Below are 135,507 nucleotides of genomic sequence, written 5' to 3'. Positions count from 1 at the left end.
TGTAAATTGTGATCAGGTTGGCCAAACAACCTCCAGAGGTTGTCACTGACGGATTGTGAACACATTGAATACAGGTGTATCCTACCAGGAGGAAGGTGCAGCCGGTGAACACATGATGCAGCCCTCTCCTCAATCCTTACATTTTTCAAGACACCAATGCATTGAGGCCAACACAATAACTCAGCATCACAGATGGCTGCCATCTCTTTCTGTCTTCTTCTATATATATATATTTTTTTGTAGTTGGTTTCTGGACCTGTGCAAATGAGAGGGGGATCTAACCTGAGCTGGACAGGGCGATCAGATCACATTGAGATCACATTGAGATCACATTGCGAGACTCTCATTATACCAGGTCTAAATGTAATCAGCTTAAAGTCATATCTGGATACGAAACACGTTAAGTAAACAAGCATCACACAATATATTGTTATTGTTTACATATAGATATGTTTCCACTGACAAAATGAGCATAAAATAGTGACTTTCAGTTATCTTGTCCTCTTAAGATTTCCTGTTTACCAAGCAAATGATCTTCCACAATCATGTCAGTCAAAATTAATGTAAATACATCTGCTATGTCTAGAATTAGAGGTGACAGATAGTTGTCTTCAGAACTTTACTGCCACACACTCTGTGAGGGTTACATCATTGCTAAAAAGTAAAAATAGACATGCACCCTCTAGACTGTTTAAAAAAAAAACTACATTTCAAATGCTATATCATTTGTTACTGAACACACTAGCATGGCCTGAAGTGAACAAACACCCTACAACTCTGTATGTATACATCTCAAGTATATATTTACAATTATATTGTGACATATGTTGCTAAATTTGGCCAATTATCAGAATAAAGAGAAGCAGTGAGAGAGGAGAAACTAACCAATATTAAAGCAGATCATCAGTCTCTCTCTGTGTTGTTTGGGATCAAGTTAATCAATAGTATTTGGTTCAGTCCAGTGCTGAAGCACTCGAAATGCTCAGACTGGTAAACTGTCTGTACCAGAAGACACCAGTGAAGTCAGCGCTGGCCCGATGAAAGGTTTCTTGCTGGAAGGAAAAACATCTGTATTGTGGCGTCTCTTTGAGCTCAGTGTAGCGAATTGCCAGCTGCACCAACGTGTCTGTTAGTCAGAGAAACTCAGCTGCATATACTAACCTGTCTTGTTTAAAAAGTACATTTCTTTGGTTAGTCAAAACTTAATATGATAATTCAGGTACACAATCTCTGGCCTACTTTGTGCAGCATTGTGTGAGTGTATCAATAACGCCTTTAGCCTACTTGTATATATTTAGCACCACAGATTTTGTGGTCAAACTCTTGGATATCCTACAAAGGAGAAGCGCTGTGCTTATAAAGGAAGCTCAGGATTTTACACAGTAGCCAACTGGCCAATGATAAAAGTGAAGAAACCACGAGGGAAGTCAAATCCAACTTCTTTTAGCAAAGGGAACGAGAAACCAATTGCATGTGGATTGATGCTACAGAGGGAAACAATCAGCAACATCCTCTTCAGAGGAGGAAAAAAACGGTGTTTATTGGAAACATGGTATTTATATGAGGAACAAGGGTGAGAAAGGCCAGTAATAATTGTAGTAGAACTCAGCACAGTCTCATTTGTTTGAGCTGATAATGGTGATGTTGAAAGGTCTGCGTTTAACTTTATCTAAAAAGAGCAGAACATCTTTCTCAGTAAAAACTGAACCAGCCGAGCCCATTGTCACTCACAATTGCATGTCTTTACTTTTGCACTTCAAAAAGAATATTATAAATAATTCTGTACAGTTTTTTTTTTTGCTACATATACACGTTTCCATCCCTGGGCCCTGTGTATGCTTTGTATTAACAAGACCAAGACTCTACAACAACATTGGAGCCGTTGTGAGGCTGTAATTTGATGCAGTGGTGTTTTGAATTCAATATTAACTTGCTCACAGTAACAATGTTACCGTGCCGATGTGTAGCGGCTTTAATGTTCACCATGTTAAGAAGTACAGTACATTAGCATGCTATCATTAGCTTTTTAACAATAACCACAAGGATCAGCTGAGTTTGATGTGAGTGGCCGTTAGTTTTACGAGTCAGTAATAAGAACCTACAGTAAATAGTTGTTTGGATATTTCACTTAAAGAAAGCCCAAATCCCTCATTGTGACGCAACAAACCAAAATCAAAGTCTGTACAAAGTTTCATGGCAATGCCCCTTCAAGTTGTTGAGACATTTCAGTCTGCAGCCGACCGGTTGACTGAAAATGCAAAAAATGGAAAAGAAACCTGTAAATAGAACAGTGCAATTAAAACCACCATGTTGATTTAGTCTTAGTAATGTTTGGTGAGATTATTTCTTTCATTAAAGTTCAGCTCAACAGTGGCCCCTCCAAGCAGAGTTTTACAAAGTAATGTGTTTTCACAATCATTTTAAAAAAGCAATGTTGAGGGAGAAAAAGGCCAGCAGTATAATTCACTAACTCGTGATGATCGCAAGTGAATGTGTCATTGATGCCATTGGCAGAAAATGTCGGTAATGAGAAAAATAACAATGTAGTTAACCGGCTCTGGATCCTTCTACAGAACTTATTGTGCGTTCTCAGGCCTGTGGGTTATACAATCATTCTACTCCAGCACAAATGTTTTTGTTATAATCCATCCCCCTTGGAGATGTCCAGACGAAGAGAAATGAAGCCAAAATGAGATGTTGATCTACCCTCACATTTTGCCAGTGCTTTTTACTGTATTTCAGTCAGTGGAAAAACCGTAGGTTTCAAAAATGCTCTGGCTGGAGAGCAAAGACAGAGGGAGGCTGTAACAGAGTGAGGAACTCAACTTGAACTAAATGTTTTCTCGACAAGGATGCAGAGGACGGTGATATTTCTTTTTTTTTTGTCGACGTGCCGTGATAACGAGGACGAACAGGAGCTTTTGTGGTCCTGTCTGACGTGTAGATTTTGTAATAGGAAACAGTTTGAAGGTTCTGGTTCAGGCAAAGAGGTCATGCTGCATAGCTCTGAATCCAATTAAGACTCGGAGGGGCCCAAATACTTGTTTTTATGTGTTTTCTGTGCTGGCTGGTGTGCTGTTGGGTGCGGTATGGCCTGCAGCGAGGTGAAGTTAAGCACACAAACACATTCCACCTCGAGATCCCGCTCTGGTCGCAGCACTCCTAACAGCCCAGGCAACTTCTGTGCCTCCGACTAACCTTTTACTCGACCACGGTGTCAAGACATCACTTAACCTGCATGTATGTGCACGTGTTTACCTATTACCTCCCCTGCCCTCTGCCTCATGAATACTGACCTGGCTCCTTTTTAACTCCGTTCCCCCTCTCTCGCACCCCTTCAACGGTTTCTTCCTCTCTTGGACGTTTGAGCTCTTGCTGCTTTTTCTCTCCCTCCCTTTTCCTAATGAGCAATGTCATACTAACTTTGCTGCTATTTACTAACTCCTGCATCAAATGTAATAGCGGCCCCCCTGCGGACCTCATTACAACAGATTTACATCTATGCCAGTTTACATCCTGATTCAGACGTGATCCCATTACCTGAGTATTTAAGTCAAATCATTAGGACGTGTATTTTGATCTAGTTCCTCATACTTTTTTCCTCCTCCCTGCAGTGACTGGCCTTGGTGTGGGCATCGTATTCTCCGTCCTTTTCTTTAAACGTAAGTGATCTTTATCAAGTTATCCCAGTAAATCAATGTTCTTTTCTTTAAAGATTTCTTTTTTAAAATGCAATGTTTTTTCCCCCCCCTCTCGTAGGTCGGACGTGGCCCGTGTCATTGGGTTCAGGTCTGGGACTGGGCATGGGATACGCCAACTGCCAGCATGAGTTCAGGTCCCCGTACCTGATTCACGGACGTGTGGTTAAGGTGAGCACAGAGGGTGAGATGAGTCATTTTGTTTGAGGTTTATGACACACTGACCCGTCATGACACATGGTTTCTGTGTGTGTTTGCATGTTAATCCTCAGGACCAGTAATGACGGACTAAAGAAGATGAGGATTTACCACACAGTCGCTCATCTGTTTTTCAGTTGTCTTTGTTTTCTGTGCTGTTCCTTTCTGCCATGGCGCTGGTGTCCACCGATGCACGTGTTTGTAACAAAAGAGTAGTCGATATATTTAATAAAGTCATTATGGAAAACTCTGTCTTTCTCTCTCTCTCTGTTTTTCTGTGTGCGTGTTTAAGAAGAAAAAATGTGGTTTTGGGGGTGGGAGTAAATTTTGTGTGTTAATGAGCTGGGAGACTTGAACTCCTGCTGTTTTGGAATGAGGGCCAGGTTCAGCATCTGCAGCCCTGAGAGTGGGAGGATGAAAACTTGCACACAAAGATGGAATTAAAGAAAATGCAGTCGGTGAAGGAAATATCGGAAATTACAAACATGCTGCATTTATGAAGCGCTTTATTTCGTCAAAACACTTTGTCCGTGTAATGCATGTCTTATTAGGGGGTTCAGTGTCTTGCTCAAGGACACGTAGATACTTCCTATTGCTAGGAAGGTTTTTTTTGCAAATAGTGTGACATGAAAAAACAGCTTTCTGATTTATAGATTCAGTTTTTTAAAATAAAGACAGGAAAACTCTTAGACCATAAGGACAGTGTACGTCTTGTTATATGGTCCTGTTTTCAGACAAGAGTGTTTCTGTGACTGCAACTGTTCTCGTCACTGGGAGTTTGAAAAATCGCATCTTCATATCAGCAGGAATCTCTTACATCCTGTGTATTCATTGGCTGAGGTTGTTTTGAGTGTGATTGATCACTTATGTATGATTTCATGGGTCTGCTTGGAGAGAAGAGGGATTGTGTGTGTGTATGCGTGCGTGCGTGCGTGCGTGCATACATGCGCACATGTTTATCCAGCCCCCCTGGTGAAGCACAATCCATGGAATGCAGAGGAATGCCATTTCTGGACTGGAGCTCGGTGTTATTACTAACAGGTGAGTTCTGCACTTTGCATGTCTGAACATTACGCATGTTGTACGTTCACATCAAAGAAATGAATCCACTGTTGCATGCCCACTCTGCTACACACTCACATTTTCCCTCCCTCCGTCGCAGGAAAGGTTTTCTTAGCAATGTTAAGTATAAGCACATACAGTACATTCCTGCACACAACAGATCTAAACCCACTTCAGTGTGTTCAAAGGCCTGTTTTCTTCAGCGCTGGGTGTAGTGCGGTGCTTTAGACACAGAGTAACCCTGTCAGAAATTAAGCCGTGTCACTCATCCCCTGTCCATTAAAATATTTGTTTGCAAGTGAAGCGTGAAACAGATAGGGGGGCTTATGAAGTCCAGCCAGGCTGAACACCTGTGAGCAAGGGAGCACTGACGAGATGAAGTGTAGGAATGGGGGTGTGTGTGTGAGGGGGATGGGGGATGAGAGGGGAACTGGTCACACAGGTGAGGTGTATCAGGACAGCTAAACCCATCGTCTGTACCTGTCTGTGCCTGTCTGAAAAATGTCTCCATGATGTTTCACAATAACCGATCGAAGAACTTTATCCAGTCCTTTTTATTTATCTAATGGGGAAGAACTGGTTAATCAGTGCTGGTGAATGTCATGTAATAAAAGGTGAGACGTGCATGTGTGCTGCTGCACGACTCCAGGCTCAAACTGCTGCAGTTGATTTACTTTTAAAAGACAATGAGGCCAATGGGGATGGAATTCAAATAAGCAGATTTAGTGCTTTATTACTTTCCATGACATCAATTTCCAGGCACTGGCGCTTAACATTTCATTGTGTTTAGCTATATAATTTTCAGATGAAAATACTCTTTGTTCCACTACAGCACATTCAAAGCTGGAGTTAATAATATACTTAATAATACATTTTTTGCAGGTTACATTTTACGTATGAAACATCACGAGGCACTGCAGCATCATGCAGCATTCATACAATAATAAAAAAGGTGCTTTTCAAGTTAAAAATATAAAATTGAAGGTAAACAATAGGAAAATGTATTTTGAAGATCACACAGCAATAGAGCTCTACAAAAATAAAATATAATTTGAAATGAGAAAAGAGTAAAAAGATCAAATAAAACATTGTAAAATGGTGGAAATAGTAAGATCAGAACCTGAAGAAAGCACACTGACAAAAATGTGTCTTTGAGAAAGATTTAAAAGAGGGGAATTTGTCAGGCAGCTCTCCTCAGGGAGAGTTTTCCACAGAGTGGGAGCCCTGACCGAAAAGGCCCCGTCACCTCAGGTCCTCAGCCGGGACTGTGGAATGGTGAGTAAAGGGCCTTCGCTGAGGAGCTCAGGTCACGACCGGGCACATGTGGTGTCAAAAGATCTAAAATATATAATAAGGTGAGCAGGCCTTAAAAGTCAGAAATAAAATCTGTTCTAAAATCTACTGGAAGCCAGTGAAGAGAAGCTAAAATCAGAGACTTGGTACAAACAGTATTGAAAGTAGTAGACAAGTACTTTATATATGAAAGATATAATTATAGGTTATGGAGGCAATTTGTTTTGAATTAAGAGCAAAGTCAACGCTGGTCTTTCTGAGATTTAATTGGGATTCTGCAGATGGACTCATACACCGTCACATATAAGAATGAGCAAAGGGAAGAAGGAACAGAAGTGATTTTTACCCGTTAGTTGGGTCTTTAGCTCATCTCATCTCGTCCTGTATTTGGACGTGCAGTGAAGGGCTGGTGCTTACACAAGTGAGTCATGGAAAGATTGTAAAGAGTACAGTGTCGAATGAAAGGGCCATTTTATCCCTTTAAGATAAGGGATAAGAAAGAAATAATATGAAGCTTATACATTTCTAATACATGGTAAACATCCTGCAGGGGATTATCCTCTTTAAAGACTTTTGGACCCCAATGTGTGTATTTGTATTCCCCCTGGAGGATTCAAACACGTATTTCTCCACTCATTCCTCCTTTGAGGTACAGTTGAGAGCTTTTGAACCATGAAAATAGCCTGACATGTATGATTTGCGCATCAAAAGGCAGGTTTATCCCCCAAATTCCTATTGAAATCATATTTAATAAACGGATCCGGCTCACATGTCAGCGAGACCAGGGAACACACTGCCTTCCAGCGACTCCTGCTCCTCCAGAGTCTGTCAAACATATTGTGGGGCCTTAATGAAACCAAGGTGTCATCAGCATATGGTCGAGGTAACCTGCTCTTCATATTACTGCAGCCTACTAAAGGTGCTTTTCATGTGTCTATGGAGAGAGAAGTGTGACTCAGAGCCATTCACATCTGTTTCCCACTTGTACCGGGTTATTACACCGCTTTATTAACGTTTCACTTTTAAAATCTGAAAACCTACGATGGCCAAGCTGCCCCAGATGTGTCACACATGACCGTGAGTGCTCGACCCTATCTGTCTCATCTCGTTGTATTTGCATATTTGTCCAGTAAATCTGATCTGTGGTCTCGCCTCGCTCCTACTTGGGGAAACTTTTGAAACCGACCCAACACTTTCCCTCCCTCCTTCCCTCCGTGCCCTCATCCCTCCCTCCGCGTTTTCTTACGTCCCGAAACGGCGCAGCAGGACCCCGGTGTGTCAGAGGGCTGCACCGCTGCCTCACCCCTGTTCCGAAGCTTCACAACCAAACAATACAACCTGGAAACTTGTCCTGTTTCTTCTTCTTTCCTACATGGGAATTTAAGTGTGGTGGGGGGGAACAAAGGAGAGGGACGCTCAGAGCTGATGGGCCCGGAGATGAGATAGCGCTCACTGCCGAGCCCATCTCTCCATCCTTCCCCGCGGCCGTGCAGTCGGACGGAGGAACGGTTCTTTATTCTTTCCGGATGATGTAACTTTCGTATGACACACGGAGCCGCTCACTTGTGCTCAGAGTTTCCTGTGATCACCGGAGCCCGGAGGTTGTCCGACCAGCAGCCGCATCCCCTGCCTTCTCCAGCCCCGCGTCAGGGCTCAGCTCAGCGGGACGTTGCGCAGTGATCAACCGGCTGTTCCTCCGGTAAGTGTCTCCACCATGACCACTGCTGGGCCTCAGAACATACTTTTTACTTTTTAAAAAAGTAACGCCATTACTTCACTATCTGCAATCTAACACGTTACATCAGGTACTTTTCTCTTTTTGCAGCTGTTTAAACTTTCACTTGTTAAAATGTTTGTTTGAGCTGCTTCCACATTGAAGAACGACAACTCGAGGAAATAAAGTTTTGACTTTATTTAAAATGTAAAGAAATTATATTTCATTGGCATACTGTAAATGATTAAAAGAAGATTAAAGAAAAAGAAAAAAGGCAGAAGAAGACATCTTCACTTTTTGCTTAGACTTAAAGACGTTCACTGTAACTTTGACTTTACTTTACGTTACATTACTCCAAACTGGTCTGCTATACGACTATACACTATTAAAATTTTATTGGCTCAAAATTTAGATAAAACATTTTTTTGAAAAAAATGTCAATAGTCAACTAAACACTGAGTTCTGACTGTGAACGAATTAAGGAAATTATATTTTATTAACATTCATGACTAAATAAAGTCGATTAATGAAAATGACAAAAAGGCCAGAGGAAGAAGAAGCTTTAAGCAAAACAGACGTTAACTTGAACTGTTACAGTATGTTACTTTACGTTATGTTAGTGGAGACTGGTAAGAGACTATGTAAAAATGTAATGGACTTAAAATTCTGAAAACAACCAAGTTGCTTAGCATTTTTTGTAGTCAACTTAAAATGACGATTACAGCTGCTCCCACATTAAGTAACGTTAAATCGAGGAAATAAACTGTTGACTATCAAAAAAAGTAAATTATATTTTACAAACTTCATGATTAGAAGAAGTTGAATAATGTAAAAAAGGCCAGAAGAAAAAGTCTTTTCCACAGAATCTTATTTCAATGCTACTGAAAACTTGTCCATTCAAGAAACTACACTATTAAAACTGAATTGGTTCAAAATTCTGAAAAAAAAACAACTTACATTTTTAGAAGTCAACTCAACATTTTATTGCCACACTTATGTAAAATACTAAACAACGTTTTAGATATAATTTTTTCTATTGTATACACTAACCATTTTAACTGTTCCCTGGGACTTTATTCCACATGAAGAAAGAAAAGAAATTACAATTTTCACCATTATGACTGAAATCGTTTAAGAGTTCAATTGAAGCGTGTCCAAAAGAGAAGAGAAAGAAAGAAGAAAAGTCGTATGTATATTCATGAAAGCAGGTCCTGCCCCCTCCCAGCGGTGTGCCCCGGCAGCCCCTTCATGTTTTAAATCTTCAGCATGGCCCAGATGGCTCTGCTGGTTCTCTGCAGACAAGGTCAGGTTACTTGTGTCAGACGCATATGGAAGTGCTGAAAAGTGCGTAAAGAAGTCAACCTGGGTGACCACTGGCAACTTTTTTTTTCATAAGCAGCAGGACAAAAGAATTTAGGAGGTTGTAAATGACGTGACTGGGTAAGGCATTTTTAAAGATAATGTGGAAGAGAGCACTGGGACGCCTTGGTTTTACATTCAGGTGTTTGGAGCACCTCTCCCTAGCTCATCTTATTGTCTCTTTGGGATAATATGAAACCAGCAGGTGATACAGATCATTGAAAAACCATCTCTTATAATCTAATCATCATTCAAATGAGACAAACCTGACAACCGGACACAATGTGAATCCCATTGGGCCTCTGGTTTTCAAGCTGCTAAATACCAGGAAGTTTTCAATTCACTATAGAAGGCATATGTAAAGTTCACATTTCATGTTATCTATTCAAACAGAAGAAATCTGAGCACATCAGAGGACGTGTAGAAACATTGTGCGATTTTGTCTGGTACCAGGTTTAACAGGGTGGTAACGCTGAGGGTTTTTCTGCCCCTGTAGGTGCAGTCATGTGGCAGAGGATTCAGATTTGCTGCGCACTGTTTGCACTGTATTCAGCGGCACCGCCTGCACACATCAACCGCCTGGCGTTGTTCCCTGACAAGAGCGCCTGGTGCGAAGCCAAGAACATCACACAGATAGTCGGGCACACGGGATGTCAGCCTCGCTCTATTCAAAACAGGTCAGGATGAAGGCCCTCTCTGTCCCTCTGTCTCTGTCTCTCAGTGCAGCTGGAGAGAAGAGGGAGAGCAATGTGGAAATGTCAATACGTTTTATTCTCAGTGATTCAGTTCAGTTTGAAGGACACAATGGAGATTGGCACTGATGAAAAGAATATCGAGGTGCTTTACTTCAAGTAGCTCATAAAAGTGATCTTACACATTAAGAGTTATTTACCATAATCCCACACATACAACAGTAGCTACAGTAACAGTGTAGATTCTTGTATTTTCCCTGGTTTCCTTGAACACAGTCAACTCTTATTATCTCAAAAGGCCTCTTAAATCTGCTGCTTAGATCTTTTAGCTGTTCCAGAACTCAGGTTAAGGTCAAGTGGGGATCGAGCTCTTGCTGTAATGACACTTCGTATTTGGATTCAGTGTAATGATACTGTTTCGGTTTTTAAAATCCTGTCTTTTAATTCATTTATATAGACTTAGCTTCTTGTCTTAGATTAATTGTAGTTGTCTGCACAACACAGCTCTGTGTTTTTTAAAGCTTAATTATAAGCATTTTATAACTAACTGTCTTTTATGCTGTATTGTATTTTGATGTTGTTTTTTCATATCTGCCTCTGTCTTTTTCATGCTGCCTCCATGCACTGGTAAGCACTATCTGCCCTTTACTCAAAAAGTGCTGTAGATGAAATTATTATTATTATCACAGAGTATTCAAATAATGACAGAGATGTGACACTTATGTGTGACAGATGATCCACTGATGTATATATAAAAAACAAATTACTAACTGTAACACAAACTGTAAACATGCTGCAGAATTAATGTAAGCATTAGCAGCCTCTATAGGTGGAAAACTGCATTTAAAAATCTAAATAAGGATGGAAAACTGCAGGTATTTATATAAAAGAAACACTTTGTAACTTGTTTACCTTAAAACAGCAGTGTCTCCTGTGAGAAGTGTGGGACTGACTGGTAGTCACAGCTTAAATAGTCAGAATCAGATCCAGCAAGTTCAGGCGTAATGATGAACTGTAGATCAGTTAAATAAACAAAAGTTTATCTCTGATAGTTATTGGGATACTTTTAAAATATGAAGAATTCTAAATATAGTTTAGTGTATTTGCAACAGAAGCAGCTATTCTTCTTCAGGAAGATGCAGATCATGGGTTATAATACCCTACGGTCACATGTGTTTCAGTTCAGTGAGTGGGACGACACAATCTATAGACTTTGTTTTTTCTCTACATGCAAAACCACTCAATTGCCGAACAGAATTAATGGCTGCAGAGGGCGCTGTTACTCAGTAAAGTTGACATAGTGTTGCTTTAAAGGTCAAGGCTGGGATGTTAATATTGTTTCCTATTGTCAACAAATCCCATGAAAAGAACCAAACTAACTAAATGTTGTTTTACTTTCTGACTTATTCTTCTGACTTTGTATGTAGTCGTTTGATTTCTACTTGAAATGTGAATTGGAAGCATATCTAACAGAGTCCTATGTGGAGATGAACATTAATCCCAGTGAATTTATGTTGGTTTAAATTTTTTAGTTTTGTTTTTTTTGCTCACATACAAGCATGATCTCTCTGGCCGTGCAGTTGAATGAAATATAATGATGCGCTCTCTCCTCCTCGTTGCAGAGCTTGTCTGGGCCAGTGCTTCAGTTACAGTGTCCCCAACACGTTCCCACAGTCGACCGAGTCTCTGGTGCACTGTGACTCCTGCATGCCTGCTCAGACACAGTGGGAAGTGGTAAGAGTTATTGCACATTAGCTCATGTGGCAAGCGCACACCAACACTGACTCGTCAAACTCACACATAAACCACAAGTTTCCAGCGTGAAAAATGGCAAGCATGTGCTGTTCACTAGCAAATAAAAAGCAGAGGAAAAAAAACATAAACCCAGGATGTCTGTGGTTCTTCATTAGTTGGAGTCTGTATCACATGGGTTTATTGTCCCTTTAAGCCAGAGGAATTCCAGTCCTGTGATAACAACAGTTTTGTGGTTTAGTGTATGTAGTTTGGAAAGCTGACAGGTAGACTGGGCGGGTGGGACCACAGGTGAGGCCTCCTCATGTTTCAGAGCTAAATATTGTATCTAGAGCCCACAGCCCATTACTTTACTAGTTGTCTTGCTATTTTTGTTGCATGCAGGAGGCCAGAGAAAATGCATCCACAGTCTCCTCTTACTTCTAATTAGCTCGAACTGGATGTTTATCTCCCTGGTCGTGACTGCTGCTGCAGGACTTTAAACAAAAATGGAGTTAGAAACAACACAAAGCCAGCTCTCATGAAGGGGGACTCTGCTTCGTGCTGCTCTGGCACTTGATCTTGATAAAACTGCTGAATGATAATTTTCTGTGGAAAACACAGTGAGGTGAAGTTGTGTGAGGTCCGGAGAAACAGTTCAGCTTGTACAACACAGAGATTTACACAGAGAGCGGGTTGTTCATGATCTGTTTATCATAGGGTGAATTCGGTTAATCTGGGACATTTTCTGCAAATTTGACTTCTACTACGTATTCTGAAATCTGTTTTACACATTGCATCAACATATTAAATACCTTTCTGTGATCCTTAAGATGTTTTCTAACCACACCAGAAGAAAGAATGGAGATATCATACTCAGGGGAGACAAGACGCAGCTTTTAGTGTTCGTTGTGCCAAAAAAGAAAATGTGTAATTTGTAATCTTATATTCGGCTTGCTTTATGCATGACAAGCTCAATATTACCAACTTTTAAAATGCATTATGAAAAAAATTACTAAGAAAATGTATAGTATTCATAGAAATGTCAATAATTCATATTAACAAGTAAAAGTCATATTTTTTTCAGAACCGTATCTTACCTAAAAAAAATATAATATTCCTTTAAAACATGATATTAAAGGTGAATCACATTTTTTAAAAATACCTTAAAATTCAACAACAAGCAAAAATGACAATAACAGATTATTCATGCAATCATTTCTATTGGGGAACCATCAGTCCTTGCAGGTGAGAGACCATCATCATCATCATCGATCAGCCCATTGTCTCCTCCACATGCTTGGTGAGACCAATGGCTGCAGAACACAGGACAGACTCTTCTGTGCTTTTTGGATCATCTCTGTCCTAGAGAGCAAAGTGATTTAGCACTAGTTAGCTAACCAGACAATCAGTTCAAACTGTTTAAAGTCATGTGATTTCAGTCACATGATGTCCATGCTAAAGCTGTGGTAAAAGTCCTGTTGCAGCGATTTTGTTAGAACAGGAAGTAAACAGACTGGAGCGTAGGTGTCCCACATCACCCAATGTCCCAGACTACCTGAATTCACCCTGTTTGTGTATTGACTTATGTGCTATCAACACAATCAGACAACACAAACTGAAATAAGAACATGATGGCAGGAGGACCAAAAACAAATTTACATCGTTAAAACTGTTTGAAAAAATTGAAGATTAAGACCAAGAGCAAATAAAGTTCAGTTTGTGTTAGGATAAAGTGCAGATACAGTGTAAACAAGGCCACTGAGAGGAAACCGGTTTGACCAAACCCACGAGACTATGGCTTGGTACCTCTAGACAGGAAACAGAGGCATTCAGCTCTCTGTGTGTGTGTGTGTGTGTGTGTGTGTGTGTGTGTGTGTGAGGACAGGTGACTCTGGAGTGCCCTGGCAGTGAGGACTCCCCTCGTGTGGACAAGCTGGTGGAGAGGATCTTCCACTGCAGCTGCCAGTCCTGCAGTAAGGAGGGCACCCAGGAGGGAGCAGTGATGCAGCTGTACCCAGACAACGGCCTGGACGCTCCGTCTTTACCCGACACCCTCAGCGGGGCACAGCCTCACCCTCTGCCGCACTCAGACACACACTCTCATAAGCATGCTCACCCACACACAGACCATCACTCACTACCACACTCATCAGACGGAGGGTAGGTTTGTCGTCTGTCTCACTTCATCTCTTCCGCCGTCTCTCCTCCACACTGCATCCTTTGTACCAGTTTGTAGTATTGTAAAGGCACTTTCAAAATAAGATTTCACTTTGTGTTAAAGAAATGACACACACACGCTCACACAGTCATACTATCTGATTACACACTCTTGTATATAAACTCATGCAAACACACCAGCTTACGCAATTTTTTTTTGCTGATTAACACGTGTGCATTCGTGCATAAAGACACGACTTTAGTCTGTTCATCAGTTGTAGACTTATTACTTTTAATCTGCTTTGAATGCAATAAATTCTGTTGTTGTGATAACAGCCTTTTTGTGCCTTTGTGGATTTATACAACTATTGAGCTCGCTTTCTCACAGGAAATGTATTTGGACATAAAAAAAGGGAAAATAAACACAGATTCCTTTCTCTAATTTCCCAAAAATGAAGCCGTCTTTACGACCGTGCTTTGTGAATTCAGGCCATGACACATGATCTTGTTTTCTTCCAACAACAAAACTCAGAGACACAACAGACTTTTAATAGATGTTGTTGCCACTTACTGGAGCGCAGAAGAGCTGCATGATGGGAAGAGAAACTGCTGCTCAACGCTTCATTGGCCTGAATCTGACGTTACGGAGCCAAAGAGTTTGATGAGATGCTGTGATGGGACGTCACAGAGAAAGTCTTCCCAAGATACTTTCACTCATTAAGGATTTTGTTCATGGTTTGTCTACTTTAATGTTTACAAGTCTATCCTAAAACAATCCTCACATTTCTATATGTATGTTAAAATAGTTGCTACTGACAGTGAGCTGATCAGGGACAACATCCACAGTCCTCGCTCTGTGTACTGAAGCATTTCAACAGTTCAGTGGTGTTTTAAGTTTCAGTCTTTTTAGTGTAAAATATCTAAAGATATTGTTTACTTGCAGAGTGACGGTAACAAAAATTTGAGGGCTGATACAGGTATCGTGGAGTAAATTAATTATTGTACCATTATATTGGCAAATTGACATCTTTAAAAAATTGGTAATGATTCCTAAAATGTTGTAATCAAACTCTTATGACAATGAAATGGTATTGAGACTTGTATCATAGATACATTTAAATATGTAGATGTTGCCTTAAGAAAATAAACACAATCATAACAAAAGTTTTCATATTGGCAAACGAAAATGCAGATCTGATATGTTTCTGAAACATCAGTCAGGCTCTAGTATCCATTTATGGTTTAGTTTATGTGGAAGAGGTGTAGTTTGTTTCTATATTAAAGGTAGAAAAGAGTGTTCAATTGCTGCAAATAATAATAATAACAACAACAATAATAATAATAATAATAACAATCATAATAATCATAATAATAATACATGTCTTGATGAAAAACAATAAATTTGTCAAACTCATTACATTAAAAAGGTGAAATTACATGTTAATTGCAGGTAAGACCAGAAGAGACAACAGGTTTGTATACAAGATTTCTAATAAAATAATGTTTATAATATTAAATATCCTGCAATATGGTTAATGTCAATTGTGTTAATGTTATTATGGAAGATGACAATAACTTACTATTCAAAAGTATTGTAATTTTATGATAGAAAGATAGATAGATAGATAGATAGATAGATAGATAGATAGATAGATAGATAGATTTGGTTTAACAAGTTCACAGAGTGTCCAGCAGATGTCAGCGCAGAAGGTTATATTATATTAACGGTTTACGTTGTAACTTCTAACTCAATTTCTCAAAACCAAACATCTTTCCCCTCAGACTCTTTGCAGCGACTCTCCTCCTCTTCGTCAGTCATTCCATCAATGCTTTCTCTACATTCAGGCAATATCCCTCCTCATCGCTCCCCCTTATCCTCCCATCTTTTCTCTCTCGCTCTGTGTAATTTAATTTGAACAGCCAAAGGTTGACTGTCAGTCTGCGCAGCAAAACAAATCGATCATGCTCTTATCTCACAGCCACACAGCCGACGATGCTCTGAGGTTTGTGAAGTGCAGGCAGCAGAGGGAGACACTCAGGGGGACTTTTATCAACACATCACGTCTATTGTCATTATCTAGTTTGTCAAGCAAGTTGATTTATATATTACTTAAAACTTTCTGTTTTCTCACATATCAACTTTTACCAGGATCAAAGGTATTTTTGTTTCTTTACTTATGAGTGTCCTATCTGTGGTTTGATGCTGTTTTACCAGAATGTCTGAAAGACTTTGTTTGTTTTTAGAGTTGGAAGCTGAGTGAGCAAGGGGACAGAATAATAATAGAGATACAATTAAACAGATTATATTAGACGTTTAGTTGACACTGCTGCCCCTGCTGTTCATATTTAGTAACAGCAACAAAGCTTCTTAAAGCAAAACAGAGCTATAATAATAATAATCATAATACAGGCTTACATTTCATCTGATAAGGAGACAATTAACTTAGACAGAACAGCATCATAAATCAGCAGACGTTTAATAAGTATCTTGATAAACATCACAAGGCATTTAATATACATCTATCAAACACTGCTGTCGAGCCGGTAACTGAGTTATGGCTCTGTGCAAGAGAGAATACGTGTTTTTAATAAGTGCCACCAGACACATGCAGAGCCGAGCGATGCGTGTAAGTGCAATCATTGCCTGTTAAAATTTCCCCACAGGAATATTATGTCAATTATAACTGGTTTGATCAATTCACCACTAATAATATGTGTGTTACATTTACAGAGGGTGTGAAAATAATCAGGCACTGACGATTGTCAATATAGAATTGGCAATGGGAAGGCAGTGAGCCCCACCAATCAAATTCTGCTTAAGGCAGAAAAATTGTAAATCTGTAAATTTCACCAGATGTTTAATAAGAGAGAATAGGCACGATTAATAAGCCTAAGAATGGCCTGCTGGATTTAGAGGTGATCCTTGTGTATTGTTGTCCATTTATTTTAGTATGAGTGAGTTCCATGAATTGCAGCGTATCCTAATCTAATCTTCCTGTCATGTTATCTGATTATCTGACTAAACTGACATGATTTACTGATTTAAACCCATTTGCTCAGACAGGTAGAGTAGGACTCACCGCTCATTTTACATTACACAGCACATTAGGACAGGGTTAAACGAGGAAGTCCCTTGACAGCCTGATATCTAGTCGTACTGTGTATTGATTGCTGATCCTGGATTTCTCTAAATCAGGGGCCATAAATGGGGCCACAACCTACACTTGCATATCCATGCACAAATCCTAAATCAGTAAGGTGCATGTTGAAGTCATTCCTTGTTTACTGTTAGCTCTATAACTTTGAGCAAAGCCACATGTCATTGAATATATCTTTTTAAAATTGTTCCTTGTTCAAACATATTGTGTACTTCAAAAAAGCTTAGAAAATAAATAGTCTTACCAGATTGTCGTATTTATTGTTAGTAATATTAGTACCCTATCATTAGTGACTAGTTTATTAAAAAAAAGATTGACAGGACATGGGCACTTCAGGGGCCAGTGTCCTCCCTTGGATTCGCCCGTGTATTGATAAAATGCATCAATCCATCAGATATTTTTGAAATGGATTTTGGACCAGGTCAGTTAGTGTGTAAGCTACAGAACAATTAAAGACAAAGCAGGTGTCAGAGTGGACGAGGATTCTCCGCAACCAGGAAACAGTGTTTTATCAAATGAGAATCTTTAGTAAATGAAGCTATTTGTCTGAACGTATAAACCCATTGAAAGGTCCAGAAAATGTATGTCAGTCAGGTATAATGCACCCACACCTACATTTACATATTTTTTCCCATGTTCATTTTTGGTTTGATTGCTAAAGAGAGGCTGTGTGGACGCGTGTGTTCACAAATCTGAAACCATATGATTGTTTTGAAATGTGAAAAACACGGTTTATTGTTGTTTTTTACAATGGAAACTGAAATGCCGTGCGGCCGCCAGAGCGCGCACTGACCGGCGGTGCGCGCGGCCCGGAGTCGGCGGCTGCCACACGCACGCGGCTCCTCTCAGCAGCAGCAGCTCAGCAGGTTGAACTCAGCAGCAGCTTCTCTGTGTTTACTGACAGAAAACTGTTCATTGTGCTCGGAGCTGAAACTCCACGATCCGAACGGAGGGAGAGAGAAGAATCCGACAAGCAGCGAGAGAGTAACGGGATCTGCAGCTGCAGGTAAGAGAAGAAAACCTCCCTCGGAGCTTTAAAGACTCTGTTACAGCTGATGTGAGGTCAACACATTGTGTGCGTGGACTTTTCTTTGTTTAACTGTTGCTAGAGTAAACAGATGCGATTTGATTTCAAAAGCAGAGCTGTGAAGTCTAAAATAAATAAACTAAATTCATAAACATAACATAGGCATCATGTCGGGCACAATTCGAGCCGAGAGAAGAAAGGTGTCTCACACTTCATTATAGAAACTGCCTCCAGTTCCATTATGATGCAGATGTTGAGCAGCTGTGGTGTCTGTCTGCAGCTCGGCAGCATCAGGTTAAAGGTTCCGGACAGATTCACTTTAAAACGGATCATATTGACTTACAGTACAGGCCCACAGGCTTTAGTGTCAAAGACCTGATCGATGAGATCGATAGGAGGAGGGGTGGGACGACAGCTCAAGTGTGTGTGTGTGTGTGTGTGTGTGTGTGTGTGTGTGTGTGTGTGTGTGTGTGTGTGTGTGTGTGTGTGTGTGTGTGTGTGTGTGTGTGTGTGTGTGTGTGCGTGTGTGTGTGTTGTGTTTATGTAAAGTCAAAGCATGTTCCTCATACACACACTGTAATGAGGTATTGGCTGCCTGGATGGAAATCAGGGGGACATTTGCATCAGTTGCATTGCCAAATGCAACTGATGCAAATGTCCTCTGTTCTGCAGAGAAAAGATACACAAAGATACACAAAACAGGGTGTGAGTCAATATGAAAGTGGTGATGAAATGGTTTTTATAATCAATTTATTACATATATTCGATTTATACACAATTCTGAACAAGTAAGTGTGATGTTGTAAATGTACGCACCATAGACGGTATGTAAGGATGGACGACATGACAGCGTCTTGATCACCACCTTGTGGCTGGCTGCAGTATAGGTCATAAATCCCACCTCCTCCCAGTAAGTGGATGAGACAAACTAAAAACTCTCAAAGATGGTTTCTGTCACACTGATGTTTGTTCAAGTGCAAACTTTTCCAGAATTTGGGGTTTAATTAGCTTTTTTAAAACGGGGTGACATGTCATGATTGACAGTAGAGCCTGACTTGCGATTGGTCGAGAGTTTGTATCGGCAGGACCTCAATACTGCAGCTCCATCCCAGCCGCTGCTGCGCAGACTCTGGCTCCAAGTGCACAAGATGGTGGCGTTCATATCCCGGATATTTTGGCTTCATTTCTGGATTGTGGGAGAAAGTTGAGATGAATCGTCCGTCTTTATTTACAGTCTATGGTACCCACAAAGGGTGTAACCTGAACAAGGCCGTCACCTTGCACCTCACCCTTGTGATACATATGTGTTTTATAACCACACTTCACCCAGAGTCTGCTATAAAGCTCTCCTAAACAGCTCTGTTTTTCAGGATGTGTGGTATGGACATTGACCTGGACGATGGCGGTTCAGGTGAGGAGGAGAAAGAGGAAGAGTTCTGGGTTGGGGAGGGGGTGAAGATGCTGCCCCCTCCTGTGGCCCACAGCGGGGGCAGTGCACTGGGCAGCCGCAGGGGAAGGTTTGGCTGCGTGGCCTGCGGGGCCGTCCTCGTCCTCTGGAACCTGTGCGTCGTCTTAGCCAGCGCTCTGCTGCTCGCCGTGGTCTTCTCTGTGGTGCTGGTGCCTGCTGTACTGCTGCTCTACGCCGGCTTCCTCTGCCATTCAAGGGTGAGTTGTCAGCACAAATGTGGGCTCGACTCGACAGATATTTCTCTTGTTTTTTTTTTTTCTGTCCTTGAAGTTGTTGACAGCTGCTTCACTGCAGTGCTTTGAGCTCCAAAATTCAGTTTGTGCAGTTGCATCTGAGCTGATGTCGTCCCTTGATGATAAACTGGAGGATGCTGGGAGACAGATTCACTGGCAGAGGATCAAGATTATTTTATTACACTCAGGGCAGTGTTTTCTAGTGCCGGTAGCACAGCGAGTCCCAGAGTGCAGTATTTTCTCGGAGCAAAAAGGGATAAAGACTGGAGATAGCTGAGTTCGCTTTTGGACATTTTGAACTGAATAAAAATAAAGCCCATTTTCTCCAACAAGATAGTTCAACACAACTCTATGTAACTTTAGCTGAGTAACAGCGCCCCCTGCAGCCATACGTGGTGATTCATTCTGTTGAGAATTAATTAGGGGGTTTTCATGTAGAAAAAAAAGAAGACTATCAATCACTGACTGCGTAGTCCCACTCACTGAATTGAAACACAACTGAACAATAGATATTACCCATGATCCCCGGCTTCCTGAATCAGAAGAGCTGCCACTGTAACAAACACACCAAACTCTGCTAAGAATTCTTATTTTAAAAGGTTTCCTCACTAGATCACAGAGGTAAACCTGGTTTTTAATAACTTCTCTGTCTTTTTAACTGATCTACAGTTCCTCATTACTCTTGAACTTGCTGGGCCTGATTCTGACAATTTAAGCTGCGACTATCAGTCAGTTCCACACTTCTCCACGGAGATTATACCTGCTCACTAATCAACTAGCAACATTCTCCATATCCCAAGTCAGTGATCAGATCAAACTAATTCTAAAGCTGCAGTTTTGAGGTAAAAAAGTTGCACTAGTGTTGCTTTAAAGGTGTGTTGTGATATTGTCCATTTTGTTAGTAAACTGAACAAACAAACGTTTTTTAATAAATCACCTCAATGTCCAGATTTGTTGCATCCAAAGACAAATAAATAAATCAGTGTGTGTGTGACAAACTATTCTACTGTACGACTGTGGGTATTTGGAACAAATGTAATATCTTTAAAATAGTTAATTATTGAGAGTAAAATACATTTACTTAGTTCTTCTTTGTTTTATTTAGCAAACTATGACTTCCCTGTTTTAATTATTTCCAATAAACAACAACTTTAAATTTGTACCTCATAAACAACTATCACCATGCTGGACATTTCCCTTAGAGCTTTTTAATTGGGGCATCTTTACATGAGTGGTCAAAGCTATAAACCCTTTGACTGTAACGTCCTTGGTTTAATTCCAGCTCGACACTTATCCATGTTTTATTGTCTGTCTCTTCTGGCAAGGGCAAGGCAAAATACAAACCATATTAGAATTAGAGTTGATGAACACATCAACTTGTTGTTATGCAGGTGAAATTGTAAAACATACAGATTCTGATTGCTCAGACTCCAATCAGAGTCCTGCAGGGCACCATTGTTGAATATAATTCCCATCTTTACCTCTCCCCATGTTTCCTTCCCCTTTCTATTTATTTTAATTTCATGTCAGACTAAAGTTTTACCTCTTTGAACAGCAAAGTTGTGTGAGCTGTGAGGAGGCTCCAGCTTTCTGCAGGAAGCTGACAATGTGGGCGAAATGTTAAGAAAACATGTGCAAGGCTGCTATAATGAATATTTTTTATAATAACCTGCATTGATGAACCCACAGAGAATTGTCATCCATCGGCTCCCCTCATTCTACAAAGCATTTCAGTGTATTACAGCTCATTGTTGTCATTTTACACCCTCATAGTTTCTCTCATAGTTTCATTTTCACCTGCAGGAGAGAGCAAAACAGCTCTGATAACCTCACTGTTCTCTGTCTGCTCAACACCTGCAGACAAAGTTATGGTCCTTACACCTGAGAGTCTGAACCACAGTCCAGTTCATGTCTTTGTTACGTTGTTTACATTTGGTCCAATTAGTTCTGGTTTCACGTTGCAATTTAGGGAGCAGAAGAAAGAATTTTGTATAACATAAAGGTCTTGTCGTCATCACCTACGTGGCCTGTGTCTACGCATACTGGACATCGATTGGTTTCTAGACGGGAGCACATCTGACGTCAGCGTGCTGTCAATTCAGCAGGTGGTAGTCTTAATGTTTGAATGGAGAAGAAGAATGAACTGTTTCATTTCATTAATTACGTTCGCACTGCAATATCGTTATGGTACCAGCATCACCAATTTCTGGCATGGTACTAATGCACTAATGCAAATCAAATGAAGTTCCTCATCTTTCAAACATTATGTCATTAGAGACGTGAAGAAACTGCAAGAAATCCTGCGAGCACCTTTCATACCTGGCATTTTGGTTCAGACTAAACTGATAAGTCCAAAGGTCAGGACCAAACAAGATAATTGTACCCTTAGACACTAACTAGAGCATTCAGCAGCTAAAGAGCCATTTAGGTCCTTCAGGAGTTGGTAGAGACCAAACACAGAGCTACAAGCAGAGAGAACTTTGATCCCACATCCATCAGACAGTCATAACTAAATGTTAAAAGTTCCCTTGTAACTGCTGAAATGTGTAAGCAGACCACTGTTTTCTAACATGTTTGTCATTTCAAGCTAAAAGGTGATAATAGTCAATGTTGTGTTAACAATTGGTTTTCAATGACTCCAAAAGGCCCAAAAATCAGTTGCTGCAGGTTTAGGAGGACAGTGTTCTGCCCCAACACGACAGAGTATTAACAAATCATTGACGCGGAAGAATCTTCACAGTCCCTCCCTTAACTTAACTGTTGGAGTTAAGGCAAGTAATACCATGTCATTTGTGGCGAATGGGGAGATAATCTCTTATTAATATTGGCACCTGAAGCCTTTGTTGAAGAAAACAAGACAATTATAGCCTTCAGGGGAAAGTGTTCTTGGCAGCAAAATTCTTACATCAATACTTGCACCATTCCCTTTAAGCTGTTCAGGCCTATTCCTCGTGTTTGTGATTTTGAAAGTCTGAACAACAAGCCCGTCCAAGAAGATGATGACTAACCTCAAATGTTGAAGCTTGTCAGGATGTGTGTCAGACTGTGTGTCTGAGTGATGAGGTGAAGCTGTTTTTTCTGCCACGCGAGCAGCAGTGAAATTAAACACAAATTGAAAACATGCAGACAAACAAAGAAGTGCGTGGGTGCAGCGAGACTGCGACCGTGATTAGGGCAGAGCAAGTGTCACATCAGAGCAAACAGTTTGCAGACGGTGTCTGTCAGAGAGTTTGTCCTATTGTGACGGTGACAGACTGAGCGTGGAGCGAGTGACCCACTGAGAAGACGAGACTGTCGGATTTGTTGCCTGCACCAGCTGTGAACAAACACACTGACAACGTGATGAGGAGGGAAATGGGCTTGGTGGAAGCACACTGTGTGCTTGAGGGAAGTGTGTGTTTGTATGTTAAACACTACTGTTGCTAGGGTACATTTGTAGGTGGTGAAGTTCCTTTTGAAAAAGCGTACAATGGAACATCATCAAGCCAAAGAGTTTCAAATGCAGCTAAATCATTTTGAGTGTGTCTGAGTGTGATTGTGAGTTTGACAAAGGGATTATGTGCTTTTACTTTATGTGACTGTGTGTGTTTGTGTGCTTATGCCTGTGTGTGTGTTTGTGTGTGTTACCTTGTAACATGCACTTTTAAGGATGTCTGCTAACAACTCTGATCTCACTCATCACACTCTCCCATCTACCCTTACTTGCTGTCTTCTCTTCCCGCCTCTTTCTTTTGACTTTTTTGTCTCTTCTTCTTCCATTCACACTTCTTCCTGCCGTCACAGGTGATTGACAGCTCAGAGTACTGACAGCTCTGAGCCACTATTTATCTGAACCAGAGGGACGATGGGAGAAACTCTGTCACACCCCACTAACCGCGTGGTCACACTTCTTTACCCGAGCTAAACCTATGCAATGCACACGCGCGCACACACACACACACACACACACACACACACACACACACACACACACACACACACACACACACACACACACACACACACACACACACACACACACAAACACACAAATTATATCCACCCAGTGACAGATTCTACCCATTTGCGTTTTGACAGAGGATAAACTACTCCTGCTGAAACCGAAACGCTCATTACTCTCTCTTACGTTCCCCTCTGTTTGTTTTTGTAGATCCTTGACGCCCCCTCCGCCATCTGCCGTTACCTTGACGACAACAGCTGCTCCGCCCTCATCATCCTGGGCTTTGTGATGATGTCGCCTCTTGTGGTTGTGGCAGCCGCGGTCTTCTGCGGCCTGCTCCGGAGGTTTCGACTCCTGCTCCTCATTCAGCCGATCACACGTGCCCGGTACAGAGGGCGCCTGGTGGACTGGGCAGGCAGCGTCCACGCCTGGGTCTGAGGCTCGGACGCAACAGTCAGAAAAGATCAGGAAAGGTAGATCAGTGTGCTGTCACCCGTAGAGAAACTGGGGGCAACATCATTAGGAAGAACTTAGAATATATTGCAGTTATAAGTCATAAGCTTCTTTCAGACATGGAGTGAATTCAGTAGATGACTGTCTGAGCGAGAACCACCAGAGTTTCTGCAGACTTTATCCAGCCATTCCCCTTGTATAAAGTTGGCAGAAACTCCGGAGTAGTGAGAACACAGCAGGAGAACCTCCACAGGATTCACTGCCACACAAGAGAACATCAAAAGAAAACATCTGCGTATGGAAAAGTGGAGCCACTCATGTAGAGGACACTGACAAAGATAAGAGGGTCTGTGGTGACAGACGCTGGTATTGATATGCTGTAAACAAAAACATCTCTGTAGCAGAATCAATACGTTATATCCTGCCTCTGTCTGCACCCCTCTCCTGAATCCTGCAGAGCTTTGTGGCTGTTGTGAACGTGTCTGAGTGAATCTCCCGCTGTGTTGTGCATGTGTGAAAGGAAACCTCTGGAGAATGTCCGGACCCAAATCTGTTTTGTTCCCTTAAAGGACATGTCTAAAAACGGCTATAGACAATTGATTCTCTCTGAAGCATGTGATCTGTTTTTGGCTGCCAGAAACATTAGATGGTAGGTTCTTAAAGAATAGAATTCCCTGTGGGGCTACGCCAAACTCTGAAAACAGAACGAATGATGTAAAATGTTTGACAAAAAGCAGCATATGAGGACTTTAATATCGTCTGTGAGGTAAATTAAATAGACAATGATGTTTGTAATCTATCAAATTTATCGGATGTAGCATCTTGTGGAATGGGGCGGGTGCATATGAAACTTAATTTGAAGTGTGTTTTTCTCTTTAGATCGTTTTGTGCCATCAAAACCCAGCCTTCCCTTTACCATAAAAACGACAGAGGCTGACAGTGTGACAACGTAATGGCTGTCAAGTGGGAACCAGGTGTTGAAGAGGGATTTGAATTATCAGACCAGGAGCTCGTTCTCTGCCTCTTTGCTTTCAGGTCATTTAAATTCATCAGTAGCACAGAACTGCTCATCCTTTTTATCACTGTGTCCCCCGCTCTGTAATTACGTGTTCAGGTTTGAGGTTTCGTCTCTCAGCAAAAAAAGCCTTGCATCATATTTTAAGAGAAGCACTCATTCAAAATCCCGTGCCATTCTTATCATGTTGAGATGTATTTATTTATTTGTGTTATCTGTTAAAGTCATGTTGTTTATCCTCAGTTGGTTGTTATAATTGAAGCAATGCATCTCTGTTGTTTCCACTGTGAAAGAGAATTGTAAAGGGAAAAACTGATTTATTTCTTTTCATTTTTGCCAGGTTGTAAATACAACAGCTAAAATAACGTTTTGGAGAAAATTACAGCTGCTAATATAAATTGATTGTTTTGTTTTCAGGGTTGTCATGAAAAACAGCAACATGTTGCCGTGTTCAGACCTTCCATCAATAAAAAAAGGACCTTTTTTCCGTCAGTGTCTGTTTTGTCTTGTGACCTGTTAATGAGGGTTTGATGATGAGAGCAGAGTCAGTTGCTCAGGAGGTAAAGCGGGCCGTCCACTAAACAGAAGGTTGATGGTCTGATCACCTGGCTGCTTCAGTTTGCACGCGGAAGCATCCTTGGTCAAGACGTTTAAGACACCATGATGTGTGAATGATAGAATGCTGCATATAGAAGCTCTGTATAAATGTGTGAATGGGTGACATGTAGTGTTAAGTGCTTTGAGTGGTTTATAAAACTCTAAGGGAGAAAGACCCAGACTGAACCAGACCCTGAGTCTCCTCAGCCACAGTTCACCTTCTGTCATTAGTTTGGTACAATTAGCTCCTTAAAGGAAAATGCCACCTCTGATTATGCAGTTGTCCTGTCTGTGCTGGTGAGGAATGCAGTCCATTAAAGCAGCTCAGCAGTGTTCATGTTGACAGATACATCTCCTCTGTCCTGCTCACAGAGCCTGAAGGGTCGGTGTGTCTGCTCACACTGTTTTCAGACATGATAATGTCCGGAGAATTGGGTCCGAAATTATCTCCGGAGTTTGCCTTTCACACATGCACAATGCAGCAGGAGATCTCTCCACTCAGACATGTTCACAACCAGAGTTCAGTGCAAGATACACAAATTGTACTGGCTGGCTCTATCATTTACTTTCATTCAGACATGCAGTGCTGCTGTGCTGCTTTACCTGTCTCCTCACTATGTGACTCTGGGTATGTCCTCCTCTGTCTGTCGACTGTGCGATGTGAGGAAGGTGAAATGTAGCTTAACCTCAGAAATGTATTTATTATTATCGTTGAAAAGGAACATTGTCTTATTATGTGAGTCACTTCTATCACTTGCGCCACTGTTGTTGAGTGGTTGACAGTTAGAATAGATGGAAAATATAGATATACAGCTTCCAGTGGCAGAGTGGTAACTGGGTCAGAGGCATTGATGCTTCTGACAACAACATGACAATAATTATCCGTCCATTAGCTGGACCGCTCTTCCTGTGAGGGTCAAAGGCTGGAGGTAATATCAGATAAGATGTGTACAATCTGGACAGGTTGTCAGTCTATAACAAGGCTGACATATATAGACAAGCAAGCCGTCGCACCAACAGACAATTTAGTCTCCAATTAACCTTTCCTGAGGACTGTGGGACGAAGCTGGAGAAAACCCATACAGGCTCAGGGAGAACATGCAAACTCCACTGAGCAAACCCAGAACCTTCTAGCTGGGAGGTCACAGTGCTTTACGGCACCACCATGAAGCCAGATTCATAATTTATTATAGAAAATAGTGAGACTATAATTGATGATTCCCATTGTTGGAAGAAAATGTGGCCAGTTCATCACTGTCATTAATATTTTTAGAGAGTCTGGTCTAGTCTAGTCTAATATTCAGTAATTCAACATTATAATGTTTCCATTCGTTCTCACTGTGTTTGAGAAAACAGTGTCAAAAAATAAACAAAACCAAATAACTTGAAAAATTCTGAATCCATGTAAGTGATCATGAAAGTTAACAACCAATGTTTTATGACTCAGTAATGTTGTACATTAACCATTACAATGTATCCATACCAGTGTGTGATTGAATATTAGTAAATAAGACTAAGATGTTCTAGCAGCTCCGTCAGGTGTCACTGGGCATGTCAGCATTGTCACGGTGACAATACAAATATGCTAATGTTAATCACGTGCCATCCTAGTTCAATGTGTTAGCATGCTAATATCTGTTAGTTATCATTGATACAAGATGCAGGTGAAGTGGATGAAAATGCCTTTTGAAGGAACCTAGCCATAAACCATTCTGCGATCTAATATATTCTGATAATGATGGCATTAAATAAAAAGGACCAACAAAGCGATTTCAATTCATCGTGACACCAACACAAATGTGGGTATAAAAAGTCAGAGTGATCCATTAAATGGTTTTTGAGATATTGCAGTCTGGACAAAAATGGTGGAACCTTTTTAGTGAAACTAAAGAGTAAAAACCTTTTTTCGTAATAATGCAGTGAAGTGAGTGACAAATAGGAATCCAGTCCAATTTGAAATATAATGATATCCTTTTGATGAAATACCTCACTGACTCTTTAAAGCCTGAATCCATTAGTGGGAGGCTCCTTCCAGCTGCTCTCACCAGGTCCACACCTTTTTCAATAGAGCGATGAAAATGTGGGTTTCACTGCTGTTAGAGTGGACTCTTTAATGGATGCTTCTGTCTGCATGAGGACCACTTAAAAAGAAGTAATTTAGACAGTCATTCCAACCGGTCCCATCAATGAGGAAAATGCTGTAAGGGGCTGACTGGAAAGGTTATCAAAGGCATTCATATTCATGAACTATTATCTCTAATATCTACTTCAAATATGAGCTGACTTATGCAAACCACTTTTCAGTTTTAATGGTGTAACCTGATTTAGTAAAGCACTGGTTGGAATTTATGAGGAATTTATGGATAGCAAATGTAACTCAATCCATGGATACAGCTCCCATATTTAATGTGCATGTAAGCACCCTCAACTTAGATGAGATTTTAGCACACAACGTTGAGCCAAAATAATGAAAACCTCGTCAGTGTCTTGAAGGGGAATTCCAGTCCTTTTCAACCTGGGCTCCATGAAAATAAATGTGGGTGTGCAAATGAATGTGACAAACAGAAACTTTTGGAATCGATCAAGTAGATCGCCTCACAACACAGCGACTACAATTTAATCCTATAGGGCAACTGCGACAGTCCACAAAATGTTCAATAAAAGTGTCTTTTTTTAACCAATAAAAGACTAAAAGTTTAGTGTGGGTCTTTGATAAGAGTCACACAAGTCTCAAGACACTTGGGTTGTTGCAGGAAGACGGGGGCTGAAACGTGAGTGAGAGTTAGGGAGAGGAGTTTGGATTTTCCAGAAACTATTATTGTTGAATCCGATGTAGACAATATTGATGAAGTATGTTGCTTTTATGGCTGTCCCTACTAGCCGGGGTATACTGACAAAGAGCTCTTATAAATTGAAGAAAGAATGAGGAGAGCAAGAGAGGCAACAAGCGGAGGAGGGACAACGAGCTGCTGCACAGTTGAGAGTGCTTTTTGACCTTTTGTTAAGTGAGACGAACTCTCTACTTCGCCAGTATCTTAGCAATGACGCAGAACAACTATTTGACCTTTTTATTGGTGAAAAGCTTTTAGTGGACATTTTGTGGACTGTCACGGTTGCCCCATTGGATTACATTGTAGTCACTGACACCTTGTCGCAGATGCCAGGGGATCACATCTGCTGGACTGATTTTAAAAGTTTTGAGGTGACCCTCATTTACACAAACCCATTTATAAACAGAGGGCCCAGGCTGGAAAAAAATTAAACGTAATTGATACAATTGCTGTTTAAGTGAGCTCTGTTTCAATTCACAGATAAATGTAATCACATTAAAAAAAAATCTTTGGCACATTTTATCAGTCCCTCTTCATTACCGATAATGTCAACAAGAAAAGTAGGTTTGTTAATTGACAAAGGAACATTGACAATTACACACTGTCAACAAATTAATCTCCAGGATTACAGAAGCCAGAAGCGCTGATCTCCATCTTGTCAACCAACACACGAAAACCAAACACGGGTTTCTGCAGCACGCAGCAGGATTAGCTGATGATGATGTTAGCTGCCAGCAGTGGTGTGAGCTGCAGCTGTAGTTTAGTCTTTTTTATAGATGCAGCAGTGAATTAGTTTTTGACCCTACTTCTCTGTATCCTCAAATCCTGCAATTTTCTTCTCAATATCCTTCCACCTGAATGCTACTTCAAGACTTAGCTGTCATTGTCTCTATCTAAGGCAATAAAAAATAAAAGCATGCTGCTTTTCTAGGTGAAGCCACTGAAGGTTGAAATATATTGTGGCTGCAAAACGGACACTGTGCACTTAACATTTAATCTGTCTCTATGGCAGCAGGCAAGTGGGTTTAATGTGTGCAAGTAAGTGACGTCCCATTGCTTATGATGTATGTGGTTGTTTGTTTTTGTGCCTGCACTCTGTATCCAATATGATAAGAATATGTGTTGGAACTGCACCCAGTGTGTGCCTCTTTTTTTATCGGCACGAGTGGCCGAGCAAATAGCCACCGTGTTAGTACACAGATGTTCACCGGCACGAGTGAACGAGCAAATTCAGATTTCTCATTTTATCCGCACATCCCGTCGCGGGCAACTGCAGGTGATAAAGCTTGGGAATGCTGGGGGATAATTACTAACAGGCAGTGAGGCGCGCTGCCTAGAAGAGCACACAACGCTTCCAGGATGAGACGGGGGTGTGGAGAGGGGGGAAGGCTTTTAATTGGCATAATGAACCTTTTGTCATATAGGGTTGATCTGTACACACTCGTCCAATTAGCCGCTGCCAAGTTAGGAGGTGTGGAAATCCCCCAGGGCTCTGGATGTTAGTGGGTATCACAAGCTGGAGATGGCAGTTCAGTCAGCTCCCAACACAGACTCACTAAACTCTGCTCAGTGATGCAGGAAGAGGCTACATCTCAGGTCATAGTCATAGTAACGAGGGTTTATAAGTTTGAGGTAGTACACAAAGAACTAGAATGGCACTAGAGCGCATACCTCTGCCAAGGCCTAATAAATAATGTCATGTTTGTTTGGGCACAGCTCTAAAACAATTGAAGACACATACAAACTGTGGATTCCCCAATGAATCCACATGATCTTAACTACAAATTGGTTTTGATCACTGGTTTGTAACCCAATCTTTTACTGTATAGTGGCTGAAAAATTCTACCTCCCTATGAAACCACATTTAAATCCACAAAAACTAGATGTTTTACTTGATCCAGACCAAATTGCACTCATCAGAATTTATTCATCAAGATCCATAAATTGATTGCTCCCTGGGAAATCTGTGAAAATATATTTTAAAAGATTTTTTTTAAAAACACCTCACAATTTTAAAGGGGAAAAAAATCCTAGATCCATCTTTCTGGTCAAATTAACAACATGTTATTTTTCATATAGGGACAACAGGTGATTATCACAAGGCCCCAGATTTACATGCGTCCCAAAGGACCCAGGTTCCCTGTGTGGCTGTGGTTTGTGTGTTAAATGAGTTATTGATTCAAACAAACTGAATGTGACCCTCAAATGCCCTTGTTGGTAGTACACTTTTTTTTATTACAGCTGTGGATTGATTTGTGATTTTTGGTGCATGGAGCATGATCTTAAATATATAATTTATTTTTTAAATCTAATCAAACCTGAGTATGACCGTCACAGTACCTTGGATGATATTGGAGAAGGACGTTCTTTTCCCCTTCGGAATGAATTGTAATAACTTGTGCGATTAGTTAACTTTTCATCTAATGCCATTACCCAAAGATTTTCTCTAACCCGTATCCTCTGAGGGTCGTGGGAGGGCTGGAACAAATCCCAGCGGACATCGAGCGAGACACATGACAAACCCTTGACAGGTCGCCAGCGTATCACAGGTCTAACACCTTCAACAAGTCACATCTTTTATTCATCCATTGCTTTGTTCTCTACTGTGTCCCTTTGCTGCACTTTATGTTTAGTGCCAAATAGCAAATGCAGGATAACAGGCTATGCTTAGCTAAGATGGAGAATGTGGCTACGTGCAGCTACAGTGGGTCTGAAAGCCGAACATGTGTGATTTCTAGTTGAAAGGTTGTATAATACAATCTCCTACTGGTTAGAATGATAGCTCCATCTCTTTTTTAGGTTAGAGAGGTAATCATGGTAATCATGTTCAGTGCTTAGAATCAGTGTATTCTGTATCACAAAGTGTGCTCACAATCAGAGGCAATCATTAGAATGCTTTCACAGCCCCTGCGTGTGTGTCTGTCTGATGTGTGACTCTCACACTGGCTGCAGAAAATGTGCACATTGTTTTGGACGAAGCTCGAACATTTTAAGTCCGTATCACAGAATATCACAATCAGAGGGAATAAAGAAAACAGAACCAACGTGATTACCTATCACCATTTATGAATTTGTCTCATCTGTTCCCTCTCTCTCTTTCTCTTGTGAAAATGAATCTTTCCTGTGAGGCATTTACATCAGACTCCCTCAATCCATTTTGCACTCTTGTACTCTTCCCTATCTCTCTCTCTCTCTGCCTCTCTCAGGCACACTCAGGCTATTGTTGCAAGAAAGCTCTTGCTTTTTCTCAGAAAATGACAGCCCTCGCACCATCCCATCTACCATTTACTATATAATTCCTCCTTCTATACCTCCCTGTCCTTCACATGTTGCCGTTCTGTTTCTCTTACTTGAGGAAGAAATGTTGTGTCTTTATTATTTGTCCATGTGTACATTTGTTTCTTTTATTCAGTGAGCTCAGTTTTTCCGAAATCTTTTCACTTCCTTTCCATTTTTTAAACATAGACATGTCAGCTAAAAACACCTCTAGTGTTTCTAACATTTAAGATAAGATAATCACTGCAGGATATTGCCCTATAGACGTTAGTGTTTTATCTATACTATACTATTTTCTAGGGTTTTATTTATTCAATAATAATAATAATAATAATAGGTTTTTATTTTTCTATTCTTTTAAAGAGCTTGGATGTTACTTCATACTGTATTTTGAGTGCATGTGTTTTTTCTTATTTACTTTTAGGGAAGCTTGCTAAAAATATAAATTTAGAATTGAATACATTCAGAGAATTATCTCAACTTTAACCTCTGCCAAATGGATAAGCACACAATTTTGATTGATGGTTCTTATGTGACCTGCTCCTCTTTTACACCTAAATTAGTGGATATATGCAGGTTTTTTAAACACAGGTGAATCCGCCTTAAGAAAAAGCCATTTACTCATCCAGCGAGTCATGTTCGTCGTCACGAAAACAACCCACTGCAATCAAACGTGTCCGAAACCAATGCAGCAGTAACCAACGAAATTGGAAGTGGGAAACACCACACACAAGAAGAAATCACCATGGAGACCAGTGACAATGTTACAGTGGTTACAATTATATTTATCTTACTTTAGTCCCTCTTTCAATTTCACTGGAAAACGTCAGCGTCAGCATCTCGACTGCCAAAATACAGAAGAAGACTGATTTTCCTCTGCGACACCATGAGGTTGACATTTGTGGCTCAGAGTGAAATATCTGTAGATTTATTAGCTGGCTCATGATGAAATTTGTGTATCGTTCAGGATGAATCCTGATCAGCCTGTATATTTTCATCTAGAGCCATATGTTGAGTTTAATTTTGTTATTTAGTTAATTTAGTTTGCTGTTATTTTCCATATTTAAAAGATCAATGTTGGCTCTCTTTTCACAACTGCTGTCGAGTGTGGTTCTTCAGAATCTAAACAGTCTTGTCCTCTGATGAGCTACCTTGAATGAAATAGATCTTTTCCAGCACATCCTGACTTTAAGTTTTGTTTGAATGTCTGCAGGTTCTCTTGCTATTGTTTTCTTTGATTTTTTAATGTTCCACCATGTCAGTAAGACAATTAATGCTTCTCCCTCTGATTTTTCCAAATTAACCCGTGTGCACAGTAGTTCTGCCCCTTTCTCAGCCGCGCTCCATCTCTTATTACCCCCCCACCTGGGAGAAGAGGATAGCTCCCACTATTACACATTATCTCTCCTCCTCTCCTCCAGCTTTTCTCTCATTACACTCCTTTCAGTTCACGTCTTTGCCCGAGTGCTGCCCATGTCCTCCCTCGTTGTTCCTATTTTTGGAAAATTAAAAATCCATTTTCCATCATTTTTGCTCTTGTCTCATCACAGCTTCTACCCCATCTCCTGTGGATGCAGGGTGAAAAGAGGAGTTGACAAAGGCTTTTCACAAACACTCATTCCCTCCTCTGCAGGAGACCGGAATCAGTCAGGATTTCAACTCACAGGGTCACTCAGGCCATAACACACATAACACAGAGACGGAAAATAATCTTTGTGCTGTTTGGTCGCAAATAGTGAAACCTGCATGTATCACTGCAGGACTGAATGTACAACTGGATTATCCTCTACTTCATGCTGTTCTGACACTGGTGAAAATGTCTCCTTAATTAATCATCAGTAGATGAAGGAAGGATGGATGGACGGATGGATGGAAGGAAGGAAGGAAGGAAGGAAGGAAGGAAGGAAGGAAGGAAGGAAGGAAGGATGAATGGATAGATTTGTTCTGGACTGAAAGGGTTGAGGAGAAGTGAAATGTAATTTCTGCTGCCCTGGACTTTTCCTGGAGTTCTTTGATTTAGTTATAGACCCACATAATGAATCTGATGACAGCAGTGATGAGGAGATTCTGGTGTGATTACATAACCATAATCCCATCACCCATCCCAAGAACCGCTGTGCAGTGCCAGTTTGCCACAGGAGATCAGATCATAGGATTAATTTAACGATTGGTTTGTCAAAGTAAAGGAAACCTGGAGTTTAAGTAGCCGTCACTGTGTCACTGTGTCTCAAAGAACTAATTTAGTCCAATTCTTAGAGCCTTATTGTACATCAGTGCCAGTGTGACGCAAGTGTCTGCCTGTTTCAGACGGATGCAACGGTCTTTTTCCCCTCCAGTGTCTAACTCAAATAGAAAACTCGCTTCAAGCACGAAAAACATTCATGCTTTTGACCAACAAAAGCCTGGTGTGACGTAAGAAGCCACAATGTTCACTTTCATTGTAGGGACACATTATCAAGATAGTAGTATGCAACTACATCAGCAGGTGCCCGACGAACGTACACTGTGCTTGATGGTCTGATGATCACACACAAAGTGAAACGGTTTCCTCTGCAGAGAAGTGTTTTCTCTTTCACAAATCCTCCCTTATGTTTGCAGTTTACCAACGTGTAACCAGTGCACCTGGTGTTTGAATGGGATGGCAGATGGCACCCCGATGTGTTTAATGTATGTTCCACCCAAAACACACCTATGATTAAACATTTGAAACATGCACCTGGTTCAATGACCCAATTTTTCTGTCTTTAAACTAGAAAAAGTAGAATTGGATGAAGAATAAATCAGGACGCTTTTACACATACTTTGTTTGGTCCGGACCTTCTGACTTTCACTTTAGTCTGAACCAAACTAACAGGTGTGAAAGGTGCCTCCAACCAAAAGAGGTGGTATCGGTTCAGACCTAAAGAAACATGCTACATATAGGATTGCTTGTAGCCTTCACCTCCTAGGATTTAATGTTTGAATGATGCCTTCATTTTGCTGGTATAATTCCATAATGATATTACAGTGGCAACTAAATTAACAAAGTAAACAGATTCATTCATTTTCTCCATTCGAAAGGAAAGACTTTTAAGCCGTCATGAAGTGGGGAGCCGGAGCTAATTCCAGCTGACAGTGGGCAAGAGGCGGGGTACCCCCTGGACCGCATGTCGCAGACCTCCAGTTAAACTACTGAACCCTTCATGGACCAATGGAAGACCATGAAATCACCACTCAATCTAGGTCATAGTTTTAATTCGTTCAGGTGAGTAAACGGACAGACAGACCGACGGACAGAAAGACAGATTCCTTCATTTAAAGTTAGAAGTAACTATGTTTTTGCTTGTTCAGAAAGTGTATGTCAGTAGCGTTGTTGTACAAAATGTCCGGATAAAAGAATGGATTATTTTCACAAACTCACGGAGAGCTCGATTTATCAGCTATAGACTGAAAAGGACACATTCCTGCAGGATGCCTCAACAAACCGCAAGATTTAAACATTTGCAGACTATTTAATAATTTTTCTAATTTGACAAAGATCTGACTGAACGTTTCCCAGTAATAGACGATGCTTCCAGCTGTCACTGACATTTAGACTCATAGGGAACGTCAGACGTGTTCTCCTGAAAGATGTTTCTTTGGGGGTTACACACACAGAGGGAAATGACACACTGTCAGATATGGTGAAACAGAACAGTTGTGTTCAAAATTCCTGAGATCATGTAGTGGGCTGCAGTCTGTGTGAGGGAATCAAACCATAACTGATAATGTCCCATTATAGGCGAGATTTAAGTATAAAGTTAAGAAAGATATATAATAATAAAAAAACAGTTATCCCCCCGCAATTTACAGTTTGTCATATAACCTTTCAATGTCTTTTGAATTAATTAAACATTGAAAATGAAAGTTGCAGGTCTGACTCATGGCTCAGAAGCTAATGACCCAAAACACATGGCGGCTTCACCTGCGAGTGCAAGCTACCGAAAATGAAACACACGTGTAAATTAGTTTGTACTCGTGAGTCCTCTACACCTCTTTGTCTTCCTGAGATATTTATAATCTTTTTGCGTTTTTGCATCTGTTGCATGTTAGAAACGTCATCAAACCCCCCCCCCCACTCCCTGTGAATTCTCCAGACATTTTACAAGCTGTATTCTCACGTGGGTTCAATCAGACATTTTCCAGACATTTTGCTATATATAAAATGGCCAATTGTGTTCTCATATACAGCCAATCCGGAAAATGTCGGTGAAGTATCCAAAGTTCAGTGCATATCTGAGAGCAGCTATAGTGTGAGTCCTGGAGATTTCAACCTTGAATCTGTCAAATGAAGCAAAAACCTGACGTGTTTTCATTCAGTACTATAGCTGAAATGTATTCTATTCACTGATTTTAATTTAAAACTGATAAGAGACTCTCTGGAGCTCCTGCATCATGGGTCATCGCTGGTTACACAGACACCTCCTTGTTGTGTATAAGTGACAATTTTCCATTGGAATACTCAGAAGAGGCTGTGATTGACAGCGAATGAGGATCTCGGGGCTCGGAGGCCCTGGTGTCTTTGTGCAGCTTCACATTGAGACATGCCTGCACATTCCTGCACTGACAGAGGAACAGAGCTGCTGCTGTTCGATTACGTTCCTCAGGGATCCCCTCACTCTCCTGTCTGTTCCTGGTCTAACGGTGAATACTGGATTACAGTACAGACCTATCTGAGGTTAAAAGAAAAGGTTAATGTACATTCCAATTTACATGAAAACATTAAAGGGGTTGAAAAAAGCATTGAATGGTAAAAAAAACAACTAATCCTACTGTTCACTTGTGTTATTGAATTCATTATTCACATTACTTATTGATTAAAGAACAAGAAGGCATCAAGATTTAGGGATTTAATTAGACTTGATTTACATTATATGAGGTGACACTGTTTAAAGTCCATGAGAAACGGATGTCAGAGTGATATGTGTTTCCGTTAAAAACACAAATCTATGGAGAGAGTTGATATTGATTGGTGTTGACTGTAGTCAACAGCACTGAATGTATGTTTGTTCCTTTCCCACGGCAGAGTTGGCAGTAACTTCAGCTCAAGTCACAACGACAGGATGCTCTCTGCTGTTGAGGACTTAGTTCTTAAACCACCACTGTCGCCTACGCCTGCAGATCTAACCAATGAATCAGAGAGCACACGTCCCTGTGTGCCGGTCGGTAAATAGCTGAATTTATAGTCAGAAGAAATTCAAGAAAGTGTCTGATGAGACGTCCCTGACTGCAGGATGAGTCATCAAACAGTGGAAACACTTTTACAGGAAGAGAAAAGACAGCAGTTTACTACCTTTTCTTTCTAATGTTGTATATTTCTTTTTTATGGGGCTTTTAAGGGGTTTCTTTTCATCACTTGTTCTTCTATAGATGAAAGTGGGATCTCTTTTTCATTAAATCGACTGCAGGAAGATTTGAGTTATTTCTAAAGTAAAGAATGAGCTCAGTTTGCTGGAGGTTGTGGTGGAAACATCTCTTTGCTCTTGTCGTCGTGTGGTCAGCAGTTCTCTTAGATTTGGATAAACACATTGTAAAAAGATACGTGTTTACAGTCCACATGCAGCTGTCTAAATGTGAACCACTTTATCGTTCTTCTTTCATTTTCTTACATTTAACCACTAGAAACATGAATGAAATCAAGTGTTAAACAAGCAAATAGGTTGTAATTATATTATTATGTTATTTATTTGACCACATTAGTGATGTCGCTCTGGGAATGAAAATGTCTGTCTCCGAGGGTCTGAGAGAGAAAGATTTTGTACAGACAACTGGGATCCACTGAGGATGGACCTTAAGGGATTATGATGATCCCCTGACTTTTCCTTGAGGTTTCCATGAGGTTACCATGAGGTTTAGTCTAAACATGAAACATAAAGTGTGACCATTTCACTCTTTATCCAGCTCCATCATCAACATTTGAATCTGTCGAGTAATTTGATCTATGAATTAAACTTTGACTTTGGCCACACCGATTCCTGACCACACACTATAAACAAAGATGGGATACTTGTCTTCTTCTCACTATCTAGAAATGAAGCCAAATTATTCCAGCTGTCAGATATGATGTTTCACAGATTATTTTTATATAATCAGACACCTAATAAAATCAACCTTGTTGGAAAAGTTAGAACTACCTAAAATGACAGAAACCATCTTTGAGAAAAATTTGGGTGTGTCGCTTATTTTAACTTTAGTTTGGCCAATGCCCCATCGACTAACGTGGAGGGTTCGTTATACTGCAGCCAGCCACCAGGGGCGATTTAGACAGTTTTCCACCTTTTGGAATCATTCATTTCGTCAATCTTTACATAGCCTACTGTCTCTGTTCCTGACTTATCTCTGATTTAAGCCTTGCCACTTGGAATAACTTGATACCCTCTCCAATCCAAAATATAAATAACATTTGTGAAAATATTTATAATTTATAAGAGTGTGAGGGCCACTGGCAGTGCCGACCTGCAGACAGACACATAATTACATTTAAAAGATGACAGCTGGGTGTTGACACAGTTTAGTAAAAAGGTGCAGTGTTTAAATCAAACCAAAGATTTAAAAGTGTGTGTGGCTCTGGTGTGTTGTGTGGCCCACAATCAAAAATAATTAAGTTAAGTCACGGCTCTGTGTAAACAATCTAAGACCAGAAACATGTTAACGTGCGGGAACATGATCTGAAGAAAAAATCTAATTTGATTATAATTAACCACAGGTATGCTTCACTCACGTCAGTGTTCCCCTCCTTCAGGAATCCCACTGTGTGTGTGTGTGTGTGTGTGTGTGTGTGTGTGTGTGTGTGTGTGTGTGTGTGTGTGTGTGTGTGTCTGTGTGTGTGTGTGTGTGTGTGTGTGTGTGCGTGTGTGTGTGTGTGTGTGTGTGTGTGTGTGTGTGCGCAGGAGCTGGGAAAATATGGCCTTATTCTAGCAGCACTCATCAAACACATCACACATAGACAATGAGAGAGTGAGAATAAAAAGAGATGAGAAGATGAGAGAAGTGGAAACACACAGTTTACTGAACAAACACCTGTAACTACAAATAATGTATTGTAAACGCAGTCAGACTTCTAGACCTCAACTATTAGTTGAAACTTTTAACTTTACTGATAACTTTTTTAATAGGAATCAATAATTTACGAGACTTTTGGTGACCTTTTACAGACATAACAGTCTCTTTGTTTATGTTTATAATTAAGAAAACCTTTCATTTACAGAATAAACGATACAGTAATTTAATTTACATTTGACATAAAAGCAACTATGTTTATTTTCATAATTTATGTTCAATATATTTGGTTGGTAAAATATCAAACCTCAAATACATTTCTTTGTAAAAAGGGTTCGGCAACAGTATCATAAAAATAATTAGCAATTAATCTATCTATCTATCTATCTATCTATCTATCTATCTATCTATCTATCTATCTATCTATCTATCTATCTATCTATCTATCTCTCTGACTATATATCAGTATTTTTATACCCTGACATCATTATTGCCATTAGCCCCCAACAATATTGGTCGGGCTCTATAATTTATGGAGGAAATGTAATGGAGAGAGTTCAGACTGTAAATGGTCACACATGTGTTTTACATGATCTACACACACTGGACTTTATATGAATGTGAATAATTTCCAGAACTGTTTATTGAGTATCATTATGAATTCACTAATATCATTAATAAATAATTTGTTACCATCAATGCGACTTCCAGACGCTTTATAAAGGACCTTTCATTAATCTTGTCTTGTTAGATGCAAAGTGAGGATCTTGACATTTCGCCTGGTTTCCTGTGTAATGGCGCCCGTCCTCCCACTCGCAGGTGTCACCTGGTTAATCACAGCTGATTAGAGTACGCTGGTGTCTCAGGTGTAACATTAGCTCCGATTGGACGGAGGCTGCTCTGCGTTCTGTGGAGGAGCGCGGGACGTGTTCAGGGTTGAGTGTGAGGGGAGCTGCAGAATGATGAATGCTGTGTGTGGTCAAGTGCTCCTCACAGACACGGTGATGGGGGAACAGAATAACAATGAATGTGACAGGCAGACAACTGGCTGCAGATGAAACGCTGCGGAGGTCCATCACGGTGCAGAGGTTCTCAACCTGTGGGCTGTGGGCCCACCAGGGGTCACTTCGTACGGGGGGACCACAGATCTGACATGATTGTCTTTGTATTTTGTTTGTTTACTAATCATGGGAAAATTATATTAAGTAGTAAGTTTAAAATTGAGTGTTTCTGAATGTTAGCAGGATTAAACACTATTTTATTTAAAGTTGGTGAAGTGGAGTGTGGTGGTTAGCATCACTATTACCTCTCAGCAAAAAGGTTCCCAGTTCAAATCCTGGTTTGGTCAGGTGAGGAGTGGAGTTTGCATGCTCTCCCCATGTTTGAGTATGGTTTTCTCCCACAGTCCAAACATGCAGATTGGGTTTAGGTTAATTGCAGACTCTAAATTGACCGTGGGTGTCAATGAGGAATGATTGGTATTTGTTTCTGTATGTTGGCCCTGTGATACGTTGGTGATCTTTCCAGGGTGTACGCCACCTCTCTCCCATTGTCAGCTGGGACTGGCTCCAGCTCCCTCCTTCTACAGAATGAGTGATACATGGTCAATATTTTCTGAGGAAACTTGATGAAATAAAAATTGATTTATTTAAGGTAAATGGGTCCACATGGGATTAAAACTCAGATGATTGTTTGGCTAAAACAATGACAAAGAAGATACAATACATTTATTGAAAATACACACGGATACAGAAGAGTTGACTGATAAATAAAAAGACACACTGAGTGATTAGCTGAAATGAGTTTGACTGATCGGTCACATGGTCTGAAACACTCAGATTGATTGATCGGCCCCATTGATCACGTTTCTTCCCTTCATCTGCTGCTCAATGTTCCGAACAAAATCAAATCAGTGCGTGAAATGTGACGCGTAACCATAGTATTGACCTCACTGCTGTTTTTATAGTCGTATGGAGGTTCACTGTAGACTGCCAGGAATCGATGAGTACATGTGCTGTATGTGTGCAGGGTTCAAACATGCTGGAACAGTTTGGTATTTTTAAAATGCTTAAAACTGCAATAAGAAATATCTGTGATGTTCAGCTACATCTGCGGGTTGCTGATCGCTTTCCACCCTGTGATCAGGCTGCTGGAGATTTTAATGGAGTAGCACTGACATTTAAATCCAGAAAAGAGTCGGCTCATCATTAAATCACTTAATGGAACTGAGAGCACATGAATCTCTCTGAGATGAGTCTGACGAGAATAAAAACCTTGTGATACCTGGAAAGAAAATGCTGATTAATGTTTAAAATGATCAATGGATTTTTGTTTTTGTTTTACCTACTGTTTTACCTAAATAGAGTCAATACTAAAACTCATCTTTAGCATAGCTTGTATTTATTTCCTTAAAAAAAACAATTAGTTAATGAAAACTTGTTTTAGACGATTCATCCACCACAGTGAACATCAGCATCTGTGTTGTTGGGTTAGGGTTAGGGTTAAAAAATGTTTTAATTCACAGTGATTTGATCAATCTTATGAATATTTACAGTCTGTCAATTGATTTATTGATTCATACTTGTACAGAAATGATTGGAAAACAGCTGCTTTGAGAAGAAGACTGTTCAGAGACCTGTCAGTAAAGCTGAAATTATCCAGAGCACCTGTTTGTGACAACGCAAACGTCCGAGTCAGCTGCTGCGGACATTTTCCTTAACTTTCACAGCGAACGAGCAGGCGTGTTGATGATGTTTCTAACAGACAATAACTGAAATACAAAAAGAATAGCTTGGTATGAAAAGAGGAGCCATACACGTAGAAGATGCTGACAAGGATGTCAAGGGAGCTTTTGGTGATGAGGGCCGATGCCGGTGTCGATGCGCCGTAAACAAGGACGAGTTATCTCAGCATTCGTACTTCATGTCCTGCCTCCTGCGTCTGAACCCCTCGCCTGAATGTTCTGTACATTTTCCTGTTGTTGCGAACATGTCTGACGCAACCAATCTCCTGCTCATTCTTCACTTGAGAAAAATGTCCAGACCCAATTTTCTGAACCGTCACTTGTGTCTCTGAGTCATTAATAATGAGGTTCTCAACATTTTATCAAACCTACATGAGTCTGAAGGTTTTAACAGAAAATCTCTAGATGGCATTTATGTTACGCAACATTTTACTGTATTCACACACATCTCTTTGGCAGCATTCACCCCCCACTGCTCTTTTTGTTTCTGAACCTCATGTTCCAGGTCTTGCGTTCGGGGAGATCTGCTTAGCGTCGGGCTCGCTTCAGCTCTGATCTCTGTTTTCTCTCTCTTTGTTGATGTGAGCTCGTTCTCCCTCTCTCCTCCCTCGCTCTCTTCCCTGTATCCTTCCCCAAAAGTGCGGCATTTGTCTTCATAATGACTGTTGTAATAGTTTTATCTGATTATGAAAGCGAGATAAAGTCAATTACAGGATGTCATCTGCTCCATTAGCTAAATGGTGTTAGAATCAGAAACCTGCCATTGGTCAACCAATTCAGCCTCCAGATGAACGGATGAATGTGATTGGAGTATATGCTCTCGGAGTTTAATCGTCACAGTAACTCACTGGCAAGACGCCTGCAGCCTTCGCATGCAGCCAAACCTGCATTCATGAGGTGCTCCTCTGTGTTTTATGAGGCAGCTGAAGGTTAGTGCGCTCTCGACTAACACTGAAGAGTTTCATTTATTCCAGCAGTCTCATATCCTGACGGTGCTCTGGAGCCGGTGATTAGATGTTACTCTGTGCCAACCTTTTTTACACACACATACAAAAAAATATATAAACATTAGGGTGTGAGGTCATTTCAAACTTTGGGTATTTAAATCTGAGTAAAAAAGTGTTATGTTTGTCTGCGGTGGGGATTTGTCTCTTCCCACACGGTGTACAATAATTTGTGCACATCATTCATAACTGATAAACACTTATCGATTGAAGTTGTAAAATTACGTCATTCTTTCTCACATTCCCAGTTTTTATGTTTCTGTTTGTCCTGAGCTCCTCCATGATCGATTCTTGCATCATCACCAATGTAGCCATGCTGGCAGCACAATCCTGTCTGACCACAGGACTGAAATAACCATATGATGAATTACCATAACATTTTGTGCAAACATTAATGGTTCTCAAAGGGTGAACCCTATAGATCCACATGGTTTACATTTATTTGTTTGTGAAACTCTCAACAGAAGTTGACTCAATGGTTTGTCATTAACTTTGCCACAGATATTCATGTTCCCCTCAGGATGAACTGTAATAATTCATCATGTTTCAGCCATCTTAGGTTTAGATTTCAATTTTACCAATTTATGACCAAATACGTGCCATTAGCCTCATACTTAGTGTTCACTGTTAATCGGCAAATAATTGCATGCAAACACGCTAAACTAGGACAATAAACATGGTAAACATAACACCTGATTTGTGACCATAAAGTGAAGAGAAAGAGACTTTCTTCCTCATGGGAAATTCAAGATGCGGGTGAAAACAGAGACGGGAGGAAGAAAGCCTTAATCATTATTAATCTTTCCTTTAAATCAATGCCTTCTAATCAATACCTGTAAGCGCTCTATGTGTTTTCTCTGCTTTCACAAGGTTTTAGGGCTTTATCTGCTGCCACCAGTGTTCAGCCTGACAACCGCTGACGCAGCACAAACCCTCACTAAACTCCTAAAAAAGCTTGTTCATAATAAACACATTCAGACTTAAAGGGAAATAGGCCACTGCTTAATTCCTGTCCTTAGTGGTCAATCTTATTGTATCACTGAGCTGTTGTGATATCAAATCCTAATAATTTGTGTAGCAGAGGCAGAGAGCTGACAGCACATTAATCTGAAAGTTAATCAGCACGACTGCAGCAGAGGCAGAGCTCATCTACATGGTGTTAATGAAATGGCCTTTTAATAGCACATCCTCCGTCTTTGTGCACAATCAGACAGTGATTTTGTTGTTTTACACATTGAAGAATTGAAGAATTGCTGGTAGTTTAGTCGAGTACGACGTTGTGCTACATGCACAGAGGGAATTTATTATTCTGCTTGCACAGCGCTCTTTTCCAGATTAATTGCTTTAGGAACATGAACACATGGATACACACATACAAGCTGGGCGGCTACAGCAGGAGCTAATGTCTTGCATATTATCAATCTGAATGCATTCAATGTACCAGAGGGAGAGTTAGAGTCATGAGCTTGTGATGGTGGAGGAGACGACTGATACATCACTGTAGAAACAGTGTGAAGCAGAGTGTGGTCGACTGACTGTATCTGCTGTATACGAACTGTTAGACAAATGTATCTGACTCGTGCAGATTGTGGCTGTTCTCAACCTCCCGGTTTGTTCTGCTGCTGCACAATGAGCTTTTCACCTGTTTGTTCAAAGTTCATTAATATTGAAGGTATCACATGTCCAAATCGAACCAAATTTGACTTTGTAAACGCCAAGTGTGAAGCCAATAAGCTTTGGGGCTCTTGAGATATGCCAGCCATAGTCAGACAGACAGACATCTCTGGGATTATTAGATAATTCACCAAAACAATAAAGGCTCCCTAATAACAAGTGTGTACCTCATACATGGGTACTGACCCATGCACAGCACTTACCATGCACAGCCTCGAGGGCCCGCTGCATCAGGGGGCCCCCGAGCCACAGTGTCTGTGTGAACTGACATTTCTTATTGCAAAGTCAGCCAAAATAGAAGCTGATTGAAAGATGCTAGGTGATGATTAAAAAACAGACAAAACAACCACAAAGGAATGCAAAAACATTAGTGTCTCTTAAAATCTGAGATTCAATCTGTGGTCTGTGCCCATTATCTCATGATCCATCCAGGACTACATACTGATCAGTAAACATGAACGTCTGAACCACATTTCATGACACTATATAGTCCTCAAGAAATGTGAAACGTGAAAGTCTCAACCTGTTGGCATGGTTAGGGGAAAAGAAAAGCAATATTTATCATCTGGGGAACATGAATGTCTGTAGACATGTTAAACCTCTGTGAAGGTTTTATTATATCTAAAGAACGACAAAGTCAATATCCAATTATGAAATATTTGTTTCACAGTGTATATTAAATTATACATACGATACATAATATCAGGCTGGATTTCCAAATGTTCCCTTTTTTTTTGAGCAGCTCAGAGGGTTTTATCTTGTGGACTGAGGATGTTCTGTTTTTGTTTTCCTATGGGGGAAAAACATAGAAAGAAAAAATGTACTTAAAGGGTATTACATGCAACAATCTACACCCTCATGTCATATTTTTACAAGACATACAAAACACCATTAAAGAGATTGATCTTGTGAAAATGTAATATTTGAATTGATGTTAGAAGACCAGTCAATATGATCTTCTAAATGTCTCTGAGTACTAAATGTCTCCGAGTACCAACATTTTTTTAACCGGCAGTCAACATGAACTTCACCCAGGTTGACAGATTTGACAGATTTTGTTTTCTTAACTTCAAACAGACCCATGTTATCTGTTACTCCCATATCCATTTTCAGGTGTTTATTTTAGGTGCCTGGAGAAATATACGGTCACTCATTCTCCTTTGATTAAAATGAGTTTATTAAAACAACCCCAGGAAGACTTTAGCTACAATAAACCTGCAGGCAGACTCTTTATCTTTGTGCACAGACCGAACTTGTGCTTTGTACCTGCACTGTCTGATGTTCAGAGCTTCGAGACTGAAGTGTGTTTTTTTTTATATCAGGTATCAATAGACGGAATAAAAATACTGCATGTCTTACTTTCAAAGAAATATAGTTTAAAATGTAACTTTTTTTATTGTCCATCTCTGACCAACCATTTCAACCCAGCCCTCCCACACTCTGTCTGGGACATTGTTGTTATGGAAGTTTTCTGGAAGCTGGTGAAAGGAGAACTCAGGGAGCAGCTGATGTCTTATGCAGAAGAGGTTTATGTTGACTTGATGCATCAAGGAGACCAGAACGTGCAACAATATACAAACGCCAACACATTAACATGAGCATTTGTCACCCACAAGTCTGAAGATGTCTCCCACAGCATCCAGGTATATCTCCCTCTACTTGCGTAACCCATTCTAACAGCACATCTATGAATGGCTAGAATTGCTCTCACTCTCTAGTTTACATGTGGGTGTTCGCATCCTATTGGATAGTTAAGCCTAAAGTATGCATTCCTTAATCACATTGTGCCCTCACGTCTTGCCACTGATAAAATATGGAAAAAAAGAGTTCAAGTCGGCGAGAGTTGAAGTTGGTGCCTCTCTGTCTGGGCACATCTGAGTTAGATATGAAAGTCGCTCAGTGTAGACGCTACAATGCATTGTTGGTTGGGCCTTTATCAATAACCTAATCTTGGGTACTGCTAAGAAAGAGAAGGGAGTATCTGTGGGATTTAGACAGGCACTATTCTCCTGTACAGATATAATGTGTAATATACAATATACAGTATATACATAATATATAGTGGCATATACATGTGTGAGGATGGTCATAAATTCCTCAACAATTGTCACATCCAAACAAATTCTGATCCTCCATGTTATTCCCACTGAAGTAACAGACGCTGTGTCTTGGCAGTGGATCACATTCGTCATTTTAATCACACAAGGGCACATTCTGTCAGTACCCTCTTTTATCTTTATCTGGTGACACACACACACACACACACACACACACACACACACACACACACACACACACACACACACACACACACACACACACACACACACACACACACACACACACACAGGGAATGCCGAGACACGGGTCCTTCCTATTTAACTGTAATAAATGCATGTAAATAGCCTGCACTTGATCTAACTTATCTTTCTCATAAGTGGCAGCTGTGGTATTTACTGTAATCCTGTCTAATGGACTGGCTGAAGTTTGTATTTGCTGCTGCTCCTGATCCAAATGGATGTCGTGCCCTGTTGCGGTTTCCCAAAGCGGGCTCCAGGTTTGTGGTCAGCTTGAGGGGCTTCCCGGGAGTCTCCAGTGAAAATACAAGGAATAACAATCTCAGTGTTATTCCCCTCGCCATGAAACTGATTACTGAACATGTCTACAGAGCGCAGGCCCTGGGTCAGAGAGGTCAAAATGGCCAGGCCTGCAGCATGTGAAAAGTCAATCAAACGATGACCGAGATGGAACAGAGAGACATAGAATAGGCACAAATACAAAATAACCACAAAGAGCCACACAACAACTTCCAAAAGATGCAAAACAAACCAGAGGGAGGCATAAAGGGATCACATAAAGACAAAATGAGCACTAAAACAAACTGAAATAAAACCATCAAAAAATGTACTTAATGACCTTAGAGAGCTACAAAACCAACACCAAAAGATAACGTGACCCTACAAGGAAACAAAATGAGCACAAAAAGACATAAAACCACCAAAGAAATCACTAAAAGGCACAAAATGGCCACAAAAACAAATCATACAACCACCAATAGATTTAAAATAACTATGAGGAGACACAAAATGTCCATTAAAGAGACACAAAACAATCATTAGAAGGTAGAAAATGGCTACAAAATGGTGCAAAACATCTTCAATTATATTCTGTGTCTGTGTCAGTGCAGCTGTCCTGCTCCTACAGGAGGGGAGGGTGGAGGACCTCGTTCGTGTCTGTGCTCAGAGACCCACTGAGTCATAATCTGTCCTTGCAGATGTTATTGTGACATTAACTTCTGGCATACCAAGGTGTTCTTGCCTCATCTGGGACACAGTCTTTGACACAAGTGTCCATTTGGTCTTGTGGCTGAATGTTTGCATGTATGTAAGTGTGATGCAATTATCTATTTACATGTTCCAGTCAATCCCCAGTGTCTCGGCTTCAGCTTGTGCAGAACGCTGCTGCACACATGTTAACCAACACCAAGCATAAAGGGCCCATATCTCTGTAGTTCTTTCCCCCCTTCATTGGTTGCCAGTTAAATTAAGGATTCATTTTAAGATTGTTTTAATTCATATTAAATCTCAGCACGATCTGACCCCCAGTTATATTGAGGAGCTACTAACTCCCTATGATCAAAACTGTAATCCATGATCTTCCAACCAACACTTGCTAATAAGGCTGGTAAGAGAAGAGAAGACCCTCACTCGGGTGCTGTCTGGAGATAAAAAACAAAACCCAACTCAGACAAAAGTCTCTCATATCCAACTAGGATGGTGAACAGGCTTTTGCCACCAGGGCCTCGAGACTCTGGAACTCCTCATCAGAGGAGACGACACTTGCCAGCACTTTACCTGCTCTTAAACCATTGCTTAAAACATATTTTTTATTGGAAATAATTCTAATGTCTGATCTTTAACTGGATGTTGTTTGTTTTTAATACTTTTTGTTTTTGTTTTTGTGTTATTTTAAACCCATGTATTTTGTAACCTTGTTTAGATAAGTGCTATAGAACTAAAGTGTATTGTTATTATTACTATTATTATTATTATTATTAATATTTTTATAATACAGTTATTGTTATAATACAGGGATCCTCCAGTTATCATCTGTGATTAAAAGTCCCATTAAAAAAAAAAGGGTGAGTGATTTTATTTCCTGGCTCAGCAGCTGGAGGAGGAGGAGGAGGAGTGATCTGGACTGTGCACAGGGAAACAGTCATGAAATAGTTTGGGAGAGAAGCAGTTTTACATTATATGAAGTGAGTGCACCGCGGAAACGAAGCTGCAGAAACTGGAGTGGATTAATGACTGACTGACTGATGCACGAATCGGCTGGAGAGAAACTTACCTGCAGAGTACAACTGGCTGATTGGTGTCGGTGATGGGCGCCGGTGTGGGTTAGAACCAGATCAGAATACTTCACCTGGTTGTTCTGTCTTTAGTTTTTATCCCGCCCATGGTTTTTCATGCTGAACGGGAAGGATGCATTTCTTTTTGCTTTGCTGCGTTTTTCTCTGGGCAATGTTACCGCAGAGCGACATGCACACTGCTGTACCTGCCACAGGTGAGTTCACACGAGCTACAGCACAGGTAAGAAGGAAAAGAGGCGTTAATCTGTAGCCGAATTAAACATTAACATCACAAAGACCTAACACTTACATATCAAGTAGAAATATTTTATTTCTTTTCTCGTTTTTGGGGTTGGATTGTTAAAATTAGACGCTTTGTAAATAGAGTCTGGTCTTAAGGAAAACGTTTCTTTAATTGTGTAAATCACCTATGTAACCAGTACAAAAATACACAGGTTTTGCTGACAGTGAGTGACATTGCTGTTAACATATTAAATGATGAGTCAGATCACAGCACAGTCAAGCATGAAAATATCATCACTGACTAATACAAAAGGTTGGGATCAGGTTTGAACAAGTTATGACTTGGACATTGTTGTCCTGAAGAGTTAATGTGTGATGATGCAGAGATTTCAGAGGAACAATATTTCCTCTGAAATCTCAGCATCGTCTCACATTAAAGGTGCAGTGTGTAATATTTGGGTGAGAGGGATCTATTGGCAGAACATGAATATAAAATAATCCTAGTAATGTTTTCACTTTGTGTTTGATCATCTAAATTTGTACAAATTGCTGTTTATTTACCCTGGAATGGACTCTTTGTATTGAAATACTTTATATTTACATCTGGAGTGGATCATCTCTACGGAGTGTTTTTTACAGTAGTCCAAACAGGACAAACTAAACACCTTCCAGTTTTTATGTCAACTGAAGGCTACCACAGGTTCTCTTTCATGTTTGGGAGAGGAGGGAGAGGTGAGGGGTTATTCAGCTGCAACATGCAACTTTACCACTAGATGTCACTAAATTCTACACACTAGCCTTTAAAGGGGCAGTGTGTAAGATGTTTTAGACTCTCTATGGCTCTCTTTGCAAAAATCGGGATATAATCCTCATATCGAAGTTATAGTAACTCTTTAGCGAGCCTAAAATAATAACTGTAGTGTTTATATTTCGATAGAATAAGCCTTATTCATTTTTTATATCTCCCCCATCGCCACGTTGGATCGACATATTGCTACAGACACGTATGTTTACTTCTTCTTCTTCTGGCTTGTATTGGCGGTTGGCAAAGAATGATTTGGTGCATTATTGCCACCAGCTGGTCAAAAAAAATAATAATAACTGCCCGTAAATAATTTAGAAGAAGAAATGGGACTGGGAGGTTGTTATGAAAGGTCTGTAGGAAGTTTATGAACAGAAAAGATGTTGAATGGAGGAAAATACTTACCAATTAACAACAGAAAAAACAAGGGACATTCAAATTCGACTCGAAGCCTAAATGTCCTCTGACATCTTCCTACAAGGCGCATTCACAGCCCCTCGGACTCAACATCGTGTGGCTATGGCCGTTAGCTTAGCCACTTCCAGTTGACTATTAGGCTTAAAGGATGGAAAACTACTGAGAGACAAAGCGTATCTGACACTAAAGTGTTGAACAGGTAATGTACCTCATCAATATATATTCAATCTGTTGTTTGGTAGATCAGTTTTTTTACTATGCACCAGAATTATAATGTGTGTATTCAGGCTGATGCTGTTATAGTAACATTTACATTGTTACAGATAGATCATATTATTAATTACTCGTGCTTAAGATCATTGTAGTAAATGTTGAGACGTCCTGAATTTATTTTGTTTAGTGAACTTCCCACCACCTCAGGAAAAATTATAATAAAATAATTTATTACAGGAGAGTGTCATGTATCACTTATTTTCTTACTGTTCTTTTACAGCTTGCTGACCCTGATACATCAATTCCAATAAAAGAAAAAGTTTTTCATATCCAACTTTGTTTAGCAATGGAGTTTCCACTGGAACACAGGCAAGTCAATTCATTGAAAAATTGTAATGTTGCTTCTCTAATGTTTTATTATCAACAAAAATTGTTCTTTCTTCCCTTCTTCGTTACTTTCTCTCCTTTCTGACTGCCATTTTACCATATCTATAAAAAAAAGTTGTAAATGCTTTAATATTATAATATTATTTGTTTGTTTTTACAGCTTGCATCTGCAAGTGATTACTTACATACAAAGTCACTGTTCAAAGATGTTAACATGTACATAAGATATTGAATGGTTGAAAACTGGGATTTTAGCTTCAGAAGACCTTGGTCCAGATGACCCAAGAGGATGAGGATTGGTGCCCTCCTCACCTGCACCATTCACATCAGAATTGGTGCAGACACTAGTCAGGAGATGTCTGGGTAAAGTAGTTTATTTTTGTCTTTCTTGTGGAATCCAAACCCTGTATGTCATACTCATATTAGCAAAACAAATAAAAATGTAAAATATTACATTAATAAGTATTGCAACTGCTTTCAACAGGACCACTTATCCATGCAACTGAGGATTGTGAATGATCCGGATGGGAGATCACTATTCGTCCGTGAAAAGCAAAGCTGAATCATGGTGCCACTCAGGCACACCAACCTGTGTGAAAATATATATACAAAATAAATAGAACAAATCTTTTTATATATATTTTATTATTACACTTTTCATTTCAGTGTAAACACAATTGAACAAATATTAATGGTGGTTAATATTAATATATTCATTTGAAAATATATAATTGCAAAGCAAATGTGTAAAAACAGTAATAGAAAAACAATTACATTAATAAGATTCAACATAAATAATAATAATAAGAGAGAGAGAGAGAGAGAGAGAGAGAGAGAGAGAGCCTGCTTGAAAAAGGTGAAATCTATCACCTTTGCAACTGTCAAAGACCTCAAAGATTCTTTTGATCTATGACCACTGACACTGTAACTCGTTCCTTTGATGAAGGCTCACATTGACTCCCATAAAAATGTTCGCAATTTATGAGCGAACCATTTTGCAAAAGTCTTAGAATAGACAGATCACACCATTCACGACCGAGCCACACGTTTTGATGTAGCATCCTGACCACAGCATTTCCTCTGGCTGTCTGAAAGTTGTGGCCCTACAGTTCATAAGAATACCATGGCACTCCAGCAGAAGGTGGGTCACCATGCCTGCAGCTGTCCCTTCAATAGTGAGCAGTGAGTAGTGAGCAGAGAAGTGGCTTTGTTCTTGTTTGATCTCTATCTACTTCACAGGCTTTATATCATAGGCATGTTCAAAGGATATATTGCAAACAATTTAGATATTGGCTTATTTCTTTACCTATGCATCTCAGGGAGACATGTGCAGAGCGAGCCTCAACATTCTGGCTTAATTTTCATTTGCAAGTATTTTAATAATTATCTGCAAAGGCGATGGACCAAAACACAAAGATTGATCAGGGTAGCCTCTCTACCCTGAGCACCGGTAACTTGGGTTTTGACTTGTTATTGCAAGTTTTGGAATTACGTATTACAGACTCTTCTCTTCTTCCTAATGATACCCCTGCTGAGGAAGAGTGTGGCCCCCAGCAGCCTCATACAGAGTGCCACATGCCTCTGGGAGCAGCACCGCTCAGCATGGAGCAGACAGTCATGCCTGCGACTGAGGAAGAGTGTGGCCCCCAGCAGCCTCAGACAGAGCACCACATGCCTCTGGGAGCAGCACCACTCAGACTGGAGCAGCCAGTCATGCCTGTGCCTCAGGAAGAGTGTGGCCCCCAGCAGCCTCAGACAGAGTGCCACATGCTTCTGGGAGCAGCACCGCTTAGCATGGAGCAGCCAGTCATGCCTGCGACTGAGGAAGAGTGGGGTCCCCAGCAGCCTCAGACAGAGTGCCACATGCCTCTGGGAGCAGCACTGCTCAAACTGGAGCAGCCAGTCATGCCTGCGACTGAGGAAGAGAGGGGTCCCCAGCAGCCTCAGACAGAGCGCTACATGCCTCTGGGAGCAGCACTGCTCAAACTGATGCAGCCAGTCATGCCTGCACCTAGATTTCATTGTGCACAGACCAGCTTTCCTCTTCTTCCTCCCTATCGTGTCCCAACTGAGAAAATGTTTAGTCCCCAGAAGTCTCAGACAGGGCACTTCATGCCTCTGGGAGCAGCACCGCTCAAACTGGAGCAGCCAGTCATGCTTGCGCCTGGATTTCTTACTGCAAAAACCAACCCTCCTCTTCATTCTTATGATGCCCCAGCTAAGGGAAGTTTTGTCCCCCAGCATCCTCAGACAGAGCGCCACATGCCTCTGGGAGCAGCACCACTCAGCCTAGAGCAGCCTGTCATGCCTACGCCTAAGGAAGAGTGGGGCCCCCAGCATACTCAGACAGAGTGCCGAATGCTTCTGGGAGCAGCACCGCTCAAACTGGAGCAGCCAGTCATGCCTGCGCCTGGATTTCTTACTGCAAAAATGAACCCTTCTTTTCTTCAATCTTATGATGCCCCAGCTAAGGAACAATTTGTCCCCCAGCAGCCTTGGACAGAGCGCTACATGCCTCTGGGAGCAGCACTGCTCAAACTGATGCAGCCAGTCATGCCTGCACCTGGATTTCATTGTGCACAGACCAGCTTTCCTCTTCTTCCTCCCTATCGTGTCCCAACTAAGAAAATGTTTAGTCCCCAGAAGTCTCAGACAGGGCACTTCATGCCTCTGGGAGCAGCACCGCTCAAACTGGAGCAGCCAGTCATGCTCGCGCCTGGATTTCTTACTGCAAAAACCAACCCTCCTCTTCTTCATTCTTATGATGCCCCAGCTAAGGAAAGTTTTGTCCCCCAGCAGCCTCAGACAGAGTGCCACATGCCTCTGGGAGCATCACCGCTCAGCCTAGAGCAGCCTGTCATGCCTGCACCTGGATTTCATTGTGCACAGACCGGCTTTCCTCTTCTTCCTCCCTATCATGTCCCAGCTGAGGAAATGTTTAGTCCCCAGCAGTCTCAGACAGGGCACTACAAGCCTCTGGGAGCAGCACCATTTAGCCTGCAGCCGCCAGTCATGCCTGCACCTGGACCGGCTCTTCCCAGGTACCAGCCACCAAGTGCCTTGCAGCCAAACTACATGTATTGCCAGGCAGCTCCTTTCAGCCACAGCCAGGTAAGGTTAGATATTGATACTTCTTATGGTTGTGCATATGATACCTTAAGCGTGGCACCATTAAATGGTGTGCCTTTGGGCATTTAATAAATTTGGTTATCAGAATAAAATATTGAATATTAATATTAAAAATTGTAATATTAAACAATAACTTTAATTGATTAAAGTTACCTCAGGGCACCACCCTTCAAAGGAAGGGAAAAGATAGCCAATTTATTGATTGTCTCATGAAAGTACTAACTACAAATTTGGAACTCTGATCAATAATTAAATTAATAAATATAACCAAAATTAAATTACCATAGAGATAGTTAGCAAAGTTGAACGATTTGAGTTCTCCGAGTATTCGTGTGAGCTGGAGAGCCACACTTCTCCTCTTGGAGAGTTGAATAGAAAAGAGCAGGAGGAGAGGGGGAACTGGGCTTATAATGGCCTGGTGACCTCATTGGTCATGGGGCCCAGAGTGACCAAAGTGGTTGAAAGTTGTGTTCAGGGGCAGTTTTAACACCTCAGTGTGAAGTTGAAGCACCCTGGGAGACTGAGTTCTGGAGGCTCTCCCTTTTCTCCAGAACAAATAAACATGTGTCAGCATTTGACTAAACATGTAGGCCGAACTGTAGTTCACAAATACCAGGTCCCAACATTATTCACTTATTAACTAATAATTCATGGATACTAAGAGTAGTGATCCTGACTGAGTTCTGGGATACGCCACAGAGCAACTATGACAGATTATCAATCTTTTGTTTGTCCTTGTTGGGATTACAATATTAGCATCGGGACAGGGATTATTAAGTCTGGGTAGGTATAAGTATGTACAGGCTGTGTTTTTAGTCCACAGCAGCTTTTTCAAGAAGTTACTGAAACCTTGTATTTGTGTCTCCAGGTCAACAACGGGCCAGTTGTGAGTCGCCCTCAGGTCCTGGTGACAAACCTGGTTCCTGTTGGATTAATGTATGTATCTCACACATAAATGCAAACAAACACACAACTGTGAGCCTCTATGTGTATCTTCAAACCCACTTCTTCTGTCATCTAATGTGTCTGCCTGATCGTGTCTCTATAGAAATAGAAAGATCGTTTATGGGGTTTCAGCCTATTCAGCTCCTCCTGTCGCTTCTAATGTCCCGGGAGGTAACGCCTTTGTTTCAAGGTAAGTCCACCTGACTGCTTCATCATCTGTGGCTGATCACAACAAAGCCAGACTCAAAATGTTATCACAGTAACCTCATATGTCTTATAATTATTCTCATGTATCTTGATCCTCGTCAACTTTTTTGGTTTGTTTCTTTCCTCAGAGTTTTACACAGTGGAAATTCATGCTCTCCCTCTGTTGTACTGTTTTCCCATAGAAATAAAAGGTATTGCCCAAAGCCACACAACGAGAGCAGTCCCTATGTCAAGAAGCCCCCAAACGCTTTCATGCTATTCCGCACGGAACAGAGGCCAAATGTTGTAGTAGAGCTCCAAAACTCAGACTGTGCGGCTGTCAACAGACTCCTTGGACAAAGAGTAGGTGTTTTTGCGCTGTATGTTTTGAAACTCTTGGTGCCACACAAACTTCACCAAACTTCAAGTTTGATAAACGAATTAAAAGCTTTCTGTCATCGAGCACTTTTGAAAACAACACTTCTAAAATGTGAAATTGTTCCTCTAACTATAATTCTTGACTTCACGTGGATCTGTGTGCACTTATGCTCTTGTTTATGTTGTTGTGTGTCCACAGTGGAAGTCTATGTCCAAAGACGAGCAGGCAAAATATTATGAACATGCAGAGAGGGAGAAGCACCTCCACTCTCAGGCCTTCCCTGATTGGTCAGCCAAGGACAATTACGTACGTACTGTGTACTATGCTCACATACAACTCATACATGTTCATATAATTTTACACAGATGCAACACGGTCACTGCAGTCTGACACGTTTGTCTTTGTTTACAGGCCAAAAAGAGGAAAAGGATACGAAGGAAGCGTCCGGCTATGACTTAAGATTTCTGCAATTTGAACTCACCAGGGAGTGAGAATCTGAAGACTTTGAGATGTGCACCTTTTGATTTGTTTAACGCAGGGAATGTCTACAGAATGGAGCCATCCGCGTAAAGCACAACTGTATTCCCATTTGTTCAATAAATGGTTAAATCATGACAAAGTGTTCCTGACTGAAACACTGTCTCCACACATGCTTGTTGGTTAAGCAACAGTCAAATCAACAAATGAGGCTCTGTTAACTAGTTAAACCGACTCGTGTCTGTCACATGCTTGAGCCTACAGCCGGTTAGCTTAGCTTAGCGCTCTCTAAGAGCAAACAGGGAAACAGATATTTCAATGCACATACCAGCCTGGCAACCAGCCGAGAATAGAGGATGGTACAGCTTCCAGCCGAGAAGTAGACCAGAACATAACTCCTTGTAAAACGTTTCCTTGTTTTCCAGTATTTATGCTTAGCTAATTCAGCTGTTGTCTCCACAAGGCTTGCTGCACTATAGGTCAAAGTCCCTGCCTACTTTATGTTAATGGCGGGACATGGACATGTCATTTTAGTTTGTTCTTATCAAACTGATGTTCAAATGTAAATTTTTCCGAAAACTTTGACTGTAGTTAGTTATTTCATTTATGAAACTTCATGATGGACAACAGAGACTGACTCTCTGGTCAAGCACACGTATCGACAGGACTTCACTACCCCGGCCCCATTCACTACCCCTTGTAACAGAAAAAAATGGGGATTAATTCATACAGTGTTTGTATCCTCAACATAATCTTAGAAATAATGGTAAACTGTTTATTGTTTATGCAAATTTTATTAATTTGTGGTTTCATTTTTCATTTGGAAATGTGTAAAAAGCAACATGCAGTTTATGTGTAAAAAGAGAATTTAAAAATAGTCCGCGTTGATTTTGATCTGACAGAGATAGTCTGCCATCTGTCTGTTTGATGTCAGTGCACATTGATAGTGCATATTTTTCATTCATCTGTACAGCTCTGCAGTGTGGCATATGGCCTTGGCACAGCTTGAAACCAATTACATGACAGATGACATGTTCAAATATCTCTCTCTCTCTCTCTCTCTCTCTCTCTCTCTCTCTCTCTCTCTCTCTCTCTCTCACACACACACACATACACTTGCATGTGCACATTCACATGCACGTCTCAGAGGAATGCAAACATGGAGCAATTCCTTCACATTTCCATCAACGGTTATAATTCAACCATGTGTTCTCAGCTTTCTGTCTCGTTTCTGTGTTCTGCCTCTTTTCCTCGGTCACCTGTTAAGACATTTCCAAGACAAGATTATCATGGCTAAAAGAATATATGGTTTTAATGTTACTATGATATTTATAGAAAATACAAATCAAATTCATCTCTAGCCTAGTCAATTTTGTGTGTTTTGTCACTTCTTTGGCAAAAAAATTACACTCAAAATATAAATATTAAATGATTTAGGAGGTTCTGATTAATTGATATAATATTATCATATATGAATCAATAACATGTTATCATCATTAATTCATTAATACCAATTATGCCATTATCACAGCACCCTTTATGTGTATATATATATATATATATATATATTTTGGCTTCATTTCTGGATACGAGGATGTGAAGATGCGGTGTCCATCTTTATGTACAGCCTGTGCTGTGCGTGTGTGTGTTTACAGATTCCCACAGGGATTTCATTTTATTGAGGTTTCCTCTCACTGCGGACGCCTCCTCATCTGATTGCGCTTTTTCTCGCTCATTTCCTCCCTTCCTCTTTATTTTCCTACTGCTTAATTTGCTGCCTCCATATGAAAGTTTAATGATCATGGACCATTGCTGCAATAAACTAATGGGTGTGTTCTGCAGAGGAGATGTGAAAGACAGAAGTGTGAACAACGTGGAAGAAGACGCGATAAAGCAGTTGTCCACATTGTATAGTGGACAATTAAGCATGACTATAGTGGGTGAATTGATTCCTATATAGTTTTGAATCTGGTCCTCAATTCAAATTATTATAAGAACTATTGTCACTGTTTTAATCATGTACGTATAATAGGTTATGGTATTAGACATATATTTTCATGAACCTCAGGTGCCACAGGTTGATATGCATGTGTAGAGAGCAGGACAATTCAGAAACACTCAAGCAGAAACAGATGAGTGAGTGACCAGATGCACATATCTGATTGTGCGGGATGCTCGTAGGTAGAATTGATTCTTTCCATTGAAGGTTATTCCAGTAAGACGACTTTTAGTCCACAAAAGTGCTTCTGAGAAATGATAATGGGTGAGATGGAGAAACCAGTATGTGCTCACTTAGGTGGAGAGATACCAAGATGTGGGATTTGCTTTCTCTTCCTGCACTGCATCTTTTTAATTTTTTTTTACAGATTTATCTTCAGTGTAAATCTCCCTCTGGTTTCATATGATAAATCGACTCCCGCGACCAATTTCTTCCTCACTGTCATAAATCCTCCCCTAGCTCAGGTTTTCTCAGTGTAATAAGTTTTTTACACATTCTGATACAGTGGGAGCCGTGCAGTGGCTTGTACTCAGCTTGTCGGTGTTATTCATGGGATAAGACACTTCATACACCTGCTACTGCCTCTCATTCTTCATATTAATGCTTCCCCAAGAGCACTAACTGCTTGTGCAACATTAATGTGATCGGTCTTACCTTAGATATCCTAAAGCAGTGCTCCCCTTTTTATATGCCTGAGATAATAATGTGGTCACGACGGGATGATTCATCACTATCAACAGTATCTAGTATAACTGAGGAGGCAGCAGAGGAAACTAATAAGTCCCCATGGTTTAAACTTTCCGTGAACACTTGTCTGCTGCTGTAGTGGAAATGGTATAAAAGTCTGTACTTTGGTCCAATGTTTAACAAGGTGGAAATGAACTCCTTGAAATTGTTATATTTTAAATTGTGTTGGTAATGTGTAATGTACAAGGTTTCACACATAGTGAGAAACCCAAAGAGGATTTTCACTTGCCATTAGTGTGCGTTCTTAATCAGAAAAATGTGTTCCCGACTGGGAAAATTCACGTGAATGCCATCTCAAGTTGGAGCAACAACTAAGAAAGTTGGTATAAATATCATAATTCATAGACCAATTAATATAATTTTAGAATCATCTTTGTCTCTACTATCAACTTGTCAAATGTTTCATTTTGATTAGTTGCAAACTGTATGTCCATCTCTCAAAAGCATCTTAACACTACTGTTTAGCCATTACTGATGTTTTTATGATTAACATGTATGCATATGTTTTAAAGCATATGTATGCCTGTCACACCTGATCCTTCTTCACTAATATGTAAATATTGTAAAGATGTGTCAAGGTGTTGGTTTGACTCCCTAAACACAAAAATACAACACATTTTATTTACCGTGTCCATGTTTTTTCCACATTCCAACTTCAAAACACATGATGTGTTCACAACTCGGTAAATAGGTCCTTCCTCCAAAGTAGGAATATAAGGGAGTTTATTTACAAAATCAAGAATCTGCTGATAAGATAATAATCGTGAGATGCGGTGGTTGGGCTGCTAATGAGAGCAGACGGTTTAGTGCCGGTAGCGAAGGATATGGAGGCAGTGTGGCTGTTGTGACAGAGATTGCTAAGGTTGAGACAGGCAGGGGTGTGCTGGCTGAGCGCTGCAAGCAGATGGAGGTAGCAGATGATTGGTTGAACAACATTCTGGCAGAGTCTTGAGTGCTTGATCCGGTCAATATATACTGCCGGATTGCAGAGATTTGATTGATCATTGCAGCTCAGGTGTGAAGGATTGCTGGCTGGGGAATCAGGGGACCGGAAGCTGATGCCCAGTCAGGCAGAAGAATGCCAACAGGCTCACCACTCAAAAACAGAACCAGAAACCCACACAGAACCATACCAGGTGGTGGAGACCAAAATAGAGCAGAAAGGAGAGAGAATATTGGACTTGCCTTCATCCGGTGTCAAGATCATAGACTGTATAACAGTCTTGACCACCCCCTGGAGGATGGCTGCAGTATAGGTCATAAACCCCACCTCCTCCATGTTGGTGGATGGGACATGGGCAAACAAAAAAGTCAAAAACAAATAGTTTTTTCTCAAAGATGGTCTCTGTCATTTAAGGTAGCTCTAATCACACTGATGTTTGTTCAAGTGTAAATTTTCCTAGTAAGTTTGATTTGATGCTATAAAAAGAATGGGAGACACATCATGATTGACAGCTGAGACGGACATGCGTTTGGTTGAGGGAATGTGTGAGTGGGATTTCAAAAGCATGGCCACACACCACAGTCAATACTGTGCAGACTCTGCCTACAAATTACGTTAAAAGCGCCAGATGGCTACACCTGTATAATTTTAGCTTCATTTTTGTACAATGGGAGGAAGTGGAGACATGCCGTTCATCTTTGTAAACAGTCTATGGTCTCAACTCTAAATGAGTGTTGCTTCATAACTGGTGGATGTGTAAATCATCCATTCTTTCTACTTGGCTTCACGACATCAGTTTCTAAGATCATTAAAAAGGGAATTTAAAAAGTTAGGCATTATTTAAAAAAAGAATCTGTAGTTCACCTGTTAATGTTCTGACAGCATTGACATGTTAAAGTGACCTCCCTGTTTCCCTCCTGTTGTTAACAGTGTTGGACTGCTGTGAAGGGGATATTCTCCTCCTGCTGGATTCTTCAGGAAGTGTAGCACTCTACGAATTCTCACACCTGCTGCGTTTCACTGCCGACCTGCTTCGGCCCTTCTCATTGGGCCGTGGACATGTGAAAGTCGGGCTGCTGCAAGTGGGCACAAGCGCAAAACTGGTGTTCGACCTGAACGCCCACGACAGTCAGGAAAGTCTACAGAAGGCCCTGCAACATGTCCGCCATCTGCAGGGAGACACCAACACTGTGGCAGCACTTAAGGTGGCCCAGCGGCTCCTGGCAGAGACAGAGGAGAGCCTACCACAGATACTGCTGTGGCTGACTGATGGTGCGCAGCCTGGAAGCGTGGTCGAGCCTATGACGGAGCTGAAGGAGAGGGGAGTTTCTGTGCTGATTGTGTCCACAGTACATGGCAACTACCAGGTGTTACAACGTGCAGTGACACCTCCTCTGGAGTCCCACCTGTACTCTGTGGACATCGACAACATCGACATCATCACAGAAGAGCTGAGGAACGCCATCATCAGTAAGTGTGTGTGTGTGTGTGTGTGTTCCTGTATTTATATCTTTGTGAGGACATTTCAATGGGCCGTTTGAGGGATAAGACTTGGTTTTAGGGTTAGGGTTAGAAATTAGGTTAGGATTAGGGTTAGGGTTAGTAATTTAGTTTGAATTGTTAAGGTTAGGGTAAGGGGCTAGGGAATGTATAATGTCAATGAGTCACTAAGAAGTACAACGTGTGTGTGTTTGAAGCATTACAGTAGTTCCATGGCAGGTGTTAGAAAAATATTTTAAAACAGTAAAAAGTGGATTTCAACTACAGAATTATTTGCTCCAGTTGGTCCAATTTTCTATATATTTCTATGTATTTACACCCCCCTCTCTCACTTCTCGTCTTATCTATAGAAATCCTTCGCGCAGAACGGCTGCATGTGGTTCACTTGACCTCCCACAGTGCTGTACTGCAGTGGCGTCCTATTCTGACAGCAGACAGAGGTTATTATGAGCTCTGGTATAACTCCATGTTGAATACGGACCCCGAGACCAGACGTACCATCTCAGGTAACTCCAGCCGGGTGGAGCTGACAAACCTCCAGCCTGATACCACCTACACAGCGTCTCTCCGCCCACAGTCCAATCAGAGGCTGTTTGACACACTCTCTGTGACCTTCACCACACTTCCTGGTAAGATGATTTACAGGGGATTTTACCTTCTGAAGGTTATTTCTAGTGGTGCACCGATGTATCGGCCGTATATCGGTAGCGGCCGATATTCGCCTCGTTTACTGCCATCGGCGTATCGGTAATAAACTTGACTTTCACCGATAACATTGGCCGATGTTCATTGGTATGTTTTCTGCAGCCTGCCAATCTGGCATCCAGATTAAATGTCCCCCTCTGCCCATCCACTACAGCCACACAAGCAGTCATATAGATAAAAAGAGAGAGGGGGGGGGGCTAAAGGCTTGCTTGGAGAATACGTCATTTACCCCCGACACCCGACATTGAACGGGTTACATACAACAACAAGCGGAGAATCGCGGGCTGACCGGCGCGGAGAAATGCGGGTCCGGTGTGAACAGCCAGGCGGCTGCGCGCTTGAGAATGACGCTGCGCAGCGCGGGGCAAGCATCTGTTTACAGTTGAGATGATGTCTTGAGTAGGCCTGGTGATACTGTTAAATGTTTGGCTGAATAGGTGTCTATGTCCATCCATGGCATCTAAAGTTACACTTGTCACTTTATCTGTTTTTCATATTATTCAAGTAATAAACAAATATCGGTATCGGCTATCGGCTAGATTGTTGTTTTAAATATCGGTATCAGTATCGGCCAAGAATTTCCATATCGGTACATCCCTAGTTATTTCATAATTCTGAAATGCTGTTGATGTTTTGTCCCTGCTTTCCCCAGAATATGGACTTTGCTCATTGAATTGTAGACATTCAAATTTACATTGTAGATAATGGAAAACTGGAGACAAATCAATTCAACTGGCTGAGCACTTGATGTTGTTGGTTTTCTTCTAAACAGATATTTGTGCCATTAAAGAGATATTTACTACAACATGAGGCCACGCGTCTGCAAATTCAGTTTAATAAGGGTTAGGGTCAGCAGTGCAGCTGCAAAGCAGTCTGATTGGTTTCTGCAGTGTGATCGATAGCTTTAATTTAGGTGTTCAAACAGGCAACTTCAAGCACCAGATTCCATCTCATCTGAATTCATTAAAGTTCATCTAAATGTGATGCTGGCAGCCATGACCTCACCTGTGTCCCTTCTCCCTGCGCCTGCTGCAGAGGTTTTAAGCCCGGCAGTGGTCTCCGTGTCAGACTCCAGCCCTCATCAGATCCGCGTGAGCTGGGGTCCTCTGCAGCCGGCCCGCGTCCAGAGATACACGGTGGAGTACGGAGCCATTCCGAGTGGACAAGTCCGGACTGTGACGTTTCATAGCCAGAAGAATTCTACTTTACTTACAGGCCTGGACCAGGGCACCCAATACCTGGTCACAGTCAGCGCTCTGCATGTGGATGGAAAAGAAAGAGCCATGTCAGTGAGGGCATGCACTCAGGAGGGTATGTTTTCAATTGTAGCATGATTTTATCTGTGAACAAAAATATGTTGTTTTTGCTGAAAAGCATCACATCTGTTCTGTCTATCTCTCTTTTGTGAAAGTTGACCTTTTAAAGTTGCCATTTTAGATCTCCGTTTCTAAATCATTCCTACATTCTTTCGAAGCGTATCCGTTTCGCTTGTCTTAACAGCTGAAAATGTCTCCTTGTTTTCTTTCCTGCAGCAGCTCCGCCTGCTCTGGCCGACCTACAGCTGACCCCTGTGCAGCCTCAGGAGGTGCAGGTAGCGTGGAAGGCCCATCAGGAAGGCTTGAAAGGCTACTGGCTCAAGTGGGAGAGAAAAAACTCCAAAGCGCCCTCCGTCTCCTCCGTCTACCTGTCTCCCAGCTCTCATTCCATGCGGCTCACACACCTTTCCCCGGGCAGCCAAGTGTGTGTGTCTCCGGTCTACAGCTCGGGCCTGGGTGACGGGTTGTGCTGCACTGCACTGCACACAGGTTACATATAAGCCCTGTATTACCATTAGCTTTTTTTTTTTACTTAATTTCCATTTGTACATTGCAGTTCACTGGAGGTAGTTTAATTTCCTGTTTCTCTGATAGATTTCCAGCCAGTGGGGTTAACAACCAGAGACTGCAGCTAAAAACATGGATGTAATCATGTATTTTAAGCCAAGGCTTTATCACATCACTCCGGCCCTGTGTCCTCACAATGTCTGTGTGAATACAGAGCATAATTGATTCTTTCTTTGTCCTGCAAAGAAAAAAATCTCCAACTTCGTCCAGACACAGTTAATTTGTTCAGTTAGTCAGGAGCATCCACAGCTGCAGAGTCTGAAGATAGACAGTAATTACCGTCAACATAAGGAACTATTATTACTCACAGTCATTATTTATTATCATTACTATTATAATATCGACCTTCTCTTAAAATGTACTGTTACATTATTGTAGCTGTCTTGTTGTTTACCTTCCTATCTGCCCTGTGGAATCAAAATCTAAATTAGTAGCATCACCTGTTGCTTGAGCCGAGACTTCTCTCAGCTGACAAGGGACAATAGTTTATATAGAGTTTATAAATAAAGATCAACATGAGAAATTAAAGGATTTTTGGTATTTAAGTCACCATAACCATGAAAAGTCCCTGTGAGTTGTAGAGTTAAACGTATGCAATTAAAGTACCGAAATGAACTGTTACCTGAGAAGCTGCCGAGGCCTGATAATCAGACTCACCAGCATTTCACATCCACATCTTTATTCATTTAAATTGTCAAAATAAGGAAAATAAAAACTACAGGCATCAATTCAGAGGTCAATTTAACCCTCAAGACATTTTTACAACATTGTGTTAACAAATCAAATACATTTCTACATTAGAAGTTTTAGGTATATTTAATATATTTTATTTAATTGACTGTAGCTTTGAATACCAAGCGAGAGGACTAGGACCATGTTAGCACAACACTCGCTCAGGCAGAGAATCCTTCATCCTGATGAATGCAGTGTTGATTTGAAAAAAGAATAAGAATATGTGTAACAAAGTTGTGTCCATGGGCTGCAGACAACAAACCATGGTGTATGGACCAACAGAGTAATGTCACACTCATTTCTGTTATCCTATAAAGACCAAATTTCAGCTTGTTATTTTCCACCTGTGGCCTCTTGAGTGACATCATAGTTTGATTTTTGATATTATTGGTTATTTATCCATCCATTATCTATCTTGTAAGAGTCATGTGGGGGAGCTGGAGCCAATCCCAGCTGACATTGGGAGAGAGGCGGGGTACAGAGGTTGCCAGTGTATCACAGGACCAACATACAGAGACAAACAACCATTCACACTCACATTCACACCTACGAGGAATTTCTAATTTCTAATTAACCTAGGCCCAATCTGGATGTCTTGAACTGTGGGAGGAAGCCGGAGAGAAATCCCACGCACACACGGGGAGAACATGCAAACTCCACACAGAAAGACCCCCGGGAACCAGGATTCAAACCAACCTGTGAGGCGACAGTGCTAACCATTGTGCCCCCGTGCCACTATTGTTGACTATGGTAGTTTGAAATATTCTCATTTTGAAGCTGATCATGAATAACTCAGGAAAGATGGTTTTTTTGCCAGGAAGGACGAGTTTCATTCGTCATTTCCGTGACTTTCAGCAGCAAATTAAGCAAATAAGTCAGAGGTAGATGGATTTCAATTTGACAGTCAGTTATAAAAACGCAGGGAGGGAGTGATGTTTGTAAAGGCTGGGAATGATTTAGTGTCTTTTATGAAATCAGCTCTTGCGATCAGAGTAACTCAATCTCTGTATTCATATCAGGTTTCTGTGCAGCACAGAACACAGAGTGAACATGTATTGTGAATTATATATTTTTTTGCTTCGTATATAACTTTATGTGCTTGTGAATTTCTGATCAGGATTGTATCTTAAAAATGTATCTGAAAGCAAATCAAATGAGGACCAAAAGAAAATTGTATTAAAGATATATTTGCACTGGGACGGTTTCCAATGGATTTTTGTTATTAAAGGGGAACGTGAAGCTCTGTTTTAAAAAGGGTTCCTCGCTTCAGTATTTGAATGTTTATAGGGCCATCTAGTGGCTGTAGACTGTAAACTGTAAACAACCATTGCAGCCTCATGACTTGTCATTTGACATAAATGATTCATAGGATAATTACAGGTTACGCTCAATTATATATTCTTTCAAAATATCATGGATTGGACTGAAAGTGACTGGCCATTTGTTGTTAAGTGTGTGTGTGTGTGTGTGTGTGTGTGTGTGTGTGTGTGTGTGTGTGTTAAATGTCAGCTGAAAGGGATGGGAAAACCTTGCTGAGCTAATTTTAAAGACACATAACTGCCAAATGTCAATGTCAATTTTATTTACAGTATATAGCGCAAATGTCTTAATTGTAAGATCTTTGAAAGAGATATATAGCTTGTTGTGTATACTGTAAGTTTGTCAGATATACATTGTGCTATTGAGAGAGTAGTCCACAAAGTAGAAGGTCCGTGGTTCGATCCCCGATTCCTCCAGTCTGCATTCCAAAGTGTCGTTGGGCAAGATACTGAACCCCAAATTTCCCCTGAAGGCTGTGCTGACACTGCATGGTGTGAATGGTGTGTGATAGAAAAAATGCTGTGTATAAAAGCACTGTATGAAAACAAGTCTGTGCGTTGCTTTAATAGCTGACAAGTGGAGGCTTGAGATATGAGCAGAGGACCTGTCGCTGCCCAGGCAACAATCAAACCTCTGGACCCCTCACACACTACTAATGGGGGCTCTGCTTAATCTGTAGTGGGTCAATTTGATTGGTGTACATTATACCTGCTGTGACAGTGGGGAGCTTGTTTTTACGTCTGATGTCAGTGTCCAATTTCACTGTTTTTCCTTGTTTCTGAGTGCAAAATGAGAAGAAGGATTTACTGTTACTAATATTATATATGCATGTGGGTCCATCCATTATCTTTACCAGTTATACTTTGAGGGTCATGGGGGGAGCTGGAGCCAATCCTAGCTGTCAACTAGGAACCCTCTTGCTATAAGGCAATAATACTAACCACTGCACCACCATGCCGCTAAAATTAGTGGTATTATTAGCAGTATCTGTCTTGCTATTATTTTTTCTGATTATTATGAAAACTCATCCACATGCATTTGCATACATGGAAATAAACAAAAAGGCTTCTACACTTCCCCCAGGATGATGGCATAATGAATGAAGTTGCAAAGAAAGCACATTTCACTCAGGGAAGCTGATTAATCTCTTGTGTTTCATTAACTTGCACCCTGAGCTCCCAGAGGCATTAAATAGTGTTGCCTTGTGGCTTTCTGAGAACCTAACCTTCTTCCATTGGCCCAGAGAAGGAGTGTAATAAATGACAAACCCTGCGAAGATCGAGCAGAGCACTGACCTGAACTCAAGAAGATGTTGGCAGCATGTTGGAGGTCAAAGCCTGAGGTTTATTCTTCTGACATGCATCAAAACTGAAGATGGAGAATGCTTAGAGGTTTTACATCAGCCGTTCAAGCTGCTTCACAGACGAGGTTGTTCAATCAGTGGTTGCAATGGAAGGCTCAGAAAATCCAAATGAAGACCTGGGGCTTGTGGGGATGGGACTTCGCGTCTCTGTGTCCCCTGCACAAAATGCCTTTTACATCATCCTGGTGATGCTGGGAATCCTGGGTAATGCCACCGTGGTTGTGGTGATCGGTAAGAGTGTGATTATGGACCACGGCGGAGGACGAAACTCGGACATCATCATCATTAACATGGCGCTGTCTAACCTGATGGTGTCTTTGATGAGGAACACGCTGCTTGTTATCTCAGACATGGGACTCGAGGTATGTTGCCTTCAAAATCAACCACTGAGTTACCCATAGTTCAAAGGGTGTGTTTTCACACCAGCTACCACACTGGTCATCTAGTGGTAGTGAGATATTTATTATTTAACAATTAGATGTCATAATCAGAAATAAGTAATAATAAATAAAAGATATTGTTTTCTTTACCCCAGCTGTACTCATCCAAAGAGTGGTGTCAGTTCCTGATGGGTGTCTGGGTGTGGCTGCGATCGGTCAACGTGTGGTCAACGCTCTATCTCAGTGCGTTCCATTTCCAGACTTTGAGGCGCGTGGCTCCCAACAGCGGGAACCTTCACGGGCCCCGGAGTCCTCCTACCACCCTGCTGCTGAGTATGGCCCTCATCTGGCTCCTCAACTTTATCTACTCCATTCCTGCTCATATATTTTCCACGAACGGGAATGTGAACACAACAGAGGTGATTCCAGTGAAATTTACATCATCCAGACCTTTTATCAAGTACATTATATATTACAGGTGGTTCTTTCATAAATTAGAATTTTAAATTACTTCTTTCCTTTTCCACACAGACTTTGTTTCTGTTCATTCCAACCTGTGAAAATCGTTTGCTTTTAACCTGCTTGTGTTGTGTAACAGTGAATATCAAGTCTGTATTTATTACTTATAAACTTGGTAGATCATGGCAGACCAAAAGAATAATCTGCATTACCAAAGCCAGGAAAAAGTTGCTTTCCAAAAATATATACTTTTTTTATTTGATAATACTTGGCATGGTCATTAGTTATTAAGAGATCAAACTACAAAATCTTCGATACCAGAATAAAAACATACAGTAGATAATATACTGTTCTATCAACACTGCAAATTAAATTAAAAAGTCAATAATAACAGAACCATTTGTTATTAGTAAGTTCATTTATTGTGAGTGCGTTCATAAGTGTTTGTTCCTCTATGTTCCTCCTCCTCTCAGACACTGATGCTGGTGAGCAGCACAACGCGCCCCCTGCTGGGCTGCGTGTGGGACTTTCCCTCCACCTACAGTGGCCTGGCCTATGCCACCACCTCTATAGTGATCCATGAGACCCTTCCCATAATCCTGATGGCTATCACCAACATGGGCTCCCTCTACACCCTCTACACCCATGGCAGGATGCGCAGCTCAGTGCAGGACGGTCCGGTCATCAAACGAGTGCCAGCTGAGAGGCGAGCGGCCAAGGTGAGGAAGAGGAGGGTGTCACTGAAGAGCTCATGAAGCCATGTAGATAAGCAGTAAAAAAGTTTTGATATACAGCAGATTTGTGCTTTTATTCATAGATCTGACAAACAGATTTCTCTATTGTTTGACTCAAACTGACCATATTTCATCATATCTCTGTGTGGCTCTCACTGCCCCAATTCTTTGCCTTGTGTGATTTTCAGGTGATTCTCGCTCTCATTATGCTCTTCATTGCTTCTTGGGGAACCAGCATTATCTCCGTCAACTATTTCAACTACAACCAGGGCTCTTCGGCTAATTTCCTCCTGATCATTGCTCGTTTTGCCAACATTATCTTCATCGCCATGTCACCTGCTATTCTGGCAGTCGGCCACAGGAGACTGCGGTCTACCGTCAAGTCCTTGCTCTCGCACTGACAGAGCTGCCGGCTGGCAGGTCACTCTGCTGCAGCACTGGGGGTGCAGCTCACACAATACTGAAAATATCACTACCATCATCTCAATAGTTAATAGTTCTGAGGTTCATGGTCATTGGTGTGAATGCTTATTTATCTCTGTAAACCTTTGTGTGTATTTGTGTGAGTGTGTGTGACTCAGAATAGAAAGGCAAAGTGTTAAAACCCCAACAAGCCTGAGGATTCATGCTACATGACTCAGTAAGTAGACAGGGCTGATAGTACAATTCTTTTTATTAAACAGTCCAAACAAATGGTCAAAAGAAAAAGAAAGATCTGTCCAAACTGATTTTATTTAGATTAAACTGCAACATGTTTCCTTTAGTTTGCCAGACAAAATGTTAATACTATGCTTTGTAGGTTCAGTGTAATGTTTTTTTCTTACCATGATGGCTTCTGACTACATATTTCATATTTTCATACCTTGTTTGTATCAACATAAAATAATATTGTAACTACTTAAATAAACATCTAGATTCCTGGATCTGTTTGTTTGACCCTTACAAAAGATTTTAGTTACAAAACGTTGCGGAAAAGTGAAACATGTAATGAAGGAACAATGTACTTTATGCTATTGGACCAACAATTCAAGGATCAAAATGTCTCTCATTTTTCCCTCTTATATTTATTTTTTATTTTGTTGTGTTGTATATTGGAGACTGGTTGGACTGGGTTTGATATTTTTTAAATCATTATACACTGTTCAAAATATAATGGAGACAATGTTTGTGATGTTGATAAAAAATAAAAAATAATCTTGAATTCACAGCACAAACAAACAAAAATTTGTACAAGTGATATACTCAGTTTTATCAGAATAAATCCCATCTTAAAAGAAACTACAAAGATCAATGAAATGTCTGCTTGTATTGAAACATGTCAAAATAAGCTAAATTAATACATGACAACAATTTTGTCCAGGTAACAAGTGAGTTTAAAATTATTTTTCTTATCACACTCTGCATCACTTGCCTGCTTTAATCTTCTCCTCCACATTTATGATTTTTCTCTCATTTTGAACAACAAAAACAGTTTGCTTTCCCTTTTTTCCTTCAGTCTTTGGAGATGTACTTCCCTGTTCAGTGACCTCACGGTGACGTTTCAGAACTTTAGACCACCCCGGTATCATGCTCCTGATTCTTCTCCTCAGCTTGCCATGTCCCAGCGCCACCACCATTGGACTGAAGCCCACAAATAACGAGGCGGAGAAGTGGGCCACGGTCAGCAGCCCCTCAGCGTGGTGTCCCCCGTCGTGGTTGTAGTATGTCACCGCAGCGACCTGCAGCGCCCAGCAGACCACGAAGAGCGACACCAGCGACATGATGACATGAGCTGCCTTTCGCTCAGTGGACACGTGTTTGTCCAGTTCTCCATGATTTCCTCCCCCCTCTCCCCCTGAGGTGACGGCTCTGATGTGTTTGGCCAGAGCTTGAAGTGTGGCCAGATTGGTGAACACCATCAGCACCAACGGCAACACCTCATTTAGAGCCAGTGAGGTGGAGGCGAAGGCTGAGCCCTGCTGCTGAGATGGGAACTCCCAGATGCAGCCCAGTAGAGGCCTGGTGGTGCAGCTGATCACCATCAGCTCCACGGTGGCGTTGCCGTGAACGTGGGTGGTGTACACCAGGGCTGGAATAGAAAAGACCAGGTTAGCCCCCCACACCAGGCCCAGAACGAACCACACCCTCCGCCTCTCCCTCTGATTTGCGAGAGGTCCAAAGGCCACATGCTGTCGCCTCAGGGTGGTGCAGTGGAAGACACTGAGCGCCAGAGTCACCCAGCAGCCCACGGCTCGCCACCACACCCACAGCAGCATGAAGACTCGGCACCAGCCTGGAGACAGAGACACATTCAGGCCCAGGTCCGACACGAAGATGGGCACCGTGCGGAAGAGTGAGGTCAGCAGGTTGGCCAACGACAGGTGCACCAAGATGGTATCAGAAGGAGGGAGTCTCCGAGCCGGACCCTCACTGGCTGACTGAAACACCTGAGAGTCAAAGCAGGACAGACTAAGAAAAAACCCAAGAAAAACACTCAACTCACAAATGCAATAGAACTCTGTGCATCATCTCACCACATGGATGACCAAGATGTTTCCCAGGATGCCAGAAAAAACCAAGAGCCCAAACAAAATAGCATCTACAGTGAGGACCTCTGACATGGCATCATCCTCTGCATGGCGACATAGTTTTTCTTATTGTAGAGTGCGTGGGAGAGAGTAGAAGGGAAACATTGAGGCTTCATTTATACTACTGCTCCTGGAGATTTTCCTCATCGTGTCTTATACGTGCACGCACGTGCACGTTCATCACACAGAAGGTTTCATCTTTGCTGAACAGGTTCAGGGTCAATTTAGTTCAACATGTTCATGCTGATGCTTTTGCTGAATATGCAGAGGCAGGCGTTTTCCACGTTTGCTTTCCACATCACCGACCAGCTGCAAACGCAAAGCTGTCTCTTGACCTGGACAATCACATAAAAAGCTGTGGGTCACTGTTATTTGTTGGGATTAAAATATTCGTGGTAATCGTCACTTAACTCTGCTGCAGAAAAGCATGTTGTGGTGGACCAGTGATCCTCTGAGTCCTTCCTTTTTCAGCTCATTTATTTTTCAGTTTATCCTGTTTATGTCCCCATAGCTTGGCTAAATGACAACATGTAGTATCACATAAACTGAAAAACTACTGATCTCACAGATTGAACTAATCATCTGATGAGCTCTCAGGAACTGGTGGTGCTGAGCCAGTCATTGATGCAGCACTTTCTCTCTCTCTCTGTCTCTCTCTCTCTTATTAGTCAGCCATTCATCCTCTCCCTTGGTAATAATTGTTTGTTGGCTTGCCAGGTTTCTCTCTTGGGAGGAGGCAATCATTATTCACAATAATCTCACATAAGCACTGCTTAATTAATTGTACTGTGGAGGACAGTGATGCATCTTGATCGTATATTAATTCTAGATCTATTTCCTCGTTGCGTGAGATTATTTATATCAGTAGATCCTTTCTTTATTTTTAAGAAACCATCAAAATGTAAAACCCAAAACTTGGTTGAAGGCTTCACTGTATTCATGATGATATAAAATAAAGAAAAATCTAATATAATTTAAGTTTTGTAGAGGGACTCTTTTACCTTAAGACCTCTGATGCACTGTGTCAGAATGCTTCATGTACAGGGGATGGACACAATGAAACTTGTACGACATTATTTACATATGACACAAAAAGCCCAGCATTTATTTCTACATTTATGAAGCTTTATCATAACATTTTTGTGGAGACTGTATCAGAGAGGTCTTGGTGCAACTGATGTCTAATGTGTGAGGCTAGATTTTGCATCGTAAAACACTGTTTAATTACATCTGCATCACTATTATCCATTCAAAACACACCCTCTGAAAGGGCTGAACAAAATGTGAACATAAGCTTCCTCACAAATAAGACATGTCTGTTTTTAAGTGCATTATGTTGCTGTTAAATTTGTATGCCTTTCTTTAATTGGCTGCTGATTCCCCAGTTAAACAACAGATTTGCAAAGGTAAAAAGAAAAAATCAGCAGCAACAACTTTCTGCTTTGTAATAGCAGTTCATTTTCATGTTGGGGGATAATTTCAGAATAAATGGTTTGAAACTGTATTTTTGTTTTGTCTAGTTCTCCCACAGTATGTGAACAACCACCCAAACTTGACAACTAATTTTTCAGATATAAAAAACTACATTCTTATATACAGGTCTTACTTTAGTTTTTTCTTACTGTCAGAGCAGATGAGCCCAAATGCAAACACCAAAGATTATTGATATGGAAAATACAGTATATTGTGTGAATTTAGCATTAGCCAAATTAGCTTGAAATGTGTTGTCTGAATATAAAGGCCCCAGGACACATCTAGTTTACAGAAAGCATAATAAACATGTGGAGTTGTCCTTGTCAGAAATGTGACCAGGATTTAAGAATTAAATATATTTCAAAACTCTGATCTGAAAACTTGACTATCACATGTATTGATTGGTAGAATATTTATCAGTTGTTACACATTGGAAGGAAGTGTAGATTTTTTACATAAATGTTTTGTCTGGGATAACAAATCTGAATAAAGTAGCAGAAAGATAATAAGATGTTAGACAAAAATCTAATGTTAGGTTGGTATTTTATGTTATTTTCCATGAATATGTATATGAACTATTTTTATTCATTGAAGTGCAATATTGAGTCAGTGTCAGTGGTGGATGTTTAGTCAATTACCAGAGAAACTGGGAAAACTGATAATTAAATACAGAATATTAATATTGATTTCCTATTTTAACATTATTTGAAATACTGTTGACTCCCCTTTGGACCTATTGCAGAATTTGGAGAAGATGGCACCTTTAGAACCAATGAGTTACACTGCCAAAGTGTAGATTTTTGACACAAAGATTTTGTCTGGGAAATGAAATCGAAGTAAAGTAGTAGAAAAATAAAAAGATGTGAGAAAAAATAGATGTTAGTTATTTGTTGGTGGAAATTAACAGTTTTAATTCATTGGTAAAGTAATATTAAGTCAGTGTTGGACGTTGAGCCAATTACAAAAACGACTAGCAAAATCATAGGTATGGAGTCTTTAACCACACAGGCCATCTCTCATCTTTTTGTCACTAAGGTTTTGTCTGGGAATGAAATAATAAATAAAGTAGCAAAGAAGATATAATAAGATAAATTAGATGTTAGTTAGGTTGGTATTCATAAGGACATGATGTGAGGGACGTGCACAGGATGCAGGTAAGTTTCCCTCCGTCGCTGCTGTCAGGACTGAGACACACTTGAAACATCGTGAGTGTTTGTGTGTGTGCGTGTGCGTGGGATGATGACTCACAAACCGACTGTTCAGAATCACAAATATGTGGTGCACGCTCCCAGGGGATCTGCGGCGCGCGCTCGTGTACGCGCACTCTCACACAGAGGCTTTTACGTCAAACCAGGCAGGAAGAAGAAGAAGAAGAAGTAGAAGAAGAAGAAAGCGGACCTGGTGGCACGATAGGTGGATGTAAGGACAGTCGGGTCCTGTCATCCCACCGAGACAAGTAAGTGCTTCTCCTGGATGTCTGGAGGTGATGCTGAGGTGACTTCCATGACCGTGTGCTGCTTCGTTTAACTTCCCCCTGCACGCTTCATCCTCATGCAAGGTCACAGCGGGATGCACGGACGTATGATTCACTGTTATTTCTGTCGCAGATGCACGGCCCGCCCGCTCCTCTCGCCCATGGACGCGCTCTCTTGCTTTACGCGGATTCCGTCGAGCGCACCGAGGCTGAGCTGATCCTATGGCAGACGTCGGTCCGCCCTGTGCCACCGTGAGAGGAGAATAAACCGAATAGAGGGAGTGAAATGAAAAGCCAACAACCATCCCTGCTCGCCTTGTCGGCTCTGCTGCTTTGCACATTACACCACACAGCTGGCTCCAGCAGATCATCATCACCATCCCCATCAGAGGTGAGGGGCAGGGGCAATGTGGGGGTGTTGCTTCAAAACTGGCTGAGACAGAACAACATCACCTCCAACTATGGCAATCACAGCCAGAAAAGTAGGCCGCCGTCATCACCACCGAAGCTCGAAGGGGTAACGGGCCACGTGAATCGCTTCTCCTTCAACACCAGCAGAGTCAATGTTACTACTGTGATATCTGAGAGGTCTGGCGGGGGACCAGGCTGGAGCCCAGAGGAAGGGGTGTCATCACACTGTGCCTACCGAGTGGTCGAGGGAGGCATTGGGGAGCAGCTGTGCTTTCGAGACACGCTGTTCGGGTACAAGTGTCGCAAGGCAGACTGCAGAACAGTGGTGTCTTTGGGGAATCTGGTGGCAAATATCCTCATCAACGGCAGCGTACTGTTACAGTGGAGCCATGAGGGAGAGTCTTTGATCACTGAGGGAGGGATGAAGACAGAGGAGGCTGCAGCTGGTCAGAAGAGCAGTGGGGGTCCAGGGACCAATTCAACAAGAGAGGGAAGTCTTCCATCAAGCACTGTTTTCAGTGGCCTACGCCACAGGCGAGGAGGCTATGAGTTGAGCTGCTGGTGGAATGGAAGCTACACTCAGTTTGAGTGTGCCGGTGTCCATCTTGGATCCAGCTGCAGGGACTTTCTCCTGACCGAGCTTCATGAGAACATGCCCTACCGGCTCTGCCTGAGATCCCTGGCCCACTCCGATCCAGCTCAGAGCGCAGACCAGCGGGACTGTGTGGAGTTTACCCTGCCACCGTCTGGGATGCAGGACATTGTCATCGCCATGACAACTGTGGGGGGAGCCATTTGTGTGATGCTGGTCATCATTTGCTTGCTGGTGGCATATATCACAGAAAACATCATGAGCCCCACGACACAGCACACATACTCCTACCGCACTCATTCGCGTCACTGATGCACTGCTAAATAAATGAAACGTCATGCATTTAACATCCACTACCATATGTAAACTCACAGTCATAGTCACTCACTGTCCTAACTAGTTGTTCCCCAAACAAATATGTGCATCTTGTTGTGACTGAACTGAAGCACAATCTACTGTGGCTCTGCAAATAACATGCCTTGACAACCTCTGCGAGGATGCACTGAACCAAAAGTACTGATAACTTACATTTAGTAAATGCGGTAGTGTACTGTGTTGTGTTTTTGTTCAAGGTTGTCTGTGATTGAGTGTGTCAATCTGTGCACTGACAGCATTTATACAGCAATACAATTGATGAAGTGGCATCAGAAGCAGCCGTTTTGCTAAAACGTTCAGCCTGTGAAAGTGTTTGTACCATTTTGTGAAGGGCAATACAATCTGCTGTACAGTCTCCAGATACTGTGCCAAACATCTTGAGTTAGAGAGCCTTTATGTCCTGCTGTCAGTAAATAAAACACCATGAGGTCATTTGTAATACTTTGCAGCTGTCTTTATTTCCTTGTGTTTATGTGCATGTGTTTGCTTTTTACATCCCAGGGGAATTTACAAGAATTAGAGACAGGCAATAGAAATACACGTGTAAACATAAAACCTTACAGAGCTGTCCCCAAACAGAAAAATGGCTTGTTTGTATGAATAATTCCTTTATCTTCTTTATCTACTTATATATTACTCAAGAGTTTCAGGTTATGTTCGTGTTTTAAAGCAGTGTCATGCTCCAATTTTAGTCCCATCACCACTATGCAAGGTTGTGGCATTATGTCGCAATGCCCCAAACCTATAAACCACATGAATGCATTAGACTAATGTACAAATCTACAAGATGGAAAATATTCTGGGGACGCCCCCTGGTTTCAAAATTTGCATATTAGAATATGTTTTCTGATTGATGAGCTACTTAGCTCAATTGAGATGACAACAAAACGCAAAAATGACACATAGTAGACACCTCATAGGGTACTTACACCACAGGTAGACCCACATGTCAGGATTCTATTTTGTTGTTCCTGGCAGCATAAATTTGAATTCATATATATATAAGGTAATCACTCTTTTTAAGTTCTATTACTAGTAGACACTTCATAGGGCACCTCCACCACAGGTAGGCCACTATGACAGGACTCTATTTTGAGGTTCCTTACTGAATTTTAGAGTATAGGAAAAATTGGTGAGTATCCCTTGTACATTTGAAGGTCTTCTGCCCAATTTAAGTTAGCAACTTAATGTCAGCAGGTGTTAGCAGCCAGTAGTTGTGCACCTCAACATCATTAAGTGTTTTGGCCTTGTAATCAACGATACGGGCCGAACTTTAGGGTACTAAAGGTAAATCTGACTGCATATTACTGAGGTAAACATTCTTAAAACCTAATTGTAAAGTGCAAGCAATGTGAGCATGTGTTATTTAGACCTGCGAGTCATGGCAATCCAAGTGCACGCTGGGAAATTCCCTGGTTGTTATCATGGTAATTATTTTTCCGCAAGTTTATTTCAATAAAAGTCGTATTTGTCATATTTACTTCTGAACTTTTGATTTCTGTTTGTGTGAAGCCCCGCCCCCCCACGTGACATCATCTCATATAAGCGTGTCGAACTCACGGGACTCCGCCATTTTAACTTCCTCCTTGTAAGAGAAGACGAGCACGTCGCCCAGTCGTTGTTGTAGAGACGCGTTGCTGTTTACCGCTGTCGCAGGGTGTTCGGTCACACTTCCTCGCGGGGCTCAAACTAACCCACCTCTCGCTAGTTTTCAGAAAGTCGCGTGTCGAGTAGCTTCAGCCGGGGAGTCGCGATGCCGAGCCACCCGCTGCGTGTAGCGGTTGTGTGCTCGAGCAACCAGAACCGCAGTATGGAAGCGCACAATATCCTCAGGTAAAGACCGGGCGAGAGGAAGACCAAACGGGGAGGGGAAACCGCCACAGCCCGAGCGAAGGGAAACTGCGAGGTGTCGTTCCTGAATGTCCGAGCCGCACAGACACGGTGATAGACGGTCCGTCCGCCGGGCCTCAGTCTAACAATGGATCCCTCCTCTCAGAGGCACCGGGGCCGCAGCGCTCCTTTACCGCTGCTGATCACTACTTCAGATTACCTTAGATAAATTCTACCACCATACAACATGTCGTCTTCTAAAAAGCTGGCTTAGGGGTTTAGTTAAACTATTTGCGGCCCCCACATGTTGTTTGGAGCGCCCTCTTGGAGGAAGCATACCGGAAGGGAGGAACTGCAGCTGCAACACAGGGGCTCAGTCATGTAGCAGTTTAGGTTGTAGGTGAAATCCTGTTTAAACTCCATGTGTGCGCTGGTTGTTCAGTCTGGACGCTGCACACTTGCTCTCACTGGACATTTGATGGCAACAGGACTGGAAACAAAAGAAAGAGGACGACGCAATAAGATCTATGGACCAGTGTAGCTTGTTGGTGACATGTCACCCACGTCATTAGCTGAAATAATAAACATCACATCCCCCTTTTACAGTTTGTCTATTCTCCTGTATTGGTAACAGGGTTTAATCAGATTGTGACACAGGAGAGAGCTGGACGCGGCCCCCACACACTTCACTGTGCAGTGATTCATCGTGTGACGCACAACCGGCCTGTTCTGCTTACTCACTCAGTTCAGCTCTCAGGAGACAGCAGGGAGATTGTGTAGGATGTGTTGTTGTCACTGTTGATTCCAGAAATGTTATGTAATTTATTCTCTTGTCCTTTTTTTCCCCCTTCTTTGCAGCAAACGTGGATTTGATGTGCGCTCATTCGGGACAGGGTCTCATGTGAAGCTACCCGGTCCTGCCCCGGATAAACCAAATGTGTATGACTTCAAAACGACATATGAACAGATGTACAACGACTTGGTCCGCAAGGACAAGGAACTGTATCCCCTTCTCACTCACCTTTTCCTCACACACACAGACGCACACTTACACGTGGACCATGCATCTTGTTTAGGTTTTAATCTTTGAGGGTTCATGCAAGTGTGATGGTGTTGGAGCAGCTCAGCAGATTGGAGAGCACTGATGGATAAATCACATGCAGGGATTTTAACAAATGTGAAAGATGTACAGTGTGTTCTGTTATGAAACCTGTAAAATACAGAAAACAAAGGAAGCAGTGCAGCAGTAAGTGTGATTTGGTGAAGATCATTAAGGTTTTGCCTGTATTTGCGATGGACTTCTTGATACCACTGTTCCTTGCTAATGCAGTTTTCCTATATTTTCCATGTGTTGTATTTTTTAAATTTCTCCACAATTTTGCAGGTTGAATAACTTTAGCAAGTTAAATTTTTTTTTCTTGTAATCAGCTTCATCTGGCTCATTTACTTTTATTGTCAATTGCACTTAATGTAGTTTCTGTAAATACTCTAAATCTTGGTGATATAAAGAAAACAATCACAAGGGAAACTCTATTATCGAAGAAAACAGTGGCTTCAAGTAAATAGCATTAAGTGGGGGAAGAAACTCTACCCCTAACGTTATTTACCAGAAGTACAATAACAAAAAGCAGATAATCATATCTCTCGCAGGTTGGGTTTCTGTTAAACCAGGAATGTAGTCATTACTTCTGTTTATAAGATTGTAGGACCCCAAGGTAAGTAAAAAACTACAAATTACAATCACCTGCATTATTCATGAGGAGTAATACTTGCTGTGGTGTATGATATCTGCTGCACTTTATTTGTACATGCATAAATATCTCGGAAGCTTTCATCCAAATTATTGCAGTTATTCCTCCTGCTAAGTCCTGGCTGGTCCTGATTTTTGGTCTTCGGTGACATTCAAATGATGTCAACACCATCCACAGTTGAATGTTAAGTCTGCTCTCTTTGGATATTTATTCCTGGAGTATTTCCAAAAAGCCTCCAGACTGTTCCTACTGAATTAATTATTTACTGATCCAGGCTTAAAAGAAAGGCAAAATATCTCACCAAATGTTGACTTACTGCTGTGCTACTGATCATTATGTTACTGTTTTGCAGTTGCAGAAATCGCCATGTGTTGTTTGAGAGGTCAAATGTGTAATCGTAAGAATCAAATGTGGAAGAGCTGTGACATGACAATGCATTATGCCTAAAGGGTGTTCATACTACCTCTTATAAAACTCCTATAATCCCTGTACATATGCATGGATTTCTTACTGATGTATTCCATCACGATAGAATTGTTTTTCTTTTTGGCAAAGATGGCCATGTAGTGACAGTGCAGTTCAGAATGTCTTCCTATTTATTTTTTTTTACAAATGGCAGCCTGCCGGTGTCTGAACGGTTTGTTGATAAAATCAAATATTACAACTTTGTTGAATTCATTTATCGCAGCCTGTAAAGGTTTCACATTTTACTGACATTGCCCCGAAGTGTCATTTCTTCATCCAGTGTTTTTTTAATCAGCTGACAATTTAGAGTAATCTTTTCTTGCACCACTAGAGGGTGCTGCAGTTTGACTATTGCAAGCACTGGTGATGTTCCAGTGTGTATTTACCACCTCTGTGCTTCCACTGAGACATAACCTCTCAAGTGCAAGGGAAAAAAACAGCCCCATTCAGAAAAAAATGTCCTTTTTATGACTTCCCTTTCCACAGGGTGTTGGTCGTTGTGATGAATGTTTTACCTTGAAGTGTTTCTGTGGCTCCCTGCTTGTGTTCCTTGACCTCCTCACTCTTCAGATACACACAGAACGGCATCCTGCACATGCTGGACCGCAACAAGCGCATCAAGTCGAAGCCGGAGCGGTTTCAAAACTGCAAGGATAAGTTCGACCTGGTCATCACCTGTGAAGAGAGAGTGTACGACCAAGTGCTGGAGGGTGAGGATTGTCATACATGTCTACTACAGGAATCTAGGCGGTAACTGTGGGACACTTGCAAAGATCTTGCATTTACTGCGTTTTACAGGCCATAGCACGGAGTCATGTCATGGTTTCAAAAGCAAGTTTTTACTCTAATTTCTCATCAGATCTGAGCTCAAGAGAGCAGGAGACGCTGCAGCCTGTACACGTCATCAATGTAGACATTCAGGATAACCACGAGGAAGCCACGCTGGGCGCCTTCCTCATCTGTGAGCTGTGTCAATGTGTGAGTCTCCTACCAGGGTTTTCAAATGCTATTGCACCGACAGCAGCGGCGAAGTGGAGCTGAGACGCCACAAAATATGTTGTAGTTAATATATGTAAAGGGAGTGACTGGTTAAAAATAAGATATACTAATGAAAGTATGCAGTAAGTTACGAGGATTTATAAATTAAATTATCTGTTAAGCCAAACAAATGAGTCAGTAGTGACCTAATGAAAATACTGCCAAGGCTAAATAAAGGTGCTATAGATTAATAAATGCGTAATAATAAATGATTAAGTTCCCTGGCGCTGATGAGCAGTGTGTGCATGCAGGCTGTGTGTAATTTGTTTCCTCCTCCTCTGTAGATCCAGCACACTGACGACATGGAGAATGAAATCGACGAGCTCCTTCAAGAGCTTGAGGAGAAGAGCAACAGGCCTTTTCTTCACACCGTCTGCTTCTACTGATGCACAACCGAAAACCCGCAATAAACTCAGACCACAAGCAATCAAACAGAGTATGGACATGCATACTCCCTGCTCCTCAGTCATCTGTAACACAGTACATAGATAATGTGTGCCTACACAGCACTCACACACATGGAGCTTTGGTCAGGGCCTAACAAATGGCTGCGCTTGGACATGTTGGTGATGTTGGGTTTTTCCTTAATGCAGAGTACAGACTCGCTGCTCTCGCTCTGCCTTTATTCCTTCGGAAAAGGTCAGACCAAGGTCCTCCCGCCATGCCAGTCCAATGAAATCACTCAGTCATGTCTCCTCAGGGAGAGCCATAACACCCCCTACCCCTACACCACAGCCCCTTCCGGTCAAACAACTGCTTTAGGAGTTCCTCTGATTTTTGTTCACTGCAGCATGTTGATGCTGACTTTTTATTTTCTCTAGATATATCATTGTAATTGATTTGAGCATAAATGTCGGATTTTTTTTCTCTGACCAGGTGCAGTGTAAATGTGTCTCTTGGGGTCAGACAGGGAGGAGGAGTAATTGAAGTGAATGCATTGTTTGTTTGTGCGACCGTGTGTGGTAGATTAGTTAGGATTAAGTTAAAGTTGGGTGGGATAATAACGGATAACCAAACCTAGGCCTCTCTGAGGCTCTCCTCTGACGTGTTTCCAATATAATGTGTTGATTCATATTTAAACTTGGATATGTTTATCTTTCAGGGTGTAGTTTTCTTTTTTTTGTAAATGTTAAACTGAAGCATTGTAATTATCTGCAAACTGCGAGCTCAGCTCAGAGTGCCTAACTTTTCTGTATGTACAGATGAATCCACTAAAGAGAACAAACAAGAAACATGCAGCGACTCTTTATTTGCTCTGACATGGGGTTCGTGTGTACACTTGTATATTAGCATGTTACATGAATTAATATTGAAGACCAGACCATCTGCCCTTTTTGTTTGATTTAGTTAATTTCTGCTCCATTTAGTCTGCTCCATCTTTTGGTTGACTGACAAATGTGTAAAAGATTGAGGTGTGCTAAATAAAGCTTACCTGGGTAGTTCACAAGTAAATGCATCTGTGTATCTATCCCATTTTCACTGACGGTACAATTAGCATATACATCTTGAGTAATGTACTTAACATTAGTTCTGATATATTGATAATTCATTAGAATGATTTTAAAATGTTACATCATGTCATCTTAAACAATGAAATGATTAAGATCCACTATACAGGATCTTATATAAAAAAATTATATATTTGGACCAGTTTTAGCTTTTTTAAATGTAATGATTTTTAGTGATAGCGAGAGGAAGCTTCATGAAGCATTGAAGCTTTCCATCCAATTGGTTCACTCATGGGCCGAAGCTTCATTTGCTCTACTGTGCCATCAAGTGGACAATAAATGTAAAACAGGCGGAGTGATTATAATGACACCATGGCTTTGGTGTGTGACGCTTTGAATTGAATAAATGAATGAATGATGTTTGTGATGCCAATACATAAATTATGAACTTATTAATATGGTGTCTGTATTTATGATACAATGGCGGGATCAAAAGGGAAAGTGGAAACAAATTGGGCAGAGGGTTGTGATGTGAATGTGCTTGTGTTACTTGTAACATGTAACACGTAAAATAGGGACATTTTATTCATTTATATTTAAAAATTACAACTTTTCCACAGTGCTCGGTTTCAGGCGGTTTCTTTTTTTTGCAAACAAACGCGCAATAAAGTCCCAAGTCCACAAAATGTGAGGGGGGGGGGGATCCATTGCGTTTCGCTGCCCCTTATATTTCGATTCGCACGCCCAACCGGCGAACCATTTCCTGACTCAGTCACGTGGTACGGCCGGCTTGCGAGGCTTTGAACGTCACCACATACGTCATCAACACGAGCCTGATACGCGCTTCACAAAAATCTTCCTGGATTACTCGACACACGATTCGAAGCCTCGACACGGAAGGACACATCACTAATATATATATAGATGGATGGATAGATAAACAAAATCATTAGTGATGTGTCCTTCCGTGTCGAGGCTTCGAATCGTGTGTCGAGTAATCAAGGAAGATTTTTGTGAAGCGCGTATCGAGGCTCGTGTTGATGACGTATGTGGTGACGTCATGCAGATGTTGTCCCTATTTTACGTGTTACATGTTACAAGTAACACAAGCACATTCACATCACAACCCTCTGCCCAATTTGTTTCCACTTTCCCTTTTGATCCCGCCATTGTATCATAAATACAGACACCATATTAACTAGGGCTACGTTGTAGCACTAACGGGCCCGAGCACACGCATTTTGAAGCCTGTTGCGGTTAGTGGAGAGAGCGATCAATGACCAAGCGTTGCATGCGTTTTGCTCACTGCGGCAAGGACAAACACTTCACTTCCTGCGTCCGTCACACGATGTCGATCCTTGCCTGCTAATTGCTCATTACGGTCCACGCTATCAATTGCACATCACACTGTGAACATTTTATGTAAATCGAATGATAGTTGTAAAACAAAGCTTACTTCCTGTTGCCACTATTATAAATAAAATTAAATTCGTCAGTCTGTCCGTCCAAAAAAATTAAATAAAATACGGACAGACAGACGGACGAAAATCCGTCCGTCTGTCCGTCCCCAAAAATAAAAAAATACGGACAGACAGACGGACGAAAAAAATATATAAATAAAATCCGTCCGTCTGTCCGTCCCAAAAAAATGAAAAAAATACAGACAGACGGACGGACAAAAAAAATGTTTAAAAAATAAAATCCGTCCCTCTGTCCGTCCCCAAAAAATTTAAAAAATACGGACAGACGGACGGACGAAAAAATTTTTTAAAAATAAAATCCGTCCGTCTGTCTGTCCCAAAAACAATAAAAATAATACGGACAGACGGACGGACGAAAACAAAATTTAAAAAATAAAATCCGTCCATCTGTCCGTCCCAAAAAAAAAACTTTTTAGTTACTTTGGTACTTGTAGTTACTTTTTAGTTACTTTTGTACTTTTAGTTACTTTTGTACTTTTAGTTACTTTTCAGTTACTTATGTACTTTTAGTTACTTTTGTACTTTTAGTTACTTTTTAGTTACTTTTGTACTTTTAGTTACTTTTAGTTACTTTTGTACTTGTAGTTACTTTTTAGTTACTTTTGTACTTTTAGTTACTTTTAGTTACTTTTTAGTTACTTTTGTACTTTTAGTTACTTTTTAGTTACTTTTTAGTTACTTTTTAGTTACTTTTGAACTTTTAGTTACTTTTGTACTTTTAGTTACTTTTCAGTTACTTATGTACTTTTAGTTACTTTTGTACTTTTAGTTACTTTTGTACTTTTAGTTACTTTTGTACTTTTAGTTACTTTTTAGTTACTTTCGTACTTGTAGTTACTTTTTAGTTAATTTTGTACTACAAAGTTTGATGGCGTGTAATCAAACTTTGACGCCACGCCACGGTCACACCGTGTGACGAAAGATCGATCTTTGAGGTAGTTTTCATCTCCATCTTGTGATGACACGCATCTCCATATGAAGTTGATCTGATGAAAGCCCTGGGACAAGTACATCAAAGTAAAAATGTGGAAAATGGCCAATATGGCCACTAAAGTCAAAATGGCGGGCTTCCTGTTGCTTTTTTCCCATTGCACCTCTGACCTTTTTTGTTTGTCTGTTGTTTGTTTGTCACGATACACCTGGGCTACGATTTTTGTGAAGATCGGTGAAAGCTAACTGAGGGGCTTTTCCTTAGATGGCGCTGTTGAGCCATTTTTCCACGCCCATTTCAAATTACTCCAGAATACAATTACTTTTTGGGGTTTTGAATTCCCTGCAAACTTTGGTAACAATTTGAGCGTCTAGGCCCTGAAAAAGCCCCAAAAGGGAAATACAAATCCTTCGAAATACAATAGGGCCTCCCACCGGAGGTGCTCGGGCCCTAATAAGTTCATAATTTATGTATTGGCATCACAAACATCATTCATTCATTTATTCAATTCAAAGCGTCACACACCAAAGCCATGGTGTCATTATAATCACTCTGCCTGTTTTACATGTATTGTCCACTTGATGGCACAGTAGACCAAAGGAAGCACCATGAAGCTTCGGCCCATGAGTGAACCAATTGGATGGAAAGCATCAGTGTTTCATGAAGCTTCATCTCGTTATCACTAATATATATCTATCAGCAGTAATGTCCGGTTTAAGACCCAAATGTAAATCAGGAAACAACTGTAGTTTAATTAGAATATTCTTCATGACAACATAAAGCTACAATGGAAGTGAGACAGTATCGATGCAAACAATGACTCGTTTAGTTCATTGTAAACAATTAGCAGTAGGTCGTTACACACACCGGGCAGGACCGTGGACAGCGATCGGTCCCCGGTGCAAACCCCGGTCCACGTGTTGGCGCTCACTATTCACTGATGGAAGGTAAGAGACATAATGGAAACGCTCCTCGTTGGTTCAGTTAGTGTGGGATGTCAGGAACTCTCCTGGCGCACATGAACGCGATTCTTAACCGCGTTCACGACTTCATAAGGTTAGTGCGCGAAGAGGGTGTGTGTTTGTGTGTGTGTGTGCGCGCTCTTGTACAGATATCTTTGTGAGGACTATTTTAAATAGACTGCAGAGTGAGGACATTTTGAAGGTCCTCATTTCTTCAATGTGCTGTTTGAGGGTTAAGACTTGGTGTTAGGGTTGTAATTAGGGTTAGGTAAGGGTTAGGGTTAGGCATCTAGTTTTGATGGTAAGGTTTAGGGTAAGGGGCTAGGGAATGCATAATGCTAATGAGTGTCCTCACTAAGATAGAAGTACAAACATGTTTGTGTACCTGCGGAAAATATATATTAAGGGGAAGCATAGGTTTTCTGAAGAGAGGCTGTTTGCAGTTATTTTACAGTGTATAATAAATTACTATATTTAAGATATGCTCTCCATTAAATCAACTTTTTAAATCAAATTCACCTTTTTTGTTCAAAATATGTTTGTGGTTTATGAGTGAGTGCACAGATAAGAAAACCAGACCGTTACTTTTCCAAAATAAAGTTACACAACAGTAACTAAAACTGAACCCAGAATTAGGAGCATTCTGGGAAACCTGTGGAACCCTTCAGGTTATCTAAACGAATTTGCCCTGAAGAACAGAGTGGGGGCAAAGTAATGGTGTAAACAAATGGATGCTTAAATGCCTTCCGTTTATTTCCTGTCATCTTGTATTCTGGTAACTCACGCTCCTTACAGGTCATCCATCAGCATCTAACTATAAATTCATGTTATTTGTCCCTCAGCCTGGCTTTCACCAATCCAGTTTACCTGTCTTTCTCTACATGTGAGTTTTGGGTCACAGATGCTCAGATTCAGTCACACAGAGGACTCGTCCTGCCAGTTACACCCAAAGCACAGAGGTCTCCAGGGGAAAATGGTCCACATGAAGCAAATTATGTACTGTAATGTCAATGACACTTGAAGATAAAATGTGGACTAAATTCATCAGATACTGTTTGGTTCGTTCTGTCAAATGAGCATGATTTGCAGCTTTGATTAGTCAAAACACATTTTTTTGTAAGTATCTATTAATGAAGGGAGAAGTGAGGTGAGATAGGCAACAAATGCCTCCAGCCAATTACAATGTTTGGTTACTTAAATTAACACATGAATCATAGTTCATGGAGATGACTTATAATATCTGAACGTTTCATCATGTAGCCTATTTTGAACAAAGGACAGTTTCATGCCGTCATATCAGTCTGAAAAAAAAGTTTTTAGACTAAAACATTTGTCATTCAACTACAAGAAACATCATTTGTGTTGTCATTTAACAAACTGTTCATAAGACACAGATCAGATCATCTTTGTCTCTTTATAAAAACAAACACATTTAATCAGTTCAAGAGACACAACATTTATATACTGTTCTTACACTCTGGTTTCTATGTAAAGTACACTTTTACATTCTTTATTAGAATCAAAGAGTGTCAGTTATTGTTTGTGTGTTGAAAGGTTAATTGATAATTCCCCCTTCCTACAAGCCTATGAACTCATCTTCTGTCATGAATGACAGTCCAGCAGGCTTTTGCAGATAAACTGACAGACTAGTTAAAGGGACAGGACACTAATCTCTCATATCCAGGGCGCACCAGTGAACAAATCAAACTGGAGTTCCATCCTTAGGAGGAGTGGATTCAGTCTTGCCTCCTGTTTTCACCTTGCCCTCGCTGTCAGTGACGCTAGCAGGCTCGGCTAAACTCTCAGCTGGTTTCACGGATTCTGCTTTGGCAGCATCTTCACTGTCCTGTCCAGCTGGGAGGGCACTTTTGTCCTCTGCTGATTGGTCGATGTCTGAAGAAGGTGGTGTAATGTCAACATCTTGCTTTGCATTCACCTCTGAGGCGGGAGCAACCACCTGTTCGACTTCTGAAGGAGGAGATATACTGTCAACCTCTGGCTTTGCGCTCAATTCCAGAGCTGGATCAATCACCTGTTCGACCTCTGAAGGAGGAGGTATACTGTCAACCTCTGGCTTTGCACTTATTTCCAGTGCTGGAGCGATCACCTGCTCGATTTCTGAAGGAGGAGGTATAGTGTCAACCTCTGGCTTTGCACTTATTTCCAGGGCTGGAGCGATCACCTGCTCGATTTCTGGAGGAGGTATAGTGTCAACCTCTGGCTTTGCACTCATTTCCAGGGCTGGAGCGATCACCTGCTCGATTTCTGAAGGAGGAGGTATACTGTCAACCTCTGGCTTTGTGCTTATTTCCAGGGCTGGAGCAATCACCTGCTCGACTTCTGAAGGAGGAGGTATACTGTCAACCTCTGGCTTTGTGCTTATCTCCAGGGCTGGAGCGATCACCTGCTCGATTTCTGGAGGAGGTATAGTGTCAACCTCTGGCTTTGTGCTCATCTCCAGAGCTGGAGCAATCACCTGCTCGACTTCTGAAGGAGGAGGTATACTGTCAACCTCTGGCTTTGCGCTCAATTCCAGAGCTGGATCAATCACCTGTTCAACCTCTGAAGGAGGAGGTATAGTGTCAACCTCTGGCTTTGCACTTATTTCCAGGGCTGGAGCGATCACCTGCTCGACTTCTGGAGGAGGTATACTGTCAACCTCTGGCTTTGCGCTCAATTCCAGTGCTGGATCAATCACCTGTTCGACCTCTGAAGGAGGAGGTATACTGTCAACCTCTGGCTTTGCACTTATTTCCAGTGCTGGAGCGATCACCTGCTCGATTTCTGAAGGAGGTATAGTGTCAACCTCTGGCTTTGCACTTATTTCCAGTGCTGGAGCGATCACCTGCTCGATTTCTGAAGGAGGAGGTATAGTGTCAACCTCTGGCTTTGCACTTATTTCCAGGGCTGGAGCGATCACCTGCTCGATTTCTGAAGGGGGAGGTATAATCTCAACCTCTGGCTTTGCACTCATTTCCAGGGCTGGAGCGATCACCTGCTCGATTTCTGAAGGAGGAGGTATAATCTCAACCTCTGGCTTTGCACTTATTTCCAGGGCTGGATCGATCACCTGTTCGATTTCTGAAGGAGGAGGTATAATCTCAACCTCTGGCTTTGCGCTCATTGCGAGGGCTGGAGCGATCACCTGGGTGATGTCTGAAAGAGGAGGTATAGTGTCAACCTCTGGCTTTGCGCTCATCTCCAGGACTGGAGCGACCACCTGCTGGGCCTGAGGTGCCTCACTGCGGGGCAGATTGAAGCCCATTTTGCCTCCAGTGGTTGTCACCCCAGCTGAGAAAGGCGTAAGGGTCTTGGCATCATCCTCTCCAAGCAGCCAGTCCATCTTTTGAATGTGTTGCTTGACAGCGTCGTCGACACGAGCGTCAATCATAGCCTCTGTCAGGACGCCGTCTTCAGAAGAATATGCTGCCGCCTATGAAATCATGAAGCAAAACACGTGTTTTACAAATCCATCTAAATTAAATAAAAATCCTCAGAAAATTTGAAGAGCAGCTGGGTGGTCATGTTTACACTGCAGTTTTAATTGAAGATCACAGCAATGACTTCAGGGAACTTACCTGCCAGGCCACACCCAGCTTGGAGATCTCCCTTCCTGACATGCCACCTGTCCTCTTCGCAATCTCAGAGCATTTGATTCCATAGTCGAACTGTGCCAGCTTCATCCTCCTGTACAAACACAAGGAAAAGCAGAAAGATGAAGAAAACAGGGTGGAGTTTCACACGGTTTAGCTGGCCTGGATGCAGTTTCATTCTAACTTTGCCGGGTTTTTGCACCTTATTTCATTTCCTCCTGGCCGGTGTGTGTCACTCCACCCACCAGATCATACATCTCATACATTGTTGTCGTGAATGCAATGTTATCGACAAAGTCACTTACATTGAGTCCAATCCGTCTCTGCTACAGAGCGCTGGTTGCTTATTTATTCAACTTTTATTTATTCAAAACGGCTGTTCCCATGGCCCTTAACAATATACATGCCAAGTATGAAGCCGATAAGATGAATGGTTCTCGAGCTATGCGTTCAACATTCAGACAGTCAGAGATTTTTGGTATTGGTAAATAATTATGCTGTAGTGTTGGGATTGTACTCACTGTCTCCCTACAGTGGCGGGTTCCAGCACATATCTGTCAAAGTACAACCGCACCAGCCTGTCCCGCTCCTCAGGGCCCGGCAGAGCAAAATTCACTATTTCATCTATACGGTCGTTTATGGCCCAGTCAAACTGCTCTGGCTGGTTACTGGCCAACACCAGCATGAACCTGCAGGAAGCACACAGACATGAAGCAGATTAGAAACGTGCTGCAAAGTATATGAAACTGTTCGGGTTTAGTTGAAAGCACCAGACTGACAGTGAAAATAAACATTTACTTATTGCTCTGTTCTCCAGTGCGATACAAGAACGCATTCAAAGTGGCTCTGAGGTCTTCACTGATCTTCTCCTACAAAATGTAAGAATGAAAAATGCTTGTGATGTAATTGATGATAAATAATGCAGCCATTAAAAATTACATACTTTGTAGAGAAACTACCAAGGTTTCTGATAAATAAAATAGATGCACACTTACTGTGGATCTCTTGCGTAGGAAGGCATCAGCTTCATCAACAAACAGCAGCAGCCTGTGACAGAATATCACTAAAATCACTTCACTGGTGATACTTAAACAGCACATCGTCAGATTATCGTAATGTGGAAGAAATATACCCGCGTCGACTTGTGCTTGCCCAGTCGAAGACTTTATGCATGGCGGTCACACCATCACGACCCATGGGTGCTACATCACCACCAGTCATAATTGCATAGTCCATCCCAGAATGCATTGCCAGCTTCTACTCAACACAGAAAAACCTCAGTCAGTCAAAGCTTCACTGTACACGTAGTCTACATCATGTGGACATCAGGCGTACCTTAGCAAACAGCGTTTTGCCAGTGCCTGGCGGGCCGTACATGAGGATGTTCCTGTAGAGGCCATTATTCTGCCTAGTGTTTCTTGTTGCTATGGCGATGTCACGCACGCGCTCTTCAAGGGAAGGCTAAGAAAAGAGGGAAATGCATTTGTCTGAAGTTATGAAACATTAAATTGGGTAAAATCTTTTGTAAAGACTTTGATATCCACTTACACTGAGCACAACTCCTTCAAGTGCATCCTGAGGTTTGCTCCTTAGTCGTTTAGTCGTCTGAGAAGTGAAGGAGGGACAGGAAAATTATTATTAACATATTATAATCTGCAGCCACAAAAAGTAAAGAGGTTCAATTAATAATCAGGTACCTTGACTGGATGCTTGATTGCCTCTCCGACAGTTAATCGGGACGTCTCTCGCACCAGCGACGGCTTCCCAAGCCTCGCCTCGATGTAACGTCCTGCCACCCCTGTCGCGTTTCGGGCTGAATACACGCCAACAGCTAGAAGGGTCAATCCTGCCACCTGGTTATGTGACAGAACAGTTAATACCATTTTCATACATTGGTCAATGCAAGGATCGATAAAACTGCATCATTCAAACATTTTAATGGGGATTTATGAACACTCTATTGAGTGTACTCATTGATAATACAAATACATTATTTAAGGATGGCTATGGTGATATGAAGGAAACTACTTGCTTTGATCATTTCTGCTATCAACAGTTTTTCTTCTCAAGGGCTGGATATGCGAGTACTTATGTGTGACGTGTTTGTCCAAGCAGTAGAAACACAATGTTTGAGCCATAAGAACAGACAAGCTTAAAATCAGTAGTGTCTTTATATTGAGCTACTTTAAACACCTAACCAACCCTTATTTTGAGGAAGAAACCGTTTCAAAGAACTCATTTTGTTGCCCAGTCTGTCTTTCAGTGACATTCAGTGGCAAATTCAAACCTTATCATATAAAAAATGTAATTTTCACTAAGTGTGGATGGAACCAGACGTCTCACCGTGGCTACGACTTTGTCCCCGTCGGAAATAAAGGCCCTGAATCCTTCTCCAAACACAGCACCAGCGGTTCTAAAAAGCAAATACTCTTATTAACTGCCAGGTTGCTTTTAGGGTGCTATATACTAGTGTGATGGTGACTGCAACTGTTTTAAACACTTCAACATCTTCAATTTACTAGATACATGATTCAGGACACTAGGAACCATCAATAAAGTATATCGTATTATCGTAAACACTAGCGCCCAAGCAGTATGGATATTTGGGGGGCGATACCAATATTAGAGAGTAAAAGATTTCTGATACCAACATATTTTTGTTAAATGGCAAAGGTTTCTAACATGTCAACCCTTGTGACAAAGAAATCACATTTTGTAAGGAGTTAGTTTTAATATCGGCAAACATAAACGCTGATACAATGTGTCTGTATTGGCCAAAATTATCAACTTACAGATAAATGGATCAGGCTCTGATAAAAAAGTGTAGTGTAAAAATCGCAGTGTGTCTCACTTGATGGACTCCAGCACAGTCTGTCTGTGTTCTGCAGCCTTCAGACGGATCTGCTCACGGATGATATCAGCGTTCTCTCTCTCCACGCGGGCTCGAGCTTTGGATTCGGCCTCTATACGCAGGAGCTCGTTCTTGTGCCTCAGCTCCATCTCGTGCTCGATCGTTGCTGTAAAAAAAACAAAAAAAAAACACCACCACAATACATAAACCTCAGCAGCTTCCAGGAGACCCTGTCATCAGTGTAACAGTGGTAACATCCATACCTTTCCTCATGGACTCCTGCTTATGTACTGACTCCTCCTGTTTGCGGAGGTTGTCGTCATTCAGAATTTGCTGTTAAAAATAAAAACAAGAAATCATCAGTAACTACAGCTCATTTGAAAGTATTTCAAACTAAATATGAAGGCGATAACGTCACCTGTTGCCTGAGTTGTTCCTCATATCTCTGTCTGGCCAGTTTGTCTTGGTACTGAGCTCTCTGTGGAGGGACAGAAAACAATCAACTGTAAACTCCAATTGTTCTGATTCACTGCTGCAATATACTTCAAATTCTTCTTTACCTCAAAAATAATAAGGAAAAACGCATTTCTGTTCATACCGCTTGATGCTGCTTGGTCTCCTCATTCAGAGTTTTCCTCCTCTCCTCACCCTGGACTCGTATCTGGTCGCCTTTGAGCTGCTCGACCGCTGCTTCGTACTCCTGTTACAGTGGCACAAAAACAATGAGAAATCACAATACACAACACTTCATTGTAAGACTATGGTCCGGTGAATTCCCTCCAGATGTCAAGATAAATCTCTAACAGACGTTTTTTATAAGTGCCTTTTGATTTTCTCAGTGTTTAACTTTTCATAACATAACTGAGAAATGTAATTTCTTTCACTGACTCTGCAGCACAGACTTAAACAGATATATGGGAAGTATGAACCCTCAGTGTTGCTCTAAGACTTGTTTCAAGACCTGTTTGCATGGTTGGAAAAAACTAGGATGTAAATTGACAAGTTCAACGAACTCTACTATCTCACTGCCCTGCAGCAGATCGAGAGTGGAGCAGGTGCAAAGTGTCCGTACCTTTATTTTGCTCTGGTGTTCCATCTGGGTGCTCTGCTCCTGCATGCGAGCCAACTCCAGAGCTTCTTTGGCATGTCCTGGGTAGAGGAGAGAAGAGCGGACAACACACAGCTGAATGATGTGGTGTCTGTGTTGAAATACATTTTTAATTTGAGTCCTACTGTGGCTCTGTCTCAGTTCGATCTGCAGGATCCAACCATGCGAGTCCTGACAGGAATCCTCTTGTCTTTTACCTGACTAGTTTACATTCCCATTGAACCTGATTGGTAAACTGCTTCGAATGAAATACTAAATACATTGCACGAAATAAACACACAATAAAAGCTGGTGCATGTGTGTGTGTGCAGGTGGAAGGTGGGGCGTTACAAGCCAAGTCTGCAAGGTGATGACCTTTGAACCCAGTCTGGTTGTTTGAATGAAGCTGTGGCAGGCACGTGACTGTTCTCACGAGCTACCAGAACAAATAATATGAATGGTGAAAGATGAAACTAAACACATGTGTATAGCTGCTGTTTTAAACCATGATGCTGGGCCCTTATTGAATGACTGAAGCGACCTCCACCGCGGAGCAGAGAGGAGCTGGTTGCTGCTTCAACGCTGTCACTGTGCAGTAATGTTATTAAAATATGTCTCCTCCTGCTAAACACTTACGGGATTTGTCGAGCTCCTTGGCCGCGTTGGCAGCTCGCTCCAGCCCGGTGGGATCGAAGTTGCTCCATTTGTCCTTGGGTTTGTCTCCGCCGCCGCTGGAGCCTCCGGCCGGCGGCGGCGGGGGAGGCTGAGCCGGAGCTTCGGGCTGCCCCCTGTTCAGGCCGAACAGCCACGACATGTCCGCAGAGGAGGAAGAGAGGTCCGAGTATCCGGGGCTGTAGACAGAGACAGAGACAGACAGACAGGAGGCGGCGGCGGCTGCTGCTTCACTGATGTCCCTGCACTTCCTCCACACGTGTGTCACACGGAGCTTATCTGCGCATGTCCACCAGAGGGCGCACGGTCTCTCTAAAATAACAGCAACCGTGATTGGCTGGTGACGAGTATTCCCTCCTCTCATTGGCTAGATCACTCGCCACCGTGTTCGCGAAAGGTCAACTGTAGTTCCGCCCACAGTTGGTACGGCAGCCGGAGAGGGTCAGAACACCGACACAGCACATAGAATGGGACAGTATGTTCCTTCTGTTGCATCAGGCTGCTTGAGGTGTTGTAATTCAGAGGTCATGTGTTCTTTTCAGTGAGTGAGTTTGATCACCAGAGAAAAATGTACAACCAGCACAGGTTCCAGAAAACCACATGCACCAAACTCTCTGTGCATTCCTGATTCACTCTGTTTTAAATTCATTTAAAGTAGTGGTCACCAACCTTTTCAAGCACAATATCACTTTTTAATTCAAAACGTAAACTGAGACCTACCACCCGAATATCTCACAAAATGTTTGCAATTTCTGTTAAAGGCTCAATGTACGAGCATAAATACACACAAAGAAAGGCAGTTATGCAACTTTATCTATTCAATGCACAATATTCACATTAATATCAATTCATATTTACAGGATCTGTTGAATGCACAATATTCAGCTTCTCAGATCAACAATATGTTCTGCAGGGGAGCTGCTACTGCAGCACAATGTTTTTACATCGGCTTTGCCTTGAAAATGGCCAGAAATATGACTATTTCCTTGTATAAAAGTTGTACTGTGTACTCAAATAAATACAAGTACTATACAGTATGAAGCCGTGCAGCTTCCGCTCCTGCAAATACTTCACAATAAAACAAAACAGTTTACACAAATAAACGGATTTATTTTGAAACGCATACAGAAAGTGTTGCAACCATTTATGTTTGTTACATAATTCATCAGATAAACATTCAAACTCAGATAATTTTCTCTTTTTATTCTGCTGTGAAACACAATCTTTATCTGTCTATGTCACAAACGTATTCCCAACACTTCCCGAACCCGTTTCAAAGTAAAAGCACTCCAGCGTTAATACATTAATTTGTTTTAACTGAACTGATTGTTATGGACAGACCGGAAGATGCACGTCTTCATACCGTAGTGTCCTGACATTTAGTTTAGTACATAATCCGACTTGTATTGAAGGAAATGCATTCATATTATGCCTATTTTTATTGTTCCTATATTTATATTTCTTAAGTTTAGATTTTCCTATTACTATATTTCGTAAAAATGTACATTGTTCCTATTTTCTTATATTTCTCTATTTTATGTTGTTCCTATTTTTGTATTTCCTGGTGTTTACATTGCTAATTTTTAACAGGGGCCTCTGATCTATGCTATAATATATAGGAGTATACAATATACAATGACAGTATCGTCAGACATTTAATAAGCGCCTAGCAAACGTTGCTGGCACACAAGACTGACTATTGTGCTAATATGCACATTTAATTAGTAATAATATTAGACATTAATAATAGTAATAATTAAGCACGTCTAGACATAATTTTGGTTTGAATGGGACTGCGTTGGACAGGAAGATTTTGTAGACTTGAAACTTGGGTGTTTTTGCTTCTCAAATGCCACTGGAAAATAGAATATAAGTATTGTTGTCCTTGTGTTCAACAGTTTACTCTGTCATGCCAATAAAAGAATATTTGTAGGAATATATCAGCCAAAGCAACTACAAATAACATTCAGAATAAAATACCTCTTAAATTCCCATCCTTAAAATAGCTGTTTTTTCAATGAAGAGAATCAAGAATAAATATCAAAATGTTTAATGAACTAAACATTATGAGGACAATCTTTACCAAAACAAAGGATAAAATACATATTTACACAGAGACAAAAGTCATCACATGATAACGCTTGAGGTCACTCTTTTCTTCCCAACCTCCAAAAAACTCACAATCCAACAGCATCAAATCATAATTTAACAATGGTTGCATGTGGTGAACATAAGAAAAGTTGTGGAAATTGATAATCACATAGGAGGAAAACAGCTTAGGAGCATTGCTATAGTATGTTGGATCGAAGTCAGTGAATGTAGCAGGCGCAGGTGTGTGCAGACTAACAGTTGCTATGCTGTTTAATGTCAGATCTTGGATTATGATGATGCTCTATTGATGATTCAGTGCAGAACTGAAGTGTACTGAACTGAGTGTATGTCTGGTCAAGTAAACCATTGTCAGCACTGTCACACAGGGAATAATGAATAGCAGGGGCTTTAATAGAAGTATTATACATTTGACAAAACTCTTCTTTTGAATGGGTTTGAGTAGCATGCGTGCAGGGGACCACAGCGTGTAAAGTAACGGTCCTTGAAGGTCAAAGACCAAGGCACTTCAACAGTAATCATCTGCCCTGCCAAAGTGTCCTTCAATATGATATAACATCCTTTTCTACTTCAGGGATTTGGATCTGTTGGCCACTCTTTTTCAGTCAGAAGGAAGGGGGGTTAGTAACAAGGACATTTATCTTTTTCAAACTCAGGACCAGTGTGGTACTGATCTATGTGGGACACACAGGCAAGAGACACTGATCAGGCAGTGGATAACAAACTGTCAGTCAGTGAACTCCTCACAACGAGCACCAGGTAAACCATGTACCTAATGGTGGTCAGACCCTGATCGCAACGTGGGTCTTTTCTGTGGGTTGTTAAACATGGGACAACCCTGGTATACTGATCAACAAGAGTGAAAAATACCTGATGAAACAGCCTATGTAAAGCAAAGAGGTGAGTGTATGTCTGGTCAGTTTCAAGATCATCAACAATCCAAGGTGCTGCTCTTCAAACCATACAGCAACTGGAAATACATAACTGTAGCAAGCTGTTTATTGTAATAACACAATTCGGGAGAAGACACCAGGGGGCTCTTTGCCGTCGCCCAGCGCTGCACGGAAGCCTTCCTGTCGCCGAGCCTGTGCCAGCTTAGCGAGTGAGAGGAATGACCGAGGTTCTGTGATGGCCAGATCACTGATAACATGTCGGTTCAGCTCAACGCTGGTCTGTGTGGAAGAAGAGAGGAAATGTCTTACAAACATTACAGTGAAACGTCAAAGCTAAAAAGATCTTACAGAGTGCTGTTACAACTTTGTAATACGTGACACAACAAACCTTTGTAAGGTTGTGCATGAGGGCAGGATACTTCATGCCGTGCTCTCGTGATGCTGCTGCAATGCGGGAAATCCACAGCTGAAGAAATGACAGCACACATTAGAACGATTACCATGATCAATCACAGATCACAAATTACTTGTGTATACAATGGTGTTTTTGCAAGATCTCAAGTAACTCCCTGTACTGTTTACAATTAATACACATTCTGCTAGCTGAAGACGTGAAATAGTGGTACCAAACAAAACTGAGATTGGAAGGACACCTGACTTTTAAGCAAATGACAATATTTTAAACAAGTTTTCTTTGTCATCTTGTGCTAAATGGATCTAACATTTGTAGAGCTTTTCTGTGGTGTCATCCAAGTGTCTGTAAGCCCCGACAATCAAATTGGACTCGAAACGAGGTCATTTACACCATGTTTTCAGCCTAAATGTCCTCTGTGATCCACGTGTGAACGCTGCTCCAGAGGAGGACATCAGAGGACATTTAGGCTAAAACGATGTAAACCGCTTAAGCTCCAAGTGTTTTGTGGCATCAATCACTTCACCCACCCCTCCATCCATCCATCGGCATAGTGGAGATGGTAAATGGTGAAGAGATAATGAGTGGATTTTCATTTTTTGGGTGAACTATCCTTTTAAAGAAAGGTAGAGAAAGGAATATGACTCAAATTAAACATGAATATAAGATGTAGGGTCCAGCAGCAGTAGTCTGGACCACACAGCTGTTCGAATAAGACGAGAGGTTAGAAGACACGTGTTTAAAAAGGACAAAACCTTACCGTCCTCATGTTGCGTTTCTTCAGCCTCCGGGCTTTGGTGGCGTAGACGAAAGCTCTCCTGACGGCCCGCACTGCCAGAGTGTAGCAGCGGTTCTTTCTGCCCCTGAAGTGCTGGAGGAACAACCGACAGCAGGGTGACTACACCGGATCTACCGGGAACATGTCTCACACATTACAGTCACTGCACCGGGGTGACGGTGAGCGGACCCATCTCTGAACAGCACAGTGACTCACTCGTTTCCTGAGGTCACGACAACAGACAGCACAACACGATGACATAAGACACAACAACGTGGGAGCAGGTTCGCCCCATCTGCCCCAGGAGATAGTCGCGACCTTACCCGCGCGTTTTTGAGAACTTCTTGAACTTTCCAGTATCTGTCGGGCCCGCGGCTTCTGATCCAACAAGACAGCGTCAGGAAAACCATGGTTGTTTTCCAGCCGAGGTGATTCAACAGAATGAAAACACGGGGTTTGCGTGACCTCGAGCCAGTTTCACCTGGAAGGAGATGAAGGAAACTGGGTTCACTTCCACACGCGACTGACGCAGATACACTGGGTGCGCTCGTTTTCTAACCCAGGACACGGTGTCTGCGTAGGAGTGTCATAAGACTGTGTGTGGAGGAGTATGTTTCCTCTGCGCCGCCCGGCTGGCATGTGGGGAGAGGAAACAAGCGCCACGGCGAGAGCAGTGACGCGGCCGCGGTGGATGCTGGGATAGCAGGCGCTGTCGGTGGAGGTCAGAGAAACTCCAAAATGGCTGCTGTTTGTTTCACGTCCTTGAGCCGCTGCGGCGTTGTGGCGTGTCGTTCCCCCGCAGGACTGGTGGTAAGTTAGACTACGTGTCCAGTTTATATTGTTCTGTCGCTTCACTCACAGGGACACTTCACCTTCTGGCAGCAGAGGTCTCCGTCTATGCCCTGAAGTCAGTGCTAACGCTAGCCCTCCCTGTCAGCTGCGGTCACACTGACTGTGCTGAAACTTCAAAACATCTGATGTTGTTGGTTATCGGTTCGAGTGCTTAGCATCAAATGTAAACTGTTTTAACTCAAAAGTGTTTAACCTATAAGTGTTTACCTTAAAACCTTTAGCTGAAACCATTCAAGCTAATTAAAAACATCAGCCTGAGGGAAGTGATGGTTTTCTAACGTCACTGTTGTAATAGCGCCCAGTTCAGCAGTATTTCATTATAATTCAAATATCTGATTATTGACAGTTCTATGTCTATGAATGGAAAAGCATTTCAGATCAGAACTCCAAAAAACAATCCAACAACAAAACCAAAACAAGCCACATAACAAAAAGTGCTCACTTTGTAAAATCAACAGTCTTATACTGTATATAGCACAGATCCAAGACAATTTACTGAAAAGAAACCTATAGGTACACAGAGAAAAGATAATAATGTAATTACAATAGTAAATAAACAGATATTTAAGATAATTAGGATCAGTCATCACAGCCCCTTGCTGTTTTCATCTGTAAATTTAGTTTGCTTAAAATAATAGAAAAAGGAAATCGGTTATAAACCCTGATATTATCTCGGCGATAATGGATTAGATGACTGGAGAAAGGTCTGCTACTCTCTTAAGAAAAGATAAATAACTGAAACCTTCTCATGTGTGAGGAGGATTCTTGAAAGAATCCACCAGTTTGAAGTATGTGGTGGATGTATGTTCCGAATCTTCAGTGCTTAACTACAAAAAGGTGCTTTCCCAAATTTTTTGCAGTTGTATTTGGCACATTTATCATTAAGCAGTGAAGAGTTGAAGGTTTTGGGCCATTTTGGCTTCAAAATGGTAAAAGAATTTTAAAATCTATTCTCAATGTTACAGATATCCAGTGCCCTGATGCTTTTACTGATGTGATATATCCTCTTTTCTTAGTTGTGGATACAATCCTTGCTGCTCATAATCTTTTTAATGTTGGACACATAATTGGGTGACATCCGAATCACATTTACACCTTGATCCAATTTTTATTCCAATTGGAAGCAATATATTGAAAACAGAAGGTGAACAAGAATTTAACCCTGAAGGAAACATCTCCAAGACAATTTCTGACTTAGTGTTGTCTCGTTACTATGCATGTATGTGTATATAATGAAAATAGACCAGCATAATAATCATATGTTGTCTCCCCTTGTCCCTGTTGTTAGGCGGTGCGGTACGCCCAAACAGCAGCGGCTCCGGCAGCTCAGCCCAGAATAAAGAAGTTCCAGGTGTACAGATGGGACCCAGACACTCCAGGGGACAAACCCCGCATGCAGACCTACGAGATAGACCTCAACACGTAGGTGTTACAGCTTTTCTCTCTGAGTGAGGAGGATGAGGAAGGCCAGTTTGTGCTGCATTTTGTCAGTGCAACTTTCAAACTGTGTTGGCGTTTATTATCTACTTAAATACACATGTAACTAGAAATGCACCCAGTAGAGAGCATACTTCTGCCAAGGCCCAAAAATCCTATTAAATTAAATCAAGCTGCACCAAATTTCACACACTCACAGATTCCCTAAATGTGACTGATTATTTTCATCAAGATCCAGGAAATATTCCTTGGTAAAACAGTGAAAAATGTCACAATTTTAAAGAAAGTGAAAAGGCGGAGGTAATGACACATTTGTAATTCTGGCACTAATGGTGGCTTGCTGCAAAGAGCATTGCTCATTTAATCCAAGTACATGAGGGCATAATTAATGACCTATGAACAGCCTACAGGTGGATTAAACTCAGGTGGATTAAACTCAGGTGGATTAAACTCAGGTATATCTGGCAGCCTGTCATGTTTCCTGCCCTCCTCCTTCACCTGTTCCTCTAATCAGCTTGAGAAGACTCAACTCTCTTGTGTCAAAACAACTTGCAGCATTGACTCCCTGCCTGGTTGTTCTCTTCTACAGTTGTGGTCCAATGATTCTCGATGCACTGATCAAGATCAAGAATGAGATGGACTCCACTCTGACCTTTCGCCGCTCCTGCAGAGAAGGTCAGTGACATGGAGGCTGGAGTGTGCCAACAGAATCTATTATCAACTTTGATATGTGCCATTAGAAATTAATTTAATACAAATGCTTAAACATTCAAATGTACAGAAGCATTAGTTACAATTGCCTTTAGAAAATATTATGATCATTAAAAGTTCAGTTGTCATAAAAACTCAAAAGGTGTTTAGTTTGTCCAGTTGCAGTTACTGTAAAAAAAAAATGGCGGCCTCTGTACAGAGGACCCGCTCCTGATGTAAATATATAGTATTTAAATATAAAGGGCTCATTCAAGGGGTAAAGGAAACAAAATTTCTTCAAACAGAAAATATCTTCTACTACACTCCAGTAATAAAATGCTTAAGTAAAGTTTAGTTATAGAGACCTTGTTTTGTGCCATAAATGATACTGAAAATGTTTTATACATCTTTCTGCAGGTATCTGTGGGTCCTGTGCAATGAACATTAATGGAGGAAATACACTCGCTTGTCTCAACAAGATTGACACTAACATTAGCAAGCCAACCAAGATTTACCCTCTGCCACACATGTATGTGGTCAAAGACCTGGTACCCGTAAGTAAAAACCCTGAATAAAGAATCCACTACAGAGCTCTGGGAGCAGATGTTACTCCAGTTGTTCCATTTGTGTATAAAGCACGTTTCCCTCCTTAACTTAATTGATGATTTATTAATGTCATAACATTAAGGATTTTATTGTCTGTATATTAATTGAATGCATGTGTTTATGTGACTGCTGCTGTTAAGATAAGTTCAGCCTCATTTGATTTATAGCCTCTTAGGTAATGTCATATTTAAACCAACTGGCCAAAGGTCTTTTCTTGTTGAATATCACAGTGATAACAGGTTAACCCTCATGACAACTATTTCTCTCTTCTGTGTTGATGTGTTGCTGTTTTTTGAACATGGATGAATTCCTTTAACACAATCAGACTTATTTTTTCAAAGTGTATATATATTTTTTTTAATTAACTTTTATTCTGACTTTTGTTTGTGTTGGCAGGACATGAGTAACTTCTACGCACAGTACAAGGCCATTGAACCCTACCTGAAGAAGAAGGACGAGTCAATGGAGGGGAAAGAGCAGTACCTGCAGTCTGTAGAGGACCGACAGAAACTGGTACACTGCCGGTTTTATTTTGGTAACACATTGCAGGCTTTACAGTGCTCAAAGTCCCATGACAATGAATATCCCTTCTTGCTTCTCTCCTGTGTAGGATGGCCTGTATGAGTGTATCCTGTGTGCCTGCTGCAGCACAAGCTGCCCAAGTTACTGGTGGAATGGTGACAAATACCTTGGACCTGCTGTGCTGATGCAGGTGTGTGTGCGCAGGTTGAACACATCAACATTAAGGACAGATCATTCTGGATTAATCTGAGTCAATTAAATAAATAGCCATTTGTCAGTATTCATAGTCATATATCCTGCCGTCTCTCAGGCGTATCGTTGGATGATTGATTCACGAGACGAGTTCACAGAGGAGCGTCTGTCCAAGCTGCAGGATCCTTTCTCCCTCTACCGCTGCCACACTATCATGAACTGCACCAAGACCTGCCCCAAGGTGACCGGTCAACACTCGTGTCTCGTGCACATCACAGTTCATACCATGACACAAGTACATCTTGTTTTCCCTAATTGCATTTTCAAGCGTGGTGCAAGGACAGAACTATAAACCAGAAAGAAAGAACCAACAAGACAGGGTTTTAGTAAAAGGACACATCCTTTATTCTCAGTATCCACGAGTATCATGTGTAAAAAAAAAAACGTAATTCTGTATTTACAGATATGTTTAGCCACAGTTTGTGTACCTTATTGCGTTAATATGTTAACCGGCAGCGAAGCATTTTTTTCAGTTTTTTGATTTGCATCTGCATTTATTGATATCTGTTTATGAAAATCCTAATTTAAATGTCTCATGACAAAATATATTTTCTACCTGATGCACAAATATTTTCAACATCATATATGAAAATTACAGTGATGAAAGTGTTTGTTGTTAAATGACCACAGCTAGGTCACTGGCTGATTCTGTCCTGTATCTTGTGTCCTTAAACACAGTCTACATCCTGCAACATCTTCATCTAATATCACAATGATTCTCACCGGTCTCTTTTCACCCGTCTCCTCTTCCTCACAGGGGTTGAACCCAGGAAAAGCGATTGCTGAGATCAAGAAGATGATGGCAACATACAAGGAGAAGGCAGCTGCTGTCGTTTGAAACCTCCGCTTCAGCGTCCTTTTTCTATAACTTTTCCCTCCATGATATAAATTGTATATTAATTAAGAATTCTTAAATGGTCTGAAGGGCCAGTGCACCAGTCAGCTCAACCACCACCACCACCACCACACCCTGGGTCAACTAATAGAAGTGAGTGAGTGTGTGTGTGTGTGGTTGGAGGACTTGGTGTTATAAACGCACATGTACAGTATGAATGCAGATGAGAGAGTGTGTATTAGTCTGTACCACATCATTGGTATTTATCTCCAGTTCCACTGTGTGTTTGTTTGTGCTCTTGAGAGAAACGATGCTGCATAGCAAAGTAAAAACATTTGTGTATCTTTCTTTTATGGCTTATTGCTTCTCAGGTTAGCAGCCCAGTGTTTAACTTCATTCAGATCTTCCAACACACCAACTTGTCCTTGTTTTGATGGAAAATAAATAGTCAAAATGCCTGTCTTCCGTTTTCATTGGTTATTACTTGTCCTCATTAATGTCTCTCCTACTATTCACCTACCTCACCTGCAGTCATTGGCTGACTGTCCACTAGAGGTCATTACTGTGCAGAGGCCAGGCCCAAAATGGGTGGAACCAGCAGAAGCTTCATTGCTGGGTTTACCTGAGACCTGTCACAAAGGCAGACGTTTGTGATGACGAGTGTCTGAGTGACACACGTCTGTGTCACAGTGTTTTATGTATTGTTATTTTAATTTTTTTTATGTTTTACTGTCCTTTCGTGCCATTCTTCTGAATATGATATCTACGGAACACCTTGACACAATCCTTTCACATTTGGCACAAACATTTACTTAGACTCGAGGATTAACTGATAAGAATTTGTTGCCTGGAGGTCAAAGATCATGATCACGGTGACGTCACGTTCCAATGCATGTGATAAATCAGGACTCTCCATAGGGAATTTCATTACATCTGGCACAAACATTCATTTGAACTCAAGGGGTCAAAGGTCAAGGTCACTATGATCTCTCGAAACATGTTTTGTATTGTTAATGTAATCTCTCAGGAACACCTCAAGGAATTTCTTTCAAATTTGGCACACGTGTTCACTTTGACTCGCTGATTAGATTTTGTTGGTCAAAGGACAAAGAGCAAGGTCACAGAGGCCTCACAAAACATGTTTTTGGCCTCTTGAATGTGATATCTCAAGTCTGCCTTAAGGGGATTTCCCTAAATTCTGACCAGTTGTCACCTTGACTCAAAGATTAACTGAAAGGTTCAGCTCATAGTGACCTTAAATGAATATGGAAAAAACCGCACTAGTTGTCGGAGGCATACAACCGCAGTAGGATATTTCTACATTAAATATACCTTTTTTACCAAATTCAGTTTTCCCTAATCTTATTGATAATTTGCTTTGAGGATTGATCAAGTGCCTTTCTCAAAAAGATCTAAACTGTATAAAATGTAGAAAGATGTGTAACACCATAGGTTATTAGTTGTGTTCTTTCGGCACGACACAGAGCTTTCAGATTAACAATCTCTTCTATTTTGCTGCACACTAACTGGTTCATTTGGAAAGCCTCACTCTGCGCTCCAGGATGAGTGTTAGCGTTAGCCTGGGCTCATGTCGTAACCTACAGTTTTTGTAAACTAACTAGTAACATCGCAGTTTAGATGAGTAGAGGGGGAAAAAGCCCCACATGCTTTTAATGATATATATATGTATAAATGAATTCATAATAAATCATGAGATACATATAACTGACTGCTAATCGCAGCCGATAAAGTTTATTTTGTTCGAAAGAGACACAGTGTGTTGATATTTATTTCACAGCTGATGACATTTGACAGGATTCAAATGGTTTTCATGTCTGGTGTTGATTCAATGCTGTAGTTCAATTCTGATTCGTTTTTTCACATGTTCATAACTTTTTAATAAAATGGTGACATATGGCATTTATATCACTCAGACTGGTAACCTATGGCAACAGTATATGTGGCAATAATCCAGCCAGTATCTATTATCTAACATTTGACCAGTTCATCAGTATATTTTTTCTTCTCTTGACCTGTTACATTACAAAGTGTAACCCTGATCTTGCTGGGTCTGGGGGTCGGATAACGGGGGCTGGAGGCTGGATGGGGAGGAGACTACAGATGTGGGGTGGTACAATGTGGCTGGAAGGTCCTCCTGCTCTCACAGGACACATGAGAGCTGAGCAAAGTCGGAGCAAACTGAACCAGAGTTAGGTAAGAAAACCACGTCTTAAGTTTGCAGGATTTTTGTTTTCAATTGGACACACTTTGTTATTTTCACAGCATGCATGTGTGTGCAGGGCTTGACTTGTGCTGAGAGTTATGAAGGGAAAAGAAATCAGGGGATATATGAGGAATGCATGCAGCCCAGTCAGTGTTTGAGAGACGCAGAAGCATCCCAGCTGTTTATCAGTCCTCAGAATGAAGAGCGAATAATAGAGGAGCATTTGTGTGCATGTTAATGGCTGTGGAGCGCTGACATGTGGTCCTGTGTTTTCACTGGAGAGAAGACGGAGGAGGGACTTCACAACACAGCCTGTAGCAATGGCACTACAATGGAGAGGGGGTGCCAAGAGGGAAAAAAATCAGCTGCTGCTAGAGGCTGGGGGTCAATGAGGGCACATGGAAAGATGATTTTAAATGTGTGCTTGTTTTTTATTCATAGTTGCATTAAATCAAAAGGTGTAAAATAGATGACAGCAGTGGATCATGTTGCTGTCCTCAGAAACTCTTAGTAATGTGTGAGTGTGAACGTGGGGGGGAGATGGGGTCCCTAGCTGGGAAGGGAAGGAGTCATTGGGGAGAGGGGGGCTAATCGCTCCCAGATGTGTGCTGTGAAAACATATGGTTTCTGATAGCCACTGTGATGCACAAGAAGAATGTGTGTGTGTGTGTTTGTGTGCATTTGTGTTGCAGTATTACACACAGACACGCACACACACACACAGATTTATTGTTACACATGTAGAACTTGTGCAAACAATGTTTCCATCACGGTTGGCTCTCAGTGCGGCCTCACAGAGCAGTAGTCCACAGTGTAGGATGTGTAGAAGGCACATGTTGTGTGTATGAGGTGGCCTACAGTGCTGCAGCGGAGGAGGAGCATTCATACTTTCCACAAAGCAGAAAAAAAGCAGTTTTGTCATTTCTGCAGGAAGCAGGAGTTAATGGACTTTTCTGTTTGCAACACTGTGACTCACTGAATCCCATCGACAGCTTTAGAATGAAAGAAATTGGTCTGGTTGTCGGTGATGTCTTGGTGTTGTCAGTGTTTCGATTTTTCTGTCCACATGTCATTTGGACTCAACCTGAGAGGCCCTCACTGCTTGGTGGAGTGAAGACGAAAGAGTAAGGGGGTGAGGAGGAGGGAGGGTTCGAGGAAATGACCAGTGAGGGCGACAGAAGGAAAACGAAGGATGTGGAGGCAGACGTAGGGAGGGAAGGAGGGGTGAACTCGGAGGGCGGGGTGGGGTTGAGGGGTTCTCTGTTTCTTTTCCTGGAATGCAGCCTCCAGACCGTCTGCTGCAAAGAGGGAAAAGTAGGAAAACAGAGGGGTTGTTCTAAGGAAGACGAACGTGCCACATTCTTGCTGTCAGACTTTTCTCCCCCTCTCTCTTGCCATGGCTGTTTTTTTTGTTGTTTTTATTTGTTTTTGTTTTGTGTGTGTGTGTGTGGGGGGGGCGTCAAGGGAAGAACAGTGGGGGGTTGAAAGGTGATGGAGGGCAGGGGGAAAGAGGGAGACCAGAGGCACATCCAGCACTTCACAGCACTTCATTCCCCTCATGTCGCTCTGCCCTGATCGTTCCATCTTCTCCTCATCTCCCTGCAGTGTTGAAGTCAGTCTACCTCCCAAAGTGACCATGAGAGTCCTCCTGCTAATCTGCATGCCAGGTAACTGCACCGCCGTCCTCTGTCAGCTCTGAAAACGTGGCCTCAAATCGTCCATAGATTGCTTCATGCTCCAAAATGTGGCACTGTCAAACATGATGATTTGAGAAGCACTCTAGTTGCTTTCTTGCCCACAGTTGGATGAGAAGCGTCTGAACAATACATTTTTGCATTGACTTAGCATAAACTCTGGAACCAGCGAGCCAGGCTCTGTCGACAGGTAAACAAAACCCGCCTACAACAGAAAGGCATGGAGCATCACCTTTTTTCACTCTGCATCAAACCAGCGGGAGGACGACAAACAGGATTTAAATAATGCAACTGTCTCTCGTGCAATACAAGATTGTAGCTTTTGTAAAAAATAGTTGGACCCCGTCACTTGTAGCAAAGAAACGGTTGAGAAAATTGGTTTTAAGGGATATAAGATGGTAAAAGTTCTTCAAATAGAAGTAAGAGTAGGTGTGTTGCAAATTAGTTGAAATACAAAATTATTAAAAGATAGGATGAAAGGTGATTTAACGTGAAAATGGTCTGGAAATACACACTCCGAAGTCCGGAGATTTAACGGCAACACTATATAACTTTTGAAAGGAATAACTTTCCCACATTTGCACAATCTAGTGGCTAGTCTGGCACGCCCCCTAACAAAGCTAGGAAAAGCGATATTTCCTACATGAGCTGGAAGCGGTTGTCCAATTACATCAGAGTGGACCAATCAGAACAGCCTGGGCTTTCCTGGGAGGGCGGGCCCCGAAAAATCTTGCGTTTACTGACAGAGACTGAAAAGAGGAGCTGCAGCAATTGACAGTGTGAAGAAAGTGATGTCATTTTATAACATTAGAGCATGTCAGCCTTTTCAAGTAATAACACAAACTAAAACAATGATCCTGAATATGAGCATAACATATCTCCTCTAAAGCACTGAGGTGACTTTGTGTCACTTTTACTTACTGTGGACGTGACAGGACAATGCTAAAGACTGTAAAGTTGTGTAACAGTAACACACACTTTAAAGCTTTTGTAATTATTGTAGGGTGGCTAAGGAGGTAGAGCGGGTCATCCACTAACCAGAGGGTCTAAGGTTCGATCCCTGTCTCCCGAATTCCGGATTCCGAGATACTGAACCCCAAGTGGCCCCTGACATCTGTGCCAGCAGTTTATGAATTGTCTATGTTAGGGAAAAGTGCTGCACATACATGTACTGTATGAATGTGTGTGTGAATGGGTGGATGTTAAAACTTTAATGTTAAGAGCTTTGAGTGATTGTCAGGGTTAGAATATATATCTATATATATAATATATAAAGACCATTTAGTTATTGTAGCTTTTACCTTAAAAGGACGTAAGTACAATGTTTCAAACTTCAGAAATTGAGATTTTGAAATCAAAAGTGAGAGCAGATAACAGATATTTTAAAAAAGTAGTAATGCACAACAGTGTTTCTTAGTTACAGTATCTAGAATACTCGTAATCACTGACTTTGTACCCTTGCATTGCACTCATTGCTTCTTTTTTGTGATGACTGTATTTGTCTGAAACCTCAACAGTTCTGCTGCTCGCCCAGGCTCAGTACCAGGAACGATATCCTTTTTTGGGTGAGTTCCTTAAAAGAATATGGGCCTGGATTGTTCCAGCTCAGCATCGGTTTATATCAGAGTTCTCCACATCTGGTCCTGATCTCTCCCTGTCCTCTGATATGTCACTTAGCCTTGAGGAGCTCTTTCTCTCCCTCTCGCTCTCTCTCCTCTTGTTGTTATTTACCACCAGCATAGCAACCGTTTTCACAGTGTAATCAGCTCTCTAACCACTCTGCATGTTATTGTTTGTAAACATCTTGCATATGAAGTCATGGATTAGGACCCCACAAGCTGCCAGTGTTCTTCTCCAGCTTTGGCGTGCAGGTGGTTCATTTTATGTGGAGCAGTGCTTTCTTGTGTGTGTTTGTGTATTTGAGGGGGAATGAGGGGGTGGAGACGGTAATTGGTTTCACAGTGTTGATCTCATGAAACATTCTTCTCTCCTACTTATGTCACGGCTTCACAGAGGACTATGGGCCAGATTATTTTCCAGGTAAAAAAAAATTGAAACACATAGAAATGTTCATTTTAGGTCTTTAGGTTTTACGTTCACGTTTAAATGTTAATTGCTTGGTTAAAAGAGATTGCTCCACTTTTGTTTCAGAGGGTGCAAATCCCGACCCTCCTTCCGGAACCTTCCAGCAGCAGGTCAGATTGGATACTCTGGTCCGTCCAGAAAAATCAGGTACATGTGTTGAATTCTCCTGTCAGAGTCACGAGTCACGTCAGGTCGCTGTGTTTAAAAAGGTTGTCAGCGACTCATTTGAAATCTACTTTGTTATGTGAACGTCAGAGTCTGAGTTGGAGACGGAGCCCACGGAGCCAGGACCTCTTGGTGAGAACGCTGCAGAAATGAGGACAGATCATCAGTTGTTTACTTTGAGTGGATAAATCATTTTTTCTTTGTATCTGATTTCCAGATTGCAGAGAGGAGCAGTATCCCTGCACCCGACTCTACTCTGTTCACAAGCCATGCAAGCAGTGCCTCAACAGCCTCTGCTTCTACAGGTATGCGTTAGTTTTTCATGTGTTTTAAATGAGCAGTACGCCTCAAATAAACATTCAGCCATTTTCTCTCAGTCGTCTCTAAAGTTTGTAGGACCAACAAACACTTCTCCTAAACCAGACTATTACAACTGCTCCAACCAGAAAAGTATCTGTTTACAGGCTCTTTCCTTGGGCCATACCCAACCATCCCACTAATTTGCATTAAAGTCGGTTCAGTAGTTTCTGTGTAATCCTGCAAACAGACTAAACAGCAATTAAAATACTGATGGTGTGAGTCTTCGAAATCAGGTCACAAATACACATGTATAGTTTCAATAGGTATAGTTTCATTTGAAAGAATCCCGGGTATCTTTTTAAACAGTTAGGTAATGTAGCTTTTCGCAAACCTTACTTCCAAAAGGAATTAAAAAAAAGTACATTTCACTGGGGACTGTAGCAACTTCAGGAAACAAAGAGTCGCTGAGAGGCTGAGGTCAGGCGTCAATAGTTTGAATGACGGGCTAACCCGAAGATTACTGAGTAAAATGCGTTTAACTTTTTAAAGAAAATGGTGGTCAGCTTATTGCAACATGCACACACTCGTAAATTGAAGCAATCACAGGGATCAAAAGAAAAATAGCATAGCAGTTTTTACAGCAGTATGTGGTATCAACTGAAAACAAATCATAGTGCCTATGTTTATTATGATGAAGAAATGTGTCACTTAGTGCAACACTGTGGTTCCTTGGTCCATGTTTAAGAGTTCATGGATGACATTGGAGGTTTATCGCACAGATGCGTGTGTTACACAGATTATGCTTCCATGAGACTTTTCAACAGTAAAACATTTATAGAGATATTCCTGTTATAAGCAGGGTTTTGATTTATGTGAAGATGAGGATGACTGTGTATTTTAGGGTGAACTGCTCCTTTAGCGTCCCTGGTTCTTCAGTGCTCCACTTAAACTGTATTTAAAGACCCTTTATGTGCATAACAGGAATAAACATGTGTTTTCATTCAGTTTGAGACGAGTGTACGTCATCAACAAGGAGGTCTGCGTGAGGACTGTGTGCGCACATGACGAGCTGCTCAGAGGTGGGTTCGGTGTGTTGTGTATCTCTGTGTGTGTGTGTTGGTCCAGAGACTCTTGTTGTGTTAACTCTTGACTCCTCTGCGTCTGCGTGTAGCGGACATGTGTCGTGACCAGTTCTCTCGCTGTGGCGTGGCGGCGCTGAGTGGACAGTGCGCATCACTAGGAGGAACCTGTGGAAAGAGCTGTGGTGGCTGCTGATGGAGCACTGAGATCAGGGACAGACCACCCGCCCAGATACTGCCGCTTGTCTACAACTCGTCCACATCCTCTGACTTTGTCCTCCTGCCTCTTTTTCCTCCTCTTCCTCACTTCTCCCTCTGACTCTTCTATACCAGACTTTTCCTCTGTTTCTCTTTATTTCTCCACATTTATGTCTACCCAGTAGAGCCTGTGTGTATGGTTAAATATACTCCAAAAGACATTGATGACAGTACTAATCACTGGTGCTATACAAACATCACACTGGTGCTATAAAGAGTTAACCTTTAGAGATGCACATAAAACTGCAGAACATCTATTTTTTTTTTTGCCATATTGTATCACATTAATCTCATGCTTTGTGTTTGTTGATATGTTACTGTACTTGTGTTGAGAAGCAGTCATTGTCAAGATGATCAGCTCATCAGCGGTGGCCACTGTGCTCTGACATCAGAGAAACACTGATCAGTATCCAGCCGTCAGCAGTCTCATGGTTGAAGATCGTGAGATATGTGAAGAGACAGGTGGTGAGTGACCTCAGTTTTTGCACTTCTGCCACGTGGATCTGAGCTTAGCAACCAAGCAGCAAGCGAAAAATATATAGAATTATATTCCAGTGGCAACAAGTGCTCTGAAAAGGCATCTCACAAGCGGCCTCTGTACTACTGCTTTGTAAAACTGTCACTATAAAGACTGAGAAAAAAATTAAAACTTTTTTTTTTACTACAACTGTTCAGTGTGTGATTGAGTCGAATGGGATTTGTCGCTGTGATGTAATCTGAGGCAGTTGGCTGGCAGATACAAATCGGCAGATATGAGCCTTTCAAAGCCGTATCATCATCAGTGTTTAAATAATTGACTTTGAATTTACAGAATAAACAATGCAAAAAAGATGCGCATTCATATTTACTTAATTCAAGTTCTATAAATGTGGGTGTATTTGTATTTTCTCAGGGTTTTATAACAACATCTCGGAAATTATAGTCAAAAATGTTAATATATATTGGACGATATATCAGTATTGGAAATATTTTACTCCCAAATATCTTTATCGTACGTTACAGCATTAGGGCCATATAGAAGTTTTTGAATTCTTGAAATTACCAGATTTGTAATTTAATAAGTCATGATATTTTAAGAAAAAGTCAATATAAATTGTTTTGGGTTTTTCTTTGTGGTTCTTTCTTCAGAACAGACAGTTCCTTGAACAAACCTTCCTAAATCCTGACACTTGCTGGTACTGTTGAGGCAAAATATTAAGCATTTTAATGTTTGTGAAACTTGTACTAAAGAATAACTTAAGATGCTCCACATTTCTCTTTCTAAAGCAGATAAGAGGCTGATCTTCTGATACTCCCCCTCTGAAATGACATGTAACCAAAAATTAAGACTTTATTTTTCTAACATTAAGACTTTATTTTCGAAATCGTAGATTTTTTTTCTCTTTCAGTGGCACTAATACTCTATTGGCTTCAGCCCCCAAAACACTTCATTTAATTCATACTCAGTATTTATGAAAGACAAGAATGATGCACACAGTGAGTTTATTCTCCTAAACATTTATGAATACTGTCCAAACAAGTCACATTTCTCTTATTAATCATCAGTGTCCTACATACAGTTGGTAAAAATAAAAGAATTTACACTCAATAAAACTAGTAATAACTAATAAAAACACACATGCTGTAAGTAAACCCTCCCACTGCAGCACTTCACAGCTTCTGGCCCATTTCTCAGTTATAAAATAGACTCTATTCATATAATCAGTAAAATCTGTGCCTGTTGGGTTAGAAAATACAGTGCAGTTCCTTCATTATGGTCAATTCTTTAGTTTCCTGGCACTCGTCCACAGTGAAGACCTTTGTTCCTTCTTTCTATGTTCTCCACTACTAATATGTGGAGGAATGGAGGCCAAACTGGCAGAGTTTCTGTCCTGCACCACATCCAGATTGTGTCTGGAGGAGAATCCTGCAGTGATTCGGGTTTCTTTTGTCTTGAGTGAGAGCAGGACGTTTTTGGGAAGATGTTGAGCAAGGATCAAATGTAGATGGTTGCCAGTAATCAGCAGGCTGCTGGCATTTTGAGCACAGCTGCTGAATCCCATCACTCCCTCGCCTGTCGCGTGCTGCAGTCCTACAGTTTGAGTTTAGTGTTTTTAATGTAAGAAAACACCATCAAAATCAGACTAGTCCTCATTTCAGAGTCACACAGTACAACATATATTTTTTTAACAGTAGAGTTAGAACATGTGAAACACTGTGTGTTTCTATGGGTGAATATTGCTTTCAGACTCATGATGTGTAGATTTTCCCTGGACGGCTGGTGATTCTGGGTTTAAGCTGAATCTCAGTTTACAGTCGATGGTAAGGACGAAGTAAGAGAAGGTTGCCGCCGTTTAATCTCCTGCTGCAGCTGCTCCTTCAGGGTGGAGACCTGCAGGATAAACAGTGGGCGACAAAACGCAAATTTTACATTTCTAACCTCAGTCATTTAGATTGTATGGGTAAGAAAAGGGCTCCAGAAGGCTGTGAACAAGGTTCTCTCTTAGTTGCAGATAACATGAGTGTGTGTGTAATTTGTTGCAGCTTGATTCAATTTAAATGGACTGTTGGGACTGTTGAGGTATGCTGTTGAGTGCCATTCTAGTTCAGTATGTTGTCATTATTTATGATTTGAAACTACTTTCTATGTGTTGCATGTGAGGAAGCGTCCATCTTTATATACAGTCTAGTTTATATGTGGTCCATCAGCCTTTGACTGCTTCTTACTTAAAAAACAAACACAATTGGAAAAGTATTACTCTGATCATGTAAATGTGATCATATATTGAAGCAGGGAATGAGAAGTGTCAAACTTCAAACCCTTGAGACCCGAGCCTGTGTGTGTGTACCTGCTCTTCCAGGCCTTTGACCCTGTGTCGGTGAGCTCGCTCTCTGGTGCCCAGAGTGCGCTCGATGTCCCTGAAGCCCGTCCTCAGTCTCTCTGCCTCCCGCTGGGCCTCTTCACGCTGCCTCCCCAAACTCTCACAGAGACTGTGCGACTGCTCCATCTCAACCAGCTGAGTCTACTCATCACACACACACACACACACACACACACACACACACACACACACACACACACACACACACACACACACACACACACACACACACACACACACACACACACACACACACACACACACACACACACACACACACACACACACACACGGAAAGGAAAATTGTAGAAAGTTTGGCAGGAAAGTGAATACTAGAACAGTTTATACAAATGAAGTTGAAACACTGAGCAGAGTTTGGCTGGAATAGGCGTCTAACTCAGTTCACTTTTGGAGTTTCACTAAACTTAAGTCTTTCTGGAGCAATGTAAATGTCACCATAAAAACATTACATGTAATTTGGCAACTGTGCTATGACGTAGCTATAGGGAACATTGAGAACATACTCACATTGACGTAAAGCTGATTCTCGGGGTGACTTGATATTGTTTGGGAAATTTAATAGAATTGAAAAAGGACTTAGGAGAGTCTATTTGTTCAGTATATTGATTCATTAAAAACTTTTATACATTTTTAAACATGAAATTGCTGCAAATGATAATATACTTATACAAGTGACAAACTCAGTATGAAATGTTATTGCTACTTGCATCAATTAAAGAATAATACTTAAAACTGGGCTTTTTATTGGTCTGAACGAGGCCAAACAGTTGGTGTGATATGATTTCAGGTTAAAAGACACTAAATTTAAATTCTCCACCTCTTTCTATTTATTTTACCTCACATATTGATGATATACTTCATCTTTTTGTGAGTAATAACAAAAGGTGCAGTGCAAATTTCTATGAGGTTTTATGTTTTTAATGTGCTACTTATTTATAATCAGATCATATTGGGACCCTGCAGCACATACTTGAGCGTTTGTGAATTTCTGCTTCAATTGATGAATTCTCCTGCATTCTGAGAAACACTGAGTAAGGAGAAATTAACAGTGGTCTGAGATGTCAAGTCAGTCTGAAATAAACAACTTTAACGACTGTCTCTACGTTCTTATGAAACCCACTGTAGCTTTATTTATCTGCTTGTTTAAAGCATGTCTGTGGTGTTTTTAAAAAGCGTTTTAGAAGTTAGGACCAAAAATGAAGCCTCCCCAGAAACCACTCACTAACTGCTTTGGTAGAACTTATTAGTTTTTGGTGTCAACTCCAGGATGTGTTTCTAGCAGTAACACAAACGAGTAATGCAGAAATGAAGAATAAGAGAAAAAAAAGTCCGGACTGCTAATGTTTGATGTCTAACAGGAAGCAGATGTACAAAGCAGTTTTCTTTAAAGTCACTTTGACGTCACTTGACACTTCGAGGTTTCATGATTAAATCTACGGAAACTTTATGAAGATTAAATACCCAAAAAATTGTTGATACACTTAATATATCTGGTGTGGCTGAGCTGTAGTGTTACTCTCATGAAATCCCTTCATCTCATGCAAACTAAGTCCTTTGTTACTCAAGCAAGTCTTTCACACCGTGAACAGTATATTGTGTGGCAGCCGTGTTTGAAAGAGAAAAAAATACATAGATATACCACAAAAACATATAAAGTCCAAACTCTGGAGTTCATTAGTTGTGTTTAAGACATTTTCTTCACAGTACAAGGCTTTGTCCTTCAGTAAAAGGTGATGGACTCCAGGATGTGCACGAGCTCACACCTCCAGCTGAGGTGTGAAGCAACAGCTAAGACAACAACTTGGCCAGCTGTCACTATGGGCCCGTACACACCTCGTATTAACATCCGTCCTGTGAGATACAATCACAAGTGGTCAGAGTTAAGTTCATCTGTTCACACCTGGTATCAGAATACGCCCTGAATGTGTCTCCTGTGACCAATTGTGATCAGATCTCACATCCCCCCCCCCGCTCTCAATAAACATGTACATCATCTGAGTTCATAGAGATAGAATTATGTAGTCTGAATATACACATGTGTTTGTGTGAGATATTGGTGTGCGTGGTTGCGTGTGTTTGTCAGTATGTTGGCACAAGTGAGAGATGGACAAAGCCGGGGACAGAGAGTGGAGTCAGGAGGGGCTGAATTAACCAATGAGCTTGTTTTGAGGTTTCTGTGTTTATAAGTCCCACTGAAGACCAGTAAGTTAGTGTAGTGAGGATCAGTGTATGCTCCCCACCTGCAGCATCAGTATCTGTTGCTGTGCTTCCTGCAGCTCCTGTTCAGTCGTGTTCAGAGAGCGATCCAAGCGACTTTTCTCTGCAGACAGTCTCATGCTGCCTTCCTCCATCTTCAGCTTCTGACGTTCAACCTAACAACAGAACCAAAACAAAAAAGGAGAGGAGTGAGATCCTGAGCAAAGAAAAGCAGTGAAACCTGATTTGATTTCAATGCGTCAACACCTTCTTTCCCACATCATTTATAGTAGTATACATTGTTTGTGGTGTATTATCAATAAATGACAGAAAAATAAGATAAACAAATCATAATTTCTCAAAGCATGTCATCAAAACTCGTTTTGTTTAAACCCAAAGATATTCAGTTTGATGAGTTATTAAAAAATGCTTGCTTGAAAAGTTACAAAAATGGTGCCTCGATTTAATGATTTAATTAATAAAACAATTGATTATTTGTTGCAGCTCTATTGTTTATTTTATTGTGAGTGTTAATATCCCTATTTCTGTTTTCACGTAAAAAACAATCATGTACTGTTTTTTATGTGAAAACAGTTTTTACTAGCTGATTATATCAGGACTATTATCAGGACTTATATCTATTTTGCTGCCATTTTAAAGTAATTTGTTATGTGGATTTGGAAAAGTGCTACATAAATAAAGTTTATTATTATTATTATATTATATTTGTAAAAACTGATATCCTCCACCTCACTTATATCTTATTTATGTTTTCAGACACTATCACATACTTACATTAGCTTTGAAAGTGTTTTCAAAGAGGCAAAAACACACACAACAAAAGATCTAATGCATCCAAATGACTTGGGAGCTGCACCCTTAAGAGCACAATGTAAATACACATTAGAAACCTCCTCAGTGTCATATTGCAAAATTATAAACACGTAACATTCCGACATGTTTCCAGAAAGTTCATGGACTTTGATATCACAAAGGTTTCTTTGTGAAGATTGGCTGACCTTATCCAGAGTGCTCCTCAGCGCGTTCTTGTCCTTCTCCAGCCTCACAGCCTGTCTCTCAGCGTCCTTCTTCTCCGTCTCCAGCATGGCGACCGCTCGCTGCAGCCCACGCAGTCTCTCCTCCACAACCACCCGCTCTGTCTGAGCTGACTGGGCGCTGCGCTGAGCCTCCACCAGGGCGGCAGAGCGCTGACGCAGAGCCTGACAAAGGGAGGACACACACAATGGCGTCAAGAGGGACAGTTGAGGCAGCAGTTGCACTCTGAATCGTAGGTCATGTGCTGAAGGTTTAATCTGAACAGATGTTTGTTTGAGAAAATCTTCACCTCTTGAGCGTTGCTGAGCTCAGCCTCCAGCTCCTCTCGTCTCATCTCACTCTGGTTCAGCTCACTCTGCAGGCTCTGCACGCGCTCAGTGAGGGTGGCCACGTTCCTCCTCGCTTCACCATATGAGGCCCGGACTTCATCCATTCGTTCCTTAGTGGCACAGAGCGATCATCACATAACCGTTCACTTTTCATCCTCATTGTGTCTGGACGTTTTTTCCCTACTGTTTCGCTCACCTGTATAAGTGTTTTGTCCTGTTCGGCCGTACTCAGTGTCTTCTGCAAAGCGACCAGTCGACTCTGTGTGCTGCTGTGAGTGGCCGCCGCCTCCTGATGGTTCTGGTTCAGAGAGACGTTCTTCTCTCGGAATAAAGATTCAACTTCCTGAGCTTTGAGCAGAGCCTGACTCAGCCTCTCCACTTCTCTCTGTAGCAGAGACACCTGGGCTTCTCCCTCTGCCACCTGCCGTTTGAATCAAATTCAAATGAATGCAATTCAGTCAGAAGACCCATTATCAGAGGGAAATATATTATATATACTTCCTTTAATAATATTACATAATTACACACCTGAAAAAATAATTTTCGCTCAATACTTCTGAGGTTCAATTATAATATCACAAAATTAAACTTACTGCAGTTGTTTGCCTCTACCAACCGGTGCAGTTTCAGACTACATACTGTTACCCTTGACCACTGGAATCCAGTCAATTAATCTTCGAGTCAAAATGTGAAGATATTCCCTTAAGGATGACTTGATATCATGTTTAAGAGGCAAAAACTGTGTTTTGTGAACTTAACCTTTGACCTTCAATCACCAAAATTGTATTACTTCATCTGTGAGTCCAAGTGAACATTTGTACCAAATTTGAAAGGATTCCCTGGAGGTTTTTTACTGAGTAATCATGTTCACAAGGCAAGACACGAAAGGTCACAGTGACCTTTGCCATGTAAAATGTAATCAGTCCATCCTCGAGTCCAACTGAACATTTGTACAACATTAGCGGAAATTTCCCCAAAGTGTTGTTAAAATATCGTGTTCACAAGAATAGGACGGAGGAAGGACACTGGCACTGATGCATAAACACATCTCCAACTGTTTCAATAAACAGATCACTTGTTGTACCTGTTTGAGAAGAGAGTCATGTCGGTCCTGGGAGGCCTGGCTCTCTGCCTCCCTGTCTCCCAGACTCAGCTTGAGTCTCTGCAGCTCCCCCTCCAGACTGCGCCTCCCTAGCTCCACCCTGGTGGCGCGAGCTTCAGCTGCCTCCAGAGCCTCCCGCAGACGCTTCCTCTCGGCCTCCAGACGCATCTCAACAGCGCGCTGCTTATTCAGCTGATCCTGCAGTGATTGAGGGAGGTCGGAGTATGTTTTAAAGACAGATTCCTTAATTTGTATCAACTGTGAGAGCTTCACTCTGACTTTGTGTCCCTGTTTCCCCTCTGGTCCAGAAGGGGAATTATTATGAGAGGTGTTGGCATTAAAACAGACATATGGCGAGCTGACATGAGACACCACGAGAGGTGTGATACTGTGTGTGAGGCATCTGTTGTTATTACATTTCCTGACAGTCTCTGCTTCTACTGTTGAGTGCTGCCATATGGCGATCATGACATCATTGGCCACTGCTGAGTTTGTCAGAGTTTGCATACGTGTGTACCTGTGTGTGTTTTTTGTCCGTCTCAGACGCCTGCAGCATTCGCTCCAAGTCCTTCACCCTGTCGCTGAGAGCTCTCCTCTCTCTGTCTCCTCTCCTCACCGTCTCCTCCTGCTGCTGGAGTAACATCTGTGTCGTGGTCAAACGCTCATCCAGACCACGCCTCCCTATAGCCACAAACATAAACACACATCAATACAATGTACAGTGTCTGCAGTAGCCATTAGTTTAGTTTTAAGTTTAGATGTATCGATGTATCGATGTATCTATCTATCTATCTATCTATCTATCTATCTATCTATCTATCTATCTATCTATCTATCTATCTATCTATCTATCTATCTATCTTATAGACTGTGTATAACAACAAACGACTAGCTTCACGTTTGTACGATGGGAGGAAATGGTGACGTCTCATCCATTTTTATATACATTCTATAATCCATCTAGATGGATGTACCTTCTTGGTATTCTTGTAAAGTGTTTTGTAGCTGAGTCAGACGACTCTGAGCAGAGTCTCTTCCCCGCGTGAGCTCCTCCAGCTCCCGCTGCAGGGCCCCCTGCTGGCATCGAGCATCATCCTTCAAAATCAGCCAGAAACAAAGACTTGAATCATACAAACAAACAACAAAAGTGAGTGTGTGGTTAGTGTGTCTGTGTGTGTGTATGTATTGTGCAGCTCTCGTACCCGCTCCCGCTGTGTGTCTCGCAGGTCCTGGAGGAACTCTCTCAGACCACTTCGCAGTGTGTCGGGGTCCAGCTCCGGCTGAAGAAGAGGCAGCGGTGTTTCCCCTCTCTCAGGAGACACAGCCGCTGAGCCTAAAGTGTTGTCAGGGGTGCTCACGTGAAATTCTGTGAAAATTAAACAAAAAGAATTGCAATCAAATGCTGTTCGTTTATATGCTTGAACATCCACAGGAGGGAAGGAGGGGTCCGGTTAAGTCACCTAACAACAGAGCTGTGATTTAGTGCAGTCTGTCGTGCTTCTCAACAATCAAGGGATTATGAAGAAACTAAAGAGGTTTTCCTTGAAGACAGGCCTGCAATAGTTTAAATAAACTGATTTCTATTTTATTTTATTGGTCAATTATACAATTTTATGTTTTGCACGCTAGATGTTCTGTTGCATTTGCTGAAATTCCATTGTTGTTTTGAAATGTTGATATTTTATTCTTGTTTGTTTGTGGTAAATAATTTGTTAGCTTAGTTTGGAGAGGAACACTTAAACCCATCATGCCTTGCTACACTATCCAGTTTCTTTGTATTCTAATTGAATTTGCCATTTTCCTTTTTTGTATTTGCTATTCATGTATAGTGTGTATTTTTATCTTTATTTATTTATGGATCAATGTTCCAACCCTCACCTATGGTCATGAGCTCTGGGTTGTGACTGAAAGAACGAGATCACAAATACAAGCGGCCAAAATTAGTTTACTCCATCGGGACGCTGAGCTCAGCCTTAAGGATAGGGTGAGGAGTTCAGACATCCAGGAGGAGCTCGGAGTAGAACTGCTGCCCTTTGTGGTGGTTGGTTGAATCCTGGGCACCTTTCTTTGGAGGTTTAACGTGCTCGCCCAGTCGGGACGAGACCCCGGGGTAGAGCTAGAACTCAAAGGAGGGACTTTATATCCCATTTGGCCTAGGAATACCTCAGTATCCCCCAGAAAGCTACTTCTGCAACTTGTGACTGGATAAGCGGAAGACAATGGATGGATGGATGGATTGATTTTTATTTACTGCATATTGTAGATGTTAATAAAGTATCTAAAAAAGATTCATTCTTACCTTTAGGAGGTGAGAGGGAGGAGCGCAGGGGTGAGATGCTGTGGTGCCGTGATATGTTGCAGGGTGACATGGAGCTCCCCCCCGGGCTCCGCCCCCGGCCCCCTCTGCCGCCTGCTCCGATGCCCAGCGTTCGCGTCAGGGCCGACTGGAGGCTGTGGAGACGAAACTCCAGGTCCCTCCTCCCAGCCTCTGCCCTGGTCAGCTCGGCCTCTGTGGCGGCCAGGCGGCCCTGGGCCTCGCTCAGCTGCAGGCTGGACTGAGCAGTAGAGTCTTGGGCTGTCTGAGCGCGCAGCGACAGGTTCTTAGCTTCATCCTGGAGCTTCTTCTCACAGCCACGTGCCTCCTGCAGCTGAGCGCTCAGCTCTCTCTCGCAGCATCGCCAGCCAGACTCAGACTCCACCAGGCGCTTTTGAATCAGGGAAAGCTACAACAAAATATAACAAGAACTAGAATTACCACACTGCGGTTTTATACCTCCACCTACCAGTGCAGTTTCAGTCTATAATCCAGACTAATATGAGGTCACCATGACCTTAACCTTTGGCACCTGAAATCTAATCAGTTCATCTTTGAGTCCGAAATTTGAATGAATTCCCTAAAGACATAACAGATATCAAGTTCGAGAGGCCAAAAACAGGGGCTCACAGGGACCTTTGACCAACTAAATCTATTCAGTAAATCCGTGAGTCTCAAATTCGAAAGGATTCTCTCAAGGTGCTCTTAAGATAATATGTTCACAAGACCACAAACATGTCCTGTAAAGTCACAGTGACCTTGACCTTTGACTTCCAAATTCCAATCAATTATTCTGTGAGTCGAGGTGAACATTTGTACCAAAGTGGAAATGATTCCTTGGAGGGGTTCCTGAGATGTTGCATTCATGCATACAAGGTCACAGTGACCTTGACCCTTCATCTTCTACCCCCAAAATCTATTCAATTCTTCCTTGAGTCCAACTAAAAAAAGTTTCATCAAAATTGTGGAAATTCCCTCAAGGCGAACTTGAGATGGCCGTACCGACGTATGAACCTAAAAACATTATGCCTGTGGCCACTGGCTGTTGACAGTGAAGACAGTTATTAATGACTGTAAATGTTTTAATTGTTTTCCTCCTTCCCCATCCTCACCTCTTTTTTGAGAGATTCTCTGGCCGCTTCAGCTTCATTCAACTTCTGTTTGAGGACGAAAACATCTTTCACTCTCTCCTCATCTCGTTGCTCCTCCACTGACAGACGAGTCTGCAGCTCGGCCACCTCCATCCCTTTCTGCTCCTTCTCCATGTCCAAGACCTTCAGCTGCAGCCGAGAAAAGCAAAAATCACAGCGCCGTCACTCTACCGAGAAAAACCTGAAAACGTCACAGTGATTTATCTCTAACTGACTGAATGTTTAAACTGAATACATAATGAGCACATAATCTCGAGCATGTTATGTGGCGGCGTGTCTGACCTGTCTGCGGAGCTCCTGGAGTTCTCTCCGAGCTTCGAGTCGTGACCTTTCAACTTCTCTCAGGCAGCTGCGTAGCTCTGCCACCTCCTTCTGAGCGGATGAGAAGTTCTCCTCCAGCACAGCGAGCCTCTGCTCCTTCTCCTCACACTGTCGCTTCACACTGACAAACACACAAACACACACTTACTTAAACACACTGATGCTAACATACCTGTATATTTGGCCAATGGTTTTTCCCATTCTTTCAACTGTTTACCTGATTCTCTCGGTTTCCGCACTTCGCAGACTTTCTCTCAGCTGGGTGTTTGATTGGCTGAGAGTGTCCCGCTCCTTGCTGACATCACTGAGGTTGCGTCGCAGCTCCATGCTCTCTCTCCTGTGGCTTTCTGCTGCGTCCTGAGTTTGGTTGAGATGGCGCTGGGCGTCCATCACATCCCGCCTCAGCTGGTCTCTACTCTCCTCGGTCGCTGCGAAAGAAGCTCTGCACTGGTCCAACTGGAGGGCGAAAGTATCAGATCAAAAAAATCTAAATTAAGCTAGAATTATCAATATAATGAATACAGTCAGTACATCCACCACAGAGGTTTGATTGTTTATATCTCTAAATATCTTTCTGTAAAATATCATGAAAAGCAAAGGATGAAGTGATCAGTTTTTTAAATATTATTCTGCCCAGTGCAGGCTCATCTACCTCTTTGAGAGCAACATCAGCACGTGACTGAAGGTCGATACAAGTCTCTCGTAGACTCTGGAGTTGACGTTCGTGATCACAGGCTGCGTCTTCCAGCTGAGAGCGAAGCTGCAGCAGCTCAGTGGTCAGAGTGCCGACTCTGACCTGCAGAAAACAGAACCAAAAATTCAGTCAATCGGTCTTATGTGTTTGTGTTAGATAAGACTGACGCTTATTCAACAACAACAGAAGATAAATACGGACAGGAAGAAGTCCCATCACCTGCTCCTGCTCTTTGTAATGCACCGCCTCTCTGGACATCTTCTCAGCCTCCAGGGATGCAGCCGACAGCTCGACCTGCAGACTGCTCACCCTGTCAGACAGAACACTCTTCTCTGCCTCCTTCAGAGAAAGAGCCTGGGGAGAGAGAAGAAGTCTGGTTAACAAAGAGATGGAACTCATAGCAGAAGTTCCAGAGGTGATCCTCACTGCATTAAATAACAAGACAAGTCCAGACGGAACATTTAAAACCATTATCAAATACTCATCCATTGTTTTCATCTAGAATATTTTAAATCACTTTCTTTAATACTGCGAGATAGAGTGTTTTTCCACATTGTCGCCAATTTCCCAGGGAATAAGTCAGTGGTATCTATGAGTGTGGGCAATTTGGTGCATATCCAAATAAAAATCTAGATCTACTGGAGTCCCTCAGGGTTGGAGTTGGATCAGACCTGTTGTTTCTCAGTCTCGGCCTGCAGCAGACTCTGGTCTCTGTCATGCTGGAGACTCCTCAGTTCCTCCTGCAGCTCCTCTCGTTCCCTCTGCGCTCGGTGGAGATGTTCCTCCGTCTCCTGCCGGAGCTTCCTCAGCGCAGCCTCGTGCTCCATCAGCAGGCATTGCCGCAAGATTTCCTGTGAAGCAGAGCGGCCAAGAGAAGAGATCAAACACGGATTAAAGAGCCGTCAGCATAGACCAGCCTGATTCCAGATGCAGAATAGATTCACGAATAGCTCTTAAAGTACCACACTGAACCACTTCTGACCTTTTCTGAGACCAGCCTCTCCACCTCCTCCTGGTGTTCAGAGATGGCCTTGCGTAAAGCCTGCTGGGCCTCCAGCTGTGCAGCATTTAGAGACTGAGTCAGAGCCTGTTTCTCCCGCTCGGCCTGGGTCAAAATATTCTCCCCCTCTGAGCGAAGATGCCACAGTTCAGCTGGAAATCACATCCAAGAAAAACAAAACAGAGGGAAACACAATTCAACCACAGTGTATCATATCACTCACCAACTGGCTTTCTCATTATATCAAATATCTTCAGTTGCCTCTCCTCTGTTTTATTCATACAATCATCATCTCTCTTTGGGTTTTACGTGCTGTCTCCTCCGTCACTCACCAGCAGCAGTTTCAGAGCGGACTCGCAGGGTTTGGTTCTCCGTCTCCAGCTGCTCTCTGCGAGACTCCAGCTGAACAAGCTGCTGCTGCACCTCGAACAGGCTCGTCTCCAGGGACTCACGTTCCGACCTGCAGGGTTACGCAAACACAAAGCTCTACACAAAGCCACTCGCACGTGTGACAGCGAATGTGTTGAGGACAAACAACGACGCACACCTGTAAGCAGCCAGCTCCTCTGACAGCACCGTGTTTTCTCTCTCAGACGCCGTCAGCTGAACCACGAGAGCCGCTTTGTCTCGGGCCAGGTCTGCCCGACCGCGGCCGACCTCCTCCAACGCCACCTCGGTCCTCTGGCCCTCTCCTCTGGCAAGACTTAACTCTGACCCCAGAGAGGTCACCTCGCCAGAGAGCTGACAACAAAGTGAGTGGAAAAAATTACAAAACAGACAATTTTGGCTGCATTAAAAGTATCTATAAATGAAGTCAAATCATCTATGTGACCTAATCGTGAGTGAAACAGGCTCATAATTGGCAGTTGCATTACTGACAGCTTTTGCTGAAATGTTTTCAGGAAAACCTTTAACCTTTAAATGATGATGTAATATATTCTGTTATGTACCTGGGTGACTTTCTCCAGCAGCTTAAGTCTATCAGCCCTGAGACCCTGGAGCTCGGCCTCCATTCCAACCCGGCTCAGCTCAGTGTCCTGCAGCGACTGGTGCAGAGTGATGCGCGCGGAGTCCAGCTCCAGCCGGTCCTGCTCCAATCGCACCAGCTCGTCCCTGATGGTCAACTTGTCCTGCTCCGCCTGGCGTTTCTGAGCCTGCAGGAGGGTCCTCTCCTCGTCCATCTTTGAGAGAGAGGCGAGAGTGAGACGTTTACATTTGAGGCCCTGAAAGCTTTTTACTATGAGCAATGAGATCCTGTAGTAACAAACAATTTTCTGCCAAAGTTGGATCTTTTTTGAATATTTCCCAATTTTCACAATATTTCTATGTTTCAGATTTTTTTTGCTAGTGCTCTTTTTCTTTTTTTTCTATATTCTTGGCTGGTATTGTATCTTTATTTAATTATTACATTTACCAATGTTCCAACTTTTCTTATCCCCTTTGCTGCTGTAACATGAAAAATTTCCCCATAGTGGGACTAATAAAGGATCATCCTGTCTTGTCTTTTCTTAACTTGTCTTGTATGTGGTCTGAAAAGGGAAGGACTCAGGAAAGAGGGAATTTTCGTGTAAGAATTTAGGATTTGGAGTCTTGAGTCTTATGACAGTTGTGGGGCTGGTTAATTATGTTGTCCACTCAATCAAATCTCATTCAGTCCTAATGAGGCAGCTGCGTTCTGAATGTTAAACTCTTTTTCAGTCGGCAACATTTAATGTCCGAGAAATTGTAAAGGTTTAAGACTGGAAGATTTAATAAGGATTTCACTCTGTGAACATGAACTAGGGGATGGCTGCATCTGGGGATTTTTGTAACTTTCCAACAATGATGTCTAATTTACACCAGTGTGTAAAAAAACCTCAGCTGATGCACGCGTATTCATTTCCAGGTCCCTGAAGTTCCCTTACCTGTAATATGCAAGTGTTCAGTTCAGTTTTTTCCTGGACCAGACTCTCATTCATGTGGCCCATTTTGGCCAGAGAGTCTCTGAGAGCTGCGGCCTCAGACTGCAGCTTGTTCAGGAGCAGAGAGAGCTCTGCATTACAGCTCTCAGTCTGGAGGGACAGGGACGTCACAAAGGTCAACACAACACAAAATACAAACACAAATAATTAAACCAGAAAACATTAAATGATTCAACTTTTTCTCACTTTGGCGAGTGCCTCAGAAAGTTGGGCTTTCTCTCTCTCCAGCAGCTGCCTCTCAACCTCCCCCTGCTGGTGAGTTTCCTTCACTGTAGACAACTCTGCACGCTGAGCGGACGCTCGAATCTCGCTCTGATCCCACTGCTTCTGTCTGTATCAAACCAATGCAAATGCAGAACTATAACAATACTTTATTGCCTGAGCCAAGAGGCTATGTTTTCATCTGGGTTTTGTTTGTTCAAATGTTTGCGGTATTACACAAAAACTACTGGACAGATTACCACGAAACTTGGTGGAAAGATGTTCTGTGGATCAAGGAAGAAACTTATTTAATTTTGGTGCAGATCCAGATCAGGGGACAGATGCCTGGAATTATTTTTCACTTTTTTTAATCATTGCGGGATAAAGCTTTTTTCAACATTTTCATTGATTTCTCAGAGAATAACTCATGGATATTGATTTTAAAAAACGTACCTTAAAGTGATAGATATTTATGAGTGTGTGTGAAATTTAAATAAAAATCTGGATCTAGTACATTTAAAAGTGGTTTCATAAGGGGACTGCGGTATCCAAGCTCCAGAGTGCTATTTTAGTTTGAAGGCTACTATTGCAAGAAATAGACAGAAGATTAGAAATACAAATGTTTTATAGACTCAGTATTTTATTCAGGTATCTTCTTAGGAAATAACACTTTTGTCAGGCGTCTGTCAGAGGAGCCGTCGTGGTGCTTTAGAACACAGGATATATATCAGATCTTTTCAAAAGTTGGTTGATGAGGTTTGAGAATCGACAGACAGAGACTTTCTGCTTCGTAAGCTAATACACAACTTCTTGATGGCTCCCTGTGAGTATGTGTGTGTTTGCTGTTTGTGTGTTGGCTGCACCAGACTAGACTGTGGATTAGTGTCTACATCGCATTCACTTAATCACTGTATATTACCCTACTTACATCCTCTGAGTCTCTGCCTTCACACGGTCTCTCTCCTGAATGGCAGCCTCCTTCTCCTCCCTCTCATGATCACGCTCTCGCTGCGTGGACGCCACCGTCAGCTGCAGCTTTTCGCAGTCCATCTGCAGCATCTGGTTGCTGCTCTGTGCCGCCTGTACAGTCTTCTCCAAGTTAACCTTATCACTGCGAGAGGCATGTAGGAGAACACATTGTAGAGTAAGTGTTACTCAAGGATCAGGAGCAAAATTGTTAAATGTGATGAGACTGAGTGTGAACCTGGCCAGCGTGTCTCTCTCCTGCTTCAGACGGTCCTTTTCTCTCTGTGTGGTCTCCCGCTCTCTCTGAGCAGCATCCTTCTCTCTCTGCAGAGTTTGGTTTCGCTGTTCTGTGTCTCTTTTAGTCCAATCTGCCTCTGAAAGCTGCTTTCTTAACTGTTGCATAGAGGACTGGGCTGAGACGAGACGCCCTCGAACATCCTGCAAACATGCATATGTGTGTTCTTGTTAATGTTGTCCTCTGCGTCTTCCAATTTAAACACTGGCATACAATGAATAAAGTATCTATTTAATTTCTCTGAGTAATAATGAAATATAATGAGTGCTTGTGTGGTCCTAAATCAGACAGAGGAGTGTAAAAATGTACTTGTCACCTGCAGCTGGAGCAACTTGTTTGTGACTGCAGAGCGCAGAGCAGACACCGCTGCCTCTGTGGGAGCAGCCAGCGAGGAAAGACGAGAGGGGGAGGACGACCTCCTAGAAGAGGAGGAGCGGTGAGAGGACGAGCCACGCATCAAGGCCAGCAGAGGAGCCATAGAGCTGTCCTGGTCTGCTTCAGATGACGACTCTCCGTCTGACAAAATCGTCTTGAAAAGACAACTCAAATGAGGCTTTTGCATCCTAATGGTGTGAGTGTGTGTGCAGGTGTGTGCAGCTTGTTACCTGCGCAATGTCTTGCAGTGTTTCCAACAACATTTCAGTGTGAGCTCTCATCATCTGCATGTCAGTCTCATCATGACCACTCTGCTCCTGCAGGAAAGTTCAGGAAAAATTAGCACAGATCCCCCGGTGACCTGAAGGAGTAGGATTAATGCAATTATGATCGTCCTCTCACCTCGAGCCTCCTCGTCAGCTTGACCACTTCTCTTTCTCTCTCCTCCATTTGGCCCTTTAGTCTCTCCGCCTCTCGCACACAATCCGACAACCTGATCGACAAACATGAAACAAAACATTTGGTGGAAAATCAGCCGATGTACATATGAAAGATGCCAATGATTCCTAAGACGCTGTTCTCAAATCCTTACGAGAAAGAAATGTAATTGAGGCTTGATATTTTACAGTTTGACATAAACTTTATTTGAAATAAGTATAAAGAAAAAGAAAAAACAAATACAACAAAATATATAAAACTTGACAATAAAATTATGATACTATGATTTTTTAAGTAAAATGTAAACATGAATGCACGTCTTTTCCTGATATCTATGAGTATGTGCAATTTAATATATATGTATAACTTCTAATCTTCATCTTTTCATGTACACAGGATTCATCTTCTTAAAGAACCAGAACATTTGTAACACATATATTCATCTTTTGCACTGATGCCTGTTTCATGCTTGAACTGTAAATGACCTGACATTGTTTATAGAGACAATGGATGGGACTTTTCCATGGAAACTTAATAACAATGGTACTGACCTGGTATTGAGCTCACTCCTCTCTGTGTCTGTCCTGGTCTGAACATTCATCATCTCCGTCAGTCGCTCTCTCAGCTGCTGCTCCAGCTGAACCCTGAGAGCCTTCTCTCCCTCCAGAGCCAGAGCTGCTCCTCCCTCTCGGCAGTGCAGCGAGGCGGACACACCTGCACAGGACACCTGAGCAGAGTGGGAGACCCGGGCCAGCTCGTTTCGCATTTCTGACAAGTCCCTGAGATTGAAGGGAGAAGGAAGGGGAGGGAGGAAAACATGAAATGTGAATGTGCACAGCTCCCAAAATACAAACAACATGGACGTGCAAATTGCTGATCTTAACCTCTCAGTGGCGCTCTTCATTTCACAGACGTGCCTCCTGAACCCAACCACTTGCCGCCACACCATCAGCAAACGACTGTGCTCACTGGTGAAATAACTGTGGAAAGACTGAGAGGAAGAGAGGAGGGAAACACAAATAAACTATCCAGACTTTACGTTCTCCTTGATGCTCCTTTAAATGTTTCAAAGTTTACGGCATCCTTCTCCCACCTCTTCTTCTCTCCTCCAGTCAGACTCCTTTTGTTCCAGCTCCTCTCTGGCTTTCGTCCAATCAGCAGTGAGCCTGCGGATGTCCTGGCTGAGTGCCTCATTGGCCAAACCCGCCTGCTCCAACTGCTCCCTCAGCATCGCATTCACTGCAGACAAACTGCTGCTCCTGACAACGAAACGAAACACAAAGGAAAAACTGACTGCGCGGTTGACAGTTTCAGAGAGTCGGACTAAACAATAGGATGTTTTGACATTTCTGTCAAATTTAAGACCCATGTAAAGTACGACAGATATGAAGAAATATCAGAGTTCCAGAATTACTTTTAAAGTATTTTAAAATGTATGTTACGTATGAATTTGGGAACGTGGTTTATAGTTTTATCACAGCCTGCAAATATGTGGATCGGAGGCGGATGCAGGGGTGGGGCCGCGGAAATCTGATTGGACCCTGAAGTGCCCCTCTCCTGTCAGTAGTCACTTACTTACAATAAATATTTTCTAAGCTTTTTTGGAGGGTTAGGGTTAGTTGTCACCTCTGTTGTTCTTCCTCCAGACAGATGAGAGCATCTTCCAGGTTGCTGCCTGATTCTTCCTGACGGCGACCGTTTGACGTGTCATTGGGACTCTAAATGAGAAAACGTGTCATGACAAGTGTGGGGTCAATGGTCGTGTGGATAAAAGTTGGTTTCCTCAATGTTAGTAAATAAACTTACACTCAGCCTGTGTTTGTCCAGCTCTGAAGACTTGTCCTGCAGCATCTGCTCCAGATCCCCACATCTCTTTTTGTACTGAAGTACCTGCAGACACAGCACAGAAATCTGTATCCTAATTCACGTATCACTGACCACGTCACAGTTAAGGGCAAGTGTGAAACTATCCTACCTTGGCCTGTAACTTCTGCACCAGCTGCGCCTGCCTCTGCTGACCCTCCTGGTAGGCGGTGAGTTTACGCTTGTAGGAAGCTTGTTCCTCGTCCAGCCGTCTGCGTAAATCCACGTTCTGCTGAGCCAGGCTGCGGGACTCGGGGGAATTGTGGTCGCCATCTCCCGTGTCGAAACGTAGCGCCTGCTCCAGCTGAGGGTTTAAGCAAAGGTGAGAGGCAGAGGGTGATGTTTGATGAAGTGACACCTGGTCAATATTTGAGGAAAGATGTCATGTTCATGAGGCCAAAAACATGTTTTGACCTTTGACCACCAAAATCTAATCATTTAATCCGTGAGTCTCAGTGACCATTTTTTCTATCTTTGACGGACAACTCAGAAACACCTAGTTCCAGTCACTCACTGTTACTTTGATGTTATTTAATTGAATTAGTTAAGGGTGGAGATAAGACGTCACTATGTTGCAGAGAACACGTATAAGCTACTGGATTTAGAGTTTCTCAAACATTGCTCTGAAGACCCCTCCTCAACTCAATAGACTGAAAATCTGTTTAGTATTGATATATAATAATCAATAGAGTTTGGTAAAAGAGCCATTTTATCTGACAGTGAACCTACTTTAATCAGAGCTGCCTCTTGGTTTTGGGGAAGTGGGTTTTCTTTATTAATGTTCAACCCAAAAACCCACTTTGACCACTACACCTCCTCTCCACTCAAGCCCCTGTTTACAGTTGCCCAGGGTGACAGACACCATGGCAACATTCCACTTCAGCTCATTCCAGCCCCCATCACCTGGGAGACCGGCAGACCTCAGACAAAGAAACCCCAAGGAAACAGGAACATTTGGAAAAAGGGAAGATAGCACAGCCCCTTTAGGTTGACAGTATTTAACCTGAAGGATTTTCAAATGTTTGAGAACTAACTTTTTATAAAAGAGTGCAGATGATGTCAGGGGTCAAATCACGTTTGAAAATCAGGATACTTGATAAGGACATTGTTCACCATCATATCTAATGTCTCTCCAAGCTTAGTTTTTATCCAGCTTACTGCAGCTCACGTCTCTACTGTTGCTGTTGTCCTGGTGTGTTGCCTTACCCTCTCACTAATTGCACCGTACTTGATAGCGAGCTCATCACGGTCTGCCCTGCTGTGTGCCAGCAGATCCTCCAGCCTCCCCAACTCTCCCTGCAGCACTCGGTTCTCCTCCTGGAGGGACATGACCGAGGACATGGCCCCCGCTGTGGAGAGGACACAGAGAAAGAGACCCCGATTAGGCAAAGAGAGGGGTCTCATCTTTAATTTGATACCACATAAGCAGACTGTGGCCACTCACAGCTATCGCTGAGGTTCTTTGTGACGATCTGTCGTACTCGTGCTGGCAGACATGTAGCGGGAGCATCAGGCGAAGGGCCCCGGACCGTCAGCCGCTTCTCCTCAGACAGAACACTCTCCTCCAGCCTCTGTGAACAGAAAACACACATTAGTCCTTCAGACAAAACAGGACGAGAGACAATGATGACAGTAATCAGGAAAATAGGAATGTATAGCTTGAGACACAGGCAGTGACAAGAATGAAGTGAAAGATTATGTTGATTGTGATGAAGTGCCACAAGACCAGGGGGTGGCACACTGCTCCAAAACTGCTGCGTAGTGGACACAACATCGTCCTCCAACAGGAACACACACACATACAAAGGTCACCAGATGGATGTGTCACATTGAACACCAGGCAGCTCCTACATTAAATAAGCGATACGATCCAGAGGAAGAGCCGCTGCACCTCACCTGGATCACGCTCTCAAGCTTGTTGGAGTCCGCCTCTGAGTTTTCCGCTGCGCTCATCGCGGTGCCAGCAGATATTCCAGATCCCACGGGGGTAATCGGATTAACTCAGTTCAACGATCGTCTTTTACTTCCCGGACGAGAGCGAATCAATTCAGAGGGGGAAAAACTTTGCAACCGCGGTTGTTTTGTTGCTGTTGGAGTCGCAGAGGAGCGGAGCGTGTGCGCGTCCGGCTCCGGCAGGCACAGATTGAGGACAGCAGTCAGCAGGATTAGTGGGTTTAAAGATGCACAGCTCCTCCACCGCCTCCACACTCTCACTGCACGAAGCAACACGCACCACGCACAGTGGCGTTACTAGAGTCTACTGGGGCCCCAGGCAAGACATTCCAGGGGGCCCCTCAAACAGCATGTGTCAGCATTAGTTATAAATAATCTTACACCAATGAAGGGTAGGAAGTGTAGGCATTTTTTGATTTCAAATTTTTCACTTAAATGGGTACATAAAAAAAGAAAAGAAAATGAGCCAGTGTTCACATTAGCAGACATAAATTGGCACAATGTAAATATATAAAACTTAAATTCAAGTGTCTCTCCCATTGGTCAATGCTAATGACAGCATTCAGTTATCCTGTTATCTGCTTCACTAACTACTGTCTTGCTTTTCTTTTTCCTCATCATTTCGTTTTTCCCTTTCTTTTTTCTCTTCCAGATGGATAACTCCTCTTCTTTACTTTCATTTTCAATTCAAACTTTGAGAATGGTCCAATATACACCTGGTATTAACATGTGCTATTTTTGCGTGGACAGCTCTGAGTGCATGCATTCAACTGAGTATTAGCATGTGTCTCGTGGTCGGATCTCACTTCCCTGCCCTATATGCCAACAAGCACCTATACATCATTTCTGTTCACAAAGACCCTGTTATGTTGTTTTACCCACTCTGAGTACACAAGTGTGTCCGATGTATCTCTGTGGTTGTGTGTGTGTGTGTTTGTGTGTGTGTATATTGAGCAAAATCTGAATGTTTTGACTGCTGCCGGATGTTTGGTTATTTTTATAACTATACACATTTCAGGTCGTAAAACAAATTCAATTCAAAAGGCAGACTACGGGTAAACTCTGAAGCCAATTCACCAGATTTTACCTGGAGGTCATGTCTGAAAATGGCTAACAAGAACTACTGCCAATGCCTTGCCCTCCAAAACATTGAACTCAGTTCCAAGGACACATTTTGTCGGAGAAGGGGGCCAGAGACAGAGATGGCCTCCCCTCGTACTCATATTCTATTTAATTGTGCAGGCCTACAGTCAAACCAATAAATAACCCGCCGAATATTAAGTGGGATCTCCAGTCATCGATCATCAACTGCTTCCTCAGCAGTTATTTGTTTGTTACCAACATGACCTGGAACTGGAGGCTACAGTGTCTATAGCTGCATTTAGACAAGCACTGAACTCCAAATAATCTCCTGACATTCACCTTAGATATTTGATTATTGATATATATATATTTTAATTTTAGTGTCTGTCACGTGGTCATTTGTCACCAACAACTCATTGGCAGTGAATCCTGCTGAGGCTCCTCCTGACTTTCTGCGGAGTTTTTAAAATGGAGCCGGCGGGAGTCAGAGCCTCCAGACTCTGACTCTCGTTTGCGTCCTCATATACAGCCCCTCCGGAGAACAATGTCTGAAAACGGCGTTTGATTCATCACCTACAGCCTCTTTATCTGATCACACGCACACAAACGCATCCCAAAGGACACGCCCAAGTTTTCAAAAGTCTGTCTGGAGTTGGAGGAGCAGAGGAGCAGCAGGAGGAGGAGGAGGAGCAGCAGCAGGAGGAGGGTGTGTTGTGCGTTAAACTGCGAAGCATCAACACCACGCAACAGGAGGCGAGCGTTCGCTTTATTTGGGCTTCACGCTGACACAAACGCTGCGCTGTGGAAACGACAGTCTGAATATGTACAGAGCGACGCATCGTGTTGTGTCTCCTGTCGCCTTCGCCGCGGAAACATCCACTTCCCTGTCTGCAGTATAATGTGACGCATCTCACCTCGAGTCACCTGTGTGATCAGCGACCCTCCGCCGTCCCTCCATCACTCCGAGCGAGCTCTGACTCGGCGAACAAGCCGCGTCCAGAAGTTGTCGTCAGGCGGCGCAGCCTCGAACTCAAATCTCCTACGACATGCTTTTTCCGGGGAGGGGCTTTCAGTTCACCAGCCTGGAGTCAGTCTGTGTCCTGTCGGATCGACGTGGTGTCCTGCTGCCATCGCGTCATATGATTCATTTCTGCTTAGAATTGAATAAAACCAGAAACATTATTTTTCTTTATTTACATTTGTTTAAAAAACTTGACACCCATTAGTCAAAAATCCAAGAGGTGCTAAAATCAAATCTCTCAAACTCTATTTTATTTTTTTAATGGAATACAAAAATATTTTCCACTTAAATTTGTCTATTTTTTTCAACTTTAAGATAGATATTATTCAAACCAATGAATACTATGTTGAAGTGCGCAAATGGTTGATAAGTATAATGTAAATAGTTATTGTACTTGCATTAGTTTTTGTAATAATGTAATTATTTTTCCATCTTTAAATCTAAACGTGGATGCTTAGGATACTGAATACCTGGCCAATAGAATGTAGAAACCTTAAAGGTTTAGTGTGTAGAATGTACAGGCAGCATAATGTTCCCCATGTGTTCAGTGTGAACCTGCTTCAGCTTTTAGTTAGTTACTGGTTGGTACATATGCCACTACTGATATTTCTCTGAAGAGCTGGTATTGTTCAGGTTTTAACTTCTTGGCTTGTGTGATGCTGCGCTAAATCAACTTGCAACACAATCAGAATCAGATTTAGTGTCACTTCTATAATATTCACTCAGCATACACAGGAATGATGAAGAAGAAAATGCCTTTCTCCACAGATCAGTCATACATAGTAAAAACTGACATTTAGAAAAAAGCTATAGAAAACAGGACTCAGAAGTCATTTGTATTTGGAGTTGACAAAGTGCTTTGTTAAATATATGCTTAATACAAACCATAAAACAAAATCGCAGATCCCAACTTTGGTGCCGACACAGATCAGACAGTGACATTCATCACTTCTCCAAAGGAAAAATATGTGAATTTTATTCATAATTTATCTTAAGTCATTTGTTTTTCAACTGCAGAACAAATCCCTGACAATGCACAAAGTATTATACAAGGGACATGAAGGGTAACGTATTGCATAAGGAACTAAGTGAAGCAGTTTATTAGGTACACCAAGCTAAAACTAATACAATCCAACACCAACAGCCCTAAAACATGTCCTACCTTCATGAAATGTACAATATTTATATAATATATGGCATTTTGTATGGGACTGCATTAGTTCCACTCAGTGTACCTAGGCATTGGTTATTAAATTAGGCATGGCTGTATTTCAAATAAATACATTTTCAAGGTACAACTGGAATTGAAGATCTCTCACCTAAGATGGAGCACAAAAATAAGGGAGCATCAAAATTCTATGATTATATTTATATACATTTCCAAAGTTGGAGGACCTTAAAATATGTTGGGAAAGGGACTTTGATCATGTGATCCCAGAAGATAACTGTAAAAAAACTTCTTTGTGTCATGGTATTG

General features: G+C 41.8%; 13 protein-coding genes across 19 annotated transcripts in view; 9 read left to right on the top strand and 4 right to left on the bottom strand.

Annotated features, from left to right (window-relative positions):
- LOC118104531 (MICOS complex subunit Mic10) overlaps positions 1 to 4,146 on the top strand; it is a 5,112-nt gene extending 966 nt beyond the window's left edge. Inside the window, exons 2-4 of the mRNA XM_035151467.2 lie at positions 3,615 to 3,662; positions 3,760 to 3,869; positions 3,971 to 4,146. Coding sequence (XP_035007358.1) covers positions 3,615 to 3,662; positions 3,760 to 3,869; positions 3,971 to 3,979 — 167 coding nt within the window. The 3' untranslated portion in view covers positions 3,980 to 4,146. The remainder of the gene's footprint in view (positions 1 to 3,614; positions 3,663 to 3,759; positions 3,870 to 3,970) is intronic.
- Positions 4,147 to 7,492: 3,346 nt separating this feature from the next.
- On the top strand, positions 7,493 to 14,242 carry nbl1 (NBL1, DAN family BMP antagonist). The gene is made up of 4 exons (XM_035151460.1): positions 7,493 to 7,950; positions 9,821 to 10,001; positions 11,639 to 11,750; positions 13,636 to 14,242. The coding sequence occupies exons 2-4, from the start codon at positions 9,829 to 9,831 to the stop codon at positions 13,912 to 13,914; spliced, it is 564 nt and encodes a 187-aa protein (XP_035007351.1). The 5' UTR covers positions 7,493 to 7,950; positions 9,821 to 9,828; the 3' UTR covers positions 13,915 to 14,242.
- Positions 14,243 to 17,874: 3,632 nt separating this feature from the next.
- LOC118104527 (transmembrane protein 88) lies at positions 17,875 to 25,693 on the top strand. Its single transcript, XM_035151462.1, has 4 exons — positions 17,875 to 18,071; positions 19,463 to 19,757; positions 23,944 to 24,206; positions 25,066 to 25,693. The coding sequence occupies exons 2-3, from the start codon at positions 19,464 to 19,466 to the stop codon at positions 24,169 to 24,171; spliced, it is 522 nt and encodes a 173-aa protein (XP_035007353.1). The 5' UTR covers positions 17,875 to 18,071; position 19,463; the 3' UTR covers positions 24,172 to 24,206; positions 25,066 to 25,693.
- A 22,837-nt stretch (positions 25,694 to 48,530) lies between these two features.
- On the top strand, positions 48,531 to 65,578 carry LOC118104498 (von Willebrand factor A domain-containing protein 1). 3 transcript variants are annotated; one of them, XM_035151415.2, is made up of 8 exons: positions 48,531 to 48,909; positions 50,650 to 51,119; positions 51,241 to 53,867; positions 54,754 to 54,821; positions 54,934 to 55,020; positions 55,220 to 55,379; positions 55,594 to 55,701; positions 55,807 to 56,010. In XM_035151415.2, exons 3-8 carry the CDS (start codon positions 52,155 to 52,157, stop codon positions 55,852 to 55,854), a joined length of 2,184 nt encoding a protein of 727 aa, XP_035007306.2. In that variant the 5' UTR covers positions 48,531 to 48,909; positions 50,650 to 51,119; positions 51,241 to 52,154; the 3' UTR covers positions 55,855 to 56,010. The 3 variants fall into 3 exon arrangements, with proteins under 3 accessions (XP_035007306.2, XP_035007324.1, XP_035007323.1); XM_035151433.1 differs by lacking the exons at positions 50,650 to 51,119; positions 51,241 to 53,867; positions 54,754 to 54,821; ... (2 more) ...; positions 55,594 to 55,701; positions 55,807 to 56,010 and adding exons at positions 60,492 to 61,031; positions 61,412 to 61,690; positions 62,802 to 63,077; positions 63,302 to 65,578 and having other exon boundaries at positions 48,534 to 48,909; XM_035151432.1 differs by lacking the exons at positions 50,650 to 51,119; positions 51,241 to 53,867; positions 54,754 to 54,821; ... (2 more) ...; positions 55,594 to 55,701; positions 55,807 to 56,010 and adding exons at positions 60,492 to 61,031; positions 61,412 to 61,690; positions 62,802 to 63,077; positions 63,299 to 65,578 and having other exon boundaries at positions 48,534 to 48,909.
- A 1,572-nt stretch (positions 65,579 to 67,150) lies between these two features.
- LOC118104656 (olfactory receptor class A-like protein 4) lies at positions 67,151 to 69,074 on the top strand. Its single transcript, XM_035151690.1, has 4 exons — positions 67,151 to 67,426; positions 67,600 to 67,863; positions 68,377 to 68,622; positions 68,826 to 69,074. Exons 1-4 carry the CDS (start codon positions 67,151 to 67,153, stop codon positions 69,036 to 69,038), a joined length of 999 nt encoding a protein of 332 aa, XP_035007581.1. The 3' UTR covers positions 69,039 to 69,074.
- A 287-nt stretch (positions 69,075 to 69,361) lies between these two features.
- LOC118104509 (olfactory receptor class A-like protein 4) lies at positions 69,362 to 71,611 on the bottom strand. The gene is made up of 2 exons (XM_035151439.2): positions 71,151 to 71,611; positions 69,362 to 71,063 (listed from the first exon to the last, which is right to left on the bottom strand). The coding sequence occupies exons 1-2, from the start codon at positions 71,235 to 71,237 to the stop codon at positions 70,041 to 70,043; spliced, it is 1,110 nt and encodes a 369-aa protein (XP_035007330.2). The 5' UTR covers positions 71,238 to 71,611; the 3' UTR covers positions 69,362 to 70,040.
- A 2,229-nt stretch (positions 71,612 to 73,840) lies between these two features.
- On the top strand, positions 73,841 to 75,836 carry fndc10 (fibronectin type III domain containing 10). 2 transcript variants are annotated; one of them, XM_035151448.2, is made up of 2 exons: positions 73,841 to 74,133; positions 74,285 to 75,836. In XM_035151448.2, exon 2 carries the CDS (start codon positions 74,438 to 74,440, stop codon positions 75,464 to 75,466), a length of 1,029 nt encoding a protein of 342 aa, XP_035007339.1. In that variant the 5' UTR covers positions 73,841 to 74,133; positions 74,285 to 74,437; the 3' UTR covers positions 75,467 to 75,836. The 2 variants fall into 2 exon arrangements, with proteins under 2 accessions (XP_035007339.1, XP_035007340.1); XM_035151449.2 differs by having other exon boundaries at positions 73,841 to 74,171.
- Positions 75,837 to 77,091: 1,255 nt separating this feature from the next.
- ssu72 (SSU72 homolog, RNA polymerase II CTD phosphatase) lies at positions 77,092 to 81,845 on the top strand. The gene is made up of 5 exons (XM_035151459.2): positions 77,092 to 77,362; positions 78,218 to 78,361; positions 80,146 to 80,285; positions 80,435 to 80,553; positions 80,898 to 81,845. The coding sequence occupies exons 1-5, from the start codon at positions 77,283 to 77,285 to the stop codon at positions 80,997 to 80,999; spliced, it is 585 nt and encodes a 194-aa protein (XP_035007350.1). The 5' UTR covers positions 77,092 to 77,282; the 3' UTR covers positions 81,000 to 81,845.
- A 4,985-nt stretch (positions 81,846 to 86,830) lies between these two features.
- On the bottom strand, positions 86,831 to 93,918 carry atad3 (ATPase family AAA domain containing 3). 3 transcript variants are annotated; one of them, XM_035151407.2, is made up of 17 exons: positions 93,603 to 93,918; positions 92,952 to 93,028; positions 92,478 to 92,579; positions 92,298 to 92,357; positions 92,143 to 92,212; positions 91,880 to 92,045; positions 91,372 to 91,441; positions 90,726 to 90,881; positions 90,577 to 90,633; positions 90,364 to 90,489; positions 90,161 to 90,285; positions 90,024 to 90,075; positions 89,827 to 89,897; positions 89,550 to 89,717; positions 89,014 to 89,122; positions 87,690 to 88,868; positions 86,831 to 87,617 (listed from the first exon to the last, which is right to left on the bottom strand). In XM_035151407.2, the coding sequence occupies exons 1-17, from the start codon at positions 93,778 to 93,780 to the stop codon at positions 87,138 to 87,140; spliced, it is 3,246 nt and encodes a 1,081-aa protein (XP_035007298.2). In that variant the 5' UTR covers positions 93,781 to 93,918; the 3' UTR covers positions 86,831 to 87,137. The 3 variants fall into 3 exon arrangements, with proteins under 3 accessions (XP_035007298.2, XP_035007297.2, XP_035007296.2); XM_035151406.2 differs by having other exon boundaries at positions 86,831 to 88,169; positions 88,242 to 88,868; XM_035151405.2 differs by having other exon boundaries at positions 86,831 to 88,868.
- Positions 93,919 to 95,672: 1,754 nt separating this feature from the next.
- mrpl20 (mitochondrial ribosomal protein L20) lies at positions 95,673 to 98,388 on the bottom strand. The gene is made up of 4 exons (XM_035151466.2): positions 98,154 to 98,388; positions 97,813 to 97,923; positions 97,029 to 97,106; positions 95,673 to 96,919 (listed from the first exon to the last, which is right to left on the bottom strand). The coding sequence occupies exons 1-4, from the start codon at positions 98,238 to 98,240 to the stop codon at positions 96,746 to 96,748; spliced, it is 450 nt and encodes a 149-aa protein (XP_035007357.1). The 5' UTR covers positions 98,241 to 98,388; the 3' UTR covers positions 95,673 to 96,745.
- A 96-nt stretch (positions 98,389 to 98,484) lies between these two features.
- Positions 98,485 to 103,482, top strand: sdhb (succinate dehydrogenase complex, subunit B, iron sulfur (Ip)). Its single transcript, XM_035151450.2, has 8 exons — positions 98,485 to 98,640; positions 99,971 to 100,104; positions 100,709 to 100,794; positions 101,227 to 101,363; positions 101,812 to 101,928; positions 102,026 to 102,127; positions 102,248 to 102,370; positions 102,947 to 103,482. Exons 1-8 carry the CDS (start codon positions 98,569 to 98,571, stop codon positions 103,025 to 103,027), a joined length of 852 nt encoding a protein of 283 aa, XP_035007341.1. The 5' UTR covers positions 98,485 to 98,568; the 3' UTR covers positions 103,028 to 103,482.
- Positions 103,483 to 105,148: 1,666 nt separating this feature from the next.
- Positions 105,149 to 111,496, top strand: mfap2 (microfibril associated protein 2). Its single transcript, XM_035151464.1, has 9 exons — positions 105,149 to 105,238; positions 106,854 to 106,915; positions 108,460 to 108,507; positions 108,956 to 108,982; positions 109,094 to 109,174; positions 109,283 to 109,324; positions 109,410 to 109,497; positions 110,498 to 110,571; positions 110,664 to 111,496. Exons 2-9 carry the CDS (start codon positions 106,885 to 106,887, stop codon positions 110,765 to 110,767), a joined length of 495 nt encoding a protein of 164 aa, XP_035007355.1. The 5' UTR covers positions 105,149 to 105,238; positions 106,854 to 106,884; the 3' UTR covers positions 110,768 to 111,496.
- Positions 111,497 to 112,294: 798 nt separating this feature from the next.
- Positions 112,295 to 134,097, bottom strand: LOC118104492 (rootletin). 2 transcript variants are annotated; one of them, XM_035151404.1, is made up of 37 exons: positions 133,924 to 134,097; positions 131,418 to 131,544; positions 131,180 to 131,322; positions 130,086 to 130,277; positions 129,917 to 130,000; positions 129,737 to 129,828; positions 129,204 to 129,369; positions 128,995 to 129,101; positions 128,662 to 128,889; positions 128,075 to 128,165; positions 127,903 to 127,989; positions 127,614 to 127,826; positions 127,241 to 127,440; positions 126,965 to 127,147; positions 126,022 to 126,166; positions 125,779 to 125,925; positions 124,825 to 125,055; positions 124,422 to 124,615; positions 124,207 to 124,334; positions 123,857 to 124,026; positions 123,546 to 123,725; positions 123,094 to 123,228; positions 122,833 to 122,976; positions 122,398 to 122,636; positions 122,142 to 122,301; positions 121,821 to 121,988; positions 120,694 to 121,117; positions 119,597 to 119,760; positions 119,369 to 119,489; positions 118,912 to 119,075; positions 118,377 to 118,592; positions 117,489 to 117,713; positions 117,253 to 117,402; positions 116,927 to 117,127; positions 115,952 to 116,083; positions 113,658 to 113,831; positions 112,295 to 113,200 (listed from the first exon to the last, which is right to left on the bottom strand). In XM_035151404.1, exons 3-37 carry the CDS (start codon positions 131,312 to 131,314, stop codon positions 113,114 to 113,116), a joined length of 5,877 nt encoding a protein of 1,958 aa, XP_035007295.1. In that variant the 5' UTR covers positions 131,315 to 131,322; positions 131,418 to 131,544; positions 133,924 to 134,097; the 3' UTR covers positions 112,295 to 113,113. The 2 variants fall into 2 exon arrangements, with proteins under 2 accessions (XP_035007295.1, XP_035007294.1); XM_035151403.2 differs by lacking the exon at positions 133,924 to 134,097 and adding an exon at positions 131,870 to 132,157.
- Positions 134,098 to 135,507: the final 1,410 nt, after the last annotated feature.

Source organism: Hippoglossus stenolepis, chromosome 3 (genome assembly GCF_022539355.2).
Source record: "Hippoglossus stenolepis isolate QCI-W04-F060 chromosome 3, HSTE1.2, whole genome shotgun sequence".
NCBI lineage: Eukaryota > Metazoa > Chordata > Actinopteri > Pleuronectiformes > Pleuronectidae > Hippoglossus > Hippoglossus stenolepis.
This window is presented reverse-complemented; position numbering and strand designations above follow the sequence as displayed.

What these genes read in the sequence shown, in the direction of transcription:
- nbl1 (XM_035151460.1), top strand. Translation starts at nt 9,829, where the DNA reads ATGTGGCAGAGGATTCAGATTTGCTGCGCACTGTTTGCACTGTATTCA. An exon ending in CCTCGCTCTATTCAAAACAG is followed by an intron (nt 10,002 to 11,638) that starts GTCAGGATGAAG and finishes TCCTCGTTGCAG; the next exon opens with AGCTTGTCTGGGCCAGTGCT. An exon ending in CTCAGACACAGTGGGAAGTG is followed by an intron (nt 11,751 to 13,635) that starts GTAAGAGTTATT and finishes GTGTGAGGACAG; the next exon opens with GTGACTCTGGAGTGCCCTGG.
- LOC118104527 (XM_035151462.1), top strand. Translation starts at nt 19,464, where the DNA reads ATGTGTGGTATGGACATTGACCTGGACGATGGCGGTTCAGGTGAGGAG. An exon ending in GCTTCCTCTGCCATTCAAGG is followed by an intron (nt 19,758 to 23,943) that starts GTGAGTTGTCAG and finishes TTGTTTTTGTAG; the next exon opens with ATCCTTGACGCCCCCTCCGC.
- LOC118104498 (XM_035151415.2), top strand. Translation starts at nt 52,155, where the DNA reads ATGGACCAAAACACAAAGATTGATCAGGGTAGCCTCTCTACCCTGAGC. An exon ending in CTCCTTTCAGCCACAGCCAG is followed by an intron (nt 53,868 to 54,753) that starts GTAAGGTTAGAT and finishes TTGTGTCTCCAG; the next exon opens with GTCAACAACGGGCCAGTTGT. An exon ending in GGTCAGCCAAGGACAATTAC is followed by an intron (nt 55,702 to 55,806) that starts GTACGTACTGTG and finishes CTTTGTTTACAG; the next exon opens with GCCAAAAAGAGGAAAAGGAT.
- LOC118104656 (XM_035151690.1), top strand. Translation starts at nt 67,151, where the DNA reads ATGGAAGGCTCAGAAAATCCAAATGAAGACCTGGGGCTTGTGGGGATG. An exon ending in GGAATGTGAACACAACAGAG is followed by an intron (nt 67,864 to 68,376) that starts GTGATTCCAGTG and finishes TCCTCCTCTCAG; the next exon opens with ACACTGATGCTGGTGAGCAG. An exon ending in CTGAGAGGCGAGCGGCCAAG is followed by an intron (nt 68,623 to 68,825) that starts GTGAGGAAGAGG and finishes TGTGATTTTCAG; the next exon opens with GTGATTCTCGCTCTCATTAT.
- LOC118104509 (XM_035151439.2), bottom strand. Translation starts at nt 71,237, where the DNA reads ATGTCAGAGGTCCTCACTGTAGATGCTATTTTGTTTGGGCTCTTGGTT. An exon ending in ACATCTTGGTCATCCATGTG is followed by an intron (nt 71,064 to 71,150) that starts GTGAGATGATGC and finishes TTTGACTCTCAG; the next exon opens with GTGTTTCAGTCAGCCAGTGA.
- fndc10 (XM_035151448.2), top strand. Translation starts at nt 74,438, where the DNA reads ATGAAAAGCCAACAACCATCCCTGCTCGCCTTGTCGGCTCTGCTGCTT.
- ssu72 (XM_035151459.2), top strand. Translation starts at nt 77,283, where the DNA reads ATGCCGAGCCACCCGCTGCGTGTAGCGGTTGTGTGCTCGAGCAACCAG. An exon ending in GAAGCGCACAATATCCTCAG is followed by an intron (nt 77,363 to 78,217) that starts GTAAAGACCGGG and finishes CCTTCTTTGCAG; the next exon opens with CAAACGTGGATTTGATGTGC. An exon ending in GTCCGCAAGGACAAGGAACT is followed by an intron (nt 78,362 to 80,145) that starts GTATCCCCTTCT and finishes CTCACTCTTCAG; the next exon opens with ATACACACAGAACGGCATCC.
- atad3 (XM_035151405.2), bottom strand. Translation starts at nt 93,780, where the DNA reads ATGTCGTGGCTGTTCGGCCTGAACAGGGGGCAGCCCGAAGCTCCGGCT. An exon ending in AGGAACAACTCAGGCAACAG is followed by an intron (nt 92,213 to 92,297) that starts GTGACGTTATCG and finishes TATTTTTAACAG; the next exon opens with CAAATTCTGAATGACGACAA. An exon ending in CCCGCCACTGTAGGGAGACA is followed by an intron (nt 89,123 to 89,549) that starts GTGAGTACAATC and finishes GTGTTTGTACAG; the next exon opens with GAGGATGAAGCTGGCACAGT.
- mrpl20 (XM_035151466.2), bottom strand. Translation starts at nt 98,240, where the DNA reads ATGGTTTTCCTGACGCTGTCTTGTTGGATCAGAAGCCGCGGGCCCGAC. An exon ending in AAGTTCTCAAAAACGCGCGG is followed by an intron (nt 97,924 to 98,153) that starts GTAAGGTCGCGA and finishes TTGTTCCTCCAG; the next exon opens with CACTTCAGGGGCAGAAAGAA. An exon ending in TCATGCACAACCTTACAAAG is followed by an intron (nt 96,920 to 97,028) that starts GTTTGTTGTGTC and finishes TCTTCCACACAG; the next exon opens with ACCAGCGTTGAGCTGAACCG.
- sdhb (XM_035151450.2), top strand. Translation starts at nt 98,569, where the DNA reads ATGGCTGCTGTTTGTTTCACGTCCTTGAGCCGCTGCGGCGTTGTGGCG. An exon ending in TCGCCGCTCCTGCAGAGAAG is followed by an intron (nt 100,795 to 101,226) that starts GTCAGTGACATG and finishes ATCTTTCTGCAG; the next exon opens with GTATCTGTGGGTCCTGTGCA. An exon ending in TGGTCAAAGACCTGGTACCC is followed by an intron (nt 101,364 to 101,811) that starts GTAAGTAAAAAC and finishes TTGTGTTGGCAG; the next exon opens with GACATGAGTAACTTCTACGC.
- mfap2 (XM_035151464.1), top strand. Translation starts at nt 106,885, where the DNA reads ATGAGAGTCCTCCTGCTAATCTGCATGCCAG. An exon ending in GGTCCGTCCAGAAAAATCAG is followed by an intron (nt 109,175 to 109,282) that starts GTACATGTGTTG and finishes TGTGAACGTCAG; the next exon opens with AGTCTGAGTTGGAGACGGAG. An exon ending in CACGGAGCCAGGACCTCTTG is followed by an intron (nt 109,325 to 109,409) that starts GTGAGAACGCTG and finishes TCTGATTTCCAG; the next exon opens with ATTGCAGAGAGGAGCAGTAT.
- LOC118104492 (XM_035151403.2), bottom strand. Translation starts at nt 131,926, where the DNA reads ATGAGCGCAGCGGAAAACTCAGAGGCGGACTCCAACAAGCTTGAGAGC. An exon ending in CACTGCAAGACATTGCGCAG is followed by an intron (nt 127,827 to 127,902) that starts GTAACAAGCTGC and finishes TGTCTTTTCAAG; the next exon opens with ACGATTTTGTCAGACGGAGA. An exon ending in ATTACAAAGAGCAGGAGCAG is followed by an intron (nt 122,977 to 123,093) that starts GTGATGGGACTT and finishes TGTTTTCTGCAG; the next exon opens with GTCAGAGTCGGCACTCTGAC.